The 144,179-nt window shown below is 42.9% G+C and overlaps 1 protein-coding gene across 1 annotated transcript; it reads left to right on the plus strand.

The window, feature by feature from the left end:
• Nucleotides 1–32,522: 32,522 nt before the first annotated feature.
• LOC139649067 (homeodomain-interacting protein kinase 1-like) lies at nucleotides 32,523–116,005 on the plus strand (the record flags this gene model as incomplete). Its single annotated transcript, XM_071525371.1, has 8 exons — nucleotides 32,523–32,658; nucleotides 113,509–113,690; nucleotides 113,841–114,208; nucleotides 114,445–114,568; nucleotides 114,704–114,811; nucleotides 114,944–115,039; nucleotides 115,238–115,404; nucleotides 115,587–116,005. Coding segments are annotated over exons 1-8 (1,600 nt in total), but the record flags the coding sequence as incomplete, so codon positions are not given.
• Nucleotides 116,006–144,179: the final 28,174 nt, after the last annotated feature.

The following is a 144,179-nucleotide window of genomic DNA, read 5'->3' on the forward strand; positions in this document are numbered from 1 at the left end:
TTCCCATTCAGTTCCTATTGGGAGTGGATCAAAACTGCAGCATCAGTTCAGCAAGCATGCAGTCAGTGGTGTGATGTCTACAATGGATGCACCTGTATGTGTTGGAGAGAACACAAACATGAGATCCACCTCTCTTGGGTGTATGCATTTCAGTGGAAAAGTGATTGGAAAAAAACACCGTAACCTTTATTTATCCAGGAAAGATTTACTGATCATGCATGCTCTCTTTCCGGCTTCACACTCACATAGTTCCACTCATTCCACTCATTCATCTGGTGTGTGTGTGTGTGTGTGTGTGTGAATTTTGGGGGTTAAGGGCCTTGCACAAGGGCACCTCGTTGGTTGCTGTTAAGTAAGCGTAGAGCGTTCCTCATTCACTTTCCCCACTCAGATTTTCCCAGCCGCTCCAGAATTTAAACCGACAAACTTCATCACAAGCTCGCCTACACTCCAGGCTACCGCCGCCTCCTTTTTAAATATGAACAAATGTTATGCTGATGTTAACTGTCATACATGTCAGAGTTGGCATGTAGCTCAGCTCCCCTGGCTCTGAATCGGAGCCATATGGCGAGACGAGAACCAACGTCTGTTTTCATGTTGTGGGCTGGGTAACTGCGGCTCCGTGTCTGTTACAATATGCAGTCCTGAGCAATAATACATGCTATAGAGGCAGGTGTGTGCTGGAGGTGGAGAGTAGTGACATGTTAGAGTTGACATGTGCTGTAACGTAGAATGCCTGGCTCTGCATCACTGCCATATGGTGAAGCAACCCGCTGCTGAGTACAATGTACACTCTGTTTCCTGACTTACCGCACTGTGAACACTGTGAACTGGTGGTGTGTTGAATATTGTGCGCTGTTGTGTATAATGGTATATAAGCGCTGTTTTGTGCCGGCCTTGTAAAAAGAGCTATACACTATATTACAGTGATTTTTCATTAGGGCAGATTTCCCTTGGACAATGGTATTATGATGTTTTCAGGCCTAATATCTGTTATCATCAGTTGGTTCTTGTTACTTTACTTTGTGACTTACCTTAAAAAAGTAACTAGTTATGTTACAAAGTTACTTTTTCATTAAAAGTACCTTAACTCGTTACCTTTGTGTTATCCTCTTCAAAAACATGATGTAGCAATTCTGCTGCCATGCCTGTCATGTCACTGTTTTAAAATGCGATGGAAGACTATTGCTCTGTTTTTTAAAACAATAAGCCCATCTCATTCATCTAAAGCACACTTTTTTTTTTCAATTTGCAGCATGTTGTCTGCATGGATTTTCACTTTTTTATACTTCTTTAAAAATGTGCACTAACAAATTGAAATATAAATAAATAAGTATGTTAGAAAGTGTTGTGTTTGAACGCTTACTACACAGCTGCATGAAATAACAAAGCAGCCGGAGATGGAGAGTCATTCTTTAGTTTGCTTTTACTATACACTAGAACCTAGGCACTGCACATACAAATCAATATGCGCCTCTTATATGCGCCCACAACAAAGGATGTACCTCCGCCAAAATAAAATAGCTCCTTCCATTTTGTATACATTACAGAAAGTGACGCTGGTAATCATGTAGGTCATCGAAGTGAGCAGGGCTACGGGGACAACAGACATGACTGACTGTCAGTCACTCTCTCCTGTTTACTGTTGGTTTCTCTCTGCAGCGCTCTCTCTTTCTCCATCATTTCCTCCTCCTCTCCCAGCCATCTGTTTTCTCTCTCTCTCTCTCCACCATCCCTCTCTCCTCTCCCTCCCCCCTTCTTCACGGAGACAGCTGATGTTGGTGTGTCAGCAGTATAGTTATTTTTCAGGTGCTAGCTGCTGCTCCTATATGAATGTGTGTGTGTGTGTGTGTGTGTGTGTGTATGTGAGTGAGCGTGTGTGAGGAAGACAGAGTGAGAAAGAATGAGTTTGTGTGTGTGTATGTCGGGGTGCGTACATTTACTGTGTGTGTATTTGGTGTTTGTATGTGTCTGTGTGTTTGAGAAAGAATGAGAAAGAGAGCTGTGCAGCTGTGTGTATGTGTGTTTGTGTGTATATTTCAGTGTGTGTGTGTGTGTGTGTGTTTGTTGCTTGCTGCTGCATCAGGCAGCTGGATTGCTCCCTGCCTGCATTTGCTGCATAAGGTATCTGGGTGGTATAACTGTACACTGTGTGGCGCATTAGATAGCCCCATTGTTTTGCTGCATTGAGTATTTATATAACCCTATCTCCATCTCTGCACTGGGCTGACCTTCTGCTACAGCGTATCTGCATTACAGCTTCATGTTCCATGCTGGAAGCAGCATCTGGGATCTCCTGCGTCTCACCTCTGCAGCAGCCTGTTCGCACCAGTTGTATCTGATGAAATGTTCAGCAGGATAAGTTTCAGTTATAGAACGCTTTCTAATCCGAACCAGTCTGGAAAGGGAGATTGTTGAGGCTGGCGAAATGTTCAGATGAATAAAAAGTACGGAAATACCGGGGCAACCCATGTTCAAAGCGAGACGGACGTTTCTTTCAGGAGCTCCTGTATAGTCTGATTTACTTTCTTAAGGGGCTTCGAGTTGGACATACCAACAGTTGAACAATTAATACAAAAGATCAAAAATACCCCTTTAATTTATCTCCTAATCATTACTATTAATATCAGTTTTTGGAGCCTTTGATAAGCGTTACCATGAAAAAAGCAAGTATCATTACGTGTTACGACAGTACGCTCAGGTTTATATATAAGTAATAATTGCAGGTTTGGTGTTCTTTGTGGCAGCACTGAAGTACCTGTAATTGCAGTAAAGGACACTCTCATTCCTCCAGGATTTCATGGCTCTTATAAAGTGGTTACCAGTGCATCTGTATACTGATTGAAGATTTTTCTCCAAGGTAGTGGACATCCATAATCAGACTTACATACAGAAACATTGCCAACTAGCTCCAAAGCTCTCAAGAGTTGACATAGCAACAAGAAAAGCACAGCTAGCAGTGATTCGTGGGATGTATTAACACAGCTGGAACTCTTTGACCAAACAGATTGCCAGGCTGAAGCTATATATTGTATAGAATTGTATAACACTCTTATATATGACGTAAATCAGCCTTCTCCACATAATCATATGGTCCTCTCCTGTCAAACAAACCAACATGTGAAGAGTTACACAAAAAATATATATTATCTGATGTTCATTGTCCAATAAATACAAATGATTACACCCTCTAAATTGTTACAATTCTTTAATTGAATATTATCAAAACGTATAATATTCAGACATTAGTTCTATTTTAATATCAGCAATCAGTTAGATGGTCTAGGTATCACATTTTGGAATGAATCTCTTCAGGAAAACCTTCATTCAGTGATTTTGGTCTTCTCAGCGGGTACAAAACACAATCCAACATGCTCTGCCTGTATTAGCCGCCCACTGCTGCCTGAACGTGCGTCATTACCTCCTATCAGAATCCTAAGTGTAGAAGACCGTCACTTTTATGACTGCCCGTCTCTTTCTCTGTGGGAAATGATGAGCAGCATGACAAGCAAAGAGAGACCATTGATTTTTCTGTAATTCTTTCTCTTTATTAGACAGTGTAAACAACACAAAACATTGGCATGGCATATGAGAAAGGTCATGAGCCAGTCAGTGTGTTGTGAGTACATGTGTTATGACCTGAGTCCGTCATGGCCTGATCAATAAATATCAATTAATCAGTATCAAGTAGCAGATGCCACTCTTCCTATCCTTCATAGACGATAGGTGATCTATGGAGGTCTTGCAAATTGGCAGAAAATCTACACAGAATCATATCTGCATTGAAATTACCCAGCAAGCGTGTAAATATCGCGCCAAAATGAAAGTTGTGGCGAAGTGTGTCAGTTCAAAACAGGTTACCCAGCTGTTTTAATATGCATTTTCTCCCATGCCATAATAGCATATTATTAAAATTTCGTGCTTGTTTGGGTTGATGTTGAACTTGGCCGCCTCCTGCATATTGCTGTCTGTCAAATGCATGCTGGGTAGTGTCTGGCAGCATTAGTCATGTCATTTACTGTGTTTCCACGCAATGAGAGATTTGAGGTGCTGAAGGAGGCATCTAGCCTTTGTGAGAGAAATGACAATTTGCATAAACATGCCGCCCATTCCTCTTGTTACGTTTGAACATTGGCCCACTGTTCACAATGCATGACCCATGTATCCCAGAGACTCTCTTCCATGCAGATGAGCACATTATTTTCCAGCGTCTCTCCAAAGCAGAGGGTACAAGCATCGGAAAACAAACTCACCACGGACATCTCATTCTTCTCTCTCCCTTGTTGTCTCACTTTGTCATTCTCTCTCTTTCTCTCTCTGTCATTCAGTCTCTTTCATCCCCTTGCTCATTCTGTCTCTCTATTTCACCCCCCATCCCACTCTCTTTCCCTGTCCCCCTCCTCATCTCTCTCCCACCCTCTATCTTTCAGAGTGCTGGAGAAGTGACGGATTGACTGAATGTCTGTCTCTCTGTGGGAAATGAGCCTGCTAATGTGGCGACTGGGCTTGTTCCATATTCATCTGAAAGCCCGTGAATCACCGTGCGACTGTAGAGGCTGCCGTGTGCACGGAGGCACATCTGCTTCCTTTCCAAAAGTCAAACGGAGCGAAAAACGTGCGGTGAATGCAAATCCATTTCCTGTCTCTTTCATGTCTTCATCAGTCCATCTCTCTCTCTGTGTCTCTCTTTCTCTCTGTCTCATGATCCTACTCCCCTCCTTGCCACCTCTCCATCTCGCTTCCACCTGCTGTCACGCTCACCCTGCCATCCTTCCTGCTACTATTGTGCTGTCCCTTTCTCTTTTAATCAGCCTATCCCTCATTCTCCTTATCGTCTCTTTCTGTCTGTCTGACTGTCTGTCTCATCATCCTCGCCAGCACAGGAGAGGAAGCCGTTATGAAAAGGTATCAGAGAATCAAACGGACTGACAGACGTCTCACCGGCTGGTAGGGGGAGAGAGAGAGGGAGAGAGAGAGAGAGAGAGGGAGAGAGAGAGAGAGAGAAGGAGAGATGGCTGTAGAATTAATCAGGGATTAAGGTATAAATAATCCAGAAGTCAATCAGACACAATATAGTGGTCCAGTACAAGAACCTCAGGGGACCTGGGTGGATAGCTGGCAGCAGGCCAGCATTAAGCAGTAGCTTAACCAGTGAATTACAATAGATAGCCTGCCAACAGAGAGCACCAGGGTAGCAGGCCTGCTATCGGTGAATATTAACTAGCTTCGCAGTATAATATTATAGCAGAGAGCACAGCCGGGAAGCTATAGGCCATGGTCATCCCTAAGTAAACACTCGTATGTCTGTTTTATCATGCACCATATTGTCTCAAGGTGTAGCCAATTTCCCAAGTCCTTCATGGCTGTGAATGGTCAATAATGCATTTCACATTGTAGTTATTTATCTGCTGGTCTGCTATAGAGAGACTGATTGCAATGATTGCATCGGTAGAATAAGATTGCGTTCCTATAGAGAAGCAACATTACAAGCCACCACAAAAGGAGCATAAGTGCCTATTCTAAAGTGCCTTTACAATAGATGTAACAAACTATTGCTGTAACTCTGGAATGATCATGCTATATAGAAAAGTGCTAGGAGAAGAATAAGAGATATAATGAGAGTGGAAGAAATGGTTTTTTTTTTAGTATGGTTGTATTACGTGGCTTCATGAGGATGCATTCACACTATTCTACTTTTTTCAAACTGCCAGCGTCTTTTTTTACGTAAACTAAATTGGGGAGCAGCTGCAAGGCAGACGGAAAGTGGCTGCTTTTAAGCAGAGTGGGAGCGCTTTCTAAAGTTGAGAAAAGTTCAACCTTTTAGAGGAGCGCACATGACATCGACCACTTTTTTGTGAGGAAGAAGGAAAGAGGGAAGAAGAGGCAGGGTTTGACGGTACATAGTCAGATGACAGTTTACAACAGCAACAACAACGACAGCATGAAAACAGAGAAAGTGCTGGTAGAAAAGTTTGTAGTAGCTGTTAGTCTGATCACAAAGAGTCAGTACATTGGCTGTGTTGTGGGACTTTCTGCTAAGTGTGTGAGATTGAGACACAGTACTGTTTGCTGAGAGTGGCAGCTGGTCGTTATAGAAACAAAGAACATGTCGTGCAACTCGCTTTCAAATTATTTCACAAAATGCGGTTACGGCAGCGCTTTTTCTACAAAAAAAAAATGGAATAGTGTGAGCATACCCTAATGGAATATGAAAATAGACACAACTGCCAGGCAACCAGCCTCACGTAATGCTGCTAGGGTCAGCATTACATGTCAGTAATATTACAGTAAGTAGCTTTGCAATGGGATATTACTTGAGCAAACCCTGCCCGGGGCCATCGACTAAAAGAGTTTGGACATTGCAGTGCGGTGATTTATGATGCCGCTGTCATGTGATTAGTGGGCCACAGTTGCATGGCCTTTATGTCTGCCATGTTGGCTTTATTGCATTTTAATCAATGACTCCGGCCCTGCCAGCTGGGAGAACAGACAGGCGGCCAGCGCAGTCCGCTGCATAATTCACTTTCTGAACTTCACTTTCTGCTGCTGAAGTTCCACGAGTTCAGAGGGCAACACAGTTGTGTGGAGGGCAAACCTTCATAACACACTGAATTCTCTCTCTCTCTCTCTCTCTCTCTCTCTGTCTCATTATTTCTCTCTCCCTGCACCCTCCGATGACAACTGATTAGAATTCAGGCTTAAAAGAGCAAAGATGTATACTGTTTTGCTATTTGTCTGTGTGTGGGAAATGAAGGAGTGAGGAGTGCCTGCCTCTGAAACAGTCCTAAACTTTTCCTGTTACAAATTGTGTCAGTATTTGCACATTACACATTGCACATTTGCACACAGACAGTATTTGCAAATCATTTTTCAAGACTGTTCGGACTTGCCTGGAGCTCCATATGAGTGAGGTTTACTGCATCACAACATGTTGACAACCACAGAATATTAAACTACTTGACTTTCAAATATTGTCTTTTCAGGACCACACAGAAAGCAGCAAAAAAACCAAAAACATCTAAAAGTTACATTTAAATCGTATTTGGCCCAGGTCTGCTGTCGTCATGCAATCTAAAATCAACTGTACTGATGTTTTAACATGGCCTAAATACTTGCTGTACTTCATCTGTCATTTTAATCTTTGAAACTAATCTTTCAGTTACCTTTAAAAATGGAGAGAGCGAGAGAGAGAGAGAGAAAGAGACAGGAAAGAGAGAGAATGTCATCTGTACACAGATTTTTGCTTTATCATAATCATGGCTTTATCCACCTGCTCCTGTTGTCCTTTCATTTTGTTTTTCCCCGAGGGAGACGAGGACAGAGCCACTGATTAAATGGAAACTAACAAATAAAAATATGACTACTTCCCAACAACCAAACAAATGCAGTGTTTTAAATCATTCAATTTGCAGTTTCTGAACTTCAAAGTTTCTAAAAGTGAATTGTAATTTTCTACTAATATCATCTGCAACAGCTCCTACAGTGCTCCCGCTGCGTGTTTTCATTCAAATGCTCTCTGTCCAGGAACTCACGGCAAAAGAAGCTATTTTTCAGACCGTGCAGTGATGGATTATTAGACCCTGAGTATTATGTCCAGACTATTATGCAAAGCTGTTCCTGACTGACAATGCGATGGCAATGGCAAATTAGTTACAAATTGTTTCAAACTTATGGAAAAGCATTACGTGTGCTCATAAAATAGTGCTAAATCAGGCAGGACACTCAGTCATGTGCAGCACAGCAGCTATCAGCACCATTACTTCAGTTTATTTCTATTCAGGAATTCCTATTCTCCTCATATTCCAATGCATGCTGGAGCCTATCCCAGCATGCATTGGGACACCTAGACAAATTGCCGGTCCATCACAGGGCCAACACACATACACTGCAAAAAGCTGTCCAGTGATTTTTACCTTGTTCCCAGACCTATCAAGCTTATTTCATGATAATTTTAGCCTAATTATCTCATCGCACTGGCAGATAATCTTGCTGGTTTCAATAAATTTCACTTGATGCATGCCAAAATGACTTCTTTCAAGAAATGATCACAAGTAAATGTTGTGAAACAAGTTACATTATCCTGAAAAAAAAGAAGTAAAATTCTTTCCTACAATAAGCTTGATAAGTCTGGATACAAGATAAAATAACTGAGCAAGTTTGTCAGTTTCTGCAGTGTAGATAGACAATCCAATCACAGTCATACCTATGGGCAATTAGAGTCTCCAATCCACCTCACTTGCATGTTTTTGGGAAATGGGAGGAAAACCAGATGAAGGTGGAAGCTGTATGCAAACTCCACATAGAGACGATGGAGACTGTTAATCGAAACCCGGTCCTTCTCACTGTGAGCCAACATGTCACCCTCTACCAGCACCCGTTATAATCAAACACTGACAATAGGAGGTCTATTTTAGCTGATTGATTTAATGCTCATCCCTGCTTCACATTCACACTGCTGCTGCTGCTGCTGCTTAGCTTGGAGTGGGTGAAGCTTCCCTCCATTGCCTCAGCCTCGCTCCATTATCTAGAGATGCTGTCTACTGTGTTTGTTATGTTGTTATCATGTCTTGTGACTGTTTTATGATGGTATCGTCATTGGGAGGATGGAGGAGGTTTGCTCTGCTCTGTATGTACATACGGGGGTGGGAGGGTGTCTGTAAAGGCTCCCTATCAAATGTTTACCATGCTTGCTGGTGGTTTGTGTGGAGAGCACTTTAATCTTTGCTTTAATCTTTATGACAACAGTGTTTCCTGATGAAATTAAGTTCAGTACAAGTTAATGATCGTTAAATTGAAGTATGCGGTGGAAGTGCAGGCAGGTCAGTTTGCAGAAACTCAGCCTGAGTAGTTTCCTCAGTCTCATTCTTTTGAGAGCATGACTAAATAACATAAAAAAGTGTATATTAAGTTATTTATAGGTACAGAGTGTATCTTAACCACATCCTGACTACAATAATATATGAGAAAATTAAATAACAATGTCACTTACAGTATATTAGATGGTAAAATCATAATTCCAGAATTTTCTTAAAACATGTTAAATATGTATAGGTTGAAATAAAGCAGATTCAAGAAAATGGCCTTGAAACAAATTTATTTACATTAGAAACAAGAGAAAGGATCTGACTTCATTGTCATATTTTTCGATGTAAAATAGTAAAATAAAATAAAATAGCACTCGCTATCTGATAAAATAACTGTTGAGATGGACATTTTTTGCAGTGTGCGAGTCTCAGCTGAGGTTGCTTTCTCATGCAATTAAAGTTACAACTCAGATGTTTCTCACTTCCCAGAATTGGTTTATACTTTCTCACTTGTATTGCATTGAGAAAAGTTTTACACTCCCTTATGCTTCCATATTCAATATTGATAAAGCGCCAATGGGTTTGGCACACAGTTGCAGTGTCACAGTCTTTTCTCTTGATGCCAGTCATCTGAGGATAAAAGCCATATTGAAACTGTTAATACCTTTGTCTCTCTGCCTCTTTGCTCTCTCCTCCTCTCCCTCACTCCTGTACTTTTTTGTCTTCTACTGTCCTGTGTGTGTTTACAGCGTCTCCGACACCCTAGAGACTAGAGACAAGACGTCAGACTTATCAACATGATGAAGGTTGCAGTGTAACGCAGTGAAACTTCAACTGCAATACACTGCTGACGCCCCGGACGCCCTTCATCACCAAGCTCCTAAACAAATCAATTAATTTGTTAATTAATCGTACAAGTGTGCTCTGCTGTATGTGGACATTGATCCATAAAACCCTCCCACTCAACACACAGGCCCATACACACTCACACACACACACACACACACACACACACACACACACCAAACCTCCCCCCCCATTCTCCTTTGTGGAGCTCCGAATGAAAGGGTCCTTCGCTCAATTCTAATTGCATCTCCGATCTCTTTTTCAGCATCGATCTTCATACACCCTGTGCGGCACAAAGTGATATTGAGAGGGGGACTGATATGGAGATGGAAATTGATTTGAAAGAGAAAAAAAAAAAACAAAGAGGGGGAAAGATGTGTCCCAGTCCTTGAGGAGGTGTTAAGAGAGAAGAGTAGAGAGGAGAGGGACAGAGAGGGGAGCGTTGTTGATTAGATGGGGTTGTGTGGTGATGTTGAGGTTGTGTGTGTTGAGACGCTCCCTGTTTCAATCCCTTTTCTTCCTCAACTCATAGAACTAACTCAGGAGAAAGTTAAGAAAGTGAATTATGGGATGGCTTAGTTGGGTTAGGCTTTTTACAACGGAGCCACTGAATACAGGCCTAAGGAAGCCAATGTACTGATAGATAGATAAAAACTTTATTAATCCCAAAGGGAAATTCAATTGTTACAGTAGCAAGACAGTTAAGACACCACACATATACAAAACAAAGCACAAGTCCAAGTACATAAGAGAAAGTAGGAGAATAAAAATAAAGAATAAATACCAGTACAAAGATACAACATATATGTGCAAATGTAGCCTATATGTGCAAAGCAGCATGTTCCTTATGAGAGAAGTACAGTATATGTGCAAATTGTTACATATGTTTCACAAGTGTGTGTGTGTTGTTACATAAGTTGTTACATACTGTATGGCAGACTGATGTGCTTGGGTTTTGTGTTTGCTCCAGCCTACCTACTGTTTAGGCAACTGCCAAAATACCACTGTGTGTGTGTGAGTGCTTCCATCATAAAGTCCATCATCAAGTTTAGTTGAAGGACAAATTTATATGAATAGGAAGTTGCTACGTGATGCAGATGTGGCCAAAACAAGTGTTTGTCTGTAATGAAACTGGAGAGTGGCTTGTTGGTGAGTTGAGTAGAAAGCCATTGTCAAGAAACTCATCTTTTGATATGAAACAAACCATTGTGTGATTCCTTATAAGCTTAAATGCAGAATAGACTAAATCACTTCCAGTTTTGTTATTTATGTTTTATGACGTCAATTGGTCAGAGTGTGAAAAGGAATATCTTAAATGTCCGGATTTGTCAATCCGCATAAGACCTGCAGTCTGAATCAAGCCCAAAGTGCAGAACTACAGTGGACAATAATGAACTTTAAGAAGTTCATTAGCAGCTTTTATTTACTGCCTTTATTCCCTGTCTTTACCTTGCCCTCAAAAGAGTTGAGTGGACCCTGCCACTGAAAAGCGACCCATGCCATTACAGAGCTGCCAGATCCCCACTTTCTATACACTTTGTACCCCTCATTTACTCATGTGTTTCTGTGATTTTGGCAGTCACCTGTAGCTCGCTTGCTGTGTTCTCCAATGGCAGAGCTTACTATCGTATTATTTCAAAATGAAGGATGGAAATCTACACAAAAGAGAGTCTCAAAAAACCCAAATGAGGGAAAATTACATTCAATAGGCGCCGTAGTGAGAGTTGTTTCAGCATAAAGGGATACCATCGCATTTTGACTTTCTGCCTGATTTCTCTTCACCAAGCCATTTTCACATTATATGAAAAATAGCGTGGCGTCAATGAGGAATGCCAACATGGAGGTTTTTTAGTTACTGAAATGCAAATGCAGAATGTTTCCCCCCACATTTTGACAATGAAATGAAACAAAAAATAACATTAATACGATTGAAGGGTCTTATTACAAAATGCAACATACTGTATGTATCCATTTTGGGAGAAAATAATGTCACCTTATGTTTGCTAAACATTTCAAAACTACCAATGATTGCCTTCTTTCAAATGTCACTATTTTTGCACATAAATAATTGCTATTCCATGGTGAATTGTTCCGACCAGCAAGTCAGTTTCCAGTTTTTCACAATGTGGATGTCTCATTTTGGATTCAAACTCTTCCGTGATGGAATATCATCAATAAAAAATATCATGGAGACTCCAAATGTCAAGGCACCGTATACCTTTACTTGATATGATATGGGAGCCTACAGCAGCGGGGACACGGCGCTCAGCGGTGGCCTTGGCCCGACTGTGCTGAGGCCAGAAACCTGCTGGGCCTGCCTCACCTCCTCTGCTTCCTCTGACACCACGAGAGAGAGAGAGAGAGAGAGAGAGAGAGAGAGAGAGAGAGAGAGAGAGAGGAGACACTTGACTCCCTTCCACTTCCCTTCTCACTTCCCTTCTTCATGACTCCCGTGGCTCCCTCTCTCTCTCCTCTCAGCCCTTGTGTCCCAGTCCTTGAGGAGGTGTTAAGAGAGAAGAGTAGAGAGGAGAGGGACAGAGAGGGGAGCGTTGTTGATTAGATGGGGTTGTGTGGTGATGTTGAGGTTGTGTGTGTTGAGACGCTCCCTGTTTCCTCCCTTTTCTTCCTCCCTTTTCTTCCTCAACTCATAGAACTAACTCAGGAGAAAGTTAAGAAAGTGAATTATGCCGTGGCCTTGCTGGGATGGCTTAGTTGGGTTAGACTTTTTACAACGGAGCCACTGAATACAGGCCTAAGGAAGCCAATGTACTGATAGATAAGAACTTTATTAATCCCAGAGGGAAATTCAATGTCAATTATTAAAGCAGTAAGACAGTTAAGACACCACACATACACAAAACAAAGCACAAATCCAAGTACATAAGAGAAAGTAGGAGAATAAAAATAAAGAATAAATGTCAACACAAAAATAAACTGTATGTACAACATATATGTGTAAAGCAGCGTGTTCCTTATGAGAATATGTATGTACAGTATATGTGCAAATGGTTACATATGTTCCACAAGTGTGTGTGTGTTGTTACATATGTTGTTACATACTGTATGGCAGAATGACGTGCATGGGCCTAAACCTACTGTTTAGGCAACTGCCAAAATATCACCATGTGTGTGAGTGCTTCCATCATAAAGTCCATCATTTGATGTGTAGTTGATGGAGATTGAAAACGCAAATTTATATGAATAGGAAGTCGCTATGTGGTGCAGATGTGGCCAAAACAAGTGTTTGTCTGATGAGCAATGAAACTGGAGAGTGGCTTGTTGGTGAGTTGAGTAGAAAGCCATTGTCAAGAAACTCATCTTTTGATATGAAACAAACCATTGTGTGATTCCTTATAAGCAAAAATGCAGAATAGCCTAAATCACTTCCAGTTTTGTTATGTATGTTTTATGACGTCAATTGGTCAGAGTGTGAAAAGGAATAGCTTAAACATCCAGATGTCAATCCGCATAAGACCTGCAGTCTGAATCAAGCCCTAAGTGCAGAACTACAGTGGAAAACAATGAACTTTAAGAAGTTCATTAGCAGCTTTTATTTACTGCCTTTATTCCCTGTCTTTACCTTGCCCTCAAAAGAGTTGAGTGGACCCTGCCACTGAAAAGCGCCCCATGCCATTACAGAGCTGCCAGATCCCCACTTTCTATACACTTTGTACCCCTCATTTACTCATGTGTTTCTGTGATTTTGGCAGTCACCTGTAGCTCGCTTGCTGTGTTCTTCAATGGCAGAGCTTACTATCGTATTATTTCAAAATGAAGGATGGAAATCAGCACAAAAGAGAGTGTCAAAAAACCCAAATGAGGGAAAATGACATTCAATAGGCGCCGTAGTGAGAGTTGTTTCAGCATAAAGGGATACCATCGCATTTTGACTTTCTGCCTGATTTCTCTTCACCAAGCCGTTTTCACATTATAGGAAAAATAACGTGGCGTCAATGAGGAATGCCAACATGGAGGTTTTTTAGTTACTGAAATGCAAATGCAGAATGTTTCCCCCCACATTTTGACAATGAAATGAAACAAAAAATATGATTGAAGGGTCTTATTACAAAATGCAACATACTGTATGTATCCATTTTGGGAGAAAATAATGTCACCTTATGTTTGCTAAACATTTCAAAACTACCAATGATTGCCTTCTTTCAAATGTCACAAATAATTGATATTCCATGGTGAATTGTTCCGACCAGCAAGTCAGTTTCCAGTTTTTCACAATGTGGATGTCTCATTTTGGATTCAAACTCTTCCGTGATGGAATATCATCAATAAAAAATATCACGGAAACTCCAAATGTCAAGGTACCGTATACCTTTACTTGATATGATATGGGAGCCTACAGCAGCGGGGACACGGCGCTCAGCGGTGGCCTTGGCCCGACTGTGCTGAGGCCAGAAACCTGCTGGGCCTGCCTCACCTCCTCTGCTTCCTCTGACACCACGAGAGAGAGAGAGAGAGAGAGAGAGAGGAGACCCTTGACTCCCTCCCACTTCCTTTCTCCCTGACTCCTGTGGCTCCCCCTCTCTCTCTCTCCCCTCTGCCCTCTTCTCACACTCCCATCCCCCACCCTCATTCTTCACTCCAGCTTGTTTATTTGCAGTAATTGTGCTCTTCTCATCTCCTCTCGCCTTGTGTCTCTCCTTCTCGTTTCCTCCCAGCCTATGACGAGGTCAAGAGGTAGAGGAGAGCAGGGATGGAGAGAGGGTCAGGGGTTAGGATGAGAGAGGGAAAAAGGGACAGGGAAAAAAAGAACAACAACAGCACAGAGGAGTAAAGCAGATAGATGGTCTTTTCTTCTGCTGCGGTTGTCCTTAACCCCGGCGAAGCCCTCCGTGGGTTGTGCAAGCCCACTGCCTTAACCTCAAGGTTGTTCCGCTGTGTGGTGTGTGTGTGTGTGTACATGTGTGTGTGTGTGTGTGTACGTGTGTGTGTGTGTGTGTGAAGAAGTATTTCATGGCGCTTTGCTCATCTCGCTGCTGTTCTCATTCAGTAATTGCGATAACCTCTCTCACCCCTCGCTTCCTTGTGTGTGTGTGTGTGTGTGTGTACACGTGCGTGTGTGTGTGTGGTGTACATGTGTGTTTGTGTGATGTGTATGTTTTCTTCTGGAATCCGAACGTCTCCAGAAAAAATAGAAAAGAGGAAATGTGATCACTTGCGCAGGTGTTGACTGATATTGAAACCTCATCGGGAAAATGTTTATTTTTAGAGTTAGGATTAGAATTAGAGTTAATGTATGCGAGAGTTTAAAAGGTAAATGTACAGTAGTGGTGTGGTTATTGTTACAGTGTTTAGTAGATTCAAAGATAAAAACATCCTAAACATCCTAAAACAGAATATACATAATGAATTATACAGTATCTCCATGACCTTGAACAGTGAAATCAGATTTTGTGAACATGAACATCGACTGATTTTTTTCTTTTCTTTCGTTATTAGAAATTGTGACAACACCACTGCTCCTAATCAATTTTAAAATAACATGATGGATTCATTTGTCAAAAAGTCCATTAGGAATCCAATAGCAAATACACTGACAGAATTAAATCAAAATCTATCGTGTTTTATGATGGATCCTTTAGGATTAGCTGGATGATTGGACAGTGCTGTCGAGTGTTATCGGAGAGATTTAAAGGATTTTCAAACTCCTATATGATTAAGATATCTTTGGATCCTTTTGAAATATGTGAAAGTCATGAAGCATTGTTATTTTTATTGTTACATGGTAATGAGTTATATTTTGCCTATAGCTTTGCATTGAGATTTGTCACAAATTATGGCCATACCTTCCAATCTTTGTCAATACCCATAAATAAAAGCTGGTATTAGTCCATTATCATGTCCTAAAGCCAGGGAGTTTCTGGGAACTCTTTACAATGGGAGTTATTAGAGAAGAGAGACAGACGTAATGTCTACCAGACAGCCAAACAGTCGGTCCTCTGAAAGCCATTAGGACTTTAAGATGAGGCCATAAAACCAACTACAGCCAGCTCTATTACTGGACGCCCAATCTCTCTCTGTCCGTCAGTCGGTCGGTCGGTCCGTCTATCTCTCTGTCCCTCTGTGGTCAGCGTTAGTATCACCGGGGGCTCGGTAATTACTGAGTTATTATCTCAGGAAGTCCAGAATGAATTTCATCCCATCCGGAATGGCCATGTAAGTGATTTTCCACAGCTACTATGATAGAAAAAAAATCCAGACCTCTGGGGCGCTCTGCTAATTATTTTTCAATCCGTAAAATCCATCGCAGAAGACTGACTCACGGCGCAGTAATTACTGGAAATCGGGAATTAAATAAATTAGTATTTTTGACTCTTGCTTGTTCAGGGCTTTTGAAAATGCATACCATATGGGAGGACACATTTAGTGCTATTCTGTTAATTTTATGCCATGTTCATTTGATTTTAGTGCTCATGTCATTCAGCATAGGTGTGAACAGTTGATACAGCAAGCCCAAAGTCTGCTAAAATTGAAAAAAAAAAAACCCAAAAAACAGCTGCCAATGGCCTTCATGATCACTTGATGATGACTTGACTTTATGATGACCTCAGGTGAAATTTACACTTTTCTGGGAGGTCTTGTCTGCTATTCTCTCGCTCTCTCTCTCTCTATCTCTATCTGCCTGTCTTTCTGCCCAAACACACACACACACACACACACACACACGATGTCCCTCTCCCTGAGTGACACACGTTTCCTAATTACTCTTCAATATTCAGGTTTGCCTTTGAAAACTCCCATTAAATATGAATGAGTTTTTTCTCCCTCTCCTGTTTTGACTTGACTCCGCTGAGCGCCAGCCTCCCCAATCATCGGCTTTTATGATGTTAAGCTGCCGTCAATTAGGCCTTGTTTGATCTGCTCTCTCCCCGGCCACCCGGTCTGAGGAGGCTGTGTGCTGTCAGCGGCGGGGCGGGGCGCGGCCCTCAGCAACTCGCTAATTAAAGCACTAATTAGGCTTAATCCTATGCTTCGTAATGAGCTCCTCAGCGATCCAGGTGTTCCAGACAGCAGCGGAGGCCGACTTGTCCTCATTCATTCATTCACTGGCTCTTTTTCAGGCGCTCTTCTGCATTCTTGTGTTCTTCATTCTTGTGTCCGTTCTCGTGTGACATCCCCTCGCCATTGGATGATGACTTGGCCGATGAGAACAAACAGGAAGCCCCAGATTCACTGCCAGAACAACGAGTGCTACAGTACAGTGCCGATTGAAACAGATGCGAAAATGGAGAGCTGTGTGTCTTAATTAATTGCGCAATGTCAAGCACACAGCCCATCTCCGCTGTAAGGATGCTTCTCTGTGCTCGCTTTCAGTTCATTCTCTCCAAGACAACTTCAGGAAGATCGTTCTTCACAAGGACACACTTATTGACTTGGCATGCTTGGATATTTAGTACAAGAGAAAAAAAACTTTGTCCTTAAAGTCCCTATGAAATGTATTCCCATTACTTTCTTTAATGGTGACTTCATGCTGCACTAGTATTCGGAAATATAAATTTCTAACCAATAAAACCATCAGATTTGAGCAATCCCACCCCTCCACACCCCTCCCATCAAATAAAACTGCCTTTCTCTCCCTGACTCTTATTCCATTGGTTTAGACTTTTGAATGATTCCTCACTGCATTATGTCCCGCCCCCAACATCCTGTTTCAATAGGAAATGCATCAAATCAAGGAAGTAAAGTTGCCATTTCATGGGGTCTTTAAACCAAAGTGCATGAACAGGAGATAACTAGAAAGAAAAAAATGGCAGCTATACTCTTGGAGGCATGGATGCTCTTCAAAAAAACCTTTTATTGATGCTTCAATGATTTTACTGCATCAATGAAAGTGGATTTGATATTTAGCCATTTTCTTTACCGGCTCATTTCTATTCTGGGTCACGGGGGGCCTTGAGCCTATCCCAGCATGCACTGGGCAGAAGGCAGGGAACTCCCCGGACAGGCCGGCAGTCCATCACAGGGCGAACACAGATACACAGACTATCACTCACACTAACATTTATACCTTTGGGCATTTTAAAGTCTTCCCATCCACCTGACCTGCATGTCTTTGCACTGTGGGAGGAAAACCTCACACAAACACAGAAAGACTCACATCTGACTCGCAAAGCAACATATTTCGCTGCACACGGGTGTCCGTTTTTCCGAATGTGAATGTGTCCTGTATGGAAATAAATAAGCGCACTGTGAGTGAGCTGCCTGTGTGTATGCTGCAGTTCCATCTGTTAGCTTTAAATGGAAGTGGGAGGGAGGATAGTAGCTGCTGATACGGGCACAGATGGTCTGTTCTTTCTGATAATGTTTCGCAGTTGGAGCCGTCAGTGGAGAAAATGTGTGAATTAAAAAATCCCAGTTGAATAATAATAAACTCACAGCACAACTCCTGCAGGTTCTCAGCTATGATCTGTAGAGGAGGACCAGCCAAGGGAGAGAGAGAGAGAGAGAGAAAGAGATAAAGAGAAAGAGACAGAGCGAGAGAGAGAGAGAGATGGAGAACTGGAGTTGCAGGAAGTGTGTAGGAGGTATTATCTTACACAGGAAAGCGAAAGAGAGATGCGCCAAACAAAGGAGAAAGACAACGAGAGCATGAGAGTAGCAAGGAGCACACAATGAAAGAGAGAGGTAAAAAAAAAAAAAGGAGAGAGACATGGATTGGTAGTATAAAAGAACGACGGGGAGAAAGTGAGGAGGAGCAGGTGGTTAAGTGAAGGAGAGATGTGGTTAGGAGAGAGGGGAGGCAGACAGGAGGAGATAGGTTAGCGAGATTAGTAGTAAGAGGCGAGCAGGAGGTGAACAGATAGGGGAGGGATTACAGGAATCCCCTGACCTAGCCAGGCAGCCATTAGAGCAAAACTAATTACCAGCCAACGACCCTGGAGATAGAAGTCAGAGCCCTGCCATACCACAGTCCACACACACACACTCACAAGGAGAAGGGCACTTGTGTGAGTGTGTGTGTGTGTGTTGCTCTCACATGTGCATACTCACTTTCTCTTTCTGGCTTGCCCACGAACACGATCCATATGATGTATGGGAGTATGGGAGCAAGGGGAAATGGCTAATCACCTCCAAGAAGCTCCTTCAAAAGACCTTTACTGGACCTCCCTCCCCCCCTTTTGCTCTGTAACTGGTATCTGCAACATGGAATATACTACAGTGGCATGAAAATCTTGTAACTTCAATTTGGGGATTTTTTTTTTCATGTTTTTATTTCAGTTGTATAGGTTTGCATGACCCCATGGCCTATGAAACCCATTCAAACTTTGTTATGTAACTTGAAAATCAATTTGAAATCAAGGTTTTTCTTCTCAGTGCTCGAAAATCTTTGGAGATACAAAGTTGGATTTAAAGTGATGTTGAACTTTGGTGGTACCTTGGGTTGGGTAGCTTTAGGGCTGCAACGATTATTTTCATTGTCGATTAATCTGTCGATTGTTTTCTTGATTAATCAATTAGTTGTTTGGTTTATAAAATGTCAGAAAATGGTGAAAAATGTCGATCAGTGTTTCCCAAAGCCCAAGATGACGTCCTCAAATGTCTTGTTTTGTCCACAACCCAAAGATATTCAGTTTACTGTCATAGAGGAGTAAAGAAACCAGGAAATATTCACATTTAAGAAGCCGGAATCAGAGAATTTTTACTTTTTTTTCTTAAAAACCGATTAACCGATTATCAAAATAGTTGGCGATTAATTTAATAGTTGACAACTAATCGATTAATCGATTAATCGTTGCAGATCTAGGTAGCTTCTTGGGTAGAATTGTGTTTTTTTTCTGTCTCCATGCACTGCCATTGTGTGGAGAAACAGGTCTGAAAATCACACTTTTAGCACATGAACAAACGTAAATAAAGCAGATTCTGACAATATATATATGACAACTAGTACTGTCGCTCACGTGTGGTTAAGTGAATCGCTTTCTCTTAGCTTCTTCTTTCAGTTTGAACAAGTTTAATCCAGTCCGGAGGAAACGTATGCCGATTTCGGTGTTACACTTGTTCAAACTGAAACGTTTAATAACATAAATAAAGCGATTCACTTGTGAGCGACGGTACTATTTTTTTCATCTATTGTCAGAATCTGCTTTGTTTGCGTTTATGTGCTAAAAGTGTGATTTTCAGACCTGTTCCGCCATACAATGGCAACGAATAGAGAGACAAAAAAAGTGCAATTCTCAAATCGTCTTTCACAGAGCCCCGGAGCAACAGATAACAGAGAATTGCCGATTTTGGGGTTATATCATGTCCAGGTAGCTACACAACCCAAGGTACTGCCAAAGTTCAACATCACTTCAACACCGGGAATAAGCATCCTACAGCATACGTAGGATCGTAAACCCTAATGGAACATGTCATGTTTCTTTATCTAGTATCTAAAGGAAACCGTTGGGACAAGTGTAAGAACTGGGCTGTAGTTGTAGGTCAAAACGCAGCCTGCAAAGCTCTTCTCACAAATTCCTGTATTTCTGCGGGCAGGGTGGATTTATAATGGACGGCAGGGGAACACCAGGGGCGGAAGTGTTTGCTGAGCGAGGCTTCCCTTGAAAGCCAATGGAAGGACGGACTCTTTGTTTGTGAACCCTTTGCTCTCGGCAGAGGCTTTCAGTGCAATCAATATTTGATAAAGCCAAGCTGAGGGACAAAAAAAAAAAAAAGGTGTGTGGTGCACATCCAGGCGTTGCTGTGTTACGTGTCAGGGTTCATTTTTATCACAGAGCCAGCCAACGCGCCTCGTCGGTTTACTTCAGAGCTTAGGGGAAAGTCACACAGGTAGGTCAGGCGGACAGGCAGGGAGGGGAGGGGAGACACATGCAAATGCACACATGGAAGCACATGTGCATAGTGTGCATGCTCACACAACTACCTACACACACACACACACACACAGACACACACACATAGATGCACGCACATACACACAATCAGTTATTAAAGACACAAGGGTTGATCACTTCACCGTTTCTCTCCAAACTCTGAGTGCGAGCCGAGACTCTAAAGTGGTTCCTTTAATCAATTAGACTAAAGACTCTTCAGTCTGTCTCAAGACGCCCTCTGGGAGCTCAGATCCATTACCTGGGAGATGCTGCTGCCCCGGAGCTCCCTTAACTGTCGAGCCCTGAAGTTTGGCCATCATCATTAAGGTATCAGCTTCATCATCCATCTGAAAACCAAACCACTGTTTCCTAGTGTGAATATTAACACCACCAGGGCTGCCAACAGTGTAAAAAACGAACCTTTTTGCCCATTGGCCACAAAGGTTGGTGCATCCCAAAACTTCATCAGCCACTTTCAGTGTTTTACCAGCCAAAAGGATCTTTGGAAGAGAACTGAACCTCTGAACCAAAGAACGGCTGATTACCTGCCAAATTGTCTGGTAGACTCACAAGCCACAGTCAAAATTTACAGCATTTAGCCTGTAGTATGAAGTTTTAATTGAAAATATAATTTTACAGTCATTATCATACTGTAAATCAATTAATATTAGAATTGGATTACTTTTGGTGACTTTTACATATCTTCTACTCCAAAACTATTGAATGTGCCTATTGAATATGAAGGTAAATTGATAGTTTGTTCCAATTTACAGACTGCTAAATATTTGAGAATCGTTTTTTATCATAATCTACAACCAATGATAACTGTAATTGTGTAACATGATATTTATGTCCATGACCTTCCTCAAACTGCCTTTTAATCAATTCAAACATGTTTTTGAACCATTGCGTTCACTTTTTGCTGCACACTTGCTGAACTACTGCTGCACTTTGGCTCCGTCCGTTGTTGATTAAGAGATAATATATATTTTTTTATTACAATGTACTAATTTGGTTCTACTGTACTGTATATTCAAGAAAGATTGGTCTGCAGTGGTAACTAGATACAGGATGAATTCATGAAGGGAGACTTTGACAATGACTCACTGTCTGCCATGTGACTGATGTTTTTCCCCCAGTAAGACTACTGAATAACAGCGACCATTTCTGTCATTGTGATACCATTACACTTAATCTCTCCGCACCAACTTTCCAGAACTGGGACTTATGAGAGATAAATACAAATATTAAGAAAAACAAACTGCAATCTCGAGGGTGATGATCAATACACACAATGTCTGTTTGACCTACTAAGAGTAAATTCCTATCAGGCGTGATGGATTAAGTGAAAAGGGATGTATAGATTTCGTATTCATTGTGATATCAACCCAGGGTCACCCCTAAAAAGTGTTGACTGGTGGATCTCTGGCAAATCCCTTTGTATATTTGTAGAAAAACTCCTGGGACGCGTGCCAGGACGCATTGAGCCAAACCGAAGGTAAAAATCACCTTAGGGATTTTCCAGTGAAGGTAATGTATAGTCTCCAAACTATAGCCACAGAAATGAGTCTGTGTTGGAGCTGGTTCAGATGCGGCTCATTTAGGAGAGGTTCTTGTGCATGCTTGTTGGTTTACCGCTCCAGTGCTGATGAGAACTGTTTAGAAAAGTTAAAAATATTGTCTTTTTGCTGCCAGAAGGCCCACGCAATTGTCATGTGAGAGGTGTCTCTTTGTATTTCAGTATAACAGGTTTGTTGTGTTGAAAAATAAATTGTCTCCTGCGGTAGCTGGAGTACAAGTGCAGGATACTTGCATGATGGGGGTTGTGATGATTACCTTATTAGGCCTGTGCTGCACACATTCCACTTAGCCTTGTTTTGTTGGAGTAAAAAGGACTGTTGTGTATAATCATGGCTACTCCATTTAGCCAAGTTGCTTCAGCAAAATTAAGGCTGATTTGTGGGAAAGACAGTGGGATACTGTATAATAATAGCGTCTATCAAGGCCTCTGTGGCATATCACTCCCATTGTAACCATGTTTTATCTTTTTTTTTTTCATTACCAGTCTCTCACTTGTATAAAAAGACAACAACAATAACAAGCTAACAAGGAGGATGAATTGGAATATGATGTTTATAATTAAAAGTTAATTTATTCCCTGCCCGCATGCTGTTTCATCTTATGCAACCGCCGCTATCAAGCAATTAAAAGACAACCTCATGTTGAGAGGTCAATATTTCCCCACTTATTTTCAAATAAAATGCACGCAAATAAACATGAATCATATAAGTGAATGCCGGGGCCAGAGAGCTGCATGTTTAATTCATGGGTGCTATAGCCTAAAGTAAATTTGTCCTATACTTTCAGATGTACTTACTGTAAACACGCTGACTAGGTAAATATGCATCTTTGACGTCTTGCTTCAAATTATTCTAACAATTATTCTAATGATGTATATCCTGTAAATATCATCGGTGTCCTGCAGAAACCTCATATTGCCAGCCGTGAGCGCTGAAACATTTGAAGAGGTTTATATCCAGAAAATTGCCTCCCTGCAACTACAAAATGATTGCTGGCATCAAAGTGAAACTTATTTGGAAAAATAATTGAAACTATTGGCTATTCTAATACCTTGGTCTAAAAGGCTACTTTAGAGGACAGCAATGCATGTGTATATATATATATATTGAAAATAATAATAACTTTAATAATCATAACTTTTATATAACACCATTCATACATAAAATACAACTCAAACTGCTTTACATAAAATAGATTGATCAAAACAAGAAATTTATTAAAAACAGTAAATGGATTAAAACCACTACATTGCATTAAAATTACATTAAAATTATGTTATAATTTCAAAATCAAAAATAGTCCAGCATAGGAATGACCCTCTATGCCAATGACAACTGCAATAAAATACGTAATACATATGTTTTTTTGTCAAAATTGTTACATTTTCTTTGTTTGTGTGATGTTATTGTTATTAGAAACTGTGAATGTGCATCTGATATACTTGGTTTTGACACTTTAAGCTGTTAAATTGGTCAGCTTCACAGAAATAACAGGTGGTAGGTTAGTTTTCACTTTTCATAAGATAGGCCTACTGTATGATGCAAACCTTTATGCTTGGTTTGAGTCTAATATAGGACATGTTATGACTGGCCAACTGTAGTAAAAAAAAAAGAAAAGAAGAATCATTCCAGTTCATGTTCTTAACCTGACCTATAAAATTGAGACATTTGTCAAATTGACGGGTCAGAAATCAGAAACATGAAGCCACGCTTTATGGCAGGGACTGTTAAACTTTCTTTTTTCAGCACAGGACCCAAATGAAAAATGCAGTCTCTCATCCAGAGACCCGGGCTCATTAAAACATATTACTACTCCTGTCATGTGGGACCCACCGGCACTCAGCCCCTGGCCCATTTTGGGTATGCATAGTTAAAGAAATCATGATTCATGGTAACACAATTCAGCAGTGTTAATTACAGCATTGTTGCATGTGTGTGTGTCTGTGTGTGTGTGTGTGAGCGTACGTGCCTGTGTGTGTATGGTTGAGAGGACGATGATAGGGTGAGGTTGCTGTGAGCTATGAGACTGAGACGGCCTCCTCCAATAGTAAAAACCGGTTAGGATTTGGGGCGGTGACAGTTTAGCTGATTGTAAGTAAGTTCTCAGGAGAGGCGGTGGTTGGGTGAGGTCAGCCTAGACTGGTCCTGGGTCAGCTTGAGATGGTTTTCATTGGTTCTCATTATCCTGAGAGACAAAGCTGTCTTTTCCTGCCTCTCCTCCAGTCCTCTTGAGCTGATCTCTGACCTCCATCAAACTTACTCTCTCTTTTGTGTTTGACTTTCTTTTACACTCTCCTGTCAGGACTCTCTCTCTCTCTCTCTCTAATTCAATTCAATTCAGTTTGCTTTATTGGCACATATTACATACATATTAATAAACTCTGATAAATAAAATCTGTTCCACTTAGATGACTGTGTGTCTGTGCATGTGGTCTGCTACCTTGTTAATCAAAGCTCTGGGTTGCTGCTATGCAGAGCGGCTATCAGTATTTGTATGTGTATGAGACTAGTTTTTCTTTACAAAGAGGAAAAGGAAAAAAAAAGGTCAAGCAGAAATATGCAAACATTTTAAATAATGAATCCAAGTAAGCAAAAATATTTCTTTGGTTCATCTGGACATAGAAAAACAAATCACTAACACTCAGATATACAGTAATTACTCCCTTTCCCCTGTCATTTCAATTCCAAAATGTTTGCAATGGCTTAAAAATAAATTTAGTGTTGTCAAAGCAAAAATGGTTTTAAAACAAGGTAATACAAAAACTAACATGACAATAAAAAACATAACATATACAACCTCAGATCAGACCTAACAACCTAACCATCAGATAAAGCTGCAATATCAAAGTTAATCTTCATATTTTCGTTTTTAGTTTCTCGGGTTGTAACATGATATCACTTATTATGCAGCTATGTATGCTGCAAATCCCCCAGTTGTATCAGTTGTTTTTCATTCATTTCAGTAAGCAGCTCTGATGTCTGGATGTTTGTCTCATCTTAATTCTCATCTCAACCTCAGCATCTCTGTCTCCAGCTGACCTGCCAAAAAAGTGACCACATCGTTTTTCCTCTTGGAGCAGCCAGGACTTCTTGTGCCGTCCTTTCTCTATGGTTAGACTGATGGCCACTCAGTCTGCATTTGGTCTGGATTTGACCTTTCTTTCTTTCTCTCTCTCTTTCTCCCTTTCTCTCTGACTTCTTTTTTGCGCTCTCTCTACTGTTGGCCTCTCTTTATTTTTCTCGCTCATCCCTGAATCCTTTTCTCTCTTGCTTGTTCCCTAAATCTGTGTTTTCTGCCTCTTTCTTTCTCCTTGTTGGACTTTTCTTTTCTTTCTCCCTCCTAAACTCTCTCTCTCTCTCTCACTCACCCCTCTCTCTCTGACTCATGCTTTTCCTCTCTTACCTTGGCCTCTATATTTCTCTATCTGACTCGCTCTTTCGCTCTCTCCCGGCGCTCTCCGCTGTTCTCCCCTGACACAGCAAAATTAATTAGAACTCATCCCATTAACTCAGGCCCAGCCCATGCGGGACCAAACTGAGGTGCGTGTGTGTGTGTGTGTGTGAGCTCTGCGAAATGCTGTAAGGACGTGATGTACCGACCGAAGCTCCACTCCATCCCCCTCAGGCACCGTCAGCCCACCGGGACACACAGCATAGCGAGAATGGAGAGAGACTTGTAATGTGATGAGAAGAGATGAGGAGGAAAGAAGGGAGAGGGGGAGAAGCAAGGAAGGGAGGGAGAGAGATGGAAGGAGGGATGCAAGGAGGCAGAAAGTAGGGAGGGAGAGAGGAGAGGGAGCAAATGGAAAAGGGGATGAAGGGTAGGAAAAATAGGGAGGGAGGGAGGGAGGGATGCAAGGAGGGAGAGATGGGGGAAGAGAGAAGAGGAAGGAGAGCGAAAGGATGAAAAAAGTGTGGGAAGGAGAGAGTGAGGGAGGCAGAAAGGAAAGGTAGAGTTAGTAAGTAATAATAAAGTATTTACATTTTCATATAAATAAATAAATGTTTTGCAACTCTCTATTGCTGACTGATATAACACAATAGTGATTCGAAGTGATGTGTTTTATGTTTCCAGCAGCAGCAGCAACGACAGTTTGTAATTAATAGAAGAAGAACTGGGTAGTTAGCATGAGCAGCGATAGCCACCACAGCTGAACAGACAAAGAAAAGAGCGCCACCTACAGAAACTCAAACTTCATCAACAGAAAAGCCAGGAAAAAGACGTCAGAGTACTGGACACTGTTTGATTGACAGGTGATCCCTGGGAAGTGCAGTGAAGAAAAACCACAGCAATAAACGCTTAGCAACAAAGATGACAAAATAAAACCAAAAACAAGAATCTTGCAGATCACAATTTTAATGGGGACGTTGGGGCTAAAGAGGGAGAGAAAAGAGAACGATGGGAAAAGAGAAGGAGGGGAGGGAGGAATAGTGAGGGAAATGGAGTCGGTAGAAAAAGTAAAGGGGGACGAGAGGAGAGAAGATGAGAGAACGAAGGAGGAAAGAGATGAAGAGAGATTGAAAGAGGGAGGGAGAGAGAGGAAGAGAGAGAGTCTGGGTCAGCACTGCAGAACTTATGAAGATAAGTAGACTGAGTTGGGCAGCTGTGAAGGGAAAGTGTGTGTGTGTGTGTGTGTGTGAATTTCTTATTGCAGAGTAATTGCACTTTCTTTGAGAGTGTGTGTGGTTAGTTTGTTTGGATGTGCAAGAAAGTACAAATCTTTGATATCATGAACATGTGTGTGTTTGTCAGAGAGAGAGAGAGAGAGAGTGTGTGTGCATGTGTGTGTGTTTACTGCTGAATTACAGAAGGGTCCATCATATCCCTGGTGAGACCTGAGTCGAGAGAGAGAGAGAGAGAGTGAGAGAGAGAGAGAGAGAGAGAGAGAGAGACTATTTGATAGAGAACGGAATGAAGTGGAAGAAAGGGCGTTTAAAAATAATTGAGGGGGGAGAGTTAACTTGGGAGAGAGACAGACAGAGAGAGAGAATTAGTCATACTCTGTGCGTCCCAATTTGTTTCATGAGAAAGAGGAGGGAAGAGAGACGGAAAACGGAGAGAGAGAGAGGGAAAGAGAGAGAGGAGAAACATGTGGCGGTGAGCGAGCACGGGGCTGCGTAATGAGAACAACGCATCATCATCAGCTCACCTCACATCACTTCCCCCAGCCACCTGAGGACACACACGCACACACACACACACACACACACACACACACAAAACACCATCTGTTCGGCTGCCCGGTGTCAGTGCTCTGTTCTCTGATGCTCTGGGCCCTACTCCGCCCTCGAACACACACACACACACACACACACACACACACACACACACACACACAGATACACACCTAAACCTAGGTGCAGTGAACCCTATCCCAGCTCATTGGCAGGTGGTGTTTGTCTATTAGGGGTGGATGAGGTGGCTTACCCCCACGCAATATCAATTGCTGCAAACACCCACAGGGAGAAACAAGTTAAAGCACGGCAGGTTTTGGAAGCTTTGTTTGTTTGTTTGTTTTCACGATGAACATCTACATCCCTACTTTTATATGAATCATTAAAAGAACTGACACGTAGAAACTCATTACACAGACTAAACACAGCTGACTGGTTGAAATTTCAAAGTGATGTCCTGCAGTAAACGGACTGACCTGACTCGGCCCCAGGGCTTCTTTCAATCCGTTTCGAAAGACTGGGGAAACTTGTCCATTTGGTTGGAGGGGCATTGGTGGCACCAGGGCCGGATTAACCAACCACAGGGCCCCTGGGCACACACATGTCCTATTGGGCCCCCCATGTCTGGGTACGCACAAACAATACAAACGTAAACCTTTTACAGGTTCAAAGTAATCTGAAACTCAGATTTAGCTATTACAAACTGCCATTCCTTTTATCTAGAGCTCGCTCATTCAGTTTGAGAGTGATAACATTTGTCCAACCTCAAGGCAAGCTTTAGCTCCTAGTTTTAGGTGGCAGGGCTTCCCTTTGTTTACATTTGGATTGCAGGTTGTGGCTTTAAGGAGGCGAGGTGATAGGTGGCAAGAATGAAGGACCAAAAGAAACAGTTAAATGTTGAAATTTATTGAAAAGGTTTGACTGTCTGTACCTAGACCCCCCCTGCCCCACCAGTATATAATTAGTGCTCTGCATCTTAGCTGGATGATACTCACTAAATGCACTGCTCATAAACATACAAGCAAGAGGTGGCAGTTTAATAATTGTGATCGGGGCCTCCGCATCAAAAGAAATGTCATTAGAGGCTGTAACTTGGGCCCCCATAATTTTAATATTGTAAAATGCATTAAACATGGACACAGGACTTCGAATATTTTGGGGCCCCTGGTGGTCTGGGGCCCTGGGGCATGTGCCCTGCATGCCCGGTCAGTGATACAAGCATAGGTGGCACGCATCTCAATGTTGTCTGGAGTAGTACAACGAGCCAAAATGGCGACTCCCACGTCTCCGTGCAAAACTCCTTGTAAAGCTGTAGATGTTTGCTGCTGCTGTCGCGAGGGAAAGAAACTCCGTTGTAGCGGCTTCAGAGTTGATATTTGGTGAAGAGCACAAACCTGCGGCAAAACTTTATCCATTGTGCTAGTTGTTTTTATCTTGCTCCTTATCAGATGACAAAATTTGACGGACCAATTGAGGACGTGTGCTGATTCTCTGTGAGATTATCTTAACACCAAGCGTCTGCTGATTTCAGACGCCCAGTTTAAGCTAGTATGCTTGCAAGACATGACATCTGGCTACGCAAGACTTTAACCTGTCTAATTCTAATTCAGTTGGTTTGGTGGATAATTTAGTTGTAAATCTAGTGAGTGAAAATGCAATCTAATGACTGGCAGCCGGAGCTGTTTTGTTAATAAATGTGTAAATTAGCTTAACTAAATAGTGAAGCTGTAATGTACAGATTAAAAAGTTTTAATCACTCTTCCCGGCTCTCGGCTCTTAATGATGTCTCTATCAACCATCTTGGTGTGTGTGTGTGTGTGTGTGTGTGTGTGTGTGCATGTTTGTGTGTGTGTGTGTTTGTAGAACTTCAAGGACACAGAGTCAGTTGATCCTATTGACAGTCTCAGAGAGAGAGGGAAAGAGAGGGAGAGAGAGAGAGAGAGAGAGAGAGACAGAGCGGGGTTAATAGTTGATTCATCTCGTCTTTGAAGTGTTACTCATTCAGTTCATATGAAGAATCTTCTCTAAGATAAAAGTGGAGCTGAGTTTGAGTGGAAGTGAAAAGTGAAAGTTGGGAGTCGGTGGGAATTTTTGATGAAGACATCCATTTGACAGGGTCATAGTTCCCTCTCCTTTATTTCCATCTGTGGCCTGTCACTCCAACAGAATATGCCTTCATTTTCCATCTGCCTGTTTGCCTGCTTCACCTGCCTGCCTGTCTGTCTGTGTGGACTGCAGGTCACTTTCTCTGCTATACAAATTATATTAATTTTCGTGGGATGACAGACTGGGCACAATAAAAAAGAATGAGTATGCCGGTAATGTGGTCTCTCCTCCCACACGGTCACACACGCACTCACACACACACACACACACACGGACTGTCCAGGACACACTTTCACCACGTTTCCCTGTCTCCCTACCTGTCTGCCTGTCTCTCTGTCTCCCTGCTGGTCTCTCTGTTTAACTCTCTGCGATGTCCGGCCCATTTTACGACGCTAACCGACACTGTGTGCCAGAGTGAAACATTACACAGCTGCTCCCCGCCATGCTGGCAGACATCTCCCATTCTCGGGTTTTAATTTCTCTGCTAGATGCTGCAGGCACTAGCGTGTGCATTTGTGTGTGTGTCTGTGTGTGTGTGTGTATGAGAGACAGAGAGAGAGAGAGAGGGACCAAATCTGTTAGTTGTTTTACGCCAGCAAAAATCTGCCAACCGCACCAACTGGCTTCAACCAAAGCTTAAACTCCATTTAAACATGCTAGTATAATCCCAGTGCTGATAAAAGACTAATCTAGATTGTGTCTAGATGGGGCACTAGGCCACATGTGTGAATATGGCATTGACATCGCCCTTTGTGATCAGATTGTACTCGGACAGAGCAGAAACACATAAAATCCAGGTATAAAAGCACCCAAGATGCACTGAAGATCCAATCATGGAAGCCAGCGAGCCATCTGAGGTGATTAGAGATGCATTTGGCCACAATGTAAATCCAGCATGTCTCCATTCCACATATAGCAACTATGTAAACAGAAATAAACTTCTCTGCGTAGATCCAACCTGGAATTGTGCAAATCAAACAGGTGGCAGGGAGCTTAGATAGTAAATATACTTGCAGATTCCGTACAGTCCCGCTGGATATTCATGGCGACGGCATATAGACGCAAAGCAAACAAAACTTACAGTGTATTGCATACATACATAGACGCACTGCTGATACAACATGAGACTTATTATAAAATGCCAGATTATGGGCTCTATTTTCGTGAATCAATGGCGCACGGCATAAAGTGCAGTATGGCGGCTGATGTGTGGTATTTTCAGGGGCCAGATGTGCACGGTGCACCTGTGGCACAGTTGGAAACAGGGATGGGATTAGGTGGAATACATTATCAGTAGGTGGGGGTTGGCATCACGACCAATCAAATCACCTCTTTTCCTTCCCTTTCAGTGCAGAGCGCTCTGTGCCACGGTGCTCTGACAATTTCGTGATGGAGAGATGATGGATCCGCCAGAAAAGCTAAGTGTAATCCAGCTAAATCACACAGACACAACACAAGCTTCATGCTAACTGTGCAAAAGGGTTTCTATGTACCAAAGAAGCTGCCTATAAAGCTAGTGCCATTTCTATTCTTCTTCGATTCCTTGTCTGACTTCCACTGGTGGCTAAGGAAAGTGAGTCTTAAATCCTTAGGTGTATTTACAGGGTTTAAAGTTTAAAATGGCTTGGTGCCCAACCTAGACCCGATGTAGAGAAGTGATTTACAGTATCTGCAGTGGGATTTTATTACCAGGTGTGAATGTGAAGTTTTGGTTGGAGTCACCAAGGGGCTAGTGGGGGATTGGCAAACTTTTCTTACATTTAAAGAACATTCTGGTTTCTCCAGGAGCTGTTGTTTATGTGTTTGAGAGTTTCTGAGAAGAGGAGCTGATTTCGTTGGGTTTTTCAGTAAAACATCGCATGCAGGAACACAACTCGCTGGCAGGCAGACAGACAGACAGACATACACACACACATACACACACACACACCCTGACATACCAGCTGTTACTCGAGCTCCGGCATTTATTGTGTGATGATGATGCGTAAACTGTAACCATTCTGCCTTTCATCTGCATGTCATATGTTTTTGGTGTTTGTGCGTGCGTGTGTGTGCATGCTACAAGGGATTGGGCTGCAAGGTGTGTGGTTTACTTAAAGGAATAGTTCACCCAAAAATGATTATTATCTACTCACCCCCATGCCGATGGAAAGTCGGGTGAAGTTTCTTAGTCCACAAAACAGTCCTGGAGCTTCACAGTAAAACAGCGTTGCAGCATTCTACTAAACAACCGAAGTTGCTGGGGACTTGTCTTAGAATGTAAAAAAACAACTGAAAAAAAAAACATAAAATGGCTCCATACAGCTCGTGTAGTGTAATCCAAGTCTCCGGAAGCCCCGAGATCCCAAGTTGACTTGAAAAGATGTCATTTACACAATTTTTTTGCCAAAATCTTCACTGTAGCCGCTGAGCTCAAAGCCGTGTTCACGTTAGCGTGCACCCCGTCTGAAGTGGGTGCACAAGCTCAAAGGCGCGTACATGCGCCGCTAGACGAGATCAACGAGAACTCGCGATCTCTCCATACCTCCATGTTTACACTGCTACCCAGAAGCTAGCGTCACACACAACAGAGAGAGCTCTGCTGAAGTTGCAGCAACAAGTGCCTCTGTCGATAATGACTAAATTTTCGTTTTTTGGGTGAACTATTCCTTTAATCATTTCCAAGTTCTGGAGTCAGAGAGAAAAATTGGGCTGTTCTATCATTTTGGTGTAGCTCCACCACTGCAAAACACACAGGTGGAAAGGAGGGAGAGGAGGATGAGGAAGAGGAAGAGAGGAGAAAGAAGGGAACAGCAGGAAGGGGGAGGAAGATGAGGAAGGGCGAGGAAGATGGAGAAGAGGAAAGAAGAAGTAGGGGAGGAAAAGGAAAAGAAGATCAAAAGGGAGAGTAGAAAGCAGGTGAAGATGCAAAGATGGGGGAGGGAACAAGGAAAGGGGGAGGAGATGAGGAGAAGAGGAAAAGGGAGTAAGGGAAAAGATGGAAGTAAGAGGAAGAGGAAAAAAGATGAAGAGGTAGAGGAGGAGGATGCAGGTGGAGGTGCAAAAGTAGGAAGGATGGAGGGAGGGAAAGGGGGAGAAGGAAGAAAGGAAGGGAGGGAAGGGGAGGAGGAAAAGAAGAAGGATGGAAGAGGAAAGGAGGAAGAGAACGAAGAGGGAAGGAAGAGGGGGAACCAGGTGCAAGGATGGGGGAGAAAGAGAAGGTGGGAAAGGAAGATGCAAAAGAAGAGGCGGAAGAAAGGAAGATGAAGAGGTACAGGAGGACACAGAGGAAGAGATGGGAGGGTAGAGAGGAGGAGGAGGAGGAGAAGGGAATGAGAGGTGGAAGAAAGAGGATGCATCTCTATAATAAACAAACAGGTGGAGGTGAAGGGAGGAGGAAGGAGGGATAGCCGAGGAGACAAAAGCAGCGGAGGAGGAGATAGTGAGCTCCCACAGCAAGTAAACACAGAGTCGGGGAGGAAGGGCGGAGAGAGGAGGAGAAGAAGAAGAGATAGCGAGCCTCCACCAGGACTAAAAACTTATAACGAAGGACGGTGAGGGAGGGAGGGAAAGGCGGTGAAGGAGGTGAGGAATGGAAAGAAGAGGAAAAGATAACGTCTCTCTCTCTCTGGTTGGGATGATAACTGTGTCGGCTCCTGAAGGACCAAAACACAGGTAGCTGGGAGTAAACACAATTAATGAGGGATGGCGGAGGAGAGTGAGCAATGTCTGCCTCTCTGCCTATATCTTTTTGTCTCTCTCTTTATCTATCTCCCTCTCCGTCTGTCTCATTCTCTCCGTCTTTACCTCTCTCCCTCTCTCGGGTTTTTCCTCTTTCTCGGTGTCACTCAAATACCTGCTCTTTCTCCACGCCTACGTTCCTTTTCAGTCACTTTTTCTCGGAGATAAATGCCTCCTCTACCTTTCTCTCTGTCTCTCATCCTCTCTCTCTCTCTCTCTCTCCGTCTGTCTCCCTCTCTACCGGTGGGTGGGTGGGGTGGCAGCCCTGTGGTGCTGACAGCTCCTGATAGAGCCGTTCTAATGGGAGCAGATGATGATTGACGGCCACGCAGCGAGCTGACAGCACATAAAGGTCACATTAGCTCCCACTGCGATAGACAGAGGGAGGGATGGGAAGAGGCAGAAGGAGCAAAGAGAGAGAGAAAGAGAGAGAGAGAGAAGGTGGATGAGAGAGAGAAGGACAAACAGGTGTAAAGACAGACAGACAGGCACACAGACGAAATGTCAAAAAGGCAGGAAAGAAAGGGGAAAAAATAAAAATAGAAAGGCCAAACAGAGGTAAAGAGAAAAAAAGAAAACTAGTCAGAAAAGTCTGCCAGCGTAGACAGACAAAAAAAAAGTACAAAACAAAAACTGAGACTGAGATCGTGCAGAATGCAACACATTTGTAAAAACGTTACTCTTCTCTCTGTCTCTCATGTTGTTGCAGTTTAGTTCATATTTCCAGCTTGGTGACATCCATTATACAGGAAGGAGTGTTGACTAGAGAGCAGTCAGGCCTCTCGGGGTGTGATGGGCTATCATGCAATAAGGGTGTGTTCACATTATTCTTGTTTTTTTTTTTAGGAAAAAACACTCCCCCAACCGCATCTTGTGCTGAAAAGCAGGTCGCCTGATGTGCACTAGTCGACGCCTCTGTCAGCAAGAAGCGACTTCAGTCCAACACTTAACAGAAACTCCCACACTGACTCTTTACCATCAGAATTTCTGGTAATTCACTATAAGAACTACTACCAACTTTTCTACCAGTAAATCTCCATTTTCACTGCGGTTAGTCAACATGACTTGTAGTTTTGTGTTGTTAAGCAGCTATCCTCTGAAGTGTCTGTCTATCCCTGTTGGTGAGATTCAACTCACCACCATTGTTTCTCTTTGCCAATGTATTTGGCATAATAGGTTATGATTTTCTAGGCTCCTAGGGTTCTAGGTTTCCTTCACCACATTGAGTCATCTTTGCAGTTTTTATGAATGATGAACCTACAATGCCACTTCAAAATTCTGTCAGTTGCCTCATGTTGCTTTGAAAACTCCCCAATAAAAGTGGTGATTGTTAGACGTTTAGAGTTTTAAAGACCCATACTGCTAATTAGCATAAATCAACTTAATATGACTGACCTGTGTAGCTGCCTTTGTGATTGTGATTTAGTTACTTCAAAGTGACCATCTTTTTTCATGTAGTGTTTCTGGTATTTCGTCCCACTGCAACCCTGGTCTAAGATATTCATAAGCACATACCAGCTCTCTCACCGATCCTACTGTGGTCAATACTCTCTCTCTCTCTCTCACACACACTCTCTCTCTCTCTCTCTCCCTCTTTCTCTCACCTCTCTCCATCCTATACCTTCCTCTTCATACATATTGTATAGTCCAGTTATTCATGCCCCAAACTGCAGACCGACAGTCCCTCTACAGCAGGATCCTGACCATTCCTACCTCTGCATCCTTCTCCTCCTGCTGCATCTCACCGTTCCCTGTCTCCCACTTTCCCATCATCCTCCCTGGTGCGAGGAAAGAGAGAGAGACAGATAATGCTTGTGTGTGTGTGTGTGTGTGTGTGTGTGTGTGTGTGTTTGGACAGGAAGGATATGTGTGTTTACGCAATCTGAGAGTTGTGTGTTTGTGTGTGTCTGTGTGAGTGTATGTGTGTATTCTCTCCCTCTCTCTGCAGGCTGTTTATACTAGTCACAGTTTTGTATGGCTAGGGCTGTGTCCCACCAGCCAAACACACACACACACACACACACACACACACATACATACATACACACACATGCATACACAGGAGACCAAACATCTCATTACCGCTCCTGGGGTGTGTGTGCGTGTGTGTGTGTGTTTGCATGAGGACAGCAAGAGAGACAGCATGAGTGCAGTTGGTGTGTCTGATTGTGTGTGACAAAGAGGAGAGAGAGACTACATTTATATGCATGTTTGTATTCGTGCACTGTGTGTATGTGTGAAGGAGGGAGAGAGTATGTGCGAATGTGTGTGTGTGTGTGTTTTAGCCAGTGTGCATGTGAGAGTGTGTGTTAAATACTGTCAGTGGCCAGATGGTTGTGAAAGCTGCAGCATCGTTTTAGAACAGGGGAGAAGATAAACTTTCCTAGGGGGATGCTGTGCATGCCTGTCTGTGTGTGTGTGTGTGTGTGTGTGTGTGTGTGTGTGTACGTGTGTAAGTGTTCTCGCCCTTTCATCATTATGAAAACCAAGGCTAGAAAGATGAAGAAAATCCTCCAAATTCATTTTGCCGGGCCTAACTTTGAAAAGGGCATGGAGTGGCGAAAGCTAAGGGTTAGGGAATGAATAGAAGACAGTGGAATGGACAAGGAGGGCAAACCAAACATGTGTTTCTATGTCTGTGTCTGTGTATGTAGGTACACTCCGGCTTACATAAGTGGACCCGGTGAAGAAATGATATAAGATCCCCCTTTATAGAGCATTTTTCATCTGCACTAGCTCATTACTCGTGATAAATGCCCCCATTGTTCCATACGCTGCGTCCGTTTAGCTAATCTACGGGGATAAAATAGTCTGATCTTGTAATTCACAGATAATGAAGTGAAGAAAGGGGAGGCTGAATGAACGAGAGCGAGAATAAATCAATGTGTTTTGAGATAGTTTAAGTCGGGGTGTGTTTGTGCCTGTTGATACCTGAGAGAGTGAGGAAACCACACAGCCACACAGCTCCCTCTCTATTTCCATCGCCTCGCATCTTCCTCTTCACCCCTATTCCTCTACCTCCTTCGTTCGTGATATGTGGCGCACACTTCCCTGGTTATGCGCGTACACATATATATATTGTCACATAAGCCATCGGACATGTGTGGGCATAGTTATGTGGCTCCTGGGTGACTTAATGTATAGCCAAATCCCAGGCAGCGGGGCATATATGAGGGGCAGCGGGGAACGCGGCGGTGAAGGCATTATCATAAATAGTGTTGAAACAGAACAGTGAGGGAGTCTGCCAGAGATCCTAAATCTCCCCCATTGTCTGTGTGTGTGGGAACGGGAGATAAACTGTAACCAATCAGCCTTCCCTCTGCATGTCATGGGGGTTTTGGTGTTTTCAGTGTTTGTATGTGTGTGTTTTGTTCTTCTTTTTGCTAGCTTTGTGAGAGCCAATTCGACTTTTAGACCTTGGGAGTGAGGACATTTTAGCAAAGTGAGGTCATTTTGGCCCGGTTCTCTCTTCTTCGGGGGTCTAGTTTAAGGTTTGGACGTGGGTTTAGGATTAAGGTTTAGGAATTAATATTAGGTTTAGGTTAGGCATGTAATGGAGGGGGTTAAATTTAGGAGTTAGGGAATAAATTAAGTGCATGGAAGATTCTCATAAGAAGTACAAGGATATGTGTGTTTCTGTGTGTGTATGCTTTTCAGTGTGTGTACGTGTGTGTGCATGCCTGTGTGTGTGTGTGTGTGTGTGTGTGTATGGTCTGTGTTATTTGCGCATAGGTGTATAAGCGTGTCCTTTTTGTATTGACACACGTTCACACACTTTTCTTCTGAGTTCTTTATAGAAATGCATGCTAGTCTTCTTTTACAGGTATGTGTGTGTGTGTTTGAGTGTGTACAAATGTAAAACAGTGTATTGTTGTAGTGTTTTTGCAGTTCTTGGCGCAAAGAGAGCGACCCCGCCTGCAATGATGCAACTATTTAGAATTTAGACTGCGTTCGAATTGCCTGAGTTATACGCAGAACAGGCCTTTCAGGGAATATTCATGAGGCGGAAACAGTCTTTATCCCTCATTTGATTTAAGTACCACCAGCCGCAACAGAAACTATACGGCAAAAAAAAAAAAAAAAAAAAAAAAAAGGCTCATTAAAAATGCTGAGTCATTTCTGGTCAAGGAAAAGCTGAGCTGGCGGAAAGCTGTGCTGCTGCAGCTCTGTGCATGTGTGAGCGTGCAATGACCCCACACCACCGTGCCTGGGTCCTATAGCATTATCTCCACTTTCTTTCCTCCCAAATGTGTGTGTGTGTGTGTGTGTGTGTGTGTGTGTGAAAACTATATCTCTCTCCAGCTCTTTCTATTAATTATTTTACAAGGGATTGTTTTAAATTACTATGACTATTTATAATTTTTTTTACATACTGACATATTCCCTTTATATTGACTTCTTGTTTTCTTTTTCTTAACTTTGAATCTATTCAGTAGTAATCATAATACTGATGGTGATGGTGGTAGTAGTAGTAATAGCAATGGTTTTTAAAACAGTATTATTTAAAACATCTGTTGCAGTTTATATACTGCATTGCACTTATTTTGTTTAACCTTTATTTTGTTGACAGGGAGTCATACTTACATAAATACATAGAAGCAAGAACAATCGGCAATAAAAATGTCTTAAAAAAAAAAGACATTTAAATTCACAGAGAGATGCCGTGAGATCCAGTTTTAGTTAGAGCCTTTAAAAGACTCTCTGTCTTTTAAAGGTTCTAAGAACATTGTACCATGGCTAAACCTTTCACGGTCATTGGCCCTGAACATCAGATTTCCTCCTTTCCTTGTTTCCCTGTTGATGCAATTTAGTTTCATGAACAATGGTGCAAAATGAATGAGAAGTTGATTACAGCCATTCAAAGCTTCCCAGCTCTCTACAACTTTTATTTGAAAAACTAAGAGGAATAAATGTCTCAAAAACAATGTGTAGAGAACGGTTGGATCCACCATTGGGGTTGATGGTAAGCTTTTTTTCTGTGTATTTTCAATTTTTGCTACTTGGATTCACACTAGCTAGTTAGGTATGTTAATCAAAACAATGTAATGTTATGAAAGGCCATACCAAAGCAGTGGAAAATACAGTATTTGCCTGTTCAAGAGCGCTACATAGATGCAATCGAAGATGCTCACGCTGCCCCCCCTGGTTAGAATAGAGTGACCTATCAGCCAAGTTGTTCGCAGTGTGAATGCATGGTCACTGTAAGGTTTGGCGTGTAGTGGAGAGGGGTTAAGGTTTGGTCCAATGTTTACGTAATGAATGCAAGTCAATGGAGGCCCCTCAGAAGAAAAACAGCACTAAAAGTATGTGTGGAGTTGAGAAAAGCAGGGTTACCGAGTGTCAGCTTTGATAGGTGTCAAAGAGTCAAGTGTGGGCCGTCTCCTCTCTAGCTTCTTATTGATTGGCCTTAAGCAGAGGGAGGGAGAGACAGAGAGAGAGACAGAGAGAGAGAGAGAGAGAGAGAGAGAGGGGTCTTGACAGGTTTTATTGACAGAGGGAGGAGAAGGAGAGGGAAGGAGAGAGCAAAAAGAGAAAAGAGGGAAAGACAAGAGGAGGGGGAAGATAGAGAGTATCTGAGAGGTGAAGAGAGAAAGTGAATTCAAGACAGAGAGAGAGAGAGAGAGAGAGAGAGAGGGAGGGAGGGAGTAAAAAAAAGTCAAACAGGAGCAGGATCTGAGGGAGAGGGCCAAAGAGGAGAGATGAAAGGACATAGGGAGAGAGTGGATTTGGCAGGGGGGGATGATGGATGAAAAAGAGGTGAAATGAAGTTCACAGGAGAAGGAGAGGAGTCTTTTTTATTTCCGTAATTATCTCCTTCGCTCTCCTCTCTCCTCCCTTTCTCTCCTGCATTTTTTTCCTCATGCCCATCATCCTCAATCTCTTCCTCGCCTCCCACATGTGTCTGTTCCCTAGCCATCCACGCCACTCTCCCTCCTCGCTTTTTCCCTACTCCTGTGTTAATTTTTGTCTCTTTTTGTCCTCTTTTTCTCCTTTCATCTTTCCTCTTTCTGTCTCCCACACTCATGCACCCCCCCCCTCCCCTCTGGATGCGTCCTAATCTCCTGGACATGTTGGAGCATTAGATGAGCTCACAAAGTGAATGTCAGCCAAAATAAACTAAACCTCGCTCCTCAAACATGCCATATTATTAATGGTTTGCTCTTTCACTCCATCCTCTCTCTCTCTCTCTCACTCTCACACACACAAACCATCCCGGCTGTTGTGCTTCTCTGTCTTTGTCTGTCAATCTCCTCACTGACAGTCTTTGTCTTAGAACTATACCTCTTACAACAAAACACCGCTCTGTTTTTCATTTCTTGTTTGCCTGTTTGAATAGTGTTGTTTGTCTTGTTTGTCCTTGTTTTTTGTTGTATACTCTGTTTTATCTAGAGAGAAATAGAGCAAAAGAGTTTGTGCGTCTGCATTCGTTTGTGTGTGTGTGTGTGTGTGGTGTTTGTGTCTGTATTCGTGAAAGAGACAGTCAGAGACGGAGAGACAATAACACTGACAGAAAGAGGAGAGGAGCGAGTGAAAGCGAGACCGGGCGCGAGGGAGAGGAGTGTAAACGGCAGTGGTAGTAACAGTGGAGGGGAAATTAAAAAGGCAGCGGAGAGCTATCACAGAGCCTTTTAATTAGCAACCCTGTTTATCACCGTCGGCAAACCAAGCCAAGGTACCTTCTGTTGTCGTGTCAAGAGAAAATCGCAAAAGCACTTCTGTCTGAGGCGGCGGGCCTCAGAACGAGAGATGAGAGGGGAAAGAGAGAGAAGAAAGGGAGAGAAGAAAGAGAGAGAGACAATAGAAGACAGTTAGGAAGAGAGAGAGAGAGATTCAAAAATCAAAAGTGGGGGCTTTCATTCATATCCATATTATATATCACACACACATGCATATCCATATAATGTATACACATATAACATACAATATAGATATGTGCATAAACATACTGCATTCATTCATTCATTCATTCATTCATCTTCTTTACCTGCTTATTCCTATTCAGGGTTGCAGGTGGCTATCCCACCTATCCCAGCATGCATTGGGCAGGAGGCAAGGAAATACCCTGTACATCTCACCAGCCTATCACAGGGAAAAATAGATATTATACTTATTAAATATTTAAGCAATAACATACGAGAGGGTACGCTATATTGTGGTCTTGTCGGTATGAACGCAGCACATCAGTGCCAGTAACAAACAGTACAGCACAACCTTGAATATGTTATTGCTTTTGTACATTTACAATATTTTTACAGTAGTATCAAACATTAAACAAAGGTAAAAACTTTGGATTTCAGTTTAATAATTCTATTTTATGAGTTGCCTTTTGCTGAGCAATGAATATTCTTTCTTGCTTCCTTTCATTCATAGTTCAAGGCGTGATATTGCTCAAGTTGTAAGGTACAAGACCATATATTGCAGTTATAAGCACTCATGGAACACCTCTCATCCAATCACAATGTATAGTGGGATACAAATGCTGTATAATACACATTATATATAAACATCAAACAAAAAGTTCGGAAATTTGTGTTTGGTAGAAATAATCTACCAAACACAAATTTCCGAACTTTTTGTTCGATGTTTATTATTAATAGAACACACGTCCATGTTTGTGTATTATCCAGAGTCTTTTGGGTATCGGGCTTATCATCCATTCATGCACTCAGGCAATGGATTTTTTCCACCTGTCTGCCCTATGTGTGTGTGTGTGTGTGTGTGTGTGTGAGTCTATTCTGTGTGCATGTGTATTTACATATGTGTATGTGGGATGCGGGGACTATATAATAAGCCCTGTAGCATCACAGCCTTCATTCTCCCTGCCCTCTTTAGACCAGCTACATCTAATTGAATCTAATTGGGACAATTAAAGTGAAATTGGACCAGAAGAATTTATTGAACCAGTTATCTGTAGTAATTAGGCTGTAATTGGCCTATTGTTATCTTTACAAGTCTCCTGGAAGGGCTCACAAAGACCTCGCACACAGACCTTTAACTGAGACTGGCACATAACGCGTAAGGAGCCATTGTCTTCATGTTTGGTGTGTGTTTCTATGCGTTTCTCTCTTTCTGTATGTATTTGTATGTGTACCTGTGTCTGTGTGTATGTGTGTGTGTAGTTTTCTTTGCATACGTAACATTGCGTAGATGCATTTTCTGTGTTTGGGTGTGTGTGCATGTATTCCTATTTCTATACGCGTTACTTTGTCCTATCGCTGTACCTATTGACGTCCAGTGTGCTGAGAGTCGTCTTTGAGCTGCAAAATCAATTGGGGACCGCTCACACAGACAACGCATCCTCCAATATCCCCTTTTCGCTTACTCTTTCATCCTCTTCTTCTAATTGTCATCCTTTCATCCTTACTCTCATGCAGCCCATTTGGACCTCCTTATGGCTCTTGTATTGATTAAAAAAATAATACTAAGATGCTATGGCAGAGATTGAAAGGAATACAATAGAGAGAGATAGAGAGAGAGAGAGAGGGGAGGACAGAAGGAAAGGAGAGAGGACAGCGGAAACCAAACTCCAGGGGGTAGATAGAGTGTGGGAGAGAAAAAGTGACTAAGTGAGAGTGAAAGTAAAAGCGTGCATGTCTGGGCACGTGGACACAAAACCTACATTTGTCACAGCTTCAAGTGAGCAAAGCTTCTAACGATGCCATTGAAGTCCTATTGATTAATGGAAGTCCATCTCTTCCTAACATACAGTATAACATGTGCCATTTCAATGCCATTTTAAAAGCTTCTGTCTCTCCTGCCTGTCTTCCTCTACACTCTCTAGATTTTGCCATCACTTTTTGCACATGTGCGACTAGCGGATGTTTCTCTTGAAATCCTTACTTACATTTTAAAATGCTGCTTGAAGCCTGTCATTACTTGTCAAAACCATGTTGGAAAAACTAATGCTTGACATATCTACATATCGACCTTTCATCGAGCATGTGGGCGAACCCTTGGGTATTAAGCTATGTATTGCCAAAGGCTATAGCATATAAAATATACTACCAGTGGGCTGTGTTGATGTTCACATATATTTTTCAGTAGTAAAATAGCAAATATTCTGATAACAGCGTTCCCCAAGATTTCAGCTTTGGTATGATATTCCCATCTAAAGGAAATACAAAAATTATATATTTTATAAGAAATCTCACACTTTTCCTATAGCTGTAAATATTTTTGTACAATGCTACATGTTTGGTGTATGACTTAGTAGGAGTTTTTGAGTGTGAAATTGTAATCATCATCTGTGTTAATTACAGCTGAATGGAATAATGTAGGCTAGATGAAAAATACACAAGGCCCAAAGGCTCAGTGCAGGATCCAGTTGGGAAAATAAAGTTGCCAAATCAGCAAGCTGTTTTATAGAAATTCAAATCAATACAAAATATTCCATCCAAATACCTAATAAAACTGAAAACAATAGTGAGACTCTTTCTGGGGAAATGCATTACATCCACCGCAAGCCCAAAATAGTACAGAGGAGTGCTGTATGGGAGGAATGCTCCTTTAAAGGAAGTATAGAAGGACAAGTGATGACAGCAATATTCATTTACAGTGGTACAGTGCCTGCGAGTGTGTGATGAAAGAGTGGATAATGCTGCCTCCGATGATCAGAGAGGGAGAGAGAGAGAGAGAGAGAGAGAGAGAGAGAGAGAGAGAGAGAGACAAAGTGGGATGTGGATCCGGTGACTCCACTTTGTTATCGTAGCTATAGTGTGTCATGTGTCGCAATCTGAGCAGAGAGATCTTATATGACATTACATGACAGCAAGAGCTTGACTGTCATTTGCTTTGGACTACAACATGGCTTTTAAAGGAAAAATACACCCTAAAACACTTTGCATTTCTGGGCCCATGTTGTTGTTTGGTGGTGTATTTTTCTTATTCCTGTGGATAATGCCGCTTTTCCACCGCATGGTACCGGCTCGACTCGACTCTTCTCGGCTTTTTTGGTTTTCCATTGGGCAAGTACCAGGTACCAGGTACCATTATTACCTGGTACCTGGTACTCTTTTTGGTAGTACCTCCATCGAGGTTCCAAGCGAGCCGAGGCAATACCAAAAGGTGACGTGAAAACACTGCAGACTACTGATTGGTCAGATAGAATCGTTATCATTGTGTGAAAAATAAAATTTGTTTCCTTGCTGTGACAAACAGCCACATACCGAGAGTCAAGAACACCATCCCTTCGATATCCTCCATTGTTGCTGTGTCGCGTTTCATGCGGCGTCGCTATGACAACCAGTTGTGGGGGGTTGGGGCACATTGAGGGGGTGTACTATCTGCAGTGGAAAACCAAAGTGGTACTACCAAAAGTGAGTAGAGTCGAGTCGAGGCGAGTCGAGGCGAGTTGAGCCGATGCGGTGGAAAAGCGGCATAACTGTCCAACTGTAGACAAGTTGAGATATTTGCAGTGCAACAACTATGGAGTTTGATAGCAGAAAATTTGACAGTAAATGTCAGCTTTTGGTGTCAGCTCCTCAAAATCAAACACCAATGGCTTCTGTCTAGACTCTTCATTTTGCATCAGCATTCACACAGGGAAAAAGCCATCGTAGAAGAGGCAGAGAGACCAATTTCTCCACCGACAGCAGCTTCACTAGACCATAATGCAATGCAGCCACAAGACATGTTGCATTCTGAATAAAAGGTGCGACTTTCACTTTTTCTCGACTGGAAAAACATCTTGCTTTCTTGCTCTTGTTACTCTGTCGCTACCGCTCTCTTCACCTGCACGTAGACGCCACAGGTGAATGCCACAAGTTCACGCCCGATCTCTGAAAAATCCTTCCAGGAAATGTAGGAAATCACTAACTGAAGTAGAAGGAGCCGAGTCAGGGTGAGGGAAAGTGAGCACACCAGAAAAGTAAACTACACACTTACATCACGAAATAACTCCTGGAATGCATTGAACATCACAATTTGGCTTTTGTTTGTATTTTCCCTAGCTGTAAACTGTGTCATCACAACTAATATGAGGAAATCCCACACATTACATCTTTAAAGGACGGCTTCACATGTAAAGGTTGTGATCTGAGGCCACACAGTCACAGCTGGAGGACAGACTCACACTGCTGCCCGGGGCGACAGCATCTCTCTTTATGTCGCTTTCTAGTCCTTCCTCCATCGCTCTGTCCATCCTTTGTTTCTTTTCTTTGTGGCTAATGGCATATCCCCTCTCCCCCACCATCCATCCTTCCCCTCTTTTCTGCTTCTCCCTCTATCCTTCTCCTCCTCTCTTTTCATCTTTCCTCTTTCTTTTTCCTCCTTACGTCTTACTTCATTTCTCTCTCCCTCTGTTTCTGTTGCTCTTTCCCCTTCTTTTCTTCCCTGTGGCTCCTGTGTCAAGGGCTGCCTGAGGTAGCGTCCTTATCAGAGTGCTCCCCTCCTCCCTCCCTTCCCTCCACCCTCCTTTCCTCCTTCCCTCCCTCCCTCCGTTTTCCTCACTATTCCATCTTATCCCCATGGGATTCCCGGGCCTTAATTATTCATTCTAATTTGTAGATTAATTCTGCATGGCTACCTCCCTCATCACACACACACATGCACACGCACACACACACATGCACACACACCCACACACACATGCACACACACACACGCATGCACACACACACACACACACAGTAAGAGGCACAAACACCGCTTCCCCTCTCTGTCTCTTTATTTCTCTCCTTCGCTCCACCTCAGGCAGCCCTTTGCTACTTTACCTCCTTTTCCTCCTCTTCATCTGTATCTCCTTCCCCCCTCTCTTCATCTCCCTCTGTTATAACACACACACACACACCTCCCACCCACCATCTTCATTATTTCTCTTTCTTTCTTCTCCCTCCTTTCTTCCGTCTCTCGCTGACTTTCTCCCTCGTTTTCTCTCTCCTTTAATCTCTCTCTCTCTCCTCCTGTCGCTTACTGTGTCTCTCTCAGTTGTTCTCTTTGACTCTCTCTTTCTACCTCTTCCTCTTTTTCCCTCTCTTTCCCTGTCTCTGTCCCCCCTCTCCTTCTCTCTGGGTCTCTGTGTCTGCTTTTCTCTGTCTCTCTCTCTCCCTCCCTCCCTTGTTCTCTCTCCTCTCCCTCCCGGTGACAGGTTCCATTATCATGTTTCTCACGGCTCGCCTGCTCTCCTCCTGATGGATGACCTCACGCGAATATTAATTTACTGTAGCATTAACAATATCACATCTTATTCTACACTTACCTCTCCTCCCCCCACTTTCCTCCCCTCCCTTCCTCTCTCTCTACCTGCTCTACCCTCCAAACACCCTTCAGCCAGTTCTCTCATTTTCTCCCCGTCACTTCACCCCCCCCCACCCCCACCCCTCTTTCCTTCTCACTTGGTCTCTCTCGCTCTCTGCGCTCTCTCTCTCTCTCTCTGCCAAAGTTAGCTCTCTAAGTGAGCTCAGCTTCCGGTTCACAGCAGAAGCCTAAGATCCGACATCATTGCATTCAAAAGAGCCAATAAAATCCTTTTAGAAATAGATGCAATTTTATTCACTCATTGCACTTGAGCGCCATATCATCTTCTTTTCATTCCGAATCCAAAGGCAATCTTCACATGAACACAAACCGATGTAGGCCTATACCGCAGGCGTACAATATGAAATTGAGTGGCATTTACCAGGGTCCCATCAAATCCCTCTTTCCGAAGCCAGTTGTGTACGTTGAGGCAATCTACATAATTCATGTACCGCATCATGACACGTAATGCATAATAGAAATGAATGAACGGTGCTTGCACGTTATATAGATCGGCGGTGTGAACGGCAAAGCTGCTGACATGAGAGGAGATGGAGGGAGGGAGGGGGGGGGGGGGGGGGAGGAAAGAAGGAGGGATGTGGAATAGATGAGCGTTGATGAATGGGAGGAGAATGGGACGTTGGCTGTGGCACTCATCGCTCTCGTGCTCTTTACCTGATGCTTTTCCTCTCACCAGTCTCTCCACTTTCTCTTTTTCACTCTGTCTCCTCTCTCTTATCTTTTCTTCCTCCACCTTTCTGCTCTTTCTCCCTCCATATTTTCCTCTGCCCTCACAGCCATTTCTTTCTCTCTCTCTTCTCTTCCATCTTCATTTGTCTTCCTCAATGTTTTCCTCTCTCATTGCACCCCCCCCCCCTCTCTCTCTCTCTCCACATCCCACTTTTTCTCCCTCCATCTCTCTCCCTCTCTTGAGAGGCTCATGTACACAGTATTTATCATCACCTGTCTAAATTCATCTGATCAGCAGGACTATCCTCGGGGTTTGGCTGTTGCTCACTCTGAACCGAGTCCAGCCACATGCCCCACCTCACAGAAATAAATAAATATATAATAATAGATACTGTATAGACACTGTATAAGACATATGTTTTGGCAACATCTGTGCAGTGTTCCCTATACTGCTGCACTGCGGGGCCTCCTTGCAAAAAATCATTTTAGCTCATTTAGCACATTTATCATACTTTAATATCTGTATTGAAGAAATAGACCTGTTTCCTCACATTTTTTAGAAATTTTGCAACCCCAGAAAATCATCTTGTGACCACCTGATGGGTGCAGATCCCCGTGTTAAGAACCACTCCCGTCAAAGCCACAGTCATAACTAATTTTAACCAATTAGAAACCAAAAAAGCTGTACTGATTGCACTTTCCTTCAGAATACTATCATCTATTCTATTCTATTCACTTCTAAAAATCAGATATTACACAACACAAGAAAGCTTAAAGCTTGGTTGTGGATTCTGAACATCTTAACAACCTCTTTTCGTTGAAGCCCTGTCCCACGTACACAGCTGCCGGAGGAGAGCTCCGTATCAAAGAGAAGTCTGAGCTCTGAGTAATACAGCACACGCTTTTAATATTAAATCCCTGCTGTGCAGATTTATCTCAACTCTGAAACACTGCCACTGAGATTGGATATTTGGATGATAACAGAATGAGATTTACATATACATACAGTATACATTCACAGGAATATGCCACAAAGACAAATTCCAGTGCATTTATTTTACTCAGCATTGGCGTGATTCTGGTTGTGAAGATGGATGGATGAGTGGATTGGCCCACTAGATAAACTACACAATTGTGGAATATTGTATATGTGTTACAGTGTTGTAATGTGCTTAAAGTATCAAATATAAAGCCTTGATAACAGAATATGCATGTTCAGATACTGGAGTGTAGATGGATGAATACCTGGATATGGTGGCCATATGGATACACCACACACACACACACACACGCACACACACACACACACACACACACACACACCACTCCTGAGTAACTGTTGCTCATTATGATTATAGCGGAAGGAGGTGAGAAATAATTTCCCTCTATTCACTTTTCTCTCCACCAGTTATTTATGTGCCAGTGTGTTTGACAGCCTACGTGTTTACCTTTCACGCCAGTGAATTAACTGTGGTGGATTACAAAGGATTCAGGCGACAACGAAGGAACGAACATGACAGTTTGATAGAAAAAAAACAGCCACAAATGGGATTATTAGTAAAAGAAAAGACGAAGCTGAGACAACAGGATTGTTTGCATTGATTGTTTGTGTATGTGTGTGTGTGTGTGTGTGTGCACATGTGTTGCAGTGAAAATTATATAAAGAAACCAAGACAGAGGAGTAGGCAACTGTGTGACAATAGAGGATATTTTAACAAAACGAATGAGTGAAACAGAGGCATGTAGAGAGAGTCGGGGGCATTTATTAGAGAGATAAAGTGGAAATGCATGAAGAGGAGCATAAGGGTGGAGACAGAGCAATGGTCTCTAACAGACGGAGAACAGAGTGGATCAGAGCTGGACAGAGGAGCAGAATAAGGCCTGAGTCATCTATTAGGAGGTTGAGTCAACAACTAACACGGGTCCAGTGCTCTAGAATTTGTCTTATGTTGTAAATGAAGCCTAAAATATATGAGAGGGAGGGGGTGTATGGGTATAAACCAGGGAAGTAGAACCTGCAGGCTGAAACCTTTGACCTTCCGAAGAGTCCCAGAGAGTGATTTTTGATCTATTCATATATGAGAACTGATTATGCAACTTGCTCATAACCAGACATATGAATGTGCAGATTGAAGACTAAGAGGATAAGGCCCACAATAGAGAGATGCAGGATAAATGCGTGATTGGAAGTAGTCTATTGTATTGTAATTTAGGACCAAACAGCAGGCAAAGCTCGGTGCGGTTGATAAGTCAGTCAGCCCCAGTGAGAGAGAAGGCGTGCACAAGATATTTAATTAAAGGTAACCTAGGTAGGTAGTAGGTAGGTAGTAACTGAAATTTTCAAATGAATGGTAACGACCATCTGTGCCTAGTTTTGCAGCTTTTATAATGTTGTTTTCTATCAGTGCATTCTATTATTTCCCTCTTGCCAAAGTTGCCTTTGCTGCCTTAGATGCCTACTGCAGGGAATTCATCATCAAAACTACTTTCACATATGTAGCATGTTTAATTTCTGAGTACATAAAGCATAGTCCTTAAAAGCAGGTGAAATGGACGAAGACCACTGGCTGATTTATGCTCCTGTTTCTGCAGATTATCGGTCGAGACAGCAGGCAGACACACTTACACATGGACACAGTTGCAGCCACCCCCACTCACACACACATGCATATACACACAGACAAAGACCACGCACACACTCACACCTCCTCATCTCCTTTGTGCTTCCTCACTCGCTCCCTCTGACTGGTTCCAATTGGAGAGAGTGACTCAGAAACTCTCCCACACTCTCCTGGCTAAAACACACATGTACAAGGACAAGCATGTGAGTCAGCATGTGTAACACCAGACGTGTGCGATGACACATAGACATATATAATATCTTCACATGACCAAGCTCCAGTACATGCACACACACACACACACACACACACACACACACACACAGTACCAGACTGTCAGTGGGAGTTAACTGTTATGGCCTCCAGCAAAACCCTTTACCTCTCCTGCCTCCCTAAGCAGCTGGTGGATAGAGAATCTGCTCCTCTTTCCTCTGCTCCTCTCCACTCCCCCTGACAGATTCAGATTGGGGAGAGCAACTCCGAGCAACACTTTCACATTCTTCTGGGTCAAACACACTCCTGTAGAAGGGTAAGGCTGCATGTCCGCTGGGACTCTCTCTTCACAGCGCTGGCTCCTTTTTACCTGTTGTTTTCAGTGGAAAGGAGCCGCTGTTGCCTGTTCCTGACAGTGCCGAGAGCGTAGCTTGTCTCAGGCACTGACAATGCCAAGCACTAGAAGTTAGAAATATTTCAACTTTTACCAGATGAGCACTGTCCTTTGAACAGGTCCTCAATAGTTGCACAGCAACAACAGAACCCGCAAACAGCGTTTCGATCTCCAAGCCTCTGTGCTACTAAGCCAGCTACACCTGGCTAAAACTGGCTGAAACTTGTTGAAGTGCCCAGTCAGAGCTTTTCTTTGTCACTCAAAGTGCCAAATATTTCAGCTTTTACCAGAAGAGCACTGTCCTTCGAACGGGTGTTCAGGAGTTACGTAGCAACAGGAACAACAGGACCCACCAAGAGCAACTGGTAAATCTAGCTAAACAGGCTAAAACTATCTAATCCTGTGGCTTAAACTAGCAAAATCTAAGTAAAACTAGCTAAAGTGCCCGATCAACACAGGGATTGTGTTGTGTGCGAGAGTGTGAATGAGCACACACACACACACACACACACACACACACACACACACACACACACACTGCATACTTTGATTCACAGTATACACAAGACACACTGGACAAGATCACCCAGAAATGTCACAACTGTGGAACCACTCCAGGCCATACTTATCTAAACCACAGGGACAGCAAACAGGATGATTAAAACATAAGAGCAATAGAAAACTCGAGTGAGCATGGGGTAGGAAGAGAGAATGTAATACAGATATATTTTCCAAATCGATTAATGCCTGAGTAAATGTCCAATTAATCTGCTTTATGATAGCAGGACGAGCTCTGCGGGATTAAATATGTATGAGGGGTCCTTCAGACGGCTCTGTGTTTAAAAATTCTTTTCATCCTACGCCCTGAGGAAGTGTGTCAGATTAGTCTGAGTGTGTGTGTGTGTGTGTGTGTGTGTGTGTGTGCATACTTCACACTTCCCTCCTAGACCTCTGTGAGGCTCTCGCTCAGGGACACAAGCTCAGAACAAGCTCTTTTCTTGATACGCACATCAACATGAACCATAAACATGCATAAATGGACCCATGTACTCAAGCGTGCCTGTCCTGCATTAACCGTCCAGACACAGCAAACGCATACACACAAATACATACAAATACACATCCAACCAACACACAAACATGCGCACAAGTTTGCTAAACACTTAATCTCAACCATGAGTGTTGTGCACCAACATGATTTCATAAAAAGTCGTGAAATGAGCATCTGAAACGCAGATTTACATGCTGTGAAAATTAATTATGTGAAAAATGACATCCCTCCACCACAAATTGGATGCTGTGGCACGAATTGGACAGGGCATTTTTAGCTAAAGGTTACCAAACAATTAAGTTTAGGTAAGTAACACTTTGGTTAAGGTTAGGATTAAGGTTATTGTTAAATTTAGGCAACTAAAACAACTTTGGTCAAGATTTAGGTTAAGGTTATGGTTAGGCACAACTTGGTTAAGGTTAGGGAAAGGCTTTCGTCATAAGAAAAACTTCAGCTAAAATTTAAATTTCAGAATTTGAAGGCAGACGCTTACATCATAACTTTCCACTGCACTACTTCAATGTGAGACTACTTGAGACTATCCGTGCCTATTTCACGTAACCGTGCCGAGAAAACAGAATTTTAACACTTTACTTGCCACCTACATGTAATTTGGTGTTCATTTGGTGTTCATTTCACATAGCACACCACACTCAACACAGCTCAGTTACTCACACACACACACACACACACACACACACACACAGCTGAGCAGCAGCAGTGTCTCAGGCCGGGTGATCAATCGATCTTGATTTCATCCAAAGCCAATAATGGGAGAAGATCCAGAGTCTGTGTGTGGGCAGGGTAATCATTGTGTTTAGTTACACCACACAGCTATCTCCCCTGGGCTCACTAATACTATACAGATTACCGTGTGCATGTGTGTGTGTGTGTGTGTGTGTGTGTGTGTGTGTGTGGTGGGAGGAGTCTATATCCTGTATACATTGGGGCGGATATGGCTGTTGCAGTTGTGATAGTGTGTAGTGTGTGTGTCAAGTGTGTAATTGTGTAGAATTGTTTTTCTACTCTAGCCTCTTCTTCTCTGCCTGACCACATGCTCCTCCCCCAGGCCGCTGCTGTTCGTCAACTTGCCTGGTTACATAAAGGTTAAGAAATATTTTTAAATTACTTTGTGCGTACATGTATATGTTTGTGTGTGTATGTTATTGTGTGTTTGAGTTTCCTGCCTGGGTGTACGCATTACACAGTGTGCATGTTTTGCTTGCCTGTGAGTTTGTGTGTGTTCGTGTGTGTGTGTGTGTGAATGAGATTTACAGGCTGTCCTGTAGAGCAGTGCCGCCTAATGCTGCCTGTTCCCAGGAGAGCATGGATGGCCGGCCAAGTCTGAAATAAAGACGTACAGCCTAGAGAGAGAGAGAGACAGGGCTGGAGAGAGAGATAAACACAAAGAGACCATACAGACTCATGGACAGATATAACGAGATGAAAGAGTGCAGAGCGTAAAGATCTGGCTTTCACCAAGAGCACTGCTGGGAGTCATGACTGATATTAAATTAGCCAACAAAACAACAAAGCTTTAAACTGGACTTTGATGTGGAGGTTGTAATTATTTTGATAATTGTGTAAATTTGTCACGAGCTACCTTCAAGCCCGAGCACGAGTGTGTTTTATTGCATGCAATATATAAAAAACCCCACAAATATACACAGCACATAATTCAGATTTATCCATGCTGACGGTTTATTTACTTTCGGTTTATTGGGTTTATCTTGTTTATTTTATTCGATCATCGTACCTGATCGAATTTACATTTACTTTCCCCAACCCATGAGGTTTCAGCTGAATTAAGTCCATCATTTCTGGTTCTGATCAGTGAGCCAATATGGCTGACTCCATTCTATCTCTGGGGCTCTGATCCTCTGATCTTCCATCTGCTGTATTTTGTAAATCCAAGATCTGTTTCTGTTTTTTGTTTTTTTCTCTCGCTGCGTTCTGTTCTGTAGACTTCTGCAGGTTCCAGCATTCCTCTTTTGAGTCCTCTTTGTGTGTGTGTGTGTGTGTGTGTGTGTGTGTGCATGTGTGCTTGCATTTGTAAAGCCAAGAGGAGTAGCATTATGCTTTAATTTCCATGGAAATAGGTTGCGGGAGGCTGCCCAGAATGAGATGGGAATTTCAGAGGCCCCAGCACATACACTGCTTTTCCCTGCTGGAATTTAACAATCAGCTTTTTGGTGCAAAACATGCACACACGCATGCTCACACACATGATCTCACACACACACACACACACACACAGACTCGTCACACTGCTTCATTCATGCTATACTGTGTCTAGCCCACTATCTACTGTATAATGCATGGGGGAAACCTCAGAATCATTATGAGCGATTAACTTGGCCGCCACAAGTAACGTCTACAGGTCCTGACATCATTTGGAAAGCACTCAGTCCCCACTGATACCTACCGCGTTCATTGAAATAACATTTTGATGAAGACACACCGCCTCTGAAAAATAGATGAGGCGTGTCAGAAAAACACCTTTTCTACTGTTGAGGAGCCATGTTATCTTAGATCTAGAGGCAGATCCAACAGAGGGAGAGAGGGTGCAGGCCAAAAATCGTGCTGATGGGACGATCATGAGAAAATGGCGCCAGCAGTCTCCTAAACTGTGACTAATTTGAATTGGCACAATAACAGCCTTTCCCCTCTCTGTATTCCAATATCTCCCCCGCACCATGGGGTCTATGCTGCCATACCAAAATCACCCTCAGGCATTGCCTAGTAGGCATTCAAAACACCCTCACACAGACTCACGCACAATCACAGAGAAAAACATGCAGACATGCGGATACACACCTCAATAGGGACCAAAGTTTTAATATCACCCAGCAACACACGCCGCTATAAAGACGGATCAAAAAGGCGAACGGGAAGGAGAGAAGGAAAGAGTGAAAGAGTAGAAGGGGCGGGGCAGTGAGGAGTAGATGAAATGATACGAGATAATGCGTGAGTAATAATAAACAGATGATTAGCTGGGGTGAGGGTGCAAGGTGGAGGACAGAGGAAGGAGGGAGGAGGAGGAGTGAGAAGAGTGTGGACGTGCCTTCAAAAGGCCCAGCATAAACAAAAGGAGAGGAGCGGGACTTTAATATTCATAACCTGGGACCAGACCGGCCTGTCGCTTTCATCTGTGCAAGGAAAAAGGGAGGGAGGGATGAGAGAAAGATGAGAAAGAAAGCAATAAAGGGTGTAAATGAGAGACGGGGAGGGGAATAAAAGTTTGCCGTTAACTTAGAATATAGGCCGATTTCAAGCTCAATTACAGAAGACATGAAAGCCCGAGCCTTTTTACGTCCTCGTTTCTCTGTTCTTTACTTCATCCCTCATTTTTTTTATCCCTCCATCCCTTGTAGTCTTCCAGCCTCCCCTTTAACAGCCGCTTCCCCGCTTCTTCCCCCTCGAACTTATGCCCTCGCTCTTTCCTTGAATTCCTTTTGTTTCATCTCCGTCTCTCTCACTCTCTCTTTTCCTTCTTCTCCTCTGGAGGGCATCTCCGCGGCTCGGAGCTTATCGTGCTCAACAGTCGGGGCTGATTTCAGAACATTCTCCGTGCCAAACTTAGGTGACAATATATTTGAATATCAATTCCAGTATTAAGGTGCCCTTGATTTGACTTGCCAGCCACTTGAGTTCGGTTTCAGAAGTGGTAACTTGCAAGGTAAGATAAATCCAACACTTTTCTCAGTGCGGTGAAGAGGTTTATAGCTCCCAGTAGTCATCGTGGTTTCAGAACTTTTCTGCTGGTGTAACAACAGCGAAGGCCGTGAACTGGCCTAAGGGGAGGAGAGAGAATAGAGGAATGAAGGGGAAAATAGATGACAAAAAAAAAAGCTTTGGACTGGACAGAATAGCAGGTTGGAGCAAGAAATGAAGAGAAAAAAAATAAATGTCTTTGGATGACATGAAAGGATTTAGATGGGTTTTAGGACGGCGGTTCGGGAATTTGTGTGTATGAGGTTAGAGGCTCATTCTGGTCAAGCAGGTATCATTTAACCCCGAAAAGGGTCTCCATTAATTAACTGTCATTCCCAAATGTTAATAAATGCCCTACTTCAGCGTGGCAGATGATAATAAAATTGATTTGTTTGATCTATCTTCTTAAACACATGCACACACACATACACTTAACCACACTCCACCCAGTGTGCACCAAGGTAATAACCATTCCGTATCATTACCAAAGATTAATAGGGCTTTTAATATAGTCATTAAACTCCAGTCTGAAATATAGATGACAGTTGTCAGCTGAGATAGTATTATATTCCATTCCAGGATGTTTCAAAGCTCCTAGGGGCCCCAGAGTTATAGGTGCCACTGGTGCTATCAACAGCCAACAACATCCTCTGGCATTTACACTTCACTGATTTCCAAACTATGAGTGTTGAGCTTGCCTGCAATGTGGCAACCTATCAAGCATGCAATTCCACTGAAAATAGCTTTTAAAGGATTTTTTTAAACCGGTTTTCCCTTTGCGATTAAATATCTTTTTTTCCAAGATAGACCTTGTTCTTAAATCAGCAAGAAGACAAACAATGACAAAGACAAAGACAAATAAAAGACAAACAACTGTTGCATAGAGACAACATTCAACAATGTACGTAAGCATAAATTCAAACAAATCACATAAGAGGTAAATGCAAAAAGTCAAGTCAAAATTTGCTAGATTAGGCCTCAAAAGGCAATAATCCAGTGGTACACAGTCAGCAGGCTGTGAACAAGCCTATATAAATCTTGGCTAAACAAAGCATGGACAGCTTCTAATAGAGTCTCCTAATAGTTCCTTCATAACCATTTTAAACTCACTGAGACAGATCTGCACGATAAAAATATGCACGCACACACATACCCATACACATCCCCACAAAGTATTTTTTGACCTTTATATAACCAGGCAGGTTGACTAAGAACATATGCCTATCCATAGCAACAGCCTGGGGGAGAAGTATGTGGTCAGACAATTACTATTTAAATCATTTTGCGGTCAGCTGTTGTTGTTGTAGATGGAGATGAAGGCTGTTTGCCTGATTCAGTTCTGACCTTAGAAAGATAGCAGAAACAATAGGCTAAGAAAGCTACGCCTTTCCATAATGCCGCTGTTACACGAAAGCATTTTCATGTTTTTACATGAATTGAAGATTTGCATGATCCTTTTTTGATTAGCAAATGTCACAAACCTAACACCTCTGCAACTAATCCAGGACTCAGTCTCTGAAAATATATGGCAATTCACTCCCTAATAAAGCTAATAAAATTACTAATGGATAGATTTCTGTCCGTTGGGTTGTTTTGGAACGTCAACGCTATTTTAAAAAAAGCGCCTCTGATTTGCAGTGACGAACGGTCCGTCTACAAAAAGTTCAACTGGGTTGAACTTTCTGTCCGTCAAAACGGACGTAAATCTGACGGAGACGGACACATCATCAGCGTTGCCCGGACAACAGACAGCTCTCATTGAAAATGAATTGAAATGAACAGACGGACAGACACAACGGATCAGTGATCAACACTTTTGAAGACATTTTTGGAGATAATTTGGTAACATTTTATTTTCCGGGTCTGCAATTTCCTAATAATTTCCCTGTTCCCTGGAAAGAAACATTATATTATGTACTAATTATAGGGAAAATAGAGAAAGAATTCAATGGTAGAGTTGGTAAGCACCTGGTAATTTCTTTCCAAGAAAGTTTCCAAGACAGCACTATGAAATTATGTAGTAGTTATATAGAAAATTAGAAATTAGCGGAAGGAATTGAACAAATACCAAAAATAACTTAACCTAATATCCTATATATAATTATTTGAATAATGACTTGGGTTACCAAATCGACCGATTTTTTACAATAAATAGTTTATAGTTTGCAGTTCTTTCCAGGAAACTCTTTTAGAAAATGTAGAGTATCAACTCCACCAAATTGACCACTTCCATTTTCTATACAACTACTAAATAATTTCATGTTTTTTCTATCCAGTGAACTTCCCAAGAAATTATCAGTTCCTTTCTAGGAAATGAATAGGAAATTTCAGGCCCAAAAAGTGAAGTGTTATCAATATCTTTTTGGAAGATTTCATTCGACAGCAATGACAAGCCATGTCCCTTTAGATTTGGAGAGACTACAGATGTCAGTGTGACGACCAGACTACGAATGACCAGTCAATCCTCTAAGATCAAACACTGGCCAAGAACTGGCAAAAAAGAGTGGGAGGGAGGGAGAGAGAGAGGAGACAGAGAGAGAAGCTTGTGTATCAGAGAGATCGACATCTGCATTCCCATGGTAGATCTCCAGGACGTAAAAAGGCAGTTGCACACCAGTGGAGCAAATCAAATCGGACTGAACTGGACAGAGCCGTAACGGTGTAACGGTGTGATCGGTTAAACTCATTCTGGCAGAAATACTGCATTTTGTCTAATGAGTTTACCTTAAGTTTCACATATTTGCACAAAGACGCCAAAGTGATGAAACACAGTGATAATGAACACAAAGAAGAGCGAATTTCAAAGGGCGGCTCTTTATCTGACAAGTACATTGGATCTACCATGTAATGTGCTAATATGCTTCACAGGCACAAGATGAGTATGCACCGAATTATCTCTCTCAAACATCTCATCTGTTTGATGTGGGTGATAATCCCTTACATCATTGTTCTCTGAGATTCAGTGTGTCAAACCTTCGGTATCTTGTTCATGTGCGTATTAGGATGAGTGTCCTGTGGCTGACGTCGAACCGCGCAGCAATCTATTCTCTCCCTCTTGTATCACCAGTGATCGTCTTTCTTATCATGGTCCTTTTGGTCACGTAAGAGTGTTATATCACTGTGTGCGTGTGTGTATGTATGTGTGTGTGGGTGTGTTAACCAGTGCTGCAGCTCTGCGCCAGAGAATGACTTAACTCCCTTTCAACATCTCATCTATTGTAATTTCCATTGCTAATGCAGGTTTCTTTCTTTTTTTTTTTCACTGGATTCAAGTAAAGTTTTGAAATGTGTTGCTGTGTTTGTGCCCGTGTGTGTGTGTGTGTGTGTGTGTGGGTGTGAGCATGGGTGCATGTACGTCAAATCTGGGGACCCAGTCACCCAGACCCAATGTGACAGATACAGATGGCAAGGTGACAGAGCAGGTTCACACCAAATGATGGGAAAGGTGACTGGAAAAAGACAGACAGGGAGTTATTTTTATCCCTGTACCCTCTGTCTGTGGCATTTGAAGTATTAAAGTAGTAATCTGCGACACTTTCCTATAAATAAATCTGTTTGCTAGTCCCTATCGACGACTGATATAACACAATAGTGATTCAACCTACTGTAAACCAACAATAGTTCATAAAAGCTTTTACATTTGCTGTTCTAAACACCTGCCATCAGGAAGTGATGTGTTTTATGTTTCCAGCAGCAGCAACAGCGGTTTATTTGGAATAAACAGAAGAAGAAGAACTGGGTAGTTAGCATGAGCAGCGATAGCCATCATGGCTGAACAGACAAAGAAAAGAAACCTACAGAAACTCAAACTTCATCGATAGAAAATCCAAGAGAAAAGACGTCACAGTACTGGACACACGGTTTGATTGACAGGTGATCTCTAGGAAGTGCAGTGCAGAAACACCACAGCAACGAGCACCAGAGAAATCCCCCAAAACGAGGATTTTGAGGATTACCATTTACACGGTTTATGTGTGTTTTATAACAACACAGCACTGAAAGACAATATCATATTTTCCTGTGTCCAATAAACCAAGGCAAATGATGGGGCTGAGGTGATATTGTTTTGGCAGTTGTGGATTGAAGCATCAAGTGATCTGTTTCATCCCCAGCAGAGTCCTCATCCTTCTCTTTAGGTCCATTATTCTGCTGGGATTTCCCTTAAACCTAATCTCCTCCTACAACTGAGATTACAGAGGAATGACTGACACAATCTAACTAATGACTCTCTCTCTCTCTCTCACCATTTCTCCCTCTCCCTGTATTGGCTAGTTACACAAATCTGATTGGATACGAGGAGTAGTGACATCATAAAGCACTTCCTGATCTAGTCTTGAGCTCAATAACACCGTACAATGTCAGGCGACATCGTACACAATCAATCAACCATACCAAGCTAACAATGAGTCACACATTATTCATAAGTGCTTGACATGCGATGCTGTTCAAAATCAATGACAGACAAACCGGGCCGGGTGCAGCATTTCTAGCAGAGCCCCCTGCGGAGGCGGGGCTTACAGGACAGCCTCGCCGACAGCAGGGGGTGGCGGATTTTCCACGAAATAGAAGGCCCACTGGGCGCTGGATTGGTTGCTGGATTTTGGATTTGGTACATTACAACATGCATGGCAATAAATGAGGATTTGGTCGGTGTCCTGGCTTACATCACACAAGGTCTACATACTTATGTGAGTGTAGGTGTTTGTGTGTGTGTGTGTGTGTGTGTGTGTGTGTGTGTGTGTGTGTGTGCGTGTATATATCTCACTCTCATCTTCATCTCTCTCTGTTTCTCATAGTTTAAGTTAATTACTGGAATATAGGAAACACAAAAACACAACCAGAAAAAGAAAGGGAGACTCTCTCACTAAATACCTGTTGTTGTCATTGCAGGCTACTGCCATTTTTTCTCTGTCTATTCTGTCTATCTCAAGGTTTCGATGACAAAACCCACCCTAAAACCCTAATTGAGACTAAATGAGAGAAAATATGTAAATAATTGGTTGAATTGGGCTTTGGGACCCCTCAGAGGGTCTCTGGGGTGTCACAAGATGCTTTAATCTTGAAAAAAATACATTTCAAATACACAAGGATACACTAGGATGACGATACAGCACAAGGAAACAAAGAAGTAGGCTTTAAGTTCCTTTTTAAGGCTCTTTTTTTTTGTTTTGTTACCGTTCTCCCCGTGCATCCCTGCAGTAAGGGGTCAGGACAGGGCGTTGCTTCATCTTTGGGGCCGCCTGCTGCGAAGGTTCAGAGCCACTGACACAAGAAAGGAAAAACATGAGCGCCGTGTTTTCTTTTCTCTGTCAGGACTCCTCAGGGCTTTGTCTTTGCAACAGAAGATTATTATTCTGACATCAGTGAAGGGAAGATTTGACTTGCATCCTTGTCCAAACACACACTGACAGTCATCCTGTTTTTTGGTGCTTGCGTGAATCTGGTCTTAGCCTACCAACCTCTGAACTGTTTTTTTCATCTGTTGTTTTCATCTGTTTTATTATTCTCCAGTCTTGAATACACACTGTTACGTGCCAGTCACACACAGGACAAGACACACACATGCACACATTTGCCGGTGTGTGTCACACAGGCTCACATGCTTACACACACACACACACACACACACACACACACACACACACACACACACACACGCACAAACCCAATCCACACTCCTATCCCCAACACACAAATATAGTAATTGTGACTCATGTGGTTTTAATGAGGACTGGAGGCTGCTCAGTTACCACTGTCTGAGGTCACCCGGAGAGCTGATTAGTGTTTCTCACTACCATACAGCCAAATTAATTCATTGATGGTCTCAATTATTTTATTCTTTTCCATTCCTGGTAATTTCACCGTTGTACCCAGATGAGTGAAGGAGAGACAAAGCCTCGGTTCATGTAGATATTATCAGCTCATATCTTTTAAAAAAAACAGTTGCGCTCATCTAATGTGTGTATATAAAACATGATGAAAAACACACTTAAAATGGTGAAAAATGCTGAAAGGTTGAAACAGAATATGTTTAATAAGTGGGGCATGCAGGGGAAATGTTTTATCAGACACACTCTTGTCTGATTTGCAACTAAAATGTTTTGCATAAATTTCTGTCTGCACATTTCTTTCCTGTATTGCTCTAAAATGCGAATAAATATTTTTAATGAGTTAAAAATTTCAGTACTGCTGGTATAATGTCTAAAATCACTGTTATTTGTTGCAAAAGCTGACTGCGTCTCCACCATTTCATATTCCCAGTATTGTCTGGTGATACAGAGGGTTGAAACAACACAGTGTCCTGTAGGGAGTGTTTGCGTGTGTGTGTGTGTGTGTGTGTTCACAGCTTACAACCATGTGGCCTTTGAAGCGACCTGTAGTGCTTGTGTCCCTCTGAGTGATCAGGTGAATGATAGCTGACATCATAGTGCTGAATAACTTGTGTGTGTGTGTGAGTGGAAACACACAAAATGACAGTCCGTATTAATGCTGTTTACTGCCTTTAAAACTGCATGGGGCTCTCCACTGCAGTGGAGCTCATCAATAGCAATTTCCTTGAACACAGAGTGGCAGGAGGGACTCAAAACACTGACACACACACACACATACATACACACACACACACACACACACACACAAGCCATCAGCATTGATCAAGACACTTTCTCTGTTGTTCTTGGCAAACATTAAGACAAGGAGAGATGGATGACGCACAAACACACACACATACACACACACACACACACACACACACACGCACACAGAGTGACAGAACCTCAGTCTCCCTGGAGTCTCATTGAAAATCATTCATGATTGGCTCCTAGTGTTAGATGAGAGAATAGCAAAATACACAGACATTTACCCCCTGACAGCCCTTTTTAAATTAGCAACAGTCCTTTAGTGTTGCATTGCCAAAAAACTTTTCCTGTCCTTACTGTGGGGAATGTGGGCGATTGTTAAATAAACAGTGGCTGGAGCTTGTGTTGACAATGGAGGCACTTGATGGAAGGGGAGAAGGGAGGCGAGGAGGGGGGGGGGGTCCACTTTAAATAGCCATGATGGCGCTGCTCATGTGTGAAACCATGGTAATGGTATTCAACCTAGTGATCAGCCACAGCAGGACACCTCTGTGTGTGTGCGTGTGTGTGTGTGTGTGTGCGTGTGTGTGCCCCTCTCTGCCTGTCGTCCTGGCTCGCTCATGAATAATTTATGAAAGACCCCATAAAATCACATCTTTAGAATCACAGATTAATACACCAGGGGCTACGGGTGATAGGAAAAAGAGAAAAGAGGAAGAGAAGAAGAGAGAGAGAGCCTGATCACCTGTGTGTGTGTGTGTGTATATATGTGTGTGTGTCTGTGTGTGTCTATCTATCTGTCTTTTAATATGTGTGTGTCCCCACCTCTCCATTTCATATCTCTTTATTTCAGCTTTTGGGCATCAACATGGATTCTGTAAAGGAATGAGCCAATGTAATGTCCTTATTTGTACTTCACAAGACTGTGACAGAAAAATAAACAGGGAATACATTTACATGAGAGGTGCAAAATTCAACACAGGCATATTTATCACAGCCCATTTACACACGCATACACACACACACACACACACAGATACACACACACAGATACACACACTCACCTTCAAATCTTCCATTCTTTATGTGTCTCTTCCTTCACACACAGTCACAGCACTTTCTAAAGCTTCTATAAAATCTGTACATACTGTATACACGCACACATGCACACACACACGGACACATGCACACAAATGCAGACTTAAACGGACACTTGCACCCATGCGTAAACACATGTATACCCACACAGTGACACCGTCATTCATAGAGAAGAAGAGGGGAAGGGGACATGAGACAAAGAATATAATGTAGTGCATGCATATCTGTTTGTGTGTATTTGAGTGTGTTTAACACAAAGGGCCTTATTTAAACGATCCATGGCGCATGGTCGAAAGCGCATGGCGCAAGTGCATTTAGGGCGTGTCCAAATCCAAGCCAGGTGCGCTTGCACCTTGGTGTATTGCTCTTTAAATGGCGGATTCGGCAAGTTGGAGAAACAAACAGTTTTCTGCTGAGGAAACGGACCTGCCCGTGCGCGATGGCGATGTGTGTGTGCGTCGGGTGAAGGTAAGATGCCTTTGCAGTTTATTTTCATGACTTTTTGCTGGGCTGTGCTTTTTACATATTTACTGTGTTGTTTTTTTTGGTTGTAGGTTGCGTATTTAGCAATTGGCAATGTGTGATGATGGTTAATGGGACATGCACGTTGTGCATTTGGCATTGTGTAATGGTGAAAGCATATGGCAGTTTGGCAACAAAATACATGTCAGGAACGAAGTAAAGTGCACATTTTCATAGTAGATGATCCTATTTTTCTATTTTGCATGGTAGCGTTGTGTGTGTTTGAGAGAGAGAGAGAGACGCATCTTACTATCTGAATATTGTGCCCTTTAAATAGCAGGAAAACACTGCGCCAGACTTTAGACCAGGTTTTTGTTGGTCAATGGCGCAATCGCTTTCTGCTGCCTCAAGATAGCAATGCGCCAACAATGCGCCTGACCACACCTCATTTTAAGACCAACACGCCCATGGGCGCAAAGATGGGCCCAAGTATATTTGCTATTTAAACAACGTGGGCGCTGGGCGTGAAAATGACAAATGCGTCGGTCGGAAACTAGCAATGACACTTGCACTTGTGTAAGATAGGGCCCAAAGTATTAACACGCTATTTCAGTAATGAATAGTTGTGTGATTGTGCACAGTAGTTCCCATGATTAGATAAGGCGTACGTTTAAAATTTTCTTTTACATTTTTACCTTTATCCAGGAAAAGCAGACTGATGTTGTTTTAGTTCAGCCCAGCTATGTCTGTCTGTTATGTTCCAAGATGCACATCATGCAAATGTCAAGAACTGGACAAACATTTTCCTGTCTCCAAAATGCCATCTTTTCAGCTTGATGACCATGCATTTTCCAGTTTATCCAACAGGTTTTCAAAGGTTTTCGTTGGCCCAAGGGTTGTAGAACTTTCTCAACCCACAGAAGACCATGTAATCCTTCAATTTAAATTAACGTTGAAGTTATGAGGCTTTCACCCATCAACAATTTATTATTTCACAAATTCCCCACTGAGAAACGTCTTAGAAGCTGTTAGATCTATCTGAAGTCCTCACTTGTTAGTTGGAGTAACACTAGTTTTATACAGTATATCCCAGTCATCTGTATAGAATTGATATCAAGTGTCTAATGTCTACTCACACCTGGGAGCTGCTCAGTACATGGCCTGGGGATTTGAACCGGCAAGCTTCCAAGCACTTCTCTAACCTCTAGGCCAGTGGTTCTCAACATGGGGTCCGGGGACCACCAGGGGTCCTTGAGGGGGTTCCAGGGGGTCCCCAGCAAATTGATGAATTGTTAAACTTCACCATTATTTCATTTACAAGAAGTGAACACAATTAGAGAATGATTATTTTGATCACAGTTTCACTGTTATCTCTCTACCTACAATACAGATAGTCATGGGATTCTGGACAATATCATATCTAACAATAAAAATATTCTCAATTTTGGGTTCATAAGACAAAATCTCATCAAATGGGGGTCCGTGGCTCTAATGTGGACTAAATTAAGGGTCCTTGATATGAAAAAGGTTGAGAATCACTGCTCTAGGCCACTGCTGCCCTCCTTACACATACAGCTGTGTGTTTATACATGCATGTGTGTATGTGTCTTACTTGCCAACCCTTCCGGTTTTCCTGGGAGGGTCCAGATGTTCACACCCATCTCCAGGTCTTCTCCCATGGTGTAATTTCTCCCAATTTTCTCCCATATGTTGATTAAATTTCAAAAACTGCTCATTTATTATATTTGTAACACAAAAAGTCTAGGCCCTGTACTACCACTACAGTTTCCGAACGGTCAACAAAATAAGTTACACCAAAGCTGTCACCTCTATGGTTCGGTAAATGCAAGTGTACCACAAAGAAGAAATGGAGACTTTTCTAAGATGTTGTTTTTGTACTATTTATACATCAAAAGTCAGACAACTCAATCAAACTCAGAGGGGAGCGTTAACAAGAATTCAGTACATTTAGCACTTTTACACATCACACCACCAACACTCCACCCCACTTCTCTCTGTCTTCCTCTCGGGTCCAATCCACCTTAACCCGGCTGAATTAATCAGAACGGTTAAGCGCTTGCGCTTCATGGCAAAAAAAAAAGAGAAAGCAACAACAACTCATTTGAAACTGGGGTGGAAGAAAATTCTGTGACAGCTGGGTATTTATATTTCAGCAACCCTCGCCCCCCCCATCGCTCGCTCCTTCCTTCTCTCCGAGTCGCTATCATGCCATTCAGTGCTGGCAGACTCTGTGGCTGCTTCCACACTGCCATCGGCTGAGAGGGGCGACTTGCATGTTAAAGCACAGATGTGCCCTACATAGGAGGAGGGGTCCTTGGGTACATCTTAGCATGATTCAAGTTGCACACTCTTCTCTTTTCTTTTAGTTTTGTGTGGGTGAGAAGGCCCTGCAGCCGAAAAGGTTTCGTAGAATATATAAAGCAAAGCCACCAAAAATGTGTACAGTAAATAATTTGTGCAGAGCGCAATTAAAATATTAAATGCATAGTTTACCTTCCTAAGATGCTCCCTTAACCCCCCCCCCCCAAGCTAAATTTGCACAAAATACTTCTTGTATTGTAGTTTTTGCACTTTTCCCATAATTTCCCACATTGTAACCTAGCATGGCTAGGATAGCTTTTTGTGTTTTTCATGTCTTCTTATGTCTTTATGTTTTCTACAATTGTCTTGTTTGTAAATCCATGTTGATTGTGGTGAAGCCAAAGACAATTCTCCACATCGTGGAAGAAGTTTCTAACTAACTCAACATAATCTCACACAAATACGTGAAATGACCTTGAACTCTGAAACACCGATTTACGTGCTGTGGACACATGGGAAAATAACATTTCTCCACCACGAACTGAATTGTGACGAACTGAAATACGTTTCTCAACCACAAATTGAAATTCGTTTCTCCACCACAAATTTAAATACGTTCCTCCACCATGAATTTAAATACGTTCTTCCGCCACAAATTTAAATACTTTCCTCCACCACAAATTGAATTACGCTCCAAAGGTTGGTTAACGATTACGTTTAGGCAAGTAAAACGACTTTGGTTTAGGTTAGGGAAAGAGCTTGGTCATGGTTAAATAAGAAAAACATTAAAAATGAAAATGTGACTTATGGTTTAAATGTCCTTTGTAAATGCTGGGAACAGCATTGAAGGCAAACACATACGCTACAATACACATACATACTTTCCACTGTGCTACTTCAATGTGATAATAATAATTTGCTGTTAACAAGTCATGTTCATTTCATATTTTTCTGTGCGATCAGGTTGAACTAACTAATTATTACAAAAGCCTCATGTCTGCCCGTCTGCATGTCTGGGTGTGCGTTCTTTCCACTTAAGTTTACATCTTAGCATGAGTCATGTGTTTTTTTTTAGTGTCGTCTGAGAGAGAAGAGTCACCCTGTTCCATCCAATAAAGCACAACATTCAAAGCCTGGATTTAGAACGCTATTCCTGCTCTGTAATGTCTCCGGGGTATTATTTTGTTATCATTATCGTAAAGGGTGAGTGGCCAGTCTGCCCTCTTTCTGTACGTCCTGCTTATCTTGACAGAGGGAAGCAAAGAGGTTTTGGAGATACAGAGGGACCGCAGAGCCGAGAGCGAGTCTGCCATGAATTTAACCGCTGCCCACACATTCGCAGAGGTAAGAGCTGGCAGGCCGACACACTGCGCCACAGACCGTCTTCAGGGAGCCATTTAAAGGGAAGATGAAAGTTAGATGGCATCCTGTATAACATATCAGTGTTCATCCACACCGTCCCCTTGTTAACAAGGGGTTGTGTAACCCGTTTTGTGTTTACTATATAATTTAGCTGAAAAGTGAGCGTAAACATCCACACCATCCCCCTTGTTAAATGTGAGTGATTTAAATTTAAGATGCATTATTCATTCGCCGCTCAGAGGATTTTCGTTTTTTCTTTTCAACTTTCGACTGTGTTTATACGGCGTGTATGAATGAGTGGAACAGCTTTCCATAAGAGACCTATGTCCAGAATAATCAACTCTACAAACCACAACAATACACAATTACACATGATGGTTACAGGCAAATTAAAGAGACAAACAATTTCAAGACATAAATTCAGTCAAGGTGCAGGTACAGTGTGTTATCGCAATCTCGAAGGAAGCTCTAAATTGAATGAAGCCTCCTTTGTTCGTTATGCTTCTTGGTCTGTGGAGGAAAAGAAGGAGTTTGAAATACTGGGTAAACAAACACCTGATACAAAGCAAGACCAGTGGATCAAAGAGTTATCACATGATGATAATTCAATTCTTCTGTTGCTTTGTTGGCTTCCGTCTTTGTAAAATGCTTCAAATTACAGTAAAATTGATCAGGGAAACGTGGAAAAAAAAAAGGGAAATGAAAAGAATGAATGAATGAGCAATTCACTGCTGTGGGATGAAAACCTCCCACGTCCAAAGAGGCAGCTCACTTTCACCACATTATAAAAACTGGCTGCTTATGCGCTTTTGAAACTATACCATGAGTTTTGAAAGGGTATCAAGGGCATTAGGGTCACAAAACTCACCCGGCACATAAAAGAACATATAAACTTTGAATTCAAATGAAAAAAAAAAGAAAGAGAAAACCATTGGAGTTTCTCTCCCCGTGATAGCAGCTAGTGTGTAAGTATGTATATATGTATGAGCCTGGGGAAGGAGTTTTGATACCTTCAACTTATTCTCTGCCTGCTTAAATCTTCCCAGGCCAGTCCCATTCCACTGTGACATTTATAAATATTTCCATCCACTCCCAAGTCATGGCTCGCCTATTCAGCCAAGCTGGAGCTCCAATAGACCCAGCTACAGAGAGCTCGCCTCCATATGAACCATATCCAATAGGGGTTAGCTCAGGACTTTAGCTCACTAGACCCAGTTGAATATGCTTCAGAATACTAGCTGAATATGTGACAAATCTTCTGGGCAAAAAGAAGGCTGCTTTATTAAAACTCATCTTGCCAAGTGATGTTTCCACTGTTCCCGTGTCTGGGAAGTGAAGTCATGCACACCTCGAGTGATTGAAATATTTGGAGCCACTTTCAACTGTGCTTTTGCTTTTCAGGCTCAGCATGAGAACCTCATAGAGAGTTAGAAGCACCAAATCTTATGAATTAGGCAATGTAGGTTATTTGAATGCAATTGACATGTTTTCCTGTTCGATGTGGACATGAATACATTTCTGTGGTGTTTGAATACATTTCAGTGCACAACACAGGTTTCTGTGTTTTTGTCTTATTCCCAAATGTACTGTACAAACCCAGGGACACTGTAAGCTAATATTTGACTCCATGTTCCATGTTTTGACTCCAAAATTAACTCTTTAAAATAAAGAAAAGACAAAAAAAAATAGACGGTATCATAAAAATCAGGTTTGCTTGGAGCTGTCTACCAAAACAGACACTCCTCACAGAAGCTGAAACACATATGTGCATGATCCTTGTTAGTCTTCCCTTTGTGGAGTTCTGTTTGACAAGATTCCACCAGTTTGCAAGTTTATATCAGCGATCTGTGTTTCTTCCCAGCAATTCCTCTCCTGGCTTCTTAGGTGTCAATTTCTATCTCATTGACAGCTCTCTCTGTTCTCTCTCTCCTCTCTGCAAAAACAGAGAGAGAATCTATCTTTGAGATTTCTTAACAGGGTGTCAATACACAAAGTTTGGTTGTGGGGTGACTGAGAGGTGGTTCCAAATTATTTTGAAGATATTAGTATTTAAAGCTATGTTCCCAAAACCCAAATACATTGTCAAGTAGATTTATAGCTTAAAAACAGGGTGCTTTGCTCCGATCGAGGCAACAAAGTCAGTTTTGGGTCATGAGAAAAATTATTTTATGAAAACAGCATATTTTCCAAAGCTGCACCTGCCCAGAGGCCAGTTCATTATCGTTACAAACTTTTGAACAAATATGTTGGCAAATTAGTCGATAACAAGCATCTATATTTCCTCCACTGAGCCCTCTTGTGACTCCTTTGGTGTAGATTAATGTATTGCTGACAGCCCTCTCTCTGTCCTTTCTCTCCTCACTGCGACAACAGACTGACAAGACATCAATCTCCGTTCTCTAACCGAACGCTGCGGCGCAGAACACCCACAGAGACGTCAGACGATCGATATTCAGAATGAATTCTACCTTCCAGGTCCTGCTGGCACCGTGGGAGAGAGGGGATGGGGGGCAGACACACACACACACACAAACACAGACACTTATATTCATATGTGCATACACACATACCAGTTAGAGAGGGGAATGGAGTCGACGTCTCAGTGTGCTGCAGGCAGGCAGCAGTGAGCACAGCCCCCCTGCAGTGAAACCTTAAAGTGTCATTAGCTTCCTCTGTTGCAGACACCACCTGCCTGGCTGCCATTCAGCACCTCATGTACATAAACTGTGCTCTTCGTTATTTAAAAATAAAAGGTAATAAAAAAACACATTCCAAAAATACATGACTTGGGAAAATGGCAGGTTATACTTAGATTGCACTTCGATGTATTTTGACAAATGAAAAGTCAAATCCATGGGTGTCACTTTAAAAAAAAAAAAGGACCTGAGTTTCCTCTGTGGTAGGCATCACCTGCAGCGGTCCACATACACTCTCGGTGACTCAAAAAGAGGAGAAAGGGGAGCAGATCCCAGTTATAAAAGCAAACTCATACTTAGATTGTATTTGGATTTATTGAGGGACATGAAACACATTGGAACTGTTAAGAAAAAGGGAAATTAATTCCATATCTCAAATATAAAGACAGAGCACCTTACACCTGTCCTATTTAAGCTCACATGCTAACAGGAGTGTGTTTTGTTTAATGAGTGTATGCATACATGCCCAAAATACACTGTAACTAACATGGCCTTTTTACCTTTACTTGTGTGATGTGCCACTTTATCCCATTCATTTTAAAAAACTTTTGCAGCTCAGTCCTCTGCGTGGAGGATCTCTGTTGAAATGCACTCTCGTTCACCCCTACACTGTCACTATTCAGTTTTAAAGAGCCAATTGACAAAAGCTCTCCGCAGCCAGGTATGCTCGCCTCCTCGCATTGTTGTGCAACAGTTGAGATTCCCTGACAAAGAGCTTGTGGCTGAATCGCTGCGTGACAATGGAAGGGAGCTTACCCCAGCGAACTGGCATCTCTCTCAAGTTATTCCCTGCTTACTTACCCAGCTGCGATTCAGAAATGTTTTACTGTGCACACTCCATCTCTGTGCAGTGTGATGAGGGTTACACTCAGGCTGTGACCGGGTCATCCACCAAATCTGACTCAGAAATAGTTCAAACTTGCACATTATAATCTGACAGCAGGCTCTAATTTGACAAATCATCATAATCACTTGCCTGATGTCCAGCCCCCATGAATCACAGTCTTTGGCACTTTTTGAATTTGCATGCTGATTCATAGCGGTCTGGATGCAAGCCTATCCAGGAGTGATTCACTGTCGTAATTTCTTGCCCCCACCGATTGGTTGGTGTTAGTTGTCAGTTATCAAAATCTTGAATCTGGAAACGCCTCAGAGCTAACAACAATCATGGTGGTGTTCACTTCCGAGCTTTTAAACATGATCAATGTTCCTGTTTTAATTCATCGATTATGTTTGTTGAGGACTGACGAAATCACTAAATCTAGCTTGCTATCATCCAATTCCTTTGTCAGTGCTTCCATTTTGGTAGTTGTTGTCGCACTCGGTAACGCTTGTCATAAGTACAGTTTGTCCCACATACATTGACTGTCCAATCAGGTATGTCGGACACTGCCTAGGCTTGGTCCAGACCGCTATGAATCAGCATGCAAATTCATATAGTGCAACATAATCACCATCATCCAAAACAAACAAAGAAACAAAAACACTTAAACCTGCACTCAAGAGACAGACTGTAGAGTATTGTGCAGCTATGGTTACTATTTGTAATAAATAATTACAATTTGATACTGTATTTGTATTTCTTGCCCTCTACAGAGAGGTCAAAGGTCAAGGTGGAGGTAGGAGCTCCATGTCTTGATGTCTTCCATGTCTTGAACAAGGACACTTCAGCAGGGCAGATGCTTGCCTTGTAGTGCAATAGTAAATAATGTTACAAGTGGGAAAACAGTACTCAGTTTAATTGAGACGCGGCCACTGGAGTCCATCATTCACTGATATGGCATGACTGTAATGCAGCAGCAGTATTCAGAGAGAGGTCTCTCTTGCTCTCTCGCCCCCCCTCTCTCTGTCCCTGTCTCTCTCTCTCTCTCTTTCCCTCTCTCTCTCTCTCTCTCTCTCTCTCTGTCTCTCTCTCTCTCAGCTTCCTCATTCCCCCAAGCACTAGAGATCATCTTCCCCCTCTTCCTTTGATCTTAACAAACCACATCTGGAATAATTACCGTGACATGAAAGCACGAAAGCAAGCGCGCGGTCATCACCCACGCCTCTCTGAGGAATTTGCTGAGTAAATGCCATTACAGACAACATGCACATACACATATACACACACACACACTCACATGCACGCACAAACACAGCGTACCTCTCTGTCACCTCTCTGTCACCCCCTCCCTCATAATAACCACATTACATGGCGGTCTCAGACAAGCTCCTGAGTCTGAGCTGGGAGAATAATCCAGGCAATAATCCAGACATGTTGAACGTGATGCTGCAGCATCACTGCTGTCTGGCAGAGGAAGGTTGTGAGAAAATCAAGCAAGGTGACTTGCAAGTAAAACATAGAAGTATGGAAAAAAAAGTGAATGATTCATTTCCTTAATGTTTCATGTTTAAATGGAAATTGAACCTTTATAGTATGTGTAGATAGTGGAAGAGGCACAAAACTAATTTTAGATATAGAACAGTATCTACAGGACAGCATTACAGTCTTCAAACCATCATCATAACACATCATCACCAAAGATACTAAATATGTTATGCTTAATTACAGGGAAATGTGTATAAAATGATGCATAAAGATCTAGATTTTTCTCCATTTGTTGTAATGGTGGAGCCCTAAAAAATTTAATATTTAATTCAATATAGGTATGCTATATCATAAATGAAGCGTTGGAACAAGCTGATACAGAATATGTCTGTGACATTGTCATACAGTATGTTGTTTCTAACTTTGAAGCTACTTAAGAGGAACTTTAAGGGGAAACTCAGGCTGCAAGGGGTTAGATTATTGGATGTTTGGAAATGAGAAATTCATGTCATCCACTTCTTCATTTTCTCAAGTTGTTAGTGCAGTTGTTAGTGTTTCAATTCAACCTTTATAGCAAATGCTGCTGTACAATACCACAACCATGCCACCTCAAAACAGCATCAGAAGGTCAAATTCTTAAAGCAACAGCTTCAGATTGCATGGTTATGGTGTACATAAAGGCCAAATGCAGATGCAGATTTAACAGACCTAAAAACCTTTTACTTCTCGTTGTTATCTTGTTCTTTTGCTCTCAGGTAAGACACAAAAACTGTCTTTGCTTTTGGGTCATTGACCATGCAAAAAACTCCTGAGGTGCTTCGTGACTTTATGGTTCTTCTGGAACTTTTCCGAGAGAGAAGAAGAGCCAGTGAGAGGACGAGGAAGCGTAGGTGTATGTTTGTGTATAGTCATACCTCTCTCAGCTTGTGCAGTAGGAAAAATCAAATGAAGTGTTATTATATATGAACACAAGGCTGTAATATAAGCTGCAGTACACAACTTTCCTTATTTCTGTTGCATCAGCAGCGTAGGCTGTCCTCCTCTCTCCGTCTGTGTTTATGCAACTGGTTATCAGATATGAGCCAGCCTTCTTATCGTGTGTCTCCGGGCTGTGAGTGGGTTTGCTCAAACTTTCCCCAAACTAAACGATTGAAACGGCACAGAAACTTTGAGTCCTCAAGACTCCGTTGCCCGCCACATGAACCCCAAAAGCTCAAATCCCATTTCTGCAGTGTGGAGAAACGGAAAGGATGGAGGGAAGGAGACAGGCACAGGGGGAGAGGGGGAAGAAAAGATATTGGTGGAGGAGGAGCGGAGGAATAGGGGGAGGTTGGGATGCTCAGTTGTCTTAGTGGATAAGAAATAAGCTCATATAGCTTGAAATCTCCCTGGATGTGCTTTCAACGAGGTGCATAAGCAGATATAAATATATTAATGGGAGCAGCCTCCACATTTATTAAAGAGGGAATCCGCCACATTTCCGTGGTGCAGAGGATGGCACCCTGAGGGGTAATGAATGACATAGTGATTTATCTGCATTTTGTGTCTATCTGTGTGTGTGTGTGTGTGTGTGTGTGTGTGTTCAGTACTCAAGACTCTTCATGGAGACATCTGTGAGCTGCCATGGATGTTATGTGTCAGTCTAAAAGGCCCAGATGCTTTGCCTCATTCATGCTGTCTGTCTGATCTTACTGTAGCTCACACTCTTGTTGTCACGTCAGTCTCCCAACGCTTCTGTTTAATTAATTCAAACATTCATCCGCAAACAAGCCAATGTGAACAGAGCAATGTTTGGTCCGGGTTGCTGAGAATCACCTTTTCTCTCTTCTTCATTATTTTTGTTCAGTTTCTCCCCTCCCCCTCTTCATACAGGTTTTCATTTTTCTTTTTCAGCCTGCCTATAGGCTCTTATATTATTCATGAACTCCATATTGTTTTTGGGTGATGCAGAATACATCTTTCCCCTCAGATATTACCTACAGTACGTTCTCCTCTCCAGCTCCTCATCTACAATTTAGCAGGGCTAAACTTCAGGCTTGCTGTAGGTTGATAGGTTGATGCATTCATTTTTTATTTTCATTCAGCATTTCCGCCTTATCATATCGCATACGGAGTGACAGGAGAGATGGGAGAGAGATGGGGGGGATGACATGTGACAAAGGTTGTGAACCTGACTCGAATCCACAACTCAGCCCGCTGGTGTTGGTGTCTTCCATGTATATTTGCTTCTGTATTCTTCATGGGTATTTGGCCCGCCGACTGGTGAACTCTGCTCCGTGAAGGGTTTCCTAAATGCTTCTTAGTGCTGAGACCTTCTTTGATCCCCTGGATCTTTCTTCCATAAGGACAAAAACGGTCCTGATGCTAAGATTATTTTAAGAAAAGAGGCTTAGGTGAAGTTTTTGTTCCTGTGTAAGCATAAAAGTGCCCTTTCTTTTAAGGCCAACTACATAGATTCACATGGGCCATCTGGCTACGATCTCTCTTTATGCCTGAAAGCATTCCAAATTCATTTCTTGTTACCATTTCATAGTTTCTTGACAGCGGAGACAGCCAAATTATGGCCAACATTAATACAATGTTGTATTGATTTGTAATGATTTGATCTAAAATCAAATGATTGGGATGCACTTGTACAAGCAGGAGACGTGCGTCTACTCTGTTGACATGTTTTAGCCCCGCCTCTCCACGTATAAGACTCTAAGGGTAAGAATCTTTGCTCAAGTTATGAATTTCATCTGTCATATTCTTGTATTTATTGTACTTGGCAATTAAAAGCCCTTGCACCCTGACTTTTCCCTTAAGTTTTCCCCTTTTTCCATACTGTACACGTCACATACTGTGTCTGATCGTTACAACGCTTCATTGAAGCTATATCACACTTATACTGAGTGAAATTTTCAAACCCAAGAGGCCTTTTTTTTTTTATGGCTGCACCATCACATCAAATGGAAAAAAAAACTCTAGATGTCTTGTTCATCATTTTATACACATTTACCCTATATTCAGAATGACATATTTGGTATCTTTGGAAACCTTGGGATCTTGACTAGAATTTAAAATAAAGTTCTGTGTGTTTGAACAATGCTTGGCCACGCAACGTGCATTTGTAATGATTATCCCACCGGCAGGACCGGCAGGGTGGAAGAGGTTTTAAAAGGATTTTGCTCCTTTCTCTCCCCTAATAGCAGTCTTAGGTAATAATACTGAAGGAAGAAGGACTGTCCACTCCTCTTTGAGAAGAAAGTTTGCTTTCTGCTGGTTTTGTCAGGCTGCTCAGCTGTTTTCTCAGTCCAGAGCCCAGCGGTCTGCCGATCTCTCTCTGTCTTCCTGGCCCTTGCCATCCGCTCCAGTACTATTCAGTGTCACAAGTTTGTGCTTTTTGTTTCCTTGTTTATTTCATTTTTCATGTCAGTTTCTATCTCTGTCTCTCTGTGTCTCCATCAGTGTTTCTTTCCCTCTCTCTGCCTTTTTCTTTCTCTCACATATTCCCACATTACGTTTCTCTGGCCAAGTAATCGACCTCAGTGAATGAGATGATATGCAAATGAGCTGACTGTAACATGACAGCATTTGGCGGTTCCCTTTCAGCCACCGAATTAGATCTAAATGTTGCTCTCAACCTTCTTGCATACTGTAGAAATGACACCATAGCCAGGCTTTAGCTAGAAGGGATGAGTCATTATGCGTCAAGCGTGATTATGGCTCAGCAGTGATCATACACTTGTAAGATGTGTATATAATCCATATCATCAGTGTCCTTTAGAAACCTTGCATTTCCAACTGGCTAGCTTGATGGCTAGGAGAAAACAACCTAGTGGATTTTTCCATTGATGCCCGTTCATTTTTGTTATATTTTAAGTATTAAAATATAACAATTAATTTTCAGTACTTTGGCTTCACCAAGTCATGAAATATTATCAACATCACCTGATCACTAACAAAAAAAACAAAAAAATTGGAAAAAATGGAAAAGTGAGGTTTCATGTAATTTCATGCATAATTAATGCAGAATTCATGCACGTATTAATCATTTTCCATTACTAGCCAACAATGTATCAGTGATTCAGTGTTTGTAACCCTGATGTGAACAGGGTCAGGGTCAAGTTGAACGGGTCAAGTTAATTACCCCCTTCTTGAGGTTTCATTCTCATCCATCCTTAACCTTTCACCTCGCTCTCGCCCTCGAAACCTCAAACACGCCCCAAATCCTTAATACCACCCTGCAAGTTTGTGTGTGTGTGTGTGTGTGTGTGTGTGTTTGTACGGGTAAGCCCATTTGTGTGTGTCTGCCCATTTGTGTGTGTGTGTGTGTGGGTGAGTGTGCTAAAGACCTGTCTGGGCACCAGACACTGAAGCAGTTTCATTAGGAGTGCTGGTTCCCAGGAGGGGGGCATGTGAATAATTACCAATTAGACTGTTGTCAAGAGCCAGGGTGGTGCAGCGCTGTGGCAGCCATGGAAAGTGAGGGTGTGTGTGTGTGTGTATGTGTGGGGTGTGTATTGGTGCGTGCCTACGTACTTGTTTGACATGAGTATGAATGTGTGTATATCTGTGTCTGTGTGTGGGCATGTGTGTGAGGTATTCTGATTGCGCTCCCCAGGCGTTGGAGCGTGCGGTCCTGGCTGTTAAATACAGAACGTTGTTTAATCTAATGCTTCAGTCACTTGCTGGGATTCTTGTCAGCTTTGTCAGCTAATTATAAAGTAGCCACATGGATTACACACTCTTCTCTCTTGGTATGTATTCCCCCCCTCCCTCCTCTCTCCTCCCTTTTCCTCTCCTCTCTTATTCAGTATTGTCCTACCCGCTTAGCTGTGTAAATACAGTCATATGTATTTTCTCTGTAAGAGGTGAGAGATGAGAGAGAGGTGGAAAGGAAAGGATGTTGACATTACGCTGTATGGCTATAAGTATTTAGATGGAGTATGTAAGTGACCTTGTTTTTATTCTGACTTAAAAGCCTATTTCCCTGCAGTGGCTATGTAACAACTTATAGCATGACAAACAACCTGGCCTTCATCAACAGAGGGCCGGCTCTCTGAAAGCGGTGGTGGTTTTATATATTTCTGATGTTGTGCGACAGCCTCGTAGCTCTAGTTTTTGGTACCTGCCATGTTTTGTATTTGAGCTGAAGGTTTACAAGGTTATGGTTACACTGAAATCAATTCAAACTCATCGCATGATTTCAAATAGGCGTGGATGTCAATCTGAAAATGAGGTTTTTCTGCTCATAATTCCTGAAAAGTTGCCTTTCTGGAGGTCGGTTTGAAGTTTTTCATTCAATTGCAACAATAGGAATCATATAAATCTAAACCCCTAAAATAAACCCAAAAATCAATCTCACAATAGATTAGAAGTTGAAGACAAATCAAAAGCAGTAAAGTCATTTTTGCTGCTGTATCCTAAACTGGCTTGGTTCTCAAGCTGTAGGTTATTTATATATACTGTATATAAAAAACAAGATTTATCAAAAAGTACAAGGAGATGACATGAAGAGGCTTCACCAGGCTCCTGTAACAAACAGGGAGACCAAAGAGGACGATGTATTCTTTCGGAGGCTCCTTTTTCTCCAAGGCTTCACCTGCACGGAAAAGGTGATGGAGTAGACGGGTGAAGAAGGCGATGGATGGTGGACCACCCCCCACCCCACCCCACCCCACACACACATACACCCATCCTCCCTCTCGCTCTCTTCATCCCTTTTTTTCTCATTTTCCCCCTCATCTTTCATTCTGCACGGCTCGTTCCCTGACAGGGTGAGATGGGATGGGATGCTACAAAAAGAGGAGTTGTGCTAGCGTGTAAGGGGGGGGATGGCGGTTGGGTGATGGGTTACATTGTCAACTCTCTCTCTCTCTTTCTCTTCTCCTCTTCTTCCCCCTCTCACCTTCTTCTCCTCGTCTTCCTCTTGCTCCCCCGCCACCTTTCTCTCCCTCCCTCATCTATCTCTTAACTCCCCGTTGCTGGAACCTTTGCTCTCGCTTCCCGCCTCTTCGCCAAACCTCCCCTTCTTCCTCTGTTTCTCTTCCTCCCTCATCCACTCCCTCCCTCCATTCTCGCCCCAGGAGGGAGTTTTTCCACATAGGTAAGAGAGAGAGATATAGAGAGACATAGAGAAAGACAGAGAGGGAAAGAGAGAGAGAGAGGAGAACGCCAGTGTGTCAGAGAAGACCTGACACTCTGCTCTGGGGAATGGACTCCCTACTGTTGCGATACATTTCTTCTCTTCTTCTCTTTCTTCTATCTCTAACCTACTCTCTCTCTCTCTCTCTCTCTCTCTCTCTCTCTCTCTCTCTCTCTCCCTCTCTCTCACACGCACACACTTCTCTTTGCCTTTCTCTCCCTCTCCTTATTTCTCCCTTAAATCAGGATAACAAGAGCTTTCTGTCTGGCAAGTCACTCTCCTCCTCCTTCCTCCTCCTCCTTACTGATTCAGCCCCCCTCCTCGCCCTCCTCCTCTTGTCTTTGTCTTCCTCCACGTCCCTATTTTTCTTCCTCCCACCCTTCCTCCCCGCACCACGACATACGAGGAGTGTTTCAGAGAGGACAGGTGAGAGAGAGAGGGAGAGAGGAGGCTTGACACTGTCTGTTCCAGGGAATGGACTCCCCACTGTTTCTCTCGCTTTCTCTCTTTCTTTTTCTTTTTTTGTCATCTCTTTCTGATTTTCTCATTCTCTTTCTCTCTCTCTCTCTCTCTCTCGCTCTCCTCTTCCCTCTGCCTCCATATATCATGATGTCTATGTCTTTATCTGGCAGTATCAGCCATGTAAAGCCCTGGAGGCAAACAGGAACCATCCAACCTCTGGTATACTGTATCTGCCTGGGGATCTCATGCAGGCCCTGAGAGAGGGAGAGAGAGAGTGAGAGAGAGAGAGAGAGAGAGAGAGAGAGAGAGACATCTTGAGATAGTCACACGAAAAAGTAGGATGTTATATTGATGAGCACTCTTGCTTAAGCTCTCAAACAATTAAAAAGATATTCTCCCATGAGGAAAAAATGGTTACACACACCCACACACACACACACACACATTGAATCTCAGTCTTCATTATGTGTTGTCAGTCACCGTGTGTGTGTGTGTGTGGCATGTGTGAGGTGGAGTCAGTACCTTGCTACCGTAGTGCTCAGTAAGTTGTGAAATTGTATTTCTGAGCAAGAGAATGATGAGGAGGTTGGATGTGTGTGTACACATGTGTTCTCTATGTGAGTGTGTGTGTGTGTGTGTGTGTGTTTGTGTGTGAGAGAGAGAGAGAGAGTGTGAGATTTCCCCTGTTGGCTGAGCATGTCAGCGCTGTCAGGAAATGAACTCATCTCCCAGCCTCACGCCACCGGCTGCTACCGTTCTCTCCTCTTCCACTCCCCCCTCACGCATCCCTCCGCTTTCCTCCTCTGCTCCTATACGTCCATCACACAGAGAGAGAGAAGAAGCAGATATACACACACACATACACACACACACACACACGCAGAGCTAACCACCCACATACAAACCACATTACACGACGCCAACTAACCTGGAAATGCTTACTATCACTTTTAGCCTATATGAGTCAAACAAATCTGAGTGGGTTGGTGATAGAAGGCGGTTCTTGAATTCTCATCAGGAGATTTGCAAAGTGGTTCAGGGGATTGCAGATTAACATTTCCCAGATTAGAGTGCTGCAGTGGGTTAGTCTGCAGTAGTGTGACTTAGATTCAAACCCCACTCTGCCTCGCTACTAGGCCAAACTGCTGAGTAGACCCAATGACCCAATCCCCTCTTGATACACACACTCTCTCTCTCTCTCTCTATGTATGGTGAGGGAAGAGGTCTGACTAAACATAGACACCAAAAGCATCCTTATTTCCCCAGTAGACTGGGGTATTCAGTTCCGTTGTTGTTGTATGTGTGTGTGTTCATGTGCAAGTGTGTGTGTTCATGTGCAAGTGTGAGTGTGGGAGTTTTTAAGCTGTATTTTCTTCCTTTTTCCTCAGGTTTGTTGTGAGATATTTCATTAAAGAATATGACAGCTATAAAAGTCTCTCTCTCTTTCCCCCTCTCTCTTCAGATTAGTGTGGTGGATCTGCAGTGCGATTTGAATTCCTCCCCACTCTGCCTCACTATCACGCCACAGCCAGGCCAAAACAGAGTTCATTGGACCCAATGACCGTCCCAAAGTCCTCTTTCATTTAACGATTTCTCTACTGGATTTAGGGACTTGTCACTATCAATTAACTGTCCTAGCATCAGTCACAGCTGGAGAGGAAAAAAAGGGTGAGGGGAAAGAGGGAGACGAGAGGCAGACAGATAATGGAGAGAGAGGGAGAAAAAGACAGAGAGTGAAAAGCAAAGGAGTGGAAAAGACATATATATATATATATATATACACACACACACACATGCATGCATGGCGGATACAGTAGATGGTGGTGGTGGCGGCGGCGGGGGGCGGGTTGTATAATTTGATTTGGATTTAGTGTTGCTTGGAAGAATGACACAAATTCTACAGGGATTAATCCGGCTTTAATTCAATCTGGCCGCCGCAGCCTGAAATAGCCCTGCTCCGGTCCTGCTGTTCCTCTGTGGAGGCACAGCTGCACCTGGCATGGGGCGCAGAGGCAGCGTGTGTGTGTGTGTGTGTGCATGTGTGTGTGTGTGTGTGTGTGTAACTGTAAGTGTAGGGAAGAGAGTGTTTGTGTTTCTGTATGTTTCCATTCTAATTATGCATCTTTGTTTTGTGTGTATAAGTATGAGGAAGTATGTGTATGTGGGTTTTTTTGTGTGTGAAAAGAGTGAGAAATACAGTGTGTTAATGTTTACATTGTGTGTGTGTGTGTGTGTGTGTGTGTGCAATTGCGAAGAGGAGAGAGTGCACATGTGTTTGCTTGTTATTGTGTGTGCCTGCATTTGCATGTACAAAATACTGTTTTTGAGAGTCTGCATATCTAAAATTGTGAGAGAGAGCGGAGTGTGTACGGATTGGAGTGTGTGTGCGTGTGTGTGCATGCATGTGTGAGAGAGAGAGAGAGAGACCTAGCCTCTCCTCAACAACTATCTGTTTTCCATTGCTGTTCAATGTTAGACAGCAACGGCCTGAAGCCTACCAGGTTGGTGTACTGCAGCACAACAAACTCACGCATGCACACACACACACACACACACACACACACACACATACTGCTTTCTCCTGACATCTGTCTCATCAGCATTGTTTGGCTGGCTGCCTACAAGCAATCTACAGTTCACCTCTCTCTGTCCTCCCAAAGCGCTGGTCGTCTGGTGATTGGCTTCCCACATCTGATGTTAAAACATTCTTAATCATAACTACTGTAGTCTCTTTACATCTGTGCCTGCACTCAGAAAGCCTCTGACAAACACAGTATGAATATCTTGTACTGATATCAAACCAGCTGTAAGATAGATTAAAATTTCCAGCCCAGAACCCAAACTGAATAAATCTACTGGCAGTAATGCTCATTTAAAGACACTAATACACATTAAAACACATTAATATGGGAGGTTGCCTCTTTTTACCGCTGTGACAAATCCATTGTAATCCACCCCACTTTCCTCTAACACTGAAGCCAGGTTTCTACATAGGTGCTCACCTTAAACAGATAGGCACATCAGATCCTATGGAAATCATATAACTGAGATTAAAACAAATAACGAAGGTTAACAGTGGAGATGCAGCTGATTCATACTCACAGTACAACAATAAAATGGTTTCAGACTCTTCAATATATTATGTTGACCTGATGAAGATCCACACCAGATGAAAGCATAGTCAGTTCAAGGTAGGTATGTACACTTTCTTCTATTCTCCACTCTACTGTGTAATAAAAAAAAAGCAGAAATGCGATACAAATCTGAACTGAAAAGATGTGACTGAGGGTGAATAGTTTGCAGACACTATGTGAGACATAACCTGATCAACTGCAAATCACTAGTTCATGAATTAAGTGTGTTATTATCAGCCAAGGAGAGATGGCCTTTGCACGCCATACCATATGACTCCCGGATAATAAATGGCCGACAGATGCTTCCTGTATGATGACAGATGACAGGAGGTGTATGATATATGGTCTGAACACCACTGCCACTGACTCTGTTAGAGATGGATGGATAAATGGAGAGACAGAGAGGGAGGAATGAATGGGTAGAGCATCAGATGTGACTGGAAACGGATATGAGCTACGCAGCGAGTGTGAAGGCGTGTGACGCACATTTTAAATGGGAGTTTAGGAAAGTTCAACGGAGAGACTGAACTCTTCTCCACCCACCTATTAACTTCCAACCAATCAGATTCAAACATTTTTTAAAAGGGACTTGGATCTTCTTCCCTGTCGTTTGTGCTTGTGCGCTGCAGGTGACCCATCACCACCACCCACCTCCAACCTTCAGTCAACCTCCAGCCACCAGGTCTGGCCTGGTTCCTGATGGGGCTGGCAGGAGTTGACTGCTGTTTCCCATCAGCCTGAGCCAAATAGGAGTTACATCTGCATTTTCATTTGTCCCCTCACTGCTGTTCATTGCGCACCATCATCACTATTAATTAAAACATCCACTTTTGCATTCTATCCAAGTGAAGAAGAAGTGCACATGGCTATGTTGAGCCTGGCAGAGAGATGGACGGATGGATCAATGGATGGACACATGGATCGATGGGATGGGATGGTTGGATGAGAACTAATGTGTATAGTGGTGGCAAATAAGGTTCCACTGAAGTTTGGATACAAAATCCTCTATAGCAGTGGTTCTCAACGTCCCCTTAAAATGAAGTGATGCCTATATTCATGATGCCCCATCACAGCTGCAAAGAATGATTTCCCCTTTTTAGGTTGTTTCATCATGTCCAAGGAGGCCTAAAGGCTGACAACTATTAAGTATTTCACAAGAAAAAAAGCAAGAATTATAGAAAAATCTGAAAAAATACTCATGATAATAAATGTGTATAGTAGAAATATGTTTTTTGTCCTGTCACATAAATCAACATGGGACCCCCCCAAAATTATATTGCCACCCCCAGGGGGGTCCCGACCCCCAGGTTGAGAACCACTGCTCTATAGGAAACATTGCAAGTCTAATAAAGTTATTGGAAAAAATCTTTACTTTTTTAATGGTGAGCAAATTCACCATATCAACTATCACACAAGATCTTCAGCACTTTCTTTTGTTTCTTTTGTTTTCTTGTGTTTTAAGATGAGGACTCAAGTGAAAAACACTTGAACACAGACCTAAACTCAGCTGTGCTCTTAGGCCCTCAGTGGTCTGGTGTTGCTGGCACTAATGCTGACACGGTTAGGGGTTTAATTTCCACTGAGGCCACCCATGCTAAAAATATTTACACTCACGGTAATGCAAGGTGCTTTGGATAAAAGCCCCTACTAAATGGCTGATATTATGTTGCATTACTCACATTTGGATTCACCGCTGCCGACTCGAATTAGGATGCTCATTATGACTCATTAGGAATGAGACTCACTCTCGCAGGCGCCGGAGGCCTCATTTATAAAGATGAGTCTTATGATGAAATTTCATCATACCAATGTTTGTCTACAGAAATTCATTGGAAAGAAGTTATTTATGAATCTCGGCCTTCATGATTAATTTCCCTGCTCTATTCCAGGCCCAGACATGAGATACTTTTCCTCACTTTTTACTTGTACTACTTCGACTATCACTATTGCTGTGGTATTGCAAGAGAGGAGCGAGCTGTGAGTGAACATTGCTTCCCCAAACTTCAAGCATAACTTTGGCTGTTTTCGACCTGGACCCTATTTCCCTATCATACTGATCAATTCTAGCCAAAATTTCAACAACTGCTTCACTATAGAGCTAAACTTGCTTGCCAGATGGCTCTCCTATACAGCCCTTTAGGGCCAATGGATGCTCCAAAAATCAACCCTCAAAACCACCCAAAGCATGTCTTTTTCAGATACTGACATCTCACCCTGCAATGACACATATAATTTTTGGTTTATCCATAATCTGACAACTTTCACCTTCTATTTTGCACTACTTTACATGGTGGCACACATAGTCGGGCAGCCAAAGAGTAAACAAAGAAATGCTAAAACGATGGCCAAGATAGCATCAAAACTGATTTTCAATTATTTTAATTTACATCTTTTTACTGACATGCCTCATCACAGAGCACAATCAGTGTGTTGAAAAAGACATGCTTTGGTTATATGATTATTTTTGGAGTGTCCATTGGCCTGACATGGAGAGCCGCGCTCCCAGGTAAGCAAGATGTAAGTAGCTCTATTGTGAAACAGTTGGCTAGATTTCGGTCGGAGTCAATCAGTTTGATGGAAAAAGAAAGAAAATTGAAAAAGAAAAATAAGTTATACTTTATGGTTGCAATCGCTGCTAATTAAGAATGTCTATGTTGAATTTGTTGTGCCTGTTTGTTTACACAGATTAAAGTATGAGAAGAATGAGGTATGCAACTTTAAATGAACACAGAAGATTTTATAATTTGTGTAAAACATTTTGAAAAATGATGTCACAGTAATGTCAGGTTCACATATTACCTTCTCCTGCAGTCTGCCCTGCACTCTCAGATCCACTCACACACAGGCAGGTGGGCCTGGCCTCAAGCCTGCTAGACTGGTGTACTGCGTCACAGCACACACACACACACACACACACACACACACAGACACTTGCATGCATGCACCAGCCCTGGCCCCATTTCTCAGAGTTTGTGATGTGTTGTGTGATGTCTTGTGTTCTCTGTGTTTGTATCTCTGTAGTACATCTTGTGACAAACCTGTCCAAAAGCTGCGTGCACTTGTGTGTGTGTGTGTGTGTGTTGCTTTCACTCTTTTGTGCTTTGCCTGTATGTATGTGGATATGTGTGCATTCACATTTATGTTAATGAATGTGTGTATGTGTGAGCACCAAGTGTTTGCTTGCCCTTTTGTTGTGGTAGCCGTGTATCAGAGCAGAGTGTTAGTTCTGCATGGTTAGCTAGGTGACTTGGCATTTAGACTGCTGCTGATAGCAGTGCCCTGCAGTAAAGAAGGTGTGTGTGTGTGTGTGTGTGTGCATGTGTGTGTGTGTGCGCTAATCATGTCCTGTGGTGGCACCAGAGAGACTGCTGCTAGAGGAGACTGAGGACGCCCATTAGCAACATACAGTAGTCTAGGGGTTGTGGTGTGTGTGTATGTGTGTTTTCTTGTGAGACATCATATTCTTTGTGTGTCCATGTACGTTTGAGCGTGTGAGTGTGTGTGTGTGTGTGTGTGTGTGTGACAGTGGGACCTGTGGGACATGCCATTAAACCATATCCATGTGTGTGTGCGTCTGTTTGTGCGGCCTGTGGGACATGGCATTTGGCCATGTGGGTGTGTGAGTGAATGTAGTATGACCTGTGGGATGTGGCATCAGTTGTGTGTGTGCATGCATGTGTGTTTATGTGTGTGTGTGTAGGTCTGTGTGTGTCGCTCCAGACAGACAGTGTTCCAGGAGGAGCCGGTCTGTTTCTATAATGGCTATTGACAGCTCTAATTGTAGCTGTGCTGACAAACAACTACGATTCATCCTCCTCTTCATTTATAGCAATTAGCCCACGCTCCCCTGCTGCTAGAGTGTGTGTGTGTGTGTGTGTGTGTGTTAGTGGACGAAAGCAGTGTTTGTCTCAAACCAGCTGTTGCTTGTCTGAATTGGTTAGAGGTCAGAGCAGTGGTTGTGTGTGTGTTTGTGTATGTATAGGGGGTATCTGGGGTGTGTGTGTGTGTGTATGTATATATTTGTGTGCATGTTCAGACTTGAGTGAGTCTTTGTGACAGGTGTTTGGATAGGTTGAGGAAGAAGTATATACTATAGTTTGGGGCGAAGGAAAAATAACTTTTGGAAATGTGGGATCCCAGAGTGAGTGTTGGAAAAGTCTCAGGAGTGTGTTTGGTTCACACAGAGTTCAGCCATATTCCTGTCAAAACCCAAACTAACGCTGTAATGTCTAACTCCTCCTTCTGAGACAAAACACAAGAGTAGCCTCGACTTCGCTCTCTCAGGTTCTATACTCAAAACTACAGAACATTACCACAATGTGTACAACTAATTTATACCACACACACGGGCGCACACACTCCTCTCTATTTTCCTTTTGTTGTCTCTCTCTTTCTTTCGGTGACTATCAACCGGCCTGTAAGTCTGTATCATTTCTCTCTCTTTCAAATTCAAATTCAAATTCATACTTTATTGGCATGACAGAAAGGATCTATGTTGTCAAAGCATTTGCTTTGGAAGGAAAAAGTCAGTGATAAAGTCAAATAAATAATGGATAATAGACAAACAATATCTTTCCTTCTGTCTCTTTGCATGTCTGTCTCAGTCTGAGGTTAGGGCAGAGGTCATGTATTTCTGTGTGTGTGTGTGTTGTGTGTGGGCGCGCATGCCCACGCTTCAGTGAGCCCTCGTTACAGGTGTTTGGATAGGTTGAGACGGAAGAGAGAAAGACAAAAATAAGAGAGCCAAAATAGTTTGCGGCGTGAGAAAAACTCTTTTTGAGATGCGGGTCCCCAGCGTGGATGTTTGAAAAGCACTGATGCAGCCTCACTGCTGTCAGGTTCACACAGAGTTCAGCCGTATTCATGTTGATTTCGACTAATCTCTTGCTCCTCTTTCTGAGCCAGAAGACATTAGCAGCTTCAACAACTCCCTTTATCTGTGGCTGGGTTTCCATCCAAGTATTTTTTTTTGCAAATTATGAGTTATCGAATAAGAGGAGCTGAATGCAAATGGGAAAATTCGATAAAATTCCGTCAGTAAGGCAAAAAAGTTTTTACGCTCACTTTTTTTTTTCTTCAATAAAGAAATTCTGCAATAAATAATGATTTCCTGACAAGCTGTTCAGTCTCATTGCACAACAGTTCAGAAATGATTTTAGATGTTCTGAAATGTTAACATGTCTGTCCACCAGAAATGTCACACCCACGTGAGAGTGACATCATGTAGAAGTCACCCATTGTGGTTGTATGGCCATAAGTTGGTGCACTAGAGCAGTGGTTCTCAACATGGGGTCCGGGGACCACCAGGGCTCCTTAAGGGGGTTCCAGGGGGTCCGCAGCAAATTGATGAATTGTTAAACTTCAGCATTATTTCATTTACAAGAAGTGAACACAATTAGAAAATGTAGAAGAATGACTGTTTTGATCATAGTTTCACTGTTATCTCTACAATACAGATAGTCATGGAGTTCTGGACAAAATCATATCTGACAATAAAAATATCTCAGATTTGGGTCAAAGAGACAAAACCGAGGTCCGTGGCCATAATTTGGGGTCCTTGATATGAAAAAGGTTGAGAATCACTGCACTAGAGTATTGCCAAGTGCATTTTTGGGTTTTGTCTTTGGATGAAAGCATGAAACATGGCCAACATTAGCAGACACAAAAAAACAATAACAGCTTGCCCAATACTAATCAATTCTTAAAATACTCTCCATTTTTCTCATGGATGTTTTTTCCAAACATTCAGGAGGCCTATTTACTCACTTCAACCCAGCTGATGGAAGCGCACCTAATTGGCGTTTTATTTTTTGCAACATTTCAAAAGTTTTCATAAAATTTGCTTGACAGCTGGAGGGAAACATAGCGAATGTGGCTCTGTAAACCTGTATCTGTCTCTTTCTCCATGCAAACTCTTCCAGACTCTCTCTCTCTCTCTCTTCTTGACCTCCCCTTCTATTTCTCGCCTTCTGAATTCCTATGCACCCCGCATCATCAAGTGCCGCGGATTGATGCTCCTGTCCTCCCTCTGTTCCTCTTTATCCCACCTTCATCTCCCTCTCCGTCCATCCATCCATCCATCCATCCATCCATCCGTCCATCCGTTCGGCTCCTCGGGGGGAGGGCTTTGAGGCTCTCCATCGTCTCTCCTCCCCACAGCCCATTCAGTGTGAAGGAGAATCATATGGAGGCTTTGAACAGGGTTCTGTACTGCTGCGGGTGTTACATGTTATCTCTCCTGTGTGTGTGTGTGTGTGTGTGTGTGTGTGTGTGTGTGTGTGTGACCAGGGGATGCATTCCCCCCGGAGCTCACTAACATTCCAACGCTCCACCATTGACAAAAGAGAGAGAGAGAGAGAGAGAGAGAGAGAGAGAGAGAGAGTCCCCTTGGGGAAGTTGTGATAAAACACCTTCCTCTCCTTTACATGTCCACTCATTTTCATTCAAATTCCCTTCTCTCCCCTCACCTCCGCTCTTCTCCTCTTCTCTGTTCAGTGGCTTTGATGCTGTTTGAAAGGAAATGAAACACTCCCTAACACGAGAAGAAGTATTTCTCCTCCTGAACTTCGATTCTCTCTCTCTCTCTCTCTCTCTCTCTCACTCACTCTCTCTCTCACTGAACTCAAGTCTGTTTTCTCTTGCGGTATTTTTTGCTCTCGCCTATTCTCCATCTCTCCTTCACACTGTTTCTCTGTCTGTTACTTCAGCGAAAATGCTGTGTCCCTTCTAGGCGGACCTGTAGATGCACACACACACACACACACACACACTTAAAATCCTACACACTCTCTCTCGTTATCCACATCCTCCATTTCCGCACTCTTTCCCAGCCTCCTTGGAGTGAATACAAACCGAGAGAGAGAGAAAGAGTGAGAGAAAGACAAATAGAGACACACAGAGAGAGAGAGAGAGAGAGAGAGAGAGAGAGATTTAGCAGGTTATCCCCCCCAGCAGAGCGCAGACTTCCACAGAGCAGGGGGCTCACAGCTGTGTGTGTGTGTGTGTGTGTGTGTGTGTGTGTGTGTGTGTGTGTGACTACATGTGCATGTGTCTATGAGTTTGTCTATGTACAGTAAGTGTGTGGAAACTCCACCAAAGTGAGGACATTTTGCCGGTCCTCACTTCTTTAAGGGGCTGTTAAGGTTTGGTATGGTAGTTGAGTGAGTTATGGTGAGGGAATGAATGTAGTCAATGAAGGTCCTCACAACTACAGTAATACAAGCGTGTGTGTGTATGTGTGTGTGTGTGTGTGTGTGTGTGTGTGTGTGTGTGTGTGTGTGTGTGTGTGAAGACGAGCAGAGGTCTTGGGGCTCAGTCTGGCTGCCTCCCTCTGCCTGACCGAGCTCCTCTCCTCGAACCCACAGCCACAAACCACAACAATACAACTCCCAGCGTGCGGCGAACATAGAGATAACAGACAGGGAGGAGAGGGGAGCGACGGGAGGAAGGAGAGAGAGAATAAGACAGACAGAGAGAGAGTGAGAGATGGGGAGAAGGAAAAGGGGAAAGAAACAGCAGAAGGGAGAAAGAGTAAAAAGAAGCCAGAGAAACGGTGCGAGAGAGCAGACAAAACCAAGGTAACAAAGGCGGCAGAAATGAGCAGCTTAAGAGCTTAGCCGGCATTAGAGACGCCTAATTTTCCAGTGAAACCATCTCAGCCGCGGCTATACGGCGACACGAGGCGAGAGCCGGGCGCCCGGAGAACAATAAGGCCCTGTTTCATTTGTTTCTCACTTATTTATTTATTAATCTGCACTCCATCATTACTATTGTCTCTGAGGCATTGGGAGATAAACAAGAAAACTTTTCAAGTTGTCTGACAACGTCGGCGGCAAACTAATATTGAAGCGTTGCTAATCGCCGGCAATGCTGTCAAGACATCAGAAACATTAAAGTGTCGGAGCTCGGAGGGATAACCGCTCGGCATCAAGGCAGCGGATCTGCCCTCACGCGTCAATGCAAATCTTCCATATCAGGTGGATGTAACGTTTCTTTTTTCCCCCCCACCAATTATCTCTTCTGCAAGTGGAGCTGGGAGCCGCAGCGGAGGAGACACTAACCTGGAGAGATTTCTCGCTGGGTGATCAACCCCGTTTTTTTTGTCAGATATCAGACTTGTACAAAGAAGCTGACATTGATCTGCGAATACTTCTTTGGCTCGGAGGTATTTTGGGGTATATCAGTGGAAGTTGGTGCTCGCTCTTCTGTTTTCTGACTTTACTCAATCCCGACCCTCTGAGCAAAGGATGTCTAGACTTAATAACAGAATATAGGATCACTGTTTGGGTTAGAGGAGGCTGCGCTCTTGCAAAAGCAGAGGCTTATGTTACATCATTGCATTTTTTTTTAGGCATACTGAATCCGAAAATTCAGAGGGGTAAAAAGGTGAGGTGGGAGATAAGAGTTGGAAATGGGTGAACACGAGAGGAGATGAGGAGGAGTGGAGAGAAGAGGAGGCGAGAGGAAAGAAGGGGCAAAGTGATGAGAGGAGAGGAGAGGAGGCGAAATGAGAGAAGAGGACAGGAAAGAGGAGTGTAGATGAGAGGAGGGAGGAGATAAGAGCCAGGAGCACCAGGGAGGAAGAGTGAGCTCTGCCCAGGAGACAGAGGATCGAGAGAAATGAATAAAAAAGACCACGAGAGAGTCTGAAAGCCTTATCCCCTTCTCTTTCCCCTGAAACGCTGGAAGTCGTGCTCCACTCTCACTAGAGGGGAGGGAGCAGAGAGAGTTCACCAAAAAGTCACAGGAGGAGGAGGAGGAGGAGGAGGGAAAAAAATAAAAAGTAGGGGGAGAATCTGCCAAGGCAAGACAAGAAGGAAACTTTTATCTGTGCTCTCTAAACTCATCTCTCCCTCAGTGAAAAGACTTAAGCAGTTATCTCGTTTTTCTTTTCCGTTTGAATCATTTTTCCATGGAAAAAAACTTGTTTGGTAACCTCATCCTCACCTCTTCCTTCTCATTTAGCCCCGAGTGATACGGTAGCGAGGATTAAGCCAGATGAGATGCTTAGCCCTGGCCTGCCCCTGTCTCCGCTCCCTCCCTCTGCTCCTCCGTTGTTGAAACAATACTCTGTGTTTACACGGAGGTGGAGGGAGGCGGGAAAGATGAATGGATGGATACCGAGTAATAAGACACACAAACACACAGGGACACGTATCTTCATTTGCTTGTAATTTTTGTTTCCATTCCATCCAACTCCAATTTGGTTTTGGTTAGTTTTGTCTTTTTTGTTGGGAAATCAAAATTGGTTCATCATTTAGCCATGTACCACTTTGGTCTAACAAGTGGCAGTTTGAGAGAATAGAGATATGTGCTACATTAAATTATTTCTTCAGTATTTGAGAGAACAGGCTGCAGTGGCTGATGCAGTACTAGTGGAGGACAGTTGGACGATAGATGCAAGATGGATTTTCTGTGATTAATACTCTAAATTTCACTTCAAGATTTAGTGTTATAACTAACAGTCCAGCCAGGAACGTGTTAATAACTTTTGTCTACACATTGATACAACCTTGGTTTTGCATAGTGTGTATTGATCATTTAAAGGTGCAGCTTTAAACATCAATTCATTGTCAGATTAAACGCACAGTATGTAATTTCTGCCACTAGGGCTCTCAATCAAAACAATAACAAAAGACGTAGTTTGATGACGTCGTGAAGTAGCGTGGGATCATGGGAGTTTTTTTTACGGGGACAGCTTTGGCGACAGAACGTGCAGCAAACGGGAATGAATAATCATGATCCGTCACGAGTGAGCAATAAAAACAATACAATGAAAAAAACAACAGAGCGGCTAGAGTGGCTAGCTAGCTAGTTGGCCGACTTCCTTCCTCACTCTCTGACGTATCATCTGGTGTTTCCCAAGGTGTTTCCCCGGAAGTTAGGGGGTAAAGGGGATATGACGCCATTGACAGGCGACCAAATGAAACACACCGTTACCTTGAATAAAATTACGGATTTCTCTGGGTTTGAACATTGTTGGAAACATTTGGGATAATGTAAGTACACTACTCAAAAAATATATAACATAGGTCTACTCATTTTTAGATATTTTAATGCGGAAATGTTACATATTATACCTTAAAGTGCGATACCTTTGTATACATCAATAATCAAAAGAGACCATGGTCAAGACAGTTGATAGCCTCTATCTCATACCAGCATGTATTGTCAAATCCTCCCTGGCGTCGCTTTACTGAAGAGAATAAACATGTTGGAAGTGATTTTTCCATCGACCTTTCACTCGTTCCACTATCTGCCGTTGCGAGAACCTCTGAAAGCTTTAGCTCTGTTTGCTCTGGAGGAACAGGCTTCTCAGTGATGGTCTCCTTTGTTTAATTATACTAATGTCTCTCAAAATTAATGTGGTAATGATTTATTGACGTTAAAACGCTACACATAGCACCTTTAAGTGCTACACATAACACATTTACACATTTTACAGCCATTGCATTTGCATGGAATTAATGCAGCACTGTATATGTGTGTCTTGATAAGTGTTTTGATAATTTACGCTCACAGTTGTTCAATATGCAGATGGTCTTCGCCACCAGCAGCTGAGCTCTCTCCTCCCTGACCCGGGCTTCGCTCGAATGTTGGACTGACCTTCCCACTCCATTTAGAGCTGAGCAGAGTCGCTCTTCAAGAGGTAAATCATGTCTCTCTCCCCCCAGAATAAAATCCCTTCCCCTATATCTTCCTCCGTAAAACACTCTTATCCTGAAGTTTAAAAAAATCCCTCATGCCTCTCCCGTTAAGTATTTCTTTTTAATCTCATTTATTTTCCTAGCATTTCTTTCTTACAGTACCATTGTAGGGTTTTGTACTCTTTTCTATTTGTTACTATTGATTGTTGTAAGTAACTCTGGATGAGAGCGTCAGCAGAAAGCCTGAAATGTAAATGTAAATGCAGCATGTTATTGTTCAAAAAGCTGAACCTGAAAATAAGTCATGTTGATTCTTATTTTATTTCTGTTAGTTTGTAAAGGTAGATGTCATAGTTTGGTTTTTTTCTTTCACGCACTTTAATTGTAAATTCATGTAATGTGCTTTACTCAATATGCCTACTCACTTTTTCATACAACACACACACACACACACACACACACACGCGCGCATTTTATTCAACCAGATGCAAGGTTCTGGCCTCATTTCCACATGACGCAAACACAGAGCGACGACATCACATCTGTGGAGTGTGTTTTGTCCTTTTTTGCGGTCCCCAACACTCTCACACCCTCAGGCCCTGCACCTGTCTTCACACACGCACACACCTCACCACACACACAGATACACACACGCACACACACACATAAAACACAGACACAACTGCTCTTTAACCTCAATATTTTCACCTTCTCTGTTCTGCTCCCACCTGCCTTTGAGGGTTTAGAGTGTGTGATACAGGTACAGCGTTCCTCAGCTGACATGTTTTTAGCTGGCGTGTGTGTAGGTGCATGTATCCATATGTGTGTGTGTTTGTGTGTGTGTGTGTATGTGTCTTACAGTGTGCTGTTCCTGGAGCCCCCGCACTCGTTGGCTGTTTCGTTCCGTTGCTCGCTGCAGTCCCAGCCCGGCTCTGTGTTCATGGCGACCTGTCAGATTTGCACTAATCCTCAGGATGAGGATGTCATGTAGCCTGTAGCGCTCCCCTTCTCTTTGCTTCTCCTCTCCTCTCTTTCCTTTTCCCTTCCTCTCTCTCTCCCTCTGTTTCTCTCTGCTCCCCCCCCTCTCTTTCTCTCTCTTTCTTATCCTTCTAATCCTGTTTTTCCGACAAATCGGGTCTGTGTAAGACTAAGTTGTGTGGTGTGTTGGCCGGGAGTGTGTGAGCCTGTGTGTGTGTGTGTGTGTGCATGTCTATCTGTGTAGATAAATGATGTCAGTGTGTGTGTGTGTGTTGGTAAAATATGTCAGATTGTGTCTATGTACGTGTGTTGGTAAATTCTGCCAAAGAGTGTGATTACGCCAAAGTGTGTGTGTCAGAGATGATTGTCAAAGCGTCTATGTGTGTATGTGTGTGTGTCTGTGTGTGTGTGTGTGTGTGTGTGCGTGAAACCTGTCACCTGGTTAGCTCCGTTTTCAGGTGACAGTGCCAATTAACGCGTCCTCTGTAAAGTGTTTTTCCTAACAGTTTAGTTCATTAAAAAAGTCTGTCTGTGCTGTTGCATCTGTAGAGAATAACAGCAACACACACATGGGTTTTTTTTTTACAATGAGTTCCGTTCCAATACGAGATACAATACACACCTTTTGGGTCCAAAATTAGACATCAAAATTAGCATTTGAACAAAGTGATACAGTGATTGCTTCCTTGAAAGTAAAACTCATTATGAAAGTTATTAGCTATTTAAGATGCTGACATACAAATTATGTATGGAATCAAATCTGGAATAAAGTCAGTATGGAAGTAAGTCATTACTGTAATTTCAGGTAACATAATGTTATCAAAGCGGATTTTGGGGTTTTGGAGCAACACCCATCGAACGCTGTTTATTTATTCTGCGTGACTGCCACAGCCAGCGCCAATCTGTTTTCATTTCAATTTTCGTTTGATTTTTTTTTTTATCTTTGGATCCATGCAAAGAGCTTCCCCGCCCCAGAGAGAATCCACTCATATAAAAAGAAATCAGTAAAAGTAATATCGCAAACAGCAAATCAACCTCCAGCTAAGATTTGATTAAAGAGCGACACTCGCCTTGATGTGCGTCCTCTGTGAGCGCCGCACTCTTCGTCAACACTTTCCCCTCCAACTCTTCATCTCCAACTCTCTCTCTCTCTCTCTCTCTCTCTCTCTCACTTTCTTTTTTTTCTGTTTTGTTTGTTTGTTACTCCTTTTCATGGTGAGTTGTTTTCCTGTTTTGGCCTGTCATCATGTCGTCACCTGAATTGGAGGGGGACAGAAAAAAAAAAGAACAATACCTGACCAAGAAAAGGAAGCAAAAACCACAAGAAAAGTATTTGCATAAGCCTCGGGGGAGAGAGGAGGAGGAGGAGGAGAGAAAGGGAGGGAGGGGGGGGGGGGGGGGGAGGGTGTGTGTGTGTGTGTGTGTGTGTTGGGGGGGGGGGGGGTGATGGTGGGATAAGGAGGATGTTCTATTTCTGTCGGATCTGGACTGGGATCAGTGGCAGATCGGGGCTCAGTGCGTCACTCAGCCACTGCAAAGATAAATATATAATTGAAAGAGAAAGAGAGACGTGTGGGATGACAGATGTGCGATTCCGACTCCAATCCAAACCTTTGAGGTGATCTGATGCACATCATTAGCTGACGTTTTCTTCTCGCTCATGCATATCTTTGTGTGTGTGAGTGTGTGTGTGTGTGTGTGTGTGTGTGCTACAAAGGGAGAGAGACTGTGTGGACAGAGTATTTGATGACCGCCGTGTGAGCGTGTTTTTCATCATCTATGCATGTTTGTCTTGGATTTCGAGCAAACAAATTTGTGTACATTTGTACTGATATGGGATTGCATGCTTCTTGGACCATTAAGTAGCATTTCTTGGCAGCAGTGTTTGTGTGTGTGTGTGTGTGTGTGTGTGTGTATGTAGGTGTGTGTGTGTGCATGTGTACAGTAAGATCTTTGTATTTGGACATGCATCGGGACATGTGATATGAGTGTGTGTGTGTGCGTGAGAGACAGTGACTGTGTGTGTGTGTAACAGCATTGATGTGTAATCATGATGAAGATTGCACACTCCCTGGTTGAAGGAAATGGAGAAAGAAGAGAGGGATATAAACAAGGATGGATGGGAATTGTGTGAGGGGAAGGGACTCCCCGGGGGCCAATAAACTTGCTTAATTAGGAGAGGCCTCGTTAATTTAGTCTCTGGCAACTCGGAGGATGTCTGTCTTGCCAGGGAAACACAGCAGCAGCTGCAGCAGCTGACTCTTCCTTGAACCCGACATGGCCTCGTCCCAGTCAGCACGCCACGAGCCGGGCGGACTTAAGCGTGGTTCTTTTTTTTTTATAATAATTTTGGCATTATACCTTTATTAGATTGTTGGAACTGAAGAGAGATGGAGAGGTCAGGAGAAAGAAGGAGGGGTGACATGCGACAAAACTCGATTGCGGTTTCATGTGCGGCAGCCGCAGAGTCCGTGTACCTTTGCATTCACACTTTTCGCGCTTCTCACTATGAAAACTCATTTCTAGAAAATTCCTGAAACAACTGAAACTGCATTGGAAAGTTGGGTGAGAGTTATCTCACCTCACTGGCAGAATCTTTCTCTTGTTTCAAGAAAAATAAGATTTGAAGGCTGAATATGAGACTAAATGACTTGTTAGGACTTGTTAACTTTTTTTGCAGGGCAGTTTCTCTTTGTTCAGCCAATCCTGGATGGAGGCACTGCGGCGATGTGCATGCGCAAATTTCACAACCTCCAATTACATCATTTTGACTGTGTGCACGTCCATTTCTGCATAAATCATGAACCAGCTATCAGTCCAGTGAAGTCTGCACAAGCATTTTTAAATCCATGGTCTGTTTATTCTGGTACATTTGGGTTTTGACTGTTTGTGCCCAGACTGATTTTACTCAAATTGGGCCCTGGCTTGAGAAAGTGTTGCTCTATGCAAGAATTATTATAAATACCAAAATACCAGCTCTCCCATTGTATCACAATTAGTCAGCTGTTCCAGTTTACTTTCCTACCCTGTCACTTGTCCCAGCTAACCAGCACGCTCCCAAAAAGAATAGTAAGACCAGAATCTATGAAATTTTATTTGCCAAACGATATCTACCCAAGCACTCCTTGGTTGATTTGTGTTTATCTGCTGACTGTCCACACTCCCTAACAAACTTTATACATTAGCAAAAGTATAAATCTCCATTTCTTGGCCTCTGATAGTATAATGCTGGTTTTCTACTGGGAACTACTCTTTATAGCACTTGCTTTTCTTGTCATTTACAAAGGGAAGGATGCACTGTTGCATGTGTCGCCGATAGAGATGAGAGATTAGCACATTTTCAGTTCTCAGGGCTTTACCTGCCAGAAAATGTATTCGCTAATCAGCTCAAATCAGGCTGGTGGCTTTCGTTCCATGTCATCTTTTCACACTGTCATCTTTTGGGTCACTCTTCACTGTCGAACAAAGCAGAAATGCCATAATAAAGACACAAACAGCCAAGGAATAGAAGAGGAGAAAATAACAACTTCATAAAACAGCATAGCAAATAGCAAACTCAAAGGGAGTTTAACATCACCGAAGTTGTGGTGGGAGCGGAGGGGGTGAGAGAGGGGTGAGAGGAGTTTAAACAAGCAAAAAAAAAAACTCTTCTCCCAAAGTTAAAAGTTTAAAAGTTATCGTTCTTCCCCGGAGGAGCAGTGTGCGTTTGTGTATATATTTGTGTATGTGTGTGTAGGGCGGTCATATTACAGCACATTGCTACACAAATGACCACGCCGTGAAATGAAAAGTGCCATAGAGGGAATGAGGGACGGAGGGAGGAAAGGAGGAGAAAGAGGGCTTTAAAATATAGAGGGAGAGTCATTGATTAAATGCTGCAAAGTGAGAGTAATTCTCAGTGCGCTGGGAACACACACACCACACTCCCTCCATTATTCATGCCTCTGCGTTTCTTTCTTCATCCCTCTCTCCCGCCATCTCTCTCTCTCCTTCTCCCATTCTCTCTCTCTCTCTCTTTACTCCCTCTCCCCCATCTCGGAGCTGGCTGTCGATGAGCGATGAAAAATTGCGGCCGGTGTGGAACCTGCGTTTAGTTCTGTCATTATTCAATAACACGTCCAGCAGAAATCAAGGCAGCCTGGCAGTTATTGTACTGCTGCTGGCGCCGCGTGATTATTCTCCATAATTTACTTTACTGCTCCATCCTCCAGGAACCAGCGTTTCTGGGGTTGTTTGTCTAACCGGAAAAGGGGAGAACTATTGGTGTCCCCCAGTTTGAGAAACTGCTGCAGCTTAATAATAAACAAAGTGTTCCACTGTCTTCGATAATGACAACGCTGGCAGCGCTTTATCAGGGGAATGGTGCAAGGTGGCGGTAATGTATGGGAGCTTTTTCAGGGGACACAAAACGGCCGCTGCAGAACTTACTCAGAGGAGTTTTTGTTTTTCCTTACACATATATATATATATATATATATATATATATATATATATATATATATATATAGTCTCTCTGGCTGGTAGAAAGACAGGCAGACCACACATACACACACACCAAGAATGTCATGTATACTACTTATGGCTTCCCGTACACAACTCCAAAAGCTCTTACAGAAACAATTTCACAGCTTTTCCATTCAGCCAGTCACCTGATATTGGCCCACAGAAACAAGAATGGTTGCCCTCCAGTCGCTGTTGAAGGCATTTCTTCCATGGCAGTTTTAAAAAGTCACCCACAGCTGTCAGAACAGGGTGAGGGCTGCCCGAGGCCTCGCTGCAGTGCATGGTCCACTTTCTGAGGCAATTGAGATGGGCTTTAATGTCTGTATGGGGTTGACATATGGGATCAATTCAATGTGAATAAATTTGTGTGCTATAGAACAAAAAGAAAATACTGTAAATACATACAAATTGCCCATTTGCATTGCCTCAAAATGTTGCCTGCGTATCATGGCCTCTACATTAGTAGTTTTGACTGTCCTAGCTGGCACCCCGCCCGCCTAGCTCTGACCCCCCACTGTGGTAGCAGATATATCAGCCTGCTCAGCTTAAACCACATTGATACGTGGGGGATTTACTCCACATTAAGCCCGCGGGTTGCAGCCTGCTGACACATATTGGGGCTGGTCACAGCGATGGCCTACAGGGGTTAATGTGTTGGCAGTGGGAGCGGAGGGCGCAGGAATTAGGCCTCAGCTACTAATTGCACTGTGGAAAGATTAGTCTAAATTGGAAGGGAGTAAGCCCGTGGGGCTACAGTGGGGGGCACTTAGTTGAAAATGTCGAGGCAGTAGAGCGATAGGGCTGCTTTGGCAGACACATACTGTCTCAGTCAAAACCAACAAAAGAGAATCTCATTGGCAGAAACATCTTTGCTCAATTCATGGTTATCCCAAAATTTGCTCAATTCATGGTTGTTTTAGCTTTATCTGTAGCATTTTTACACTGTATTTCTGACCTATACCAACACTGTGTTAGCTCAGATATTTCCTTTTCACATTATCACATTTCACTTTGAATCCAATCTGGGTACGTTTAGTAACTATTAACTATTTTTCTAGCAGCCTGGTAATCAGTTAACAGGACAAGTACGCTCTTATTCCAAGAGAAGTAACCCATACTTACTCAAATAGTCTCATCAGCCCCAGTGATATTTGGAAAGTGATCTTGATTTCCTTGTGCACAATTAACAGTTTTTCCAGTGCATAAGTGTGACTACTTTTCTGTCTTGTCAGGAAGCTAATCCAGTTGCAGCCTGTGTGATTTTTATGTAAACATAGTCGCTGATTGCTGTGGGAGCCCAGATGACTGGGAAACACACATGATTAGAAGTGATGGCACACTGAGTTGTTATTGATTGGCTGAAGGACGGATGCGGTGTAATGAGAGTTGTGCGGTTAAGGGGGATAAATGTGTGTGTGTGTGTGTGTGTGTGTGTGTGTGTGTTCTGCCTCGTCTTCTCTGCCATAGCTCCAGTCCTCTGCCTCCTACTACCTATAAAGTATTTGGATGTCAAAGAAGAGTACCAACAATAAATATTGTATATTATCCCCAATGTCCGCATGCCTCCCTCCCGGCTAATAGTCTCTAATCGTATTCATGTCTCTCCTAGGCAGCGCTCCCCTAGATGCTGTTTGAAGCCGGAGGTTTCGGCTCTCCGCAGCTACAAACCCCCATTAAAGGATGCAGCCGAGGATAACAAGGCTCTCCAAGCATGTTTTAGCAGAAGATGCATTCCTCTCTCTCTTTTTGCTCTTTCCACGCACTCTATCTCTCTCTTTTTAAGCTTTCGCTCTCTTTCACTCCCCCTTTTTTTTTTTTTTTTTTCGCGAAACGGTTCTCCTTCTCTCCACCCCTCCTCTCTCATGCTCTGTTAAGCCCGCTATCTGATGTGTTAATGAGGCACTAATGAGACCGGTTCCGTCTTAATCTCAGGCGGAAATCGGCGCGTTGGACGGTTTTAAACAGGCCCCGGGATTAGCGGAGGGAAGGGCGCTCCGTGAGGTAGGGCGTGAGAGAAAGGAACAGAAAGAAAGAGAGAGGGAGAGAGGAGAAAAGAGAGAGGTGTGTGTGCGCGTGTTTGTGGTATAAATTGGTTGTATACATAGTGGTAATGTTCTGCGGTAATGACTACAGAACATGAGTGGGTGGTAGGGGTCAGTAGAAGAAGAAGAGAGCCGTGACCCTGACGGGAAACGTATAATGAGGCAGTTGCCTGCGTATCGCATCCTCCCTAGTCGTTCAAGTAAATGCACGTGCACACACTTACACACACACACACACACACAGACACACACACACACACACACACACACACTTTTGTGTAATCGTCATCTCTCATGAGCGTTCTCTAATATCTTTCATCTTTAACATCTTTAAAGTCTCATCTTCTTTCATCCTCTTCTTTCCCCCCTCTTCTCTCTCTCTCAGGTCCAGTCCAGCTGTCCTGTGGCCGTCTCTTTGTCTTTGTCCACGCACTCCTCTTTCTTGAAAGATGAAGGGATGTCCTTTATTTCACCTGGTGAAAACACAGACGGCAAACTCCTGGTTTCCTCAGCAGATGTTCTGTCTCTCCCGCCTCGTTCACCGCTGGGATCCCGCTAATCAATCAAGTCAATTACCGCTGAAGTCTCATCGTTTCCCCTCATCTCAGATTGATCCGCCTTTGATTTACTTGAAAGTTATGCAGAGTGACTTTATCCCGACTCGCCAGAACTTATAGTGAGTTAAGTTTTTTTGATTTTTTTTGTAATGACTAAACTTTCATGCATAAATTAACTTGGCAGAAGTGGATTCTTTTTCTTTTAAATTCCCATTGTGGCTTTGCTCTGAGCCGGGGGTTTCAGAACTTTTGACTTGTGGTAGACTTGTAAAGCTGACTGCTGATTTCAGCTGTTCCAATCTTGAACCGCGGCTGTGAAGTTGCCCTCCTCCATGCCTTCACACTCTCTTTGTCTGACACCATATGCTGCTTTTTTGACCGAGATTCTGCCCGAGGGATTATCTCGGATTATCTGAAAGTCTTGTCTTCGTGCTCCAATCCCACTTCTGGCTCCTTCCGCTGACTTCTGCTTCCCCTCTGCAAGAAACTTTTGTCAAGATGATGTTTGCTGCCTGTACCCTTGTAATGAAATTCAAAATGTTCACCGCTCTGGCCGTGGATTCATGGATTCTCAGTATTACCTTAAGCCTTTTATTAAAATTCTCAGACGCATAGAAGCCACAGTTATTGTATATTACTGAAAAGTAAAATAATGTGGACTCCAAATGACTTTAAATTCCACTGTGTGCCAGAACATACACTACTGCAATAAAATTGAACCTTAATAACCAGTATTCATAGCATGTGACCTGTCTGTGCTAAAACCATTTTCTTTCTCTCCATACATGTCAAAAATAAATGGAAACTCACTGCATAAGACTCCATGTGTTTCTTTTCTAATAAAGAAAACAGATTTAAGTTTTACAGGGACTTTATTGGGGCAATGATAACTGGACTGCACATGCAGGTAATAGCAGCAGGGGTGGAAAGAGTACCAAAATATCCTTCTCAAGTTAAAGTTTTTCTTTGCTTAAATTTTACCCGAGGAGTTAATTGCAATATTACTGGTTTAAAAATCGACTTAAGTAAACAGAAATGTAGCGCATTTACACATGTAAAGGAGTAAAACTCACTGAGTCCCTTTTTTACAAATGGGAATTTTGTTACGTGTGATTTTTCCTATGCAATCCTAAAAGGAGGAGAGGACATACAAGTCTAACTAGATGCTTTAATTAAATTTTAATTGGCTTCTGACTGGTTTCTGATCCAGTATTTATGGAAATCCTACAAAATGTGTAGGTCTACTCTGTCAAGGATATGATTTTAACTGTACTGAAGTAAAAAAAAAAAAAAAACACTTACTCAAGTAAAAGTTAAATTACTGACTTCAAACAATGGTAAAAAACAAGGAAAAAATAACTACAAGTAGACAAGAAAGCTCCTCAATTAGTTGTTAGCTGCATCTCATATAGTTACATAAACTGCAAATAGATTAAAAGATGGATGGATGGTGGACACTTTTATCCAAAGCACTTCACCAGCCACAGCTAAAGCCACGTGGTCAAATTCCCTCTTTGGATTGGCTTGACCTGAAGATTCATTCATGTAATACTACAACATAAAAAACTGGCAAAGTCAGACCCTGCCTTGGTGTTTGGTAAGTTTTCATGCACGCTCTCCCGGTTGAGTGAGGATGCAGCTCATCTGAGCTTCAGTGTGCCAAACTGGTGAGCGTTGGTGTGTGTGCCCCTTTATTTTTGATAGGCAGATAAGACTTTGCTGTGTTGACAGCCCATGTATTCAGCCTAGTTTGGCCATGAAATTGATTGCTGATTGATTTTATATTTCAGGCCAATAGTGGATGCACTAGCCTGTACAACCATCATTAAAAAGATTTGGATGCTGGCCTCTCAGTTAGGCCTGTCAAATCTACTATAACTCTGTGAGGGCATTAACTTGTTAATAAGGCTTTACTACAATGAATAGTTTTTCCTAATATACGATCAGCAGTGCACTCAAGGACTGTGAGAGATCCTCACGCTGCTCTGACTAGCATTTTCCACCCGCATTAACAAGGATATGTACACCCAATTTACCTTGGGAAATGTGTACATGTACCACAGAGTTTGTAAATGTACTGATTTACTGGAAAATGTATATGCCATTTTACCACATTTACCGTAACAGATAAAGAAGAAAAGTACATGAGAAAGATACATACAGTATAACATACTACAACATACAGGGCTCACTATATGGCACAGTCTAAGTGACAGTGGGATATGGGTAATGGGGGTCTTGGGAAGTGGAGCGGCTAAGCAATCTGTCTCCTCGGTAACAGAACTGGGTCTCACGACACAGCGAACCGCATGGGGGTGGTGTCAGAGAACTCATCTGTTTTTAAGGATTTGCTGCTGTAATATTTAGGGCACACACGCGCCACAAATGGGCTATATGTTGCATATATGCATGCATGTCGTGAGATACATCCACACACACATACACAGAAATGGTTCATGCATATTATGCACAGATGCTGTAGGTACACACACACAAACAAAGAAACACTGGCAAAGAAGTGCATATGCTTCAGGCAGGCATCCTGAGGACTAACAGGCAAACAAAGGCAGCTTCTGTTTGCATGCCATCACTTAAAAGCCAACTCTAACATACATGAACTGTGTGAACCCTACACTCCACTGAAGTGATTTATGTAAGGCATATACATTGTGAGCTGATCTCTCACATATGCATAGGTAAGAGAGAGAGAGAGAGAGAGAGAGTAGATTATATGGAGGGAAGTCAGAGGTTAGTGGTGCTGCCTCGCCTCATAACTGAATATTCATGGTGCTGTGAAACGATGCACTTCCACTACTATACAGTTGAGGTCTCCTCTCTCTCTCTCTCTCTCGCTCTCTCTCTCTCTCCTCCATGCCTTTTCTCGTCTCTCTCTTCTCTTTTAGTGACCCATCTATCCTCCAAAATTGTGGTGAAATTAAAAGAACTGTTAATTATGATTGTTGTGTCACTTCACTTGTGTGTGTTATCACTGAGCAGATGAACTCAACTGAACTCAACTCAATTCAACTTAACTGAACCGAGCTACACTAAACTGAAATGAAAATCAATTAGACTAATGCCTCCTCTCTCCGCTCATCTTTGCATGTCTTTCTCTTCCTCATCTGTCACTTTTCTCATCCCTCTCTCCTCTGTGGCAGGCTTACCAGTGCCCACACACACCCAAACCACATAGAGTATGACCATTTAATCATTCCCTCCCATATACGCGGTGAGCTATACACACACACATGGTATGAATATGTCAGCTAGAGGAGCTGATATGGGAGCCTAATACACTAATGCATAATGATATGTGGAACTGTAAGCAGATTAGTTACGCTCCGATACACACGGTAATGTGTTTCAATACACATGTATGCACACGCTCATTCAGCAGTTAGGCAGTGTACAAAGGGTATCCATGTGTAATGTTTAATAGACAAATGAAGGCATTCATTTCATAATTCATTATATATACACATCTGTTCTCGAAAACCCTAACCCTACCTATTAAGATCACTGTTAACATTGATAGCAACTCATAACATTCTTAAAGTAATAATCTGACTTTTTCAATAAAATAAATGTCTGTTTTGCTACTTTCTATTGCTAATTGATATAAGACAAACACTGTTTCTGGGAGGTTTTTCCCAGGAAAAATCCTCTGCCACAAGTGATGCATTTTATGTTTCCAGGAGCAGCAACAGCGGTTTGTGTGGAATAAATTTATAGTAACCCTAACCCTAACCCTAGCTGAACAAACAAAGAAAAGAGCGCCACCTTCAAACCCAAATTTCATCAACCAAAAATGCATAGAAAAATACATCACAGTGTACCGCCCACACTGTTTGATTGACAGGTGATTTCTGGGAAGTGTAGTGCAGAAACACCACAGCAATGAGCATGGATGAATATAAAAACAATGATCCTCATAGATTTAATGATTATCACTTTAACTTTCATACCTGTAATTACCAGTAATCATTTAGTTTCTTCAAATAGTGGATATTCTCATTTTTGTCAGTCTTACACCCCAACAACAAACATCTCAACAAAATTACAGACCAATTGTTCTGCACAGGCCCCCATACAGGATGATGATGTGGGTCTCCAAAGGTTGAAGATGCAGTCTTGCTGGCAATGCACAGTACCAGGGCTGCTGATTGGCCAACAGGAGAACACTATATGGTTATAATGGTTATACTGGACAGCTTCCAGGTATGTATGGGTTTAACTGGGTGATGCAGGAAATCTTCCTTCCATCTCAAAGCACTAACAGGAGCGGTTACTGGCAGCTGCCCAACAAAAGGAAGTGGGTTTATTGGAAGGTTCGTGGTAGACCAGCTGGGAAAATGTGGGTGAGCAAAGTGAATGAGAAATTCTCTTCCTTCAACAACTTCTATGGAGGTTCTCCTGAGCGCTCTTAACCCACAATTGCTCCAGTGGAGCTGTTCAGTCACGAACAACAGAAGTCTGCGGTTGTTCTGGACGGCTCCCAGGTGAGAATATTTGTAATTGTAGCATGCATGCTCAGTGAACTCAGTGAACAAGAAGAAAACACAACATGACTCACACAGAGAGACTAAATCCAGCATAATTAATCACATTCAATAACACACTAGACTCATTACACTTGACTTGCTCTCCCACATGCACTTTTTCAACCTTAGGTGTGACAGTATCTTAAGCATTTTTATTTTTACCTCTGCCAAGGAGGTTATGTTTTCGGTGCTGTTTGTTTGTTTGTCTGTTAGCAGGATTACGGAAAAACTACTGGCCCGATTTTCATGAAACTTCATGGAAGGGTGTAGCATGGGCCAAGGAAGAATCCATTAAATTTTGGAACGGATCCGGATCCGACTCACAAACAAGCAATAATAGCACAAACCTTGGCAGAGGTCTGCGCTCTCCGAGTGCCCATCTAGTTTATATTTTATTATGCCAATTGAAGCCAAAGACTACTTTCCACTTCATGCAGAATATATAATTAATAATAAAATATATAACAGGCTAATGGGCTCTGATACACATGTAATCAAACATAATGTACATTGTGTGGTATATGGCCAGGGACACACAGTTGGGCTCTGAAGGGACATGTTTTGTGCATTTAAATTTCTTCAGAGCAGCCAGATAAAAGAAAAAAGAATCTAATCAAGGTTTTGTTTGAGATGTAATTGCACAAATTTATCAGGTCCCACTTTTTACTGCATGCTGCTGCTGCTGCACTATTGCTGTTTTTTACTGTTTTGGCTGTTGGAAGATCAGGAATGGTGCGGCCAGTTTTGTGTTCCAATATTGATTTGGTTCTATACTCTACTTTTCAAGAAAACATGTCCACAGTAATATTGCCGGACAGATCCAGAATAAATGCATATTGACTGTAAACAAATAGTAACTGGTTTGCCTTAAAAATAGTAACCAATGATAATCTTTTAATACCGTAGGATTTAATCAGTCATCCTTCTGGTTGTCAGTCCTGTACTCTAACAACTGACACGATCAGGAAACTACAAGAGCGTCAAGTTGGTGAATCATGCTTACTCTCTTGTGAGAGTGAACATGTCAAACAAGGATCCACAATTATCTCCTCTAATGTACTGCTCCCTAGGCTTCTGTTGCCCCACTAAAGTCTTAACTAATGCAAGTATCTCCTTTTGAGCCCGTCTCTTTTCATTGTATTTTATGAGTTAGAGGCTCGAGACGTTATATTTTTTTTATGGTTTTCTATATGTGACCCACCTGCTCGCTCTCTTTCTCTGCTTCCTTGCAGCATCTTTCTCTCAGGCTTGTTTGAGGAACAAGAGAATACTTTCTCTTCTATCTGGCTCATATTTTAATGCCTAACCCCTCTCTTTCAGGGGTATTCACTAAAAGCATGAATACTAAATGTGAAATGGGATGCGCCAATCATAAGAAAGCCAGTCTCCTCATTAATGACTCAAAGTAGCTCAGCTAAGAATGCGACCAGGTAAGGCTCAAGTGATCAAGTGAAAAGATCTCCCAGTCTCCCATCTTCTTGCAGTGTAATCTATTCCCTGACGACATCTATAACCCCACCTCCTCTGACTATTACCATAATCAGGACGCATAAGACAGGTACTTAATTAGCTACAGGGAAAAGCACATCAATATACACAAGGGACTGGCTAAAGCATCTCCTCTAGGTTTAAATAGAGATACCTTGCTGCATTGAGCGCTATATCTATATTGGAATTGTCTTTCTACCTGCTACTAAGTGCAGGAGGACAGTTTATCACCTGAGAGAGTGGTTGCATAACGATTCTTTCAGTGGTAAATTCTAGGAAATACAGCTATGTCAAGCTTTGACGCTTTGAGGATCCGTTGAACCCAAAAGGTGTCTAATAAAAGAGACAGATGATCCAGATGTCCTTTGACTGTAAATGTCTGTTTTATTTGTTATTGCGGATCTGCAAGGAGAATGGTACAGTCTCAAGTAGAGATAGCACAGTTTCACGTTATTGCTTTTCTGTTTTCCCTACTTGAATATTCTAAGGTTTCTCTTTACTCCAGCACTTCCGTAAGAGGCCCCTTGTTCACAATGATACATTATGTTTTGCAAGGTGACACTACAGTGTGACCCGGGGTCAGGTAAGAGAGGAGATCTCACTGTTTATTCCTTCTGAGGAGATGAAAAGTAAGCATTTGCACCTCCCTGCTCTCTCTTCAAAGGAGATACAGTAGTTATGATGTATGATGAATGGAATGTGTTGTGGACAAAGTGCCTCTATATAGTTTTATACACACTAATTATTCTCTGATACAGTGCCGTCTCTACTTGAGACTCTACCACTCTCCTTGCAAGACCTGCAACAACAAAGAAAACAGACATTTACAGTCAAAGGACATCTGGATCATCTGTCTCTTTTATTGGACACCTTTTGGGTTCAAGAGCCTCAAAGCCTTAGAGCTTGTCATAGCTGTATTTCCTAGAATTTACCATTCAGAGAATGTGCTATGCAGCAATGCCCTCTCTCAGATGATAAACTGGCCTCCCACATTTAGTAGCAGACAAAAAAAAAACAATTCCAATTTTTAGCTAGATAGAGCTCCATACAGTGGTAAATGTCACTATTTAAACCTAGCAGAAATGCTTTACCCAGGCCCCGGTATGTATTGATGTGCTTTTCCCTGTGGCTAATTAAATACCTGTCTTATGTGGCCTGATTATGGTAATAGCCAGACTGCCAGGCAGCAGGTCCCTACAGATCAGCCAGTGGATGTCCTTGTGATTAGAACTGCAGCAGAGCTGGAGAGACCCAGGGAGCAGAACATTAGTAGGCCTAAATGTGGTAGCACCGCTCAGGGAGCCCTATGATCACTCAGAGAGAGCGAGAGAGAGACTGTGTGTGTGCGTGTGTGTGTGTGTGTGCGTGTGTGAGTGTGTATGTGTGTGTGTGAGAGAGAGAGAGAGAGAGAGAGACTGTGTGTGTGTGTGTGTGTGTGTGTGTGTGTGTGTGTGTGAGAGAGAGAGAGAGAGAGAGAACCAGAAAGACTGCGTTAGTGTGAAAGCCTGTTTCCATTCAGTTCTGTTCCATAGGGCAAGGCAGAGAGAAAGCGAGAGAGGAATTTGGGGGTAGATTAGACATCAAGAAGATAAGAGATTGATACAGTAGATATCTTCACTTGAGCACCTGAGTCTTACCTGATCCTGTTCCTAACCGAGTTACTTTGATGTAGCCTGAGACTCTAAAGGAATGAAGAGGTTGGTTGTTCACTAAATTTAGCTGAATTTGGCTTTGAATTTAACCATCATCATTTGAGAAGAATACTCCTAAAAGAGAGGGGATTAAGAGAGAGGTATTAACATGTGACCTGGAAAGAAAGTAATAGCTTTTAATAAATACAAGCCTGTTTGGAAAGGTACTATACCTTATAGTCCAAGGTCATAGCTAGGGGAACTTTGGGCCAACTTATTGACAATATACATATTCCTACTATATATAGTATCAAAGTTGCTGGCATTTTAATTATCAGTCGCCTGCTGGCAGAATATAGGTAGCTATAGAGAAGATTACATTATGGTAAATATGAGGTGAAAACTGTCTGAGACCAGAGCCATGTACTTAGATCATCTGTGGTGCCATGGCAACACCATCTGACCTTAATATGTATGGAATATACATGGTCACAGCAGTAATATATGCATAGACACATCTATATGGGTAGTGTGCGTGTGTGCGTGTGTGTGTGTGTGTGTGTCTGCATATACCATCGCATGCACACACAGCAAAACTCTGTCTGTTTCTGTCTTTCTGTCTTTTTTCTCTCGCTCCCTCCCCGTCTCTTTTCACACACACACACACACACACACACACACACACACACACACACACACACACAAGTCCAGATTCCAGATCCACCACCAGCACTGTACACGAACAACGGAGTGTGTGCTTTGTGTGTGCTCGCAGACCGCTGTGCTCTATTTGACATCATATTGAATTTGGTGGGGTTGAAGACGGGGTGTTTGCTGAGCCTAATTTACCTGGGCTAGACCTCACAGAGGGCCTGGGAGGGGCTGATAATTAAAATGGCTTGCTGCTGCTGGGATGGAATATTCATGGGAGATTACTTCCACCCTTAAACATCTCTGCACTGCCCTGCGTGTGTGTGTGTGTGTGTGTGTGTGTGTGTGTGAGTGTGATAAGTGTGTGTGGCAAGCAATGTTGTCCCAGACCTTTTAGGAGAAAGACATTTTAGTTTTTGTGTGTGACTGTGTGTGTGTGCGTTCTGAGTCTGTGTGATTGTGTGTGTGTGTGTGTGTGTGTGTGTGTGTGTGTGTGTGTGTGTGCATGTATATGTGCGTGTGAGACTAGTTGTCTCTGTGATTGGGTGTCTGTGTGCGCTTGCCCCCCCATGACCTTTCTGTCTCCCTACGGTGTGAAGTCATCAACACGCTGCAGAAGATATGCAGGCCAGCATGGAGACGAGATGAGAGAGAGAGAGAGAGAGAGAGAGAGAGAGAGAGAGAGAGAGAGAGAGAGAGAGAGAAATAATGAAATTGACGGGCCCCATGAGGTGGTGACAGCAGCCAGTCCACTCCATGCAGCTGATGGATGACAAACACTCAGTGTCCATGTCCATCAGTGTCTCCGCTGCACATCTCCAACACTACAGCACAATGTAAACAGAAACTTTCACCTCCTTTTTTTTTTTTTTTTACTGTAATTAACTTTGTAACTAGCATTTTCTCCCATATATGACTTGTGGATCATTGATGATACATTATAAAATGGCGTAAATGGAATTTTCTCATTCTCAACACTGGCTATATCATATCTGCTCAGTATTTGTGAACATTACTCCCCAAAAATCTCCCCAAACCAGGACATCAGAGAAGAGAGACTTGATAATTTAAGGAGACACTCCTTGGATTTGCTCCAATGACGATAGGAGACTGACTTTTTTCTCTGTTTCCAGGCTTTTAGAGACTTTTTCCTGTTTCCAAACATAGACCCAACTGTCCAAGATGGCAAGCAAGTCAATGGCTTTACGATGAGTGTGTATGTGCCTGCTTGTAGCACGTTGTGTACGTTGTGAGCAGATAAGCCGCCTGAAAAGCCTTGACCTTTTATCCAAGTGGGGAATGGCCCAGCTCCTCCTCTCAGCCTCTCGCTTCCCTCCTCTCCCTCTCCTCTCCCTCTCCCCGCCTCATTTGGGTGAATTTGAATCGGAGGCCATTAAAGAGCGAGGCGAGAGTCTGAAAATGAGATGAAAACAGTAGGAAGGCAATAAAAGAGCCTTGTTAGAAGAATTTTATTACCGCTTTCTCCTATCATAGTCTGGAGAACAGCCTGCGTCACACCAGGCGCTGGATCTATATCTGTCATAATAGGGCTGAAAAAGACCTTTGCTTTTTCATTTTTTCGAATCTTTATTACAGACAATTTAAAAAGACATTCGGGTCCATTTTCACTTATTCTCAGAACCAACAAGAGTGAATTTCTCACCCCTGCTGATGTCTAGAAATCAATATAGTATGGGTGAAGTCATATGGAGAGAAATAATTTGAGCGTATGTTTTGTGGGGTCTATCAGTGAAAACCCCCACTTCCATCCCCCTTCTATTGTCTCATCTTTTTCTGTGTTATTTCTCAGATGTCAAGCAACACCATGACCTCTCCATGTTTTTTTTGTATGAGGATCTAAACTGGTGCAGCTCTCATATACCTGAGCCGATGCGGGCCTCAGCCCCAACCATTAATCATAATTCGGAGGCTTTGTGTGTGTGAGCGAGATAGAACAGCAGATGAAGACACAGAGCAGATTGAGCTATTTGTTATCACAGTTTATCCCAACACCGGGATGCCTGCTATTATCCTGCCAACAGTGGGAATGGCAGGTGGAAAATGGGATTCCTCCCCCTGTTCTGTTATTTTTTTTCTCTCTTCTTTCTCCCCCATTTATGCTGGATGGAATGGGAATAATTTTCCTGTGTGCATTCATGGAGGTCATGGAGGAGAGGGGGGGAAAAACACGGGAAGGGTAACATAGGAGGTGTTAGAGGGCAAGGTGGGAGAGGAGGAGGAGGAGGAGGGAGCGAGGGTAGAAGACATGCTGATAGCGAGAGATAAACATTTTTCTGCAGTTGTTATCCTGGGTGAGGCTGTGACCTCTCTGGCTCGCTGGTTGTAATGTTTGGCCAAGGCGTTATCTCGCCACCGCAGAGAGCAGGAGATACTGTCTGGGATATTAGCCTCATGTTAGCCGGGCAAAGGCATCGGGACGCTCTGCTTTGTTCTTCATATGTGCGCATGTGTGTGTGTGTGTGTGTTTAGAAGAATGTACGTGAGCAAATACTGCTGGTGGTGTAGGTATGACTCTGAATGTATATGCACACACACACACATACATTTTGTGTGGGATCCTACGGCCATGCCTGTATGTGTGTGTGTGTGTGTGTGTGTGTGTGTGTGTGTGTGTGTGTGTGTGAGAGAGAGAAAGCAGGGCCACAGTGTCGGGGCGTGAGAGAGAGGAAGAGAGAACGAGGGAGGAGGGTAAGCGAGGAAGTATATATTTAGCTCGGAACGGTATGCGTGCCTTTACCTCCTGAGGTCAGCTCAGGGGGGGGTTGCTGGGATTAAAGTTAGCGTTGAGTTAGATCCATTATTTATTCATCCACTTCCACCTACCTCCACCGCACCACTTACCTCCCCCGTGGCTGAGCGCAACGCAATTAGATCTCTGCGAACGAAGATGCACCTTATCCGAAGATAATTGTGGTCAGGGTGCATATGCGGATGAAATATGAGTATAATAGGTTTCTGAGCAGTTTATAAATCATATATATGCGTTTAACGGTGATAAAAGAGGTTTTCCGGGTTGTGGCGTGATATTTTGTTGCCTTGCATCAGCTGAAAATGAGTTAAATGGTTGGGGATTAGGTGAATGAAGTTTGCATGGTGAGGCTGGGGAAGAAGTGTGCATAATGTGCGTGATGCATTGGCATGTGTGAGAGAGTGAATGTGTGTGTGTGTGTGGGGGGGGGGGGGAGTAGCATGCTATGCGCTCGTGTGGATTTGTGTCAGTGGGTGATTTCATGTGCGAGTGGACTATAAGCATGTGATGATGGTTGTGTGTAGGAGTGAATGAGGGCATGTGTGCATTAATGTATGTGGGTGGTGTGTGTGTGTGTGTGTGTGTGTGTGTGTGTGTGTGTGAGTCACTGTCTCTTTACCTCTGGTCAGGTACTAGCACTTGAGATTGGGTCATCCTACCCCTGCTGAACAGATGGGGGTCAATTGAATTCACCCATGCAGTGCCAACCTAACCTTGAACATTGGCACTGGGTGCGGGTTACCTTTCCAATTTACCCCTGGCTCACCATGCTCACCATGCCAAGTGGAAGAGCCATGCCAACCATAACCAGCCCCCCCCCCCCCTCCTCCCATCCAATCCGCCGCGCTCGCAGCTGCCAACTACCCCTAAGCCACCAGTCACACAGAGAGATGAAGTGGGGGAGGGAGTGTTGAGCGTGTGTGTGTGAGAGGGAGACAAAAAAAAAAGAGGGATTGGGAATAATGAGGATTGAGAGAGAAAATGAAAGGGGGAAAAAAGAGATGGAGACATGGTGTAGTGGAAATGGGGGAGGAGAGATTGAGACAAAAACAGGGGATTGACAGAGAAAATAGGATGAATCAGGGAGGATGTGTTTTAGTGAGAGAGGCCAAAGGGGAGAGATTGGGAGGGAGAGAGAAAGCTTTCAGCCCCAGTAGCTTTCTAGTAAGCCTCCATGCAGGGCCTTCTCATTATTGTATCTCATTGGCAACCATCGCAGGGCTCCTTTATGTGTGCTAATTGTCGGCTGAAAAAAATGCAGACAATGGATTGGCTTGAAAATTACACTGGTCACGATCTGCTGCCGGCAGAAAATAGTAGAAAAAGACAAAGCCAAATGCCAAGTGTCCCATAGGCCAGCTACATTGAGCTCAGACGACATTGTAAAGTGGCCAAACCAGAACCTCACTTCCACTGAGTGTTTATTTTCTCCTTGTTAAAAAAGTAAAAGTCCTGACTGCCTGACAGTGTAGTTTTTGCAAACCACCAAAGAAATGAACTGTAATTTAGGCACTTATGTACAGTTTTGTTTTGCTCAACACAAAATTGATCCCCATTTCCACAACAAACAGAAGATCAACTTTTCATACAATGGCTATCCTGAATTGCAGTGACATATTTGTTGAAAAATCAAAATATATCAAAGAAAATTGGAAAGATGTACCAGTTGTCCGTGTTAATGAAAGAACTGTGTCTTCCAGCTGTGGTCCATATTGGTCGGCTCTATCAGTTGTTCAAATGACCTGTCGTCCTGTCGAGGTTGTAAAGCTGATTTAACTCAACCCATTAATACTGAAAGGCTTGGGCTAGCTAGCTGGCTAAGGCTAAATGTATTAAATAATTTGTAATGTGGTGCTGGAGATGCTAATCTCCCTGGTTAGTTTGGTATGGAGAATGCTGATATAAAGGCTGGGAGCCACGCAGTGATAAGACAAAGGGCTAAACATGACTGCTACACAATGGGCTCCCTTTACCCAGAGGAAAGAGACAAACACACACGCACGCACGCACGCACACACACACACACACAGACACACACACACACACACACACACACACACACACACACACACACACACACTGTCACATAAAATAATAGATGTGGTGTGTGACATTGAGATGATACATACTGATGAGGGTATCTGATGCAGACAGATTTATGAGTGCATGTGAAGTAAATGTGTGTGTGTTTGAGAGAGAGAGAGAGAGAGAGAGAGAGATGAGATGAGAGTATATGTAGCAGACACTGTCAAGCCCATTTAATTTATTCAATCTTTGTATTTCTGCCCTATCTACTGATAGTGTGTGTGTGTGTGTGTGTATGTGTGTGTGTGTGTGTGTGTGTGTGTGTGTGTGTGTTTTAGTCCCTCAGTATTTGTGTGGTTTACTGTAATTCTCCCTCTAACTATGTGTATAGTATGGTGTTTCTGGGATGTATCTCTTACAGGTAGCTGTCATGCCCACACACACACACACGCACAGACACTCCTAAACACACACACAAACCCAATTACACACACACACACACACACACACACACACACACTAAAAAACAGTTACACAATTCAATGGATCCAGTGCCATTAGAGACATAAATGTATGTATGTGAAAACGTCCAAGTTTAAAAATCAGACTGTGACAGGGACGATTATATGAAAACCCCATTCATTTTCCCCAAATGAGAAATTATTAACTTTAGATATTGAAGGGCAAGGCTCACACCAAAGATGATGACATCACTGAGGACAAGAAGGTAGGCCCTTTGAGAATGGAGCTGGTAAGGTTCTATATCTCACTATGAAGTCACAGCAACAGACTCCTTGGTACAGAAGTACCAAGACTGTATTTTCTTGTTCAGCTTCTGTTGCCTCTTGTATTATTCTTGGGGAATGCTCCTCATTAAAATGCTCAGAGTATCTTCTGCATTTGATACATGTATCTACTTCATATAGGCTTAGACTGATAAGCAAATATTTAAATTCAAGGCCATAATTAATGGTTTAGTTGCGTGTTTGTATGTGTTGTGTTGACTGTATGACTCTGAATGTAACAATTGCTTTTTACAAATATTCCCCCCCGGTTTCACCAGTTCTCCCACGGGACACACTCCTGACTCCACCTTCCTCTCTGGCTTCTGGGAACTTCCAGACCCCCTCTCTCCTCCCGGCACCTGTAGAATTCCAGGTAGTCCAGGGTGAAGTGCTGTCTAGCTCTTCATGTGACTACCTGGTTCAGGTGTTCAGGGGAGAGGGGTGTTTCGGCAAAGTGGCCCAGTGCCTGAAGATGGACACGGCCAAAGCAGTGGCTGTGAAAGTCCTCAGGAAGGGGGCCGATGCCCTGCAGGACTTCAACAGAGAGGTAGGTCATTTTATTATTTTTGATGATAACGCTCATGAAAGTTTTGGGTAACATGTTTCAAATTTTGCTTGGTCTATTAAAATGTGTATCATGAAGTGTTTATACCTAGCCAATGAACCTTGCTAACTTCTCATCTTCTCTCCCCAGCAGGCCATGCTGGAAACAGTCAGCATCTTGGACGCAGACAAGTGTCACTTGGTGCAGTGGCACGAGTGTTTCCTGCACCGAGGACACCCCTGTCTAGTGTTTGAGATGCTGGACAAGAGCTTCCAGGCCTTCATGGAGGAGAGAAACCAGCCCCTGTCTCTCACAGAAATAAGACCGGTCCTGATGCAACTGGCCCAGGCTTTTGCAGCCTTAAAGTCAATAGGGCTGATCCACGCAGACCTCAAGCCAGACAACATCATGTTGGTGAACTGTGTGGATCAGCCCTTCAGAGTCAAACTCATTGACTTTGGTCTGGCCATACCTGCCTCCACAGCGAGGCCTGGAGACATTTTCCACGCTCTGTGGTACAGGTATGTTCTATTGAGACTTTCGTAGCACTACTGTAAATGAATAGTTGATGTTCTGTCATTCCTCTGTAGCTTCTAGGAAAAATGTTGAATTTGACTGTAATGCACAGTTGGTGTCAAGGTTTAGTGCTGATATAGTGTAGTTCTGTGTCTGGATTGGTACCATGTCAGATGTTGTATTCTTTGTCTTCAAATCTCAGTAACATTTCTTATGTTTGACTCTTGTCTTCCACCCTCAGGGCTCCAGAGGTCCTTTTGGGCCTGCCAGCCACTGAGGCTATTGACATGTGGGCGCTCGGGTGCATCATGGCCTACATGTTCCAGGGTCAACACCTGTATATTTCTAACAATGAATATGATGCAGTAAGTACCATAATATACCTATATTTGATTTACTCTACAGTTACTAAGGTGGTTTCCAACACAAACAAGTCTCCACACCCATGTGGAGATGTGATGTAGAATGTAGGCTAATGTGATGCTGTATTGTCTTTCCAGATCAGATTCATTGTAGAGGCACAGGGACTCCCAGAAAACCACCTGCTGGATGCTGGTCTCTGCACCAACTGGTACTTCAGACGTGACATAGACGTCTGGAGGCTGAAGGTATTGTAACATCCTCCTGCTTTGGCTCTGTCTGGACAGGGTGTTTGTTTTTTCCAGAAGAGCCAACAATCCTTTCAAAATTGTTAAAAAATGTGTGAAGAAGTATCCCATATATATTCTGTGTTTCTTTAGACACCAGAGGAGTTCACCCGTGAGACAGGAATTGAGTCCATAGAGAGCGGGTCTCACATGTTCGATGTTCGATCTTCGCTGAGTGAGTTGCTACGTGTAGGTGGTCCCTGTTTTCTTGTATAAAAAAGATTTCCTTCCTTCCTTCCTTCCTTTCATTTGGCACTTGACAAGTCTTGTAACATTTGCAATAGATAGATAGATAATAGCACTAATTAACAGTGTTTATTTGCTCTGTTTCCATGAGCTGTGAAGTGAATTTGACTGAACTGTCATTGACTTTGTTTCTAAATCCAGCTCTACCCAACTGGGGCAGTTGAGAGTCAGGACGTGTGCGCGTTCATCGGCCTCATGGAATGGTTGATGGAGGTTGATGCTGAAGAGAGAGCCATGCCCGGCGACGCTCTGGAGCATCCCTTCCTCACCATGAGCAACCTGGAGGACTCCTACGCCACCAGCTCTTAGTAAGTGTGTGTGTCTATGTGTGTGTCTGTGTGTGTGTAGGTGTTAACGCTGTTAACAGACAAAGCAAATGGTTGGACAGGTGTTTGATTGATGGATAGAGGGAAGGATGATAGGATTGATCGATTGATGTTTTGATTGATGGATTGATTGATTGATTGATTGATTGTCATACTTCTTGCAGTGTCCAAGCCTCCTTCCTGGCCATGAAGGCTTTCTCCCATGGCAGCACATCAGCCACTACTGAATCAGTCCCTAATGTCCCGGTTGACAAGACATCCACCACCTCTGTCCCGGTTGATACGACTTCCACGAACACTGTCCCGGTCGACAAGGCCTCTACCTCCTCTGTCCCGGTTGATACGACTTCCACGAACACTGTCCCAGTCGACAAGGCGTCTACCTCCTCTGTCCCGGTTGATACGACTTCCACGAACGCTGTCCCGGTCGACAAGGCGTCTACGTCCTCTGTCCCGGTTGATACGACTTCCACGAACACTGTCCCAGTCGACAAGGCCTCTACCTCCTCCGACAGAGCTTCCACTCCCTCTGTCCCGGCTGCTGAGGCTTCGACCGCTATCCCCACTGAGGTCAAGAAAAAAAGTAAGATACAAAGGAAGTCCAAATTTGGTCTCTACAGGTGTATTATTTCCGATTCATATTATATTTCCTACTGTTGAGCGAAGGGTGATCATTTTACTAAACTACTAAATCTTGCTTGACTTGCAGAGTTCAGACCAGTTAAAAAGATGCGGCGATTCCTCTCCAGACTGAGGAAGGCCTTCCAACGTTGCTTTCCCCATGCTGAGGAGTAACAGGCTCCATTTACACTGCTGCTGAAAGTTCCAGTTCAGATTTTTCCATCACATCTGAGCAAAAAATGAGAACTCAGCACTAAGACCTGCAGTGTATATAGCCGCTTCATGAGGACAAAATAATAATCATAAAAAAATAAGTCTTTGCCCCTAACAAATGGTTTAATTGTGCTGTTTTTTTGTGCTGTTTTCATTCTTGTATATGTAGATCTTATCTCTTTGCTTCAGATTCACTGCAACAAATACTAACAAGCACACCCACATTTAGGATACATCTATTACAAAATAGAGGTGGTGTTAAAAATACTATTCTTTTGATCAAACAGATTTGATCAAACTCTCATTTAGGTGAAGGGATGACAACACTGGGAAACACTTTAAAGCAGAAATTGACCTTTACCTGCTTGTAATGCAAAGTTTTCCTCCCATGTGGCACCTTGAGAAGCCCATCATGTCGAGCCATTTCCAATGTTTTCTAAATTTCCAACCAATCGTAGCCACTATTTCCCATTACTCCATTAATATTAACATTAAAAAAAATCAAGGTTCAGGTCCAGGAGGCGCCACCCTGCCACCCAAGTGACAGCATATTTTTAGCCTGCATAAAGTTCATTAAACCATTAAACCATTAAAGTCAGAAACTGATTGAAACTGAGACTGAGAAGGATGAGATACTATGAGATGCGATGGAAAAGATCCAGATGCCAAGACAGGTGAGGGTGAATGAACCACAGGAAGAACCACTGGTCTTGCTGAAGGGAACTAAGGCAGTCTAAGAGACAGAGATGAGAAACACATCAGCTTCATAGATAGACAGTGATATCTGCTACTGGCATTCAACTGAGGAGTATCGAGCCTTCTCAGAGAAATATGAGTTCACACAAATGTAACTTCAAGCCCTAAGTTCCCACAGTCACATGATGCACTGGAAAGAGGGAACAAACAGTAAAACGCTGCTAAAAGTCCTGGAATATCATGGAATTTAGAGAGGAGTATTCCAGACAGGGGAAGTCATGAAATTTATTAAATTATCTGGGGAAGTTGTAGTTGTTAACATCACAATTTGCACTTACTAGTATGATAGTCCTGTTAACGTAATCAATTTCCAATTAAAGTAATATCAATTTGCAGTTTATTTAATCTAATAATGGTTACATACCATTAATGTAATAACCTTTTTCCTGTGAATGTAATAATTATGACATTATTGAGTTTTTTTACTACATTAACAGGAGGGTTGACATTTTTTGAAAAGTAACATGTTTACAGTAATCACTAAAGATCTCTTCTATACATTATGCAGTTGCAGGATCTATTTTTTTTTTTTTTGCAATATTACAAGATACACAAAACAAAATAGTTATGGAAGTGAAAATTCCAATACTATCATAGGCAATACATTCGCAACTCTGTCACAAACAGAGGAGAGAGAGAGATTGGAAAATTAAAACTACTTTAATCTCATATTGCATAATTTGTGGGTTTATTATTTTTTCTCTGAAGTATCAAGTGCCTTTGCAGGATCTATAGAATACATTAATTCATGCATCCTGCTGGAGTTGCTGTGGCCCTCTCCAGCTGTGGCCCCTACAGTCGTCACCTTTCACCCCACTAACGACGGCGCTGGTTGTCAGGCCGACTCTGCATCACTCTTGAAGTTTTCAGAGTCAGCCTCAGCTCCTCCACCTTTGAAATGCTACAGCAATGTTCACTCTGGTTCTGGAGCGGGCTTTGTCATTGTGGACTTTGTCGGCCTTTCTAGGCTTCACTGCGGTTCGTTCTTCCATGGTTGTGTACATGAACCTGAAAGAAGTTCTGAACTCAAGGGTGTGAGTGGAGAATTTCCACCAAAACAGAGAGAACGGACCTGACTGCTTGTTTAGAAAGATTGAAATCTCAGCAGCCATTGAGGTAACAGTGGAGTGACTGGCACTGATCAACAACACTTGTGAACCCCTGCTGATGTATTATGTTCAATTTGTACAATAAGCCAGTGACATATTACTGATTGTTCCTTAATAAAATGTTTTAGTCTTCAGCTGTTCAAAATCTCACTTGAGACCGAGGTAGGACTCTAAGACTCTGTAGTAAACTACTGCAACAAACAACTACAATATTTTGACTATAAAAGAAATCTATGTTTTTATTTATTTGTTTATTCCTTCATTCTGACCACTGTGAAGCTCCCTGCAGAATACACTCACACTGTGTTCAGCCGCTCACTGCTGGCCGTCACCAGGTCTTGGTGTCCTGCTTGTGCTTTTGTGCATTGGTAACTCCACTTCCTGGATAAAACTTGATTCTCACACTGCTGAGCAACCTGGGCTTTAGGTCCAGACTAGTCTCTGGCAGACAGGAGTCTGACTGAACATGTAGGAGTGACGGGAAACTGATCTTTTTACATCTTTTACATTGTTTGAACTTCCTCTAAGTACCTTTAGTTAACAAAAATATATTTCTCGAGGGTGGATTTACTGTAGTTCAGGTCTTGTAAAACTACAATTTTTATACAGAGAAATTATCATTTGACCACAAATGAAGTAAATATTGCAATCCAATGACAGGGAGTGCCATATGTTATGTATGTGTGGTGTATGCTCTATAATTCTGGGCACACACAGACACACACACACACACAGACACACGTGCACACAGACACACGTGCACACACACACACACACACACACACACAAGCACACAGACACAAACACATATGCACACATGCATTCATGCATGTATTGAATGTAACATTACCTTAACACAACACTAACATTAACAAACAAAAGTACACATAGACACACACACACACACACAAATACATATGCACAAGAACATGCACCCAAAAAAACCCCATACACACACACACACACACACACACATATGGGCAAACAAACACTCACAATTCCATGACGTCCTTGCCTCCAGCTGTCATGTTCAGGAAGCCAGCGTTCCCAGGTCCAGTGTGACAGATTGCAGAGGGACCGAGCACTTCCTGGTTTCTGCTCTGCCTCTCCTATCACAGGCCACCATCTCATCTGACACGGCCCGGCCGAAGCCCGCCCCGTAATCACATCAGAGGGGAGCAGAGGGAGTGACAAATCACATTACAACCACTGACTCACTCCGGTCCTCATGTAGCCTCGGTCCCGTTCTCCGTCTCTGTCCGTATCGCTGAATGAAGATTCATGCCTTGGCCTGTGGGTGGAGGAGTAATGTGATAGAGAGGCAGGCTGTGAGTGAGAGGGAATGAGTGTGTGTGTGTGTGTGTGTGTGTGTGTGTGTGTGTGTGTGTTTGTAGGTGTGCTATTTAAAATGCTGACGCTCGCCGGCCCACTAGCAGGTGGGATACTTGGGCCGGTTGTCCAGCTGACCTGTTTCGTTCAGACTGCTGTGCCAGGGTGAGATCACTCTTTCACTCCTCTCTCACTTGCTCGCTCTCCTTTTCATTAATTCTTCACAGCTGCCAAGGCAGTGTGTTTGCGTGTGTGTGTGTGCGTGGTTGTGTGCGGTAAAGGGTGGACATATGATCAAAGCAACAAGCCATACTCTTCATTTTTGTGTGACGGCAAGGGGGGGTCGTATAGGATGAAGATACATTTGTAGTGCTAATGTTCCTCTATAGTTTCCTGTACATCTACTGCACCAGCACTGTTTGATGCATAGGAAAACATAATGAATACTATAGACAAGTTGACAGTGATATGGTTAAAAATATCCTCAGCTTGTGTGATGGGATTATTTATTTATTTATTTATGGTTTATTTGATAGGGACAGATACAATATACATAGATAAACTGAGAACAGATATCTGATGCAAGTATCATGGTGTTTATAGCGGATGCTGATTTGCAACACCTGTCCCTAGAAGGGCTTTTGTGAGAATAAGAGATTAAAACAGTAAGGTAAAAAGAAGGTAAACCGAGTATTATTGTGAATACTTAAAGGAAATTCACAATGTTGTGAATGCATTTGTACCTCCGGTTACAAAGTGCTCGCTGCATGTGTCTTACAGAGCATATTTTCACAAATTATTAGGATTTGATGGTATTTTGTTGCCCGACATTGATTTAAAGGAAGCCTGTTGTTTCCCACTAAGTGTTTTTCACACTCTCGGGCTCAAATATGAATACAGACGGATGGCTTATTCTTCTGAGGGACATAATGCAGTGATAATTTGAGTGGCACTGGCAGCGCACCATGAACGAAGCAGGTTGTAGCCAATCAAGTGAAAATCGCTGTGCTTATAGATAGCCCTATTAGTTCAGTGCCTTTGGAACATAATTACAGGGATTTTTATGCTTATGAGGCCCCTAGGTGAGGGATAGCACCCTTCATGGAACAATGAGGCAGCTCAGGAAAAGAGCTTTTCTCTGTAATTTACATAATTATGATGTAGACCAGCGGTAGCTAGCAAGGTAGGCAGGTTGGTGGGACAATATGAAACTGACATTTAGAAAATGAGACAACTATTTCTCTGTGCTGTGTTAGGTCTGCATCCATGCTCCGCCAGGCTCGGTAGTCAGTAGCGCTTAACTTTGATCAGATACACTGTTGGTGTAATATATTTCGGTCTTCCCTGAAAATGCCTAAATTGTAGGCTGCAGGGGATTTTTTCTGGCTAAAAAATACAATTTCCCCTGGAACTTTACGATTTCTCTTAGGGCTCTTCTCTTCTCTTCTCTTCTCTTCTCTTCTCTTCTCTTCTCTTCTCTTCTCTTCTCCCATTCTCTTCTCTTCTCTTCTCTTCTCTTCTCTTCTCTTCTCTTCTCTTCTCTTCTCTTCTCTTCTCTTCTCTTCTTCCATTCTCTTCTCTTCTCTTCTTCCATTCTCTTCTCTTCTCTTCTCTTCTCTTCTCTTCTCTTCTCTTCTCTTCTCTTCTTCCATTCTCTTCTCTTCTCTTCCATTTTCTTCTCTTCTTCCATTCTCTTCTCTCCTCTTCTTCCATTCTCTTCTCTTCTCTTCTCTTCTCTTCTCTTCTCTTCTCTTCTCTTCTTCCATTCTCTTCTCTTCTCTTTTCTCCTCTCCTCTCCTCTCCTTTCCTCTCCTCTTCTCTTCTTCCATTCTCTCCTCTCCTCTCCTCAGCCTATTGATCTGTTACTAGTGGAGCAGTGGGACACATGCACATCTTTACCGCTCCCTGCCAAGGAATCCAATACCAGAACACACAAGCTACACTGCGGTGCTGTAGCTTAAAGGCACGCAGACAATGGCACGCACCTGGCTAAATCAATAAGGAACAGGTACACACACAAATAACCACAATGAAGCACCGCTGATCAGAGGTTGTATTGGTTGAAATGGATAGGCCTACAGACACACACACACACACACACACACACACTATTGACAAATTCCTCTCCATCTTCCAGCTGGTTGTGGATCCACACGAAGCCCCTCCACCTTCCTGTACCTAAAGCACAATGCCTCCGAGGAGAGGAGCCGCACTGGAGAGCTCCACATGTCACTAACCATTGCACAGCTGTGTGTAATTCTCACATAAAGGTTGGGCTTATTAGTGAGAGACGGGGAGATACACAGGGATACACAGGGAGATAGAGAGGAGGTACGGGTGGAAAGAGGGTTTGAAGGAGTGATGGATAGAGAGATGAAGGGAGTTGAAAGGAAGAGAGAGTTTGAAGGACTTTGGGCTTTTGCAGCATGGCTTGATGAGGTTTAATTGCCTCTTATGTCCTAACACCAGTGAGCTACAAAGAGGAGGGGTCATCGCACTTGCACTGTCTGCTAGTCTGTGTGTGTATGTGTGTGTGTGTGTGTGTGCGTGTGCCTGCATGCATTAGTGTCCCTGTACCTGCCAATATTCTACTCATATGTCTTAATGCAAATGAGTGTCCAAGTATTAGTATGAGTGATGATTGTGTGTGTGTGTGTGTGTGTGTGTGTGTGTCTGTGCTTGTGGGTGTGTGTTTGTGTGTGTTTGCAATGTGTCCATTCACATCTTCATGCGAGTGATTGTGCATGTGGGTGTGAGTGTGTGTGCGTGCCTGCATGTGCGTATGTGTATTTGCGTGTCTTATGGGGCATAATTGAGTGTCAACAGTGTGTCAGATGATATTTCCATAAGTGTATGCTCTGCGATCATGTTGTCTAAACGAGAGGCTTGACTTGTGTAGCGGTGCAGTTTGAGTTGCGTAATGTCAGCACTGTCAGCATGTCGGGGTACAGTAGAGCAGCAAAACTCCTAATCATCTCAGACTTGCAGTCTGCTCATTATGCATTAATCATCTTAACCAGCAGCACCGCGATCTTCCGACGCCACAGCTGCTACCGATTTCAAGGACAGATTCATGAAAACTTCAGAGGGTTGAAATGTTTTCTTTGTTTACCCTTAGATGATTTCTTGCTGTCCATTTTCCTCATGGGATAAAGTGGTTGGTTTTACTTTGAGTTTTACTTTGATACGACTTGATAAAGTTACAAAGTGAGCGGGTAATAATCTCTTGGTCACAGCAATAAGGGCATCCGTTTTCAGGGTCCTATTAATTTGCCACCAACCATCTCCACAGTGCGGAGTAATTCCCCAGGACTTCAGGTGCCCATATTAGGCCTTTCATCTCATCGTTTGGGGCTGAGAAGGAGGGAATTCTTCACCTGATCTGCATACTAACTCCCTTGCTCACTCACATTCCCCAAATTATGCTTTTAGAGGTGACTTCTACAGTTTCCAAAGAAACTGTTAAAAATGTTATTGCTTTTTCATCAAATGTGACTGACACACACACACACACACAAACAAACACAATGCAATTTGAAAACCAGATTTAATCTCAAAGCTAACACTACACACACCGAAACGCATATATATACACACAATCGCACATACACACAAATACTCGCATGCAGACACATGAATAAGAACATTTTCAGGTACAAGCACACCATGCGCGTGCACACAAACGCAAACATAAACAAATCCTGCGTGCCAAAACGCTGCGGCTCATGAAAAATCCTGAAAAAGAAAAACTGCTGATTTTTTTTTTGTGCCTACGCACCCAAATCTGGCTTCGCGTCACACAGTATTACATATTTAATGCCAACAGAGGGGAGAGAAAGTTCAGCCAAAGTTTGAGGAACAATTTTTCATTCACACGCCTCGAGAAATCCCGGGGAGAGGGACCCCAATTGGATGCCATGAATATTCTGCTTTGAATTTGCATATGCTTAGCTCTTCATCCTTTGGCCTACTCACCTTGCATCACGGCGCACTAATCTCTCAGACGGCTCGCAATCCTCTCACTAGAACAAATGTCATCGTCAGGCTGTTTGCTCTTCTCTTCTGTTTGTACCCTGCACCATAGGCTGTAGGTGTAATCAATTATGCAAATAGCGCTGTTGTCCCAGCAGAATTGAACACCGTCGGCACAGATTCGAGACATTGGGGAGGGGAGATGGAGGATGTTGACACACCTTCTTATCTTGCACTTGTAAATAACGCAAAGCCTCGAGTAGTCGCGCATGTTTGGATGTGGTTGGGTAATGTCAACACCTTGATGCATTATGACTCATCAGCTTCCTCTTAATTTGATTGACAGACAGTCCAAAACAGGACGTGCAAGCAAGCTTTCGCTGAAGTGACAGAGATGAAGTGCTACGTCAGATCGTTTGAGCAGCTCCTATATATCTATACTACTGCAAGTTTTAAAAGTTTTGTACATTGAGGAAAGTAGACATTGCGTCAAGACCGTTTCCCCTGTGAGTTCTAGAGAAAACGGTTTGAGATATGTCACAGGTTGCAGCTATCATAGATCCAATCACATAATAGCATCTGTGAAAAAAAAGATCTATATACCCATGAACAAAGCGGTGCAGGTTAAAGGGGAAAAAAATCTGACAGCCCAAGTTACTAAGGTGTCTGAATAGCTCTTTAAAGCCAAGTCTGCGCTAAGCTATCAACTATAATCTACTTCTGGTGAGTCTTTTTTCTGAGAGTGGTCAGAGAGAGAGAGAGAAAATATGATCTGGTATGTGTTAAGCTTTGAGATAACCGCAACGAATGCCTCATTTCTGCTGCAACCCAATCTATGGCAGTGTATTGATATGAGATTGGTTTGTAAGTGCTCCTTTTGGGCCAAGGTTATTGGCGTTCTCCAGCCATTCTATTCATATTCATTTTTCTGTAAGAGCCAATCTTAGTGCAATTCTAAAGCCTCATCATCTGGCAGCAAGGCACAAACAGGGGTGATGAAAATAGTTTGACCCCGGTCACAGACCTCTCTACTGCCTCACCTCTGTCTGTCTGTCTGTCTGTCTGTCTGCCTGTCTCTCTCTCTCTTTCTCTCTCTCTGTCCCTCTCTCTCTTCTCCCAGCCAATGGGCCACAGTAGCCCAGTCTCTGCCAATTATCCAGCCACTCCTGGACTCTTGAAGATGCCTCTCTATCTCCAGAAATGAAACACTCACCATGTATGTGGAGCTGTCAGCTTCCCAGTCAAACCAATCTCTCTTTCATCCGTTTGTTTTCAAAATGTCAATTATTTCAATACCAATCTGTCTTTCGCTCTCGTTTCTCTTTTGCTTTCAATTATACTCCTCACTATAAATAGACATGGGCCAGCCAAGTACTTGCAGGCCACAACTAACTCACTAGTAATGCTCTGTTTCACTTTATTCATTGTCTGTCAACATTTCTAAGTCATTAATTCTGTCAATTTTACAATCTGATGGCAGCAGAAACGGCAGAATATACCAATTCAACGTGGCTGACATCATGACGGGCAAACAAAAATACATTTTTTTTTATTTGGTTCAGCATTGATCTAAAATATGTGGTTTGAACAAGTGTGTACCCCTTTTTCCTGTGTTTTTTTATTTATTTATTTTTCTCAGTTAGCCTTTCCATTCCCTTCTCTCACAGCAAGAGGCTCCTGGTGGTGTGTGTGGCGTGTGTTGGTACGTGTGTGCACTCACATGTATTCATGCTCATTATGTGGAGTAGTAGGAGGGTGAAGACTAGATTTCTCGCATGTCTCCATGCCTACGGTGAAGAGAAAGTTGTATCTCTTAATTGCAGTGGCAGAGATATTATAAAAACTACCTCCAATCTGTGTCGCTGTAATCTAATTTACACACCCTGTGCCCTGTAGTGGGTTGCTGCTTAATTACACAGTGTGCCACACATGTTACTGCGCATTTTGTATTTGTGTAGCGAGGCTGAACCTTGTAACTCAAAGCAATGATGAGGTGTCACTTGCAAAACAACTGGGGCTGCCAGCCGCTCACAGGAATAGATAGATAGATTTTAAAATATGTTGCAATGGGCTAAATTCATCGCTAGTATAACTGCACATCTGTTAAGGTCACATCCACCTTTTCTTAAGATTTAAAACTATTAATATCATTCCATTTTTTTCTGTTAATCAGATATTATTCATGAGATATTAAAGTCATTGTTCAGCTCCAATGATGGATGTTTGGTTTTGTATGTGGGAGACGCTGGACTGAATCTGGTTTGTCACACAAGCGGCTGGTAATAGAATTCAAACCAGGACGTACAAAACCAAACATGTATGAAAAAACATCTATCTACACATCTACACATCCATCAGCGCTGCCATTATAGTGTAGTATAAGGGAAGTATAGGTTAAACAATCGATAATGTAATTACTGTCATTGTGCAGCGCAGCGGCTGAGGTAACCATGTATGACTGGCTCCACAGAATGCTAAAGAGGCACGTTTACAAACACACACACACACACACACATAGATACCCATATACACACAGACTACGATGTACATATATATACATGCGCACTTTGTATGCATGCCTGTGTGTCAGCATGCCAGCGCAGCCATGCACATACACACACACACACACACACACACGGAAGGGAGAATACCACTGCAATGCAATTTGTCTCTCATGATGAATTCCCATTGGTGTCTCCTGAGACATCCAGCCCATGCTGACAAATCAACACATTTTTCACTCTCAGTCCACCTCTCCCTTCTTCTCTCTCTCTCTTTCTTCACTCTCTCTCTCTCTCTCTTTCTCTCATACTCTCCTCAATTGATTTTTCATGCCCTTCTCTCTCTCTCTTTCTCTCTCTCCCCTTTCCTTCCTGTGGAGAAAAGAAAATGTACATAGGCCTAAAATGTGGCTAAAGGCTGCTGGGATCACCTCGGATATTAAGAACAAAATGTGATGCCTTAGGTCTGCATGTTGTTGCGCATACTGTGCTGCGCTTTATGTTGTGAACTGGAGCCAATAAACTTGGTTTTGAACTTTTAGCAATGTCGATAGTTCACACTTTTGGCACATTTCCCAATATAGTCCACTTCTGTTTTTTTGCAGTAATGATGGAATGTACTGCAATTTGTTTTTGTAGAGGTTAACCTTTAAGCAAAACCTTTTTACTTTGCCTTTTTTATGTGGAAAGCATGATTTTAATGACTTATTGTGCAAGTTTTGTTGAAGTCTTAAATCTTCCTCTTGCAACACTGAAACTGTACTTGCCTTGGTCACGTATCCCTCCCACAAAGCTGAAACTAGTTATTGTGAGTTTGAAAAGGACCGGAAAAGGGTTTTATTCTGGTTTCTGGATTCAGTGGAGATGATGTCAGGTATATTTCACTGCCAGTAAAACCTGACAAAAAGAGATGGAGAGATGAAAGAAAAGGAAGATAGAGAGCAGGGGAAAGAGGAGCAGGTAGAGAGAGGAGGGGGAGGAGACGAAGGAAGGGAGGAAAGGAAGGAGATAGGGAAGGAGGGGCATGTCGAGGGAGAAGGATGGAAGGTGGGTGGGAAGAAAAAAAAGAGAGAGTGGGGCTAAAGAAAAGGAATAGAGGTGAAGGAAAAGGAAAAGTAGTCACAGTTGTTCCATTTCCCTGCCTGTCTGAAGTCGGTTCTATAAATTGGAAACAGTGGCGTTCCCTAATCTCCCATCACCTGCACAGAGTGTATTCAGCGTCTGATAAACCGCCCCGGAACCTGCAACTACCACACACACACACACACACACACACACACACACACACACACACACACACAGATTTAAATATAAAAGGATCAGCCAGTTAAAGGGAAACAGACACACGCACACCAAGTATAAAAGCTCTATACAAACTAAAGCCGTCTGTGTAAACTGTATAATTGAACTTTATCGGAAGTGGCGATAGGTCCGGCTATCTGTGTTGATATTTAAAAATACTGGCACGGTGGCGGCGGCGGCTGGAATAAGAACCCTTTGGTAAAAGGATATCGGATTCAGTTCCCGCCGAGTGAGTCGCCTCGGAACCGGCATGCTGCGGTCGGGAAATGAGGCGGCCGGGCAGAAGTCGTATCCGGGAATGTGTCGGCGAGCGGCAGATCACACTGTATATTCCTGATTACTTAGTCATGGCCCTTATCTGCAAACTGCCACATGGCTACTTGACAGTTGGCTTGGCCCCGTCATTACTGTGTCCTCCTTTTCCACCTCCTCCGTTATACCCCACATCTCTTTCTCTCTCTTCCCCTCTTTAAGACCTCCGTCCATTTGCAGTCTGACCTTCCTCTCTCTCTCTCTCTCTCTCTCTCTCTCTCTCTCTCTCTCTCTCTCCCTCTCTCTCTCTCTCTTTTGACAAAATTAAAAGATGAACTTCACAGAGTAAAGCTATCAAACTTTGTCAGCAACAACAGAGCTGGAATCTGTTTTTCTTTTTGGCAAAAGCTACAGTATGTAATCATGTTTTCTTTTTTAAGATCACTTCAGTCTGAACATAATTTGCTGTGTTTTTAAATGGTCTTGTCCTCTTAATTTCAGAAAATTGGAAGCAGAAATGGTGTAAGTGAGACATTGTTTGTAACTGCCATTAAAAATTGAACCCCGCTGTGCTTCCTCGTAATTCCAATTGCCTAAGTGCTCAGCCAAAAATGGCAGGTCAGAAGCAAAACAATCTGGAAACGATCCCACTTCAAAAGCGACATCACCTCAATTCCGCTATATTCTGTATTTTTTGGCCACAGCATCCATGAGTAATGTCATCAAGCTAATTGAAGAGTTTCATTCCAAAATGAGATATCTGCCATTTGAACAAAGTGCCATTTTCTCTTAGAGAATTAATTTCACAAAACCAAAACAAATTCTGCAAATTTTTAAAGGATTGTCGGTAAGTTAAGTCCTTGGTTAAAAAAGTTATTCTACTTTCGCATGAATATTTAAGAGTTACTGAATGATAAAATTCAGGTCATGTTTTCCTTTTTAAAATGGATTTAAAGCGTATTTGGGAATAGAACTCCTAAATTGTTTGCATTGTGAAACGTCTTAGAAACTCATTTCCAGTCAGGCTGACATTCAGACCCCGTCGTGTCTCCATGTGACTCACACTGCTTCCAACGACCTTGACGCCGCCGCAAACCCCGGCGCCTGGAACTAATTACAACACGAGGACTCATTAACCAATGACAGTCATCCTCCCATGGGCGCGCTTTCCCATATTCCCCGGGACGTACGCGCCGCCCGGACACCGGCATGACCTGCTTCTCAAACAAGGTGGGTATAAAGATTTTTAAAAAAAGTCACTCTACATCACTTTCAAACTGCATGCATTAGAACAGCCATCCAAAAATATCATCTTGAACAAACCTTACCCCTAACAATCATTTAAAATCAGATTTATGGCCAAACCACATGTAAACATTATTATCTCATTTGCATTAATAAAAGAAAAGTATGATTGTAATAAAGGCCCTAACAAATCACAAACAGGCCGTTATAGAAATACTAATGAAGGCAATAAAAACAATCCATCCAGTGATATTGTTGGAGCGTATCTGTAATCTAATTTCATTATGAAATGTCGGTGTGATTAACGTCTGGCAGCTAATCATCTCATGAGGGGAATGACGATTCGCTGAACACTCGTCTGAATAAAGCAAAGGACGACGGACGCTCCCTCGTGCCCATTTAAAACACTCTGTATCTATTATTGTCACCACTGCTGTGCGGGTGGGTGTGGGGATGTGTGTGTGTGTGTGTGTGTGTGTGTGTGTGTGTGTGTGGTAAAGCGACACATTTAAGTCCCTCCACTCGTGTGTGTAAGTGTATATGTGTGGAGGCGTATCTCTTTCAAAGCGACACATTAGCACCTTTTCAGTTGGCAGCGTTTACAGGGTCCCAGCTTGGGAATAACACAGCTATGGTACAATACATCAGGGACTTGCAGCCTACTGTTATCAAACACCCTCTCCCTCCACCGCCTCCTTCCCTCCACTGCCTCCTCCCTCTCCTCTCCTCTCCTCTCCTCTCCTCTCCTTCTACCCCACACACCTCCCACAAACCCCCTTTTCTCCCCCTCCACTCCTTCCTTAAACCCCCAAGAGGGTGTTGGGAGATTACTGTGACATTACAAAGCAGGGAGGAGGAGGAGGAAGAAGAGGAGGAGGGGGGACAGTAGGGGTGTCAAACTGAAACTTCCTCCCTTCCCTAATAGCAACTTAAACACACACACACACACACATAACATGCACGCACGTTCACACATATAAACACACACTCACACACACACTTCCTCTTCCCCTCCGCCCCTTGTTCTGCTCGGATGAGTGGGGAAACGGCCAGGGAACGGAAAGGTCAAGTGACTCTGCTCCCTCTTCTCCCTCCTCGTCTTTCTCTTTCTCTGTATTGTGTATGTGAAGGGGAGGGAGGGGGGTGGGGTGGGGGGGGTGTTTCAGAGGTACCCCAGCATGAAATTGTTGCATGGTAATGAACCTCAGCATTAAGATGTGTGTGTGTGTGTGTGTGTGTGTGTTGTGCGAGTGTGTGGTGGTGTGGGATTGACATCTATTTACCGAATCCACCTGTGCACATACACACACACATGCACACGCACACACACGCGCGCACATGCACACACACACACACACACACACACACACACACAGTATCAGGATGTGATTTACATCTATTTTTCTTTGCCCTGGTCATTGTGTTTCTAATCAATAATGCAAGCAAACTGGCCACGGGGCGTTGCAGCAGATTTTGTGTTGGCAGCTCAGCTACAAACAGCAGCGGTGTGTGTGTGTGTCTGTGTGTGTGTGTGTGTGCATGTGTATATGTGTGGGTGCGTGGGTGTGTGTGTGTGTGATTCACAGAGATTGAGAACAAAAAGGAGAGACTATATGCGTGTTGTGAGAAAGCAAGCGAGAATGAGCTTTCCAAAACTCCTTCATTGTTAGAATCTAAACGACAATACAAACCACAGTGAAAGCCTCCTTGTGGTTAAAATAAAAAGGAAACATACCAAAAGCTACACCACACTGCAAAATTAGGATTTCGACCGACAGTGTGTGTAAGTGATTGAAAAAGACACAAAGGCAGAGATGTAATAAGGGAGCGAGAGCATAAAAGAGGCTGTTGTGTGCAAGCAAGGGACTGTGAAGAGCAAAAGAGAGAGAGAGAGAGAGATAGAGAGAGAGAGAGACTGTTGGCTTCTGTCCTGGGTGAGTAATGACCACAGAGGAGGACAGATGATCATGTTCATCAGCTCCCAGGACTAAGGCTACCAGCCCCCCTGCTGGGGAGGATCAGTCAGACTGATGGCCCATAATCTCTGCGTGTGTGTGTGTGTGTGTGTATGTGTGTGTGTGTGTGTGAGACTGTGTGAGAGGGAGCAGGGAGGGAATGGGGGTTAGGGGTTGACCATGCTGATGAGTCTGACTGTTGATTATCGCATAGAGCGCTGAGAGAGTACAAGGCGGGACAGTATGTGTGTGTGTGTGTGCGTGTGTGTGTGTGCATACACTCGCACAAGAGGGGGAGTTTGAGTGTGCGGTAGTAAAAGTACTTATTACATTTATTATAGAGCTGTTTTATGTCCTGCAGTTGCAGGGCTTGCTTAAGGGGAAAATTAGGTGTGCTGACTAGCCTTTTCATTAGCACGTCATTAAAGTTTGAAAAGTAGCTAAATAGCCAGGGCCGGCGGTTTATATCGAAGAGCTGCCAAGTGCAAGCTCAATATCATTAGAGCTATTCTATGGCCAGTTTATGTTTTTTAAGGAAAATTTCATCTTTAGGCTTTGAACTCTCCTTTCAGTCTGGGGAAATGCCGTCACACTCTGTTTCCATTGCATAGTGAACAGTGATGATTTAAGTGTACGTTTTGGTACACTCAGTTTACCCTGTGTTGTTGCAGAAAGGCAAATGACTGTGGCAAGGAAACATGGAAAATTAGGTATTCACCATTTGAACAAAGTTACACAATAGCACATTGTGCTATTAATTAAATGTATAGCATCAAAAGTTTGGACATACCACATTTTTCTTTATTTTTTCTGACATCAAAACTATGAAATAACACAAATGGAATTATGCAGTGACCAAAAAAATGTTAAACAAATCAAAACTATCTTATATTTTAGATTCTTTAAAGTAGTCACCCTTTGCCTTGATGGAAAGGAAAAGGCTTTGGAAAGAAATTCATACATAGGCATCAACTTCACTATTTATATTTGTCTAAGAAACTAATTTCAAGCATTTAAGCATAAGTCTTTAGATCCAAATGGCTTTAAGATAATGAAAAACATAGTACATTCAATCAGGTGTGTCCAAACTTTTGACTATAGTATAGAAGGTAACTTAGGTCCTTGGCAACTGTTTTGCAGACCAGATCCTCTATATTTTAGAGATTTTAAATGAACCTATGGATAGTAAATAGAACTCTTTGAATCCCCAGTAGCCCGCTCCCTTCAGCAGTCATGGAGAAAAGACTTTCATTGATTGGAGATTCAACCTGTTTTCACATCACTGGTTTTTCTCTTTGCAAAACGTTATCTCGCTTGTCAATCAGCAATAAACTGTATTGCTTTCCAAGCTAAACTGCAAGAATGATCAATTCAGGGCGCCTCTGTCAATATGCTCAATGCAGAAGACATTTTCTGCATCACTGTGCGTGTTTGTTTGTGTGTGTGTGTGTGTGTGTGTTTGTGTGGCTATGACAGTGAGAGAAAGCGAGAGGGACTTTTCATTGTAGTCTATGTGTTACAATGATGCAAACCCTTGAAACAGCATTTTCCACGTTTCCAATTCATCTTGGTCTCCTGTTGTCTGAAGAGCCACGGACAAACCCAGAAGAGAAGCTCAATACCGTTCGCTTGCTGCAGAGTAGGCTCCTGTAAACATGTCTCCTCTCTGTAAGTGGTATCAATCAATAGTCCCAGAAAAAGGAAGTCATTCCATTATAGAAATTCACTCAAGTCAAATGGCATGCTGTGCATGAAAACAAAAGACTGTAAAAATGTCATACTATAATTATATGCTTCTTTTGTGTGGCTACGCTGTTATGTTACTGTAGACCAGTGATTCTCAACCTTTTTCATATCAAGGACCCCTAATTGAGTCCACATTAGGGCCACGGACCCCCATTTGATGAGATTTTGTCTGTCAGACCCAAATCTGAGAATTTTTGTATTGCTAGATATGATTTTGTCCAGAATTCCATGACTATCTGTATTGTAGGTAGAGAGATAACAGAGAAACTATGATCAAAACAGTCATTCTGCATTATCTAATTGTGTTAACTTCTTGTAAATGAAATAATGCTTTAACAATTCATCAATTTGCTGTGGACCCCCTGGAACCCCCTCAAGGACCCCTGGTGGTCCCCGGACCCCACGTTGAGAACCACTGCTGTAGAGAATCCACTGGCATTTTCTGCCTATGGGGACAGTAGGCTATAGTCCAATGGTTTCTACTTTCATGTCAAATAGATAAAAAGATATGTGTTGATCCATGGACACAATTTGATAAGATTTTCTCCAAGGGGCCCCCATCTCAGGAGCTTTTTATTGTTAGATATGATTTATTACAGAATTTATTTTGTAGGTGGGGTGATGACAATTGGGGAAAGTGAAACCTTGAGCAGAATCCGTTCTATAACTGTCCTAACTTCTTGTAAATTAAATAACTGGATAATATATAATAGACCCCCCGGAGCCCTCTAAAGGACCCCTGGGGCTCCATGAACCCCACTTTGAGCACCGCTGGCTAGTCTATGATCATCAAACAAATAAATGAGTCTGAATAGAGAGGAAAATGCTCGTTAACAGCCTTCCCATGCACTGACACCACAAGCCCACCTCGCCAAAACTCCTCCGCTTTCTGTATAAAGACTAGATCTACAGTCTGCGGTCTGTAGAGAAGCGCGCCACGGCCGGGTTGAGTCGACTATATAGTGGGAAGAAACACCTGGTGGCGCGGAGATTTCAGGTTGCCACTCTTTGATAGGTCGACCCTCTTGTACCCTCATCTCCAGATCCCACTTCATTGCGCTCGCGCGGTGTCAATCTCGCCCGCAAAACCCTCCCCCGAGATATCAAATAGGCCGCGTGGCGCCCTGGATCCCGCACTATTTGCCTAGACGGCATCCGCTCCATCCAAACACTGGTGCGTCTCTGCTGCGGAGCGTTGCGCGCAGGCTGGACAGAGATGACAAGAGCCCCGCGGAGCTGGCCAGACAAACATGGATCTTCGTAAATCGCTGGTTTCGGTGCTTTGGATATTATTGCTGAACCCGGTGGAGGACTGTCACGCCGAGGAAGGTATGTGAGAGCGTGTTTTACTGGTGAAATCCTTCCCAAACTGCTCGCCGCAGCGGCAGCAGTAGTGATGATAGAGAGAGAGAAAGACAGATGTCCGCGGCGGAGAGACTTCATTTCCACTTGTCCTATGATTAGAAGCAGGTGTATGCTTTCCATTGATGAGTAGGGGCGAGTGTTAGTGAACTTGAAAGTGACTTAACACTGAATTTTTCCCCAACAAACTGTACATTTGTGAGGGAGAATCTGTTGCCAAAATAATGGAGAGGCGCGTTTCTAAAAAGCTGTAGTATTGCTTTACGTTCAGTGAGCTTAGAGCGCGTTTCTCCGGGATAATAACCCGAACATACGATCAAACAAGGTTTATTGAGTTTATTATGTTTTTGGACAATCAATTGATTGTAAATAAAAAGATGGAGCTGACACCTTGGTACCGCAGCTTATCAAAAAAACTCGTACAATTAATTCTTACTCTTTGCAGTATTCGCCACAAGGTTGCAAATTGTGAAGTAAATGACGCCAGATAATATCAAATTAATGGCCAATAACTCTATGAATCAGATGTAAATAAGTTATTTAAAGATTTCGATTCAAAGACGGAGATTGAGCAATCACATTTCCAACATTTTTGGAGCTGCGGAGCCATAACTGGCTTCACTATCCAATTTCTGATTAATTCCGAAATTAAAATCTCAATTTCGTTCAGTCACCAATATATTCCTGTAAAATAAAACAGTATCATCTAAAGACTGCTGTGCTGGGCTTTTGTCACATGCAGCATCTTAGTGCAACTGGTCCCCTTTGTCCTCTCATACCCTTACAGCCACTGATGCTGTGGCACGGATGGCAGTCAGGATGCATTACAGGCTGCTGCCTTTTACTGCTTATCCTATTGTGTGCAGCTCTTCCCCCTTTTCCCCTCAATTCTCCTTACTGTCTCTCTCTTCAGTGTTTCCTCCCTCAGCCTCAGTTTCCCTTTTCCCTCCCACAGCTACAGCAGGGCAGCTATGGTCTCAGTCTCTCTCTCTCAGCACTAACCCAAGACTCATATGTACTGTATCAAAACCAGAAAGCTGGGAAACAACTCGCATTCTGAACAAATGTGTATATTTTGCTAGAAATTCTTAGCATTCCCAGATGCACAGAGTATGAGTGAGCTTTCCCTGATGCAGTAGCTTAGAGTCTGTATTTAATGCTGAGGTGGGATTGGGATTTGGACTGCCGGCTTGTTTGGCTGCCCCTGTGCATCTGCACCCGTGTGTGTGTGTGTGTGTATGTATGAGAGAGAGCCAGCAAGGACCTGCTGTGGTCCAGTAGCCTGGCTGTGTGCCAAAGACGATGCTTTCTGCACCCACGAGTTCCCAAAATGTTGTAAAACTTAGTATTTTTTGAAACTTTTTTGAAATTATATGTACAAATCAATTCAAAATGTGAGTGTTTGAATGTGTGTGTGGTTCTGTGGTGTGTGTGTGTGTCTGTGGTGTGTGTGTGTTTGTGTGTGTGTGTGTGACTGGCTGGTTTAGGTAAAGAGATCCTAATTAGTTCAGAGATTCTGAGGTGGAAAAGACCATAATGGCTTGAGCCCTCCAGGCTCTTTCTAAAGAGGGGGGATGTACTGCAACTGCCAAGGCATTGCTGAGCGGAGTTTGGCTCTATACATACACACGCGCACACACACACACACACACACACACACACACATACACATCATCACGCATAAGCACAGCTACTCTCATACACATATACCGCAGCCTCCTGCCAGATAAGTAGATTTGACACACTTACACACATCACTGCCATACATCATTGACACACACGCATGTGCTACTGGCACACATGCAACTCATGATCATATGCACACACTCGCTTGACATGTATGTGTATCGTATGTTGCGCTCGCATGCAAGCTTTCCTCACGCTAAGATGCATACACACATATATGATACAGGTCCATGCATGCTGCTCACTCATTGCTGAAGGGCCCGTGCGTGTGGAACACACACAAAAAACCCTTGAACACACACTCATACACTCACACGCTTTCTCACACACACATATGTGCTCTCTCGCATTGCCTACAGACACACACGTACACTCAAGCATTGGATGCAACACGCTCACATTCATTGCCAGATTGATTGGGTTCCCTGGAATGCTGGATAGCTGGATTTGGAAGCTAGCTTTTGTTTAATTGATGTTGTGACAGCGATTAATTGCTGTGAAAGCAATGTGCTCCTGATGGCTGGCATTGGCAGCAACGCTTCTCGCTGTTCGTAAGGATTTGGTATACGAAAAAACAGCGCAGAGAATTTTTACTTTTGTCGCCTCCGCCATTCTATCCACATTTAAACAAAGCAATTTGCGGTTCTCCTACCTAGCTGTATACCTGTGTTTTGTCAGGATAGGGAATTCTGCCTCAGTTTTTTTTTTCCAAAGCGGATATCAATGTTCAACAGAGGATATGTGTGTATAGTAAGGCATAAATCTACCCTGTGTCTGGGATTTTTACAGCATCCCTTTAAGCTTCTTATTACAGTATTTATGTGGGTCTTTGATCACCATGCATGAATCCCTCTTTTCTAGTCTGCCCTTGTGTCTGTTTTAATCCTTTAGTACCTCTTATTCATAATTCTTGGTGTCCTTTTGTGTTTGTCTGTGCTCCTCTGTACGTTTCCCTCTCTGTTGCTCCGCGTCTCTTCATTTTCCGGGGTTGGCTCTGTTTGGGAGGCACACTCTTATATTTGTTCTTCCTCTCCTCTCCTCTTGTCTTTTCCCCCTCGATTTCTGCTTCATCTTCTGCTCTCCTCCACTTCTTCCACTCTCCGCCTCATTCCTTCCCTCGCTCTCTTCCCTCTCTCTGCTCCCTCTCTTCCTCTTCCTCTCTCCCTCATCTCGTCCCCTCCTATACTATTACCATGCCTCTCACATCCCGAGCTGACTTAGCGAACGATAATACGACCGGGGGCTCCGTAGGCAGAGCGGGGTGTCCCCCTCACCCCCCATGCCCCCACCCCCCACCACCACCACCACCACACAGTCAATCTAGCCGCTCCCCTCCCTCCAGGCCGCTTTCTCATTCCCCACGCCTCACCGCTAACACACCTTGGCATCTCATCGGGATCTCATTTACTTCCCCTCTCCTCCCCCCCCCCCGTATCCATCCATTCTGCAGCAAGCCAAGAGAAAGAGAGCGAGGGAGGGAGAGGGAGAGAGAGGGCACAAGCCAGGTAGAGAACAACAGAGGCAGAGGTAAAGAGAGAGAGAGAGAGAGAGAGAGAGGGAGGGAGGAGCAGAGTGATTGAGAGAGCGTGAGTGAAAGAGTCTCAGAAACTGCAGCGTAGCCTGTGGGTTCATTGTGTTTGTGCGGCCGTAGTGTTAGACTAGCTTTGTTTGCTGCCTTGTCGTGTCAGCATGGCCTGGGTGACTTGACTGCACTGTGTGCTTGGCAGGCACGCAGCCTATTGTTTACCTGCAGCCGTATCACACTGGGCGCGCTGCAGAAACCTCATGTGTCCGGTGTAATTTGGAATTCACCGCTGACATTTTCCACCGTGTGTGGATGGTTTCATGATGATGTTATTGGGCTGTGCAATAATGGCTGAAATGGGGAAATATTGCGATCACAGTTATTTATCATGAATATTAGATTAGATCATGCAAGGAACAACATTATTTTCCTGTGCTTTTGGCATCTTATATCAACATCTTTTCAACTTCACCTAACATTCTAAATTAAATTAAATGTTTTGCTGGTATGCCAATATTTTGCATTTATTAAAATTGTGCAAGCTAAAATTTATACATTTTTAATTGTGACCCCTGGCTTGGGATGAAGTCACACCATTGACAGTTTGTGTTAAAATTAGGGCTGCAACTAACGATTATTTTCATTGTTGATTAATCTGTCGATTATTTTCTCGATTAATCGATTAGTTGTTTGGTCTATAAAATGTCAGAAAATGGTGAAAAATGTCGATCAGTGTTTCCCAAAGCCCAAGATGACGTCCTCAAATGTCTTGTTTTGTCCACAACCCAAAGATATTCAGTTTACTGTCATAGAGGAGTAAAGAAACCAGAAAATATTCACATTTAAGAAGCTGGAATCAGAGAATTTTGGTCTTATTTTTCTTAAAAAATTACTCAAAACGATGAATCGATTATCAAAATAGTTGGCGATTAATTTAATAGTTGACAACTAATCGATTAATCGTTGCAGCTCTAGTTAAAATGGCAGAAATAGATAGTCAGTCAATGAGAAAATCACCAATTTATCATCGGTGTAAAAAAAGGTTTTTCTCAATACCTCAAAATTTGACTTTTTGCAGATATAACGCAACACTGCTTCTCCGAATCTATTGACATTACCTCTCAGAATAGGGAACTGCTGCTCAACACTCTAAAAACTCTAAGATTCAAAAGGAGCCCGATCACCTTAGAGCTCCACTGTAGAATAAACGTATAATAAACACACCTAAAGATCTCCCTTATCCTACCGGTTGGAAGCATTGTCAGGACACTTTGTCACAACACTTTGTGAAGGGGGTTCTTTGAGGAACCTTCTGGATTTCCCCTATGTTTGTAATCTGAATAAACCCTAAAGGTTCCTCCTAGAAACGCTTTTATTTTTTTGAGTGTGGTCACCTCGGGTGGCAACGGGTCCCCTGCAGGGCGAAACCAATTGAAATTCAAATGCATCCGGTCTATTGCTTTCTTGTGATATTATCATTACCTGCTATACCTAGATGTGCAAGATTGTTCCCTTTCTGTTTACTGCCAAGACTCTGACTTGAACAAATACATATATTTTGTTACTTATGACTATTTGCTATTCAGCCAGGTCCATATGTCATATGATTAGTAAATCTTATAATTAGTGCTTAGAAGTGATCTGATTGACTAATAATGGGTTTACCAGCAATTACCAGGCTGGCAGAGGAATGGCACTCCCAACCTCCTCGGCATCAATTGGGACTAATTGTCTGTGATTGATGCAGGGTTGCTTCCGCTCTGCTGCCAGTGCTGGGCTCAATGCATTGGTCCATCTTGGCTAGCAAGGACAGGCTTGGACCTGTGTGTGTGTGTGTGTGTGTGTGTGTGTGTGTGTGTGTGTGTTGGATCAGATGACTGTGACCTCTGCGAGTATGAAAGGTCAGAGTGATTTGTGAAGTTGGCAGGCGTAGCGTCGCAACATTCCCCTTTGGAGGCCTCAGGGACGCTGTCATTTTCAGAAGGAGAGGGAGAGAGACGGGAAGAGGAGGAGGAAAGAGGGGAGGAAGGGTACGGTGTCGGGTACAGAGAAATTAATGGAGGAGAGCGGGGAAAGAAGAGATCATCCCAAAAAAAAAAAAAACAATGCATTGGAAGTGGAGAGGAAAGGAGAAGAGGTGTGTCGGGGTCCAGCGGCGAGGAAGGAGCGAGAGAGAAAGCGAGGAGAGGTGGATGAGGGAGTGACAGAAAGAAAATTGGAAGGCAGTAAGGGAGAGTGGGAGGGAGGAGGTGATGAGGGAATTGTAAGCTGTCACCACTGCTTTGTTCCACATCTCTTGTATGTTACATGTAATCAAAGAGACCAAGAATTCCTATAACTGGTCAATGCAGCAGCTCAGCCACGTCCTTATTTACCTTACTTACCTCCCACTCCACTGGGACACATTGACTGTGACTGAAAGACCGATGAACTGTGTGTGTGCGTGCGTGTGTGTGTGAGAGAGAGAATATGTGTGTCTATTGGATCTCAATAGGGTCACCTGATTTCCTTTGTTCAGTGTAAGGACACTACTACAGCATCCAGGCTATTCTGCTGGATCTGCAAGAATGAGCCGTAGGAAGGGGTGGGAGTGGTGTGTGTGTGTGTGTGTGTGTGAGAGAGCGAGAGGGGGGGGGGGGGGGGGGGGTTGAGAGTAAGGAAAAAAAATCAAGGGAGAGAATGAGAAAGAGTCGTTGTGTGTGTGTGCATGCATGTGTCAGGGAAGATGGGGCTCTAGCAGGTGTTCCCGCCATATTGGACAGTGAGGAAGGGGCTTCATGCAGCTGCTTGTGATAGATGAACAAACTGCGGACGGACTGCGGACTTTAGACGCACAATTTTATTGATGAATCCACGGTGAAGCGTCTCTTTCAGCTGCTGTTTGTGTGTGTGTGTGTGTGTGTGTGCGAATGTGACAATCTGGGTATGTGAACACACATGTGCACATCTGCTACAATGCTAAAAAAAGAAGATGACCGTAAGCACATCCCATGAAATATTTAGCAGGTGCTGGAGTGTAGCTGAAGTTAGATTATTAAAGAAAGACAACGCCGCACACAATGCTCCAACATATTTATTTCTCTTAACACAACGTTTCGACTCTAGGTCTTCATCAGGTGTGACTCTCTATTTTTTTTTAACACATTTGCTAACATCCATGTTTCCATTCTCATGTATGTGTGTGTGAGATCATTTTCTGCAGCTCTTTTTAAAATCTGTTCTTTCCTTTTTGCAAGCCTATTGTATGCTTACAATGGGCAGTTTTATCTAGTTAACTGAATGCAGATAAACTCCATTCTATTTAGGGTAATTCAAATGCAGTTTAAATTTCCATTTGAAGTAGTTGGTATTATGGTGAACTACAGTGGCATGAGATAAGGTGAAACTTTATTGATCATTGTGGGGAAATTAGGTTGTTGGAGCAGCAAAAGTAATAGGATTCAGCAAGGAAAAGGAAATAAAACACAAGCATACAGCTAGAATGTAAAAATAAGCAAAACAAAATAGTACAAAAATGAAAATAAATCAATTAATACAATAGTAGAATATGAAGTAGAAGTAGAATATGTTAAGTAGAATGTACTGGGAAGTATGGGATTGACTTCTAATATTTATAGATTTAATTAGTAGAGGTTTCAACACTTGTAAATGCTTTCTGTCCTCCATAGTGTTCTCATTTTCCATCGTCAGTACAGTTCACCCCTAGTTAGAGTTCGTTCAGCCGCCATTTAAGGTAAACCCCAGTGCATGAACCCATGTGACCAGGCAGTCGTGGGCCACTCTCATCTCTACCTCTGACAGTATCCATAAAGCTCAGCTACTGTAACATAAGTCGAGGAACACCGAGACCCGGGGGGAGCGCGTGTGTTTATGTGTATGTGTGGCTGAAAGTTATGAGCGTGTTTACTCACATATGTACTATGGAACGCAAACATGAGCTTCTCACATGCCATATGTTAAGAGCAGGAGAATGAAGCGTGAACCGCTGCTGCCTTTCCACATCCACGTGCGTCTCTTTATGCAGGAACCTTACGTAAATATCTCAAGGGCTTGTTCTCGAAAGGTTCTTCAAAGGTTATGTGCAAAAAGACTCATAAATATAAGTAATAAAATTTTTTAAAAAATGCCTCCCACAACATCGGCATCTGGGAGTCGAGACATGTTTCTCTGCCTGTTTTTCATAAGGTTGCCTCAAACACTTTATTTGTCTGTGCTGCTTTTGTTGGGATGCTAATGGATTAGAGGAGTTTTTGTTGGCAGGCTTTTCTGTCCTGAGGTGTCTAAACTTGATAAATGTCACTGGTATGCATTTGTGTGGAGCTATAGCGGAGCTCTTGGCAGCAATTTCTGCTCGGGGTGTTTTGAATCGAGTAAACACTAAATGCATGGATGTGAGGTTTGATGTGGGCAGGCATGTTGGGAATTGAACTGACAACTCTGCATAGCTCAGTCAGTCTTCCACCCTCACACTCCCAGCATTTCATTTAATTTTCCTGTTTTCTGATGTGGGGGGAATCACCCACTCATTTAGGCTTCAGTATGAAAACAAGATTCATTGAGGGAAGTAGGACTTAAAGCGTATAAGGGTTGGTTCATGCTTTCTGTGTGAAGTCTGAACCAGCTTTAAGGTTCTTGTGAGAGAACATTTGGGGGGGGTTTAACCTGTGTGTGTGTGTGTGTGTGAACCGTTCTACCAGAGGTTAAACGTGTTGCCCTCCCTCTCTGCTGTTGGCTTAGAGACCATCAGCCTCAATCTAGCCTGGTTTAGGCAGCCGCATCAGACTGTCATGGAGGTGACAGAGGTCCTGTGATACACACACACACACACACACACACACACACACACACACACACACAGCAGTACATGCAGTTACCCCTGCCTCTTTATCTACACAATCTGCTATGCATTTGCTTTTCTTTTATGCTCACTCTTTGCCTGAACGCCTTCTGTTGCATAATCACAAACTAAATATTTTATACATCTAATCTGACATGGGTGGGGTGGAGTGGGAGGGTAATAAATTGATGCACAGACAACAAAGAAACACACAAAAAGACCTGAAAATGCTTTCCATCCCTCAGTCTGTCATGTATACAGTTCAGGGTGGAAAATTAACAGCAGCCTCATGCTGGTCACCTTTGGCTGCAGCAGGTGAGCTTATCCTCTCTACCAGCTACTTTGGCAGGTAGATGGAATTGCTATTATAGTGATTTTTGGGACTAACCATCCAGTGTAGCCAGTGGATAAATCCGTTGTTAATTTCCTGCTCTGATACAGGTTTATACACTTAAAAAAGCACAGCAGAGTAGAGTTGACAACCAGGTATAATGTTTCCCATTTCAGCATGTTAAGGTGTGCTGTGTCATCCATCAGTCTTGCAGTAGTGCTGTTTTGGGTGCAGGGTCATCCATCATTCCTTGAGCATTTGAATTGGCTGCAACTGTAGCAATATTGTCCAACAGTCCAGACCCAGTTATGTAACAGTTATGGGAGCTGAGAGGATTGGGTTCTCATCTTCTGGCGCTTGGGAAAACATGGGGCCCAATCCTCTTCACGTGTCCATGTGCCAAACTGTCCATGTTTTAAAGACGCTAGAGACAAGAACCTGCATCCTACCCATACTCATCATGTTACCCTTCTCTCTTCATCATGTGAGCACGGATTCAGGCACATGTTCATAACAGTCTTGCTGTGTCTCACTCACACACACACACACACAGCAAACTTAGAGAGTCCACACACCCCTCTTGCGAAACTCTGCCCCTCTCTCTCCCATGAGCCTCCTCTTCAGCTCTGCTCTGCTGTGTCAGTGTTCGCCTCGTTGGGTCTGGCAGAGGCCAGCCGGCCTGTGAGCTGCCTCCTAATGTGCTTTTCATGTCCGCTGGTCCTCTTCTGCCATGTCCGAGCTGATGACACATGTTAGGAGAATTTAGGATTTTGTGTGTGTGATGGAAAGGGAGAGAAAGAGAGTGCAGCTTATATTATACAGTTTGTGTTTGTCTCTGTGCCTCTCCGCTTCCTTCTAAATGCTACAAGCCTCTCCAGTCACTCTAGCATCTCTAGCCCTCTCTAATATACCAGCAGTGGGGATTGTTAATGAATGTTTAATTCTTTACCATCCATTCTGCTACAGCATTTCCCAAGGTTCCTGTGCATCAACTCTATGCAGCACACTCTATAAAGTGTTTCCAATCTGGCTAAAAGCACTGCGTCATGTCATATTCATGCAATCAGGCTCCTGTAAAACATAAACTATAGGCTCTGTGAAGAATGGAGCTATATTAACACATGCACACGCACACACACTTAGACATGCTAGACTACTCAGAGGCACACACAAACACACTTCAGTGTGTAGTATACACTCAAATTAAATGCAGAGTATGCCTCGCATGGGGATTTTTTTTGCCTCTGAGTGCGCCCTAATCACAAACATTTTCTCACGTTTTATATAATTGTTTTGTTAAAGTCAATCAGAATTAATGTGCTTGCAAGTGCATTGCAGTTTCCTAAAGGCAGCCATATTCCAATCATGCAACACCTAATTGATATGCACACCCACAGTTTCAAAGAAAAAAATCCCCCTACCAAATTTTCTTGAAAATTTTATTAACAAGGGATTTAAGACCAAATGTTTTCTATTTTGTAGCAGCATTTAAATGAAGCCCAGCGGCTCTGGTTGGCTCCTGATTGTAAATGGGGATTAGAGATGTTGGTAGCTGCGGGAGGTCACATGTGACTGATTGGAGGTTTCAGAAAGGTGGACTTGATCACAGCAGGCAGCGAGGCTTCGAGGAGGGCCACTCACTCTGACTGGAGGGGATTTGACACGCTGTGGTGGCCCTACACACTCCCACACACTCAGTTGTTTGTATAAATAAAAAAGGGATTTGATTTTTCAGGATTTTTTTGAGGATTTGTGGATTTTTTGGGCATGTAATACCTATTTTATTTCTTATGAGAGGTTGTTTTGTTGTTTTTCTCTTTATGTTCTGATGGCATCCCTGAAAAAATACATGTATATGCACAAACACCCCCCTCTCTCGCTCACGTATTCTCTCTGTATAGATTTATGTAATGGCAGGAGGGTTGGTGCAATTAGGTATAGCATGAGTCTGCCTCCTGCAGTTCTGTTGGGAAATGTAATATACAGTGGGATTTGTTATCCGAGCCGCAGACTGC

Source organism: Centroberyx affinis, unplaced genomic scaffold (genome assembly GCF_046629955.1).
Source record: "Centroberyx affinis isolate AG114_WGS23_722 - 3 ecotype Tasmania unplaced genomic scaffold, CSIRO-AGI_Caff_v1 ptg001289l_1, whole genome shotgun sequence".
Taxonomy (NCBI): Eukaryota; Metazoa; Chordata; class Actinopteri; order Beryciformes; family Berycidae; genus Centroberyx; species Centroberyx affinis.